Genomic DNA, 114,579 nt, shown 5'->3' on the forward strand with positions numbered 1-114,579 from the left:
ACGGCATTGGAGCCGTGTTGTCTCAAAGGTCTGGTGAACCTTGCTCACTCCATCCGTGTGCGTACTTCTCTAAAAAACTCTCTCCTGCCGAATGCAATTATGGAATCGGAGACCGTGAGTTGTTGGCCATTAAACTTGCCCTTGAGGAGTGGCGGCACTGGCTAGAGGGAGCTCAGTTCCCATTCACTGTTGTCACCGACCACAAAAATCTCCAATATCTGCAGAATGCCAAAAGACTCAATGCTCGTCAGGCTCGGTGGTCACTCTTCTTTGCTCGCTTTAATTTCCAGATCACGTATCAACCCGGTCACAAGAACACTAAAGCAGATGCTCTGTCCCGTATGTACTCACCAGATCCAGACACCAACAAGCCTGATTCAATTCTACCACCCTCCGTTTTCCTCGCGCCTATCCTCTGGCAGATCGACGAGGAAATTCGAGCCGCCACCCTCGAGGAGCCTGCACCTCCGGAGGTACCCACGGGTCTAATGTACGTGCCCACCAACCAGCGACTCCCCCTACTGGAAAGTACGCACACGTCACCTGGCTCAGGACACCCTGGCAGCAGGCGAACCCTCTCGCTCATCCAGCAGAAGTACTGGTGGCCTAACATGGTTCGTGACGTTACCCGGTACATCCTCGGATGCTCGGTCTGCGCCGTTACCACCACACCTCGTCAACTTCCCGTGGGTAAATTACAACCACTACCCATTCCTCGCCGACCCTGGACCCATCTAGGGGTGGATTTCGCCACTGACCTTCCCCCCTCAAGGGGGTACACTACCATTCTAGTTGTTGTTGATCGTTTTTCTAAATTCTGCAAACTAATCCCATTAAAGGGTCTTCCCACAGCGTTCGAGACCGCCGAAGCCCTCTTCACCAACGTGTTCCGGAATTATGGCACTCCAGAGGACATTGTCTCGGACAGAGGACCTCAGTTTATCTCCAGGGTCTGGCGAGCGTTCTTCCAACTCCTCGGAACATCCGTCAGTTTATCTTCTGGATATCACCCTCAGACCAACGGCCAGACCGAGCGGAAGATTCAAGAGATCTCACGGTACCTCCGTACTTACTGCTCCCAACACCAGGATACCTGGAGCCAGTATCTGCCGTGGGCTGAGTATGCCCAAAACTCCCTTCGCCAAACCACTACAGGCTTAACCCCTTTTCAATGTGTTTTAGGCTATCAACCACCGCTGTTTCCCTGGTCAGGAGAAGTCTCTGAAGTGCCCGCGGTAGATCACTGGTTCCAGGAGAGCGAGGAGGGTGTGGGACTCAGCTCACGTCCATCTCCAGCGGGCAGTTCGGAGGCATACAGAGACCGCTAACCGACGCAGATCGCCTAATCCCGTCTATCTACCTGGAGACAAGGTTTGGCTCTCCACTCGGGATATCCGCCTCCGACTGCCCTGCAGAAAGCTGAGTCCCCGCTACATAGGGCCGTTCACCATCCATTCTCAGATAAATCCCGTCACCTACCGCCTGGACCTACCACCACACTACCGGATCTCACCCACGTTTCACGTCTCACTGCTAAAACGTCACACTGATCCAGTTTCTCCTTCCTCCACAGAACCAGAACCGCCTCCCCCTCCAGACCAACCCGAAATCCTCGGAGACAACATCTACCAGGTCCAAGAGATCCTCGACTCCCGGCGGCGGAACGGCCACCTGGAATACCTCATAGATTGGGAGGGGTTCGGTCCCGAGGAGAGGTCGTGGATACCACGCAATGACATCCTGGATCCGCTCTCCTCGAAGATTTCCACCGACAACACCCGGACCGCCCGGCTCCCAGAGGTCGTGGTCGTCCCCGTCGCCGCTCTAGGATGCCTGGAGTCACCCGTGGGGCGGGGGGTAGTGTCACACCCTCAGCTCGTTCCCTTAGCCCCAGTCACCATTGCCAGTCACCATCCACTCAATCTCCCATGCACCGCTCACGTGAACCGTCACCTGAATACTGATTACCTGCACCTGCACCAGCAATCACCACACCTTTAAATACTCACCTCACTCATTCACTCACCGGCTGGAATCAAGATTACATGGACGCTCTTTGTGGATCTTCTGCCTGCTTCTTGTGGACCGTATTGTGACTCTGTGGAGATTCAGATACAGCGATTAAGGGAAGTGACTCTTTGTTGTCAGGCCTAGCTTTGTACTTGAACTCACCTATTGATCAGTGCTTGAAGATTCACCGTCTGTGACCACACTTACCAGCTCTGTTGAAATCCCATGTTAATAAAGCTTCACGAAAGTACTTACCCGTCTTCTCCTCTCCTTGTGTGGATGTGACAGTTAACTGTAAAATATCTTTGACTGAATTAATATTTGTTCAGTCTATAACTATAAAAGGACATTCCTACAAAATTATATAAGATGTGATTGTTTTATTTAAATAGTTTGGTTTCTTCTTTTTGTTATCAGTACTTTACATTAGGGATTTTTGTGTTACATTTTCTGTTTATGTTTGTTGCATTATTTTAGTGTCATGTGTTACTCAGATGCTATTTTGTCTTATTGTGTATGACCCTGTACACCATCCATATATGAGCTTAGCTCATTTAAGCTAATTTTAAGTTGTATGCACTTACAATAACATATTTAGAATCATCACAGTTTATTATCAAAATATTTTTTATGTACCACCTGTATTATTAGGGTTGTTATATAATAAAAGCAGAGTTTGGCAGTTCAAGTATTTTGGAACTGTATATTTTACAGTGTATTTCTAGAGCTTGAAGTGTTTTTTTTTACTAAAAGTTTTATGTAATATTTTTTACTGAGGAGATATAGATAAGATTCTTAATAAGTGATCACGGGGCACGATTTTGAGTCAAAAGTTCAATCAGACATGTTTTTTTTTATAATAAGGTTTCTGTGTATTCCGTTCTCCAGGCTAAAATTGCATTAAAAAAAAAATCAGTTTATTGTAGCAAGTAGTCACAAGTATTTTAAATGACATGAATTCATAAATTGTATTTAATACTATTTGTATTATTGAAAAATGGTTTTACATAACTCTCTTTTCTTTTACATTTTGCTGTTTTGCGAATTGATTTATTTTTCATAATTGTTTGAATATAGCATACCCTATTATTGGACCACTGAATATCAACATTTCTTTTTTCGTGCAGTAATTCAGTAACTTTGAAACAGCATGTGACTGTATAAAAACTGACTTTCAAAATAAACTTACCCTGTGAAATTTTGCTTTTAAAAGTGAGAGCTAGCACCTTAGTCTGCCATAAACAAGACATCATCATTGAATAACATTACATAAAAGACGACAAAATTAAAAAGGTTGTAATATCTTGATAATTCTATATGATTAGATGAATGAGGAGTTCTTTTAAGCTGTCTTTTATATATATATAATAGAGCTGTCCATGTCTATTTATACTGAGCAAGTCCCGCTGCTATTGATAGTTAAATCAAAGAATTATTGACGTTCACAAAGTTCAGGCACACAGCTCCCCCACACACACTAACACAATGACACAAACACACAGCAAACGTCTTTGAGGAGCTATGCAGCACAATTCATCTGCCCACAGAGTGAATCTAGTGAAAGTAACTCCCTCAAAAACCCTTTCTTTCTAATCCACCAACTTTCTCACTGTGACCTGCAGCTTTCTCTCTCTCTCTCTCTCTCTCTCTCTGTGTGTTTGTGTGTGTGTGTGTGTGTCAGTATGTACAGTATGCATCACTACATGTGTAACATTCAGGACACAGAACAAGTTTAAATGCAGAAAAACATCAAAGTTACACCATGCAAAAGTATTCAAATTCTTAAGGCTTACTTAACAAATACTACATCAAAATATTGTTCTCATTTTAGTATCAGAGCACTCAAGATTAGCACTTAAAAGTAAAAGTAATTATTTTAAGTTAACTGCAGGGATAATTTTCCTCACTGGAATGTCCTCATCCAGGTTAAAGCAAGGGGGAAAACAAATGTACATGTGCACCTGTTTTGAATCATGCTATGAATTATTTAACATGAGAACTTTTTCTATGCATGTACATGATTATTCAAATGATTAGTTTCAGATAGATTTTTTTTCTTATTAAATAAATGAATACTTCTATTCTGCAACGAGGCATTAAATTGTTCAAAAGTGACAGATTTGAGAGAAAATACTTTTATATTGATAAAAAAAACAAGCAAATAAAAAATGCTGTTCTCTTCTTTTAATCAAAAATTCCTGAATCATTAAATGTACAGTACTATGGTTTCCACAGAAATATGAAGCAGCACAACAGATTTCAACACTGATAATAATGAGAAATGTTTATTGAGCAGCAAATCAGCATATTAGCGTGATTTCTAATTTGATTTCAGATTTCTGAAGGATCACGTGACACTGAAGACTAACGGCTGCTGAAAATTCAGCTTTGATCACATGAATAAATTACATTTTAACATATATTTACAAAAACAGTTAACATATCAAATATATAACTTTTGTGTAGTGAGCATTCGAGTACAGCAACTCAACTTCTACAATTATTAGTGAATGAGCCTCAATGCAGGTGATAGATTTACACCCAAGTTTGTATAAGACTGTTTTAATAAAACACAGTCCCTGATGATGAAAAGCAGCTCTGCAGACAGATGCTACCACCATTGACCTTACATGATGCTTTACACAGAAAAAATATAAAAGATGTAAAATGCACATTGATTACCAAATCTTTCTCATCTTGCAACTAGGCCGTTATTAATCTTTTCTGACAAACACTATGTCATTTATTGTCACATGGATCTGTTTGGTTTATATATATAAAGCCTAGTGTTATGTAGACAGATTCATGTGGTTTCCTGGAGCAACTTCAGTCTGAAATCTGATACTGAACTCTGTAGCTCCTTCAAAGTGATCATCTGTGACTGTGTCTCTCGCAGGTTTCTTTCTTTGATCGCGAAAAGTTTTGAAGGTTGACCTTTTCTAGGCAGCGTTTGTTTTGTTTCATGTAACTTACATTTCCTGACAGTTGCATCAACAGGGCTCAGTGGGGTTTCCAAACACTTGCAAATTGTTTGGTACCTTTTTTTCAGTTTCTGCAATGGTTTTACTTCTATCACATGCCTTTGAAATACCTTTTAGTATTCACTTACTATTCTCGACTGTTATTCACTGCTGTCCTGTAATATCACAGACTGAATCCCTTAATTGAGTCATTCACAGCAAATTGCAACAAAGTTGTTACTCATTAGAAAAACAAGTTTTAACTTAGAAAACTTAAAAAAATGTTAAAATCTGTCATCATAAACATTTGAATACTTTTTTTTTTTACAGTCCATTACTAAAACAGGTGTGAACATCTTGCACTGACATAAGTGTGAGCTGGTTTGTGATCGTCCTGTTTTCGGGACAGTATCGTGGTGTGGTGGAGAAGTGCATGTGTCTTTAATGAAGCCACACCGTTGCACTCTGTGCCTTTGCAGCAACTGGAGCAGAAAATCGTCTCATCACGCAGTTCAGATTCCACATTTCTCCACAGACTGCATGTGTTTCAACAGTTCATGTTATTTCTTGTCACCCCATTTTGTCTTTAAAGTTATGTACAGTACAGTAACAATCTAAATCTAACGGATGTACTGTAATGATGGAGTTAAACTAACAGCATTTATACTAGTACCAGTTTATAGACTTACTGAACTGCTTAACTTCTGCTGAGCATGCTTTATTGAAACATAAACTGCATTTCCAGCGTACTAAAAGGCTCGGTTTGCACAAATTCTAAAATCAAATTATTTTGGAAACTAACTAGGCCTACTGCAAAATGTAAGAATTGGCTATCTTTCAATAGATGAATGGAATTTGAATTCGATTGGCCATGTCCCACAGCACGGTCAGTAAATCAATTTATTTATTTATGCTGCCACACAGGATGTTTGTGATGTGCTCTTTTCTTTTGCTTGGTTTTGTATTTGAGACGTTTAGTTTGTACTGTTCTTTTGTGCCTTTATCTTTTTATGCCCTTTTACCCATGTATATCCACATTAGCACTAACTTTCCCTTTGTTCTTTGTCAGGACATATTTGACAATATGTAAAGCTTTACGTTTCAGTGTTGCTGGATTTAAACTATAATGCCAGTATACACATCATTAGGGAAGACACGTTGTTGTGAGCGGGGAGGGTCATTGATGTTTTTGATTAAAGATTATAAATGCACTACAACAATAATAATGATGTTCATGTATAAATCATTTATAACACACACTGCAACTTTTTATAAAATAAGAATTGTTAGATGTTAGTGGTGACTTTAAAAGCTGTGTCTAAATCATAAAATTGTGTCTAAAGGCTGCTGCTACTTTTCAAATGTTGAATTGGAATCACAATGCAAAGACATTTGGGCAAAGCCTCTTTTAAGCTAAGTGACACTATTTGCATCGTCACCGTACAGCTATTTCAAGCATCCAATATGAAGTCCTATCAGCTTGGTTTGGGAAATCCTGAAATCTCAAAAATTGCTTTCCACACTCAATAACATCTTAAATCATCAGCAGAATCTGACATGAACTGTTCCTTAATTGCTCTTATTTATGCTGAAATTATATTTCAGTCTGGACCGGTCTGTGCAGTCCTAAGCACACATGTCAGGAAACCTTGTCTGGGTCCAAGGGTATCAAGCCTAAGGCAAGAAATCTTTGGTCATGTGTCTGAAGAAAAAAAAAAAGTCATCAGGCATTGCCAAATGTCTTATGATTGCATCCCATGGATGATGTCCAAATGTTGTATCCAGTTTGTTCTCCTAAGCTGCGGTCTCATCCTACATCCAATACTCAGATATTCCCCTTAACCCCACACAAGATTCTTGCTTTCTCATCCTTCCTATTCTCAGCAGCTGTCAAAGACTTGGATAAAAGTAAGCTTACAAGGATCACTAACTATTACATAAAGGATTTTACTTACATAACTTCTTATTAAAGCTCTCTTGTGTCAAGAAAGGTGACCTTTTAGATTTAATTCTATGTTTATGAATCATGTACAGCAGTTGACATGATGCTAAAGAGCAGGAATAATGTTTCCACTAAAGACAACAAAAAAATAGACAGCAATCTAAAAGAATATATTGCTTCTGAACACTGCTTGAAAGGAGCGTTCTAAAACACTGGCATGATACCCACAAGAGTTAATGCATCCCTTGCCAGAACCCACTTCCCTTCATCTTCCAGTAAGCGCGCACACACACCACACACACACACACACACAGGTCTCCTTGGAGGGCTTTCTCTCCTTTCCACCTGCCTTTACATGAACATAGTCACAGCTGGCTAAGCAGTAAAGCACCAGCTGTATGAACAGAAAATACACACACTGAAATTCTGACCAATGCTCCAGATATTTGAAAACATTTGCTCTTAAAGAGCAAACCTCCTATAGGTTTAGATGTTAAAATGCTTTGTGTTTTAGTAGTTTCCGCAGTAGGACTGCATCAAGACCGGTTCCACTGATGTTAAAGGACTAATGCACCCGAAAACTTTGTCCTTGAATTTCAAATCAACACTGGCTTTCATTTGCCGTGTTTCCACTGTAAAACCAAAAGAGCATGCTGCTAACTCCCCATGTTTTCATATCAGACGACCAGCAAACATCAACGAAGGGAATTCTAATTACAGTTTGAGGAAATATCTTAGAAATTTGTATGTGATGTTAAAGGCTAACTATTGCATTAATAAATACACATTAAGCAAATGGAAACACCAGGGAGCACTTGAAGAGTCTAAAGAAGCTTGTTAGCATGTGTATTAATGTCTGTTTAATATTAGCCTAATTATAAAGCACATATTAAAGCTGCGGTAGGGAACTTTTGACGCTCTAGCGGTTAATAAACAGAACTGCTTGCATCTTGCGGAAGAACATCGTAGCCGGAACTACTTCTCTCTGTTTATGTCTATGAAGAATCACAAAGGTACTGGGTTACTCCGCCGCGGTATCCCGGAAGCAATCTAAAATAGTCACTTATTATTATTATAGGTGCACCCTAGTGATTCAGGACAAGCCAAAAACACGGTTTGGAAAATGGATTCATGGTGTACTCGCTTATTATATACATTTTTCTACATCTTGAACACAAACAAAGTTACGGACCGCAGCTCTGATTGGTTGTTTCTTATCGGGAGCGATTGAGTTTCTGCAAATGGCAATAGGACACTGGGAGGAGCCAGAGGAGCTTGATTTTTTTCACAGATTATCTGTCTCATATTCTACTGTCAGGACATAATGACAGGTTTAATAAATATGTAAAAGATATTTTTTTACAAAAGTTCCCTACAGCACCTTTAATGCCTTATTCTGCAAGAGCATATTTTAGACCACTTACCGGATACCTAAACTCAAAACAACTTGCTAACTATTAATAAGCAGCAAACTAGGAGTTTATTGACGCAAAGGAGTTAATAGCTTGTCAATAGTGAAAACTGTTCCAAAACTAAAGTGTGACCAATATATAAAACCTACACTTATTTTGTGTTCCATAGAAAAGAGAAGTGCACACATGTTTGGAACAACATTAATGTGAGTCAATTTGTGGATGGACTTTAACTCGGCCTGCACTCTGTATGACACATTCATGCATTTACATCAAAACCCTTCTTCCATGTCACTTTTTCTTTTTCCACAGCCACTTGCTGCATCTGGCCACTGCAGCATATGTACATGCACACACTCACTCTGTGAAAGCTAATGCTTTATGACAGGCTTTCTCGCATCAGTTCTCCTGACCCTGACTTGAGTCATCATTAGCCTCTTGAGTTCTTATAAACAATTTAAACAGACGTTTCATAAATGTGTGGATGTGTATTTATGTTTTTCTTGCTGCTCTTGCTTTGTTGGTCTCTCTCTTTCTCATCTAATCTTGCTGTATAAACTCATGTGAGGATGGACAACTGTTTGCTGCCCTGCAGGCTGGGTTTATGAGAATCGACTCCAGCCTTGATGATTATATATTTAATTAGCTGTGCAGAAATGAGGGAATGCGGTGAGCTGTGCATTAACTAAAATTATCTTCTTCTTTTATTATTTTGAACATTATTAGGCTTGGAACAACAGTGAGGCAACTCGTCATATGTAATTATAGAGAGTTTAAATGATAATTCACCCCAAAATAAATATCCTGTCATTATTTATTAATTGTTATTTAAAAAGCGTTTGACTTTCTTCCATGAAATCTTTTTTACGTTTCAACCGTAATGAATAGAGACTCATAGGTTCATTGAAATGTTGCAAACAACTTATTTGCTATATTTGAAGTCTTCTTAATTTGCATGGTAGAGCTTTAGGTTGAAAAAAATACTTTAATTTAAGTTATCATTTACTAAAAATATTGATATCAGCCCAAGCTCTCAGTGGCACATTCATTTGTTTTCAAGCAAAGTTTTTTTGACTGAATCATTATTTGAGATTTCAAAAGAATCTCTGATATCCTTCTGAAGAAGATCATTTTTCTCATACTTTGAATATTGTTCAGGTTTAATCCAGATCTCAAAACCCTTCTACATTTTTTGTTCACAAACCCAGTTCAATACTTGAGTTCATCTCATTGACCCTTTGGAGTAATCTACAGTTATCATAATACTGCACTGAAAAAAAAATAAAAACAGTAGAAAAATTGAAAAGTTACTGGTGATTTTCTGCCAGGATGTTATCCATTAAGTGTAGCAACATTTCCTTTAACCCTAATAAACTAAATGCAATGCAATGTTTAAATAAAAAAGGGGTAAAGCACCAGTGAAAAATCTGTAAAATTCCTTCATATTGACACAGTACAATGTGCCCCATTTTAAAGATCAGATTCTTAGAATATAGAGGTGAACATTATGAGTGAATTATGACTTAAATTTCAGTCTGTTTTCATACATTGGTAAAATAACACATATGTATACAGAAAAATTGGAATATTAGGTTATATGGACTGATATTAGGTCATATGGCTTTTGCATAGCTTTTGAAGCTTTAATCTTCCAGTCACCATTAATAATAGTCATTCATCAGTACGTTCTTCAAGGTTTCTTCTTTTGTGTTCCACAGAAGAAAGAAATGGGTTTGGTATGATATCCATGATATTCATTTTTGGATAAAGAAGTCCATCATGTCATAAATGTGTCATTATCCTACAAATAACTCTCTTGCTTTGTAGCTATAGTGTTCTGTACATCTCCATTTAATTTCCCTTTCTCCTTCACGTCATCTGTGTGTCAGCATTGACTAGAAGAGACAAACTGTTCAAGTGCTGTGTCAGCTAGAGCTCTGGCCAGTCTGTCTCTGTGTTTCTCAGTCTTTCTTGGTGAAAGCAAAAGTCTTTTGTGTTGCATAAATGTTTTAAACTAACTGAAGTTGTGCACAAACACAGCTCCCTCACTCTATCTCTCTTTCTCTTGTCATTTAGTTAAGTTCAGTGTGTTCCGACAGGATCGATGATACCTTTTCTGGTTAACCAAAGAAATAACAGATTGAGAGACGAATGGGAGTAGCTGAATTCTGCTGTGCTGTGTAATGTGTGTCTGCAAGCATGAAGATGAGCTTGGCAGAGAGTGTTGGAGATATCAGGTGCTGGATTCTCTTGCTGTTTGATGAGATTTTCATGCTTAATTAGACTCACATTTCACACATCAAAAATCAGAACCTCCTTTTCTTAGTGGGTTTATGCCCGACGCGTGTTTTGGTTTGTCATTGCCCATCAGTATGAGGCTCCCTCGCGGCCCAGCAGGCAAACACATGTCACACACACATGTACTGTACACTCAGACACAAGCATGCATTCTGTATAAAGGTGTAAGTGCGTACCAGGACCCCTGCTGGTCTCTGTTGATCTGTTCTGCAGAGAGTCTTAATTAGTTATGGGAGATTTACCCAGCATGCTCCTTTAAACACATGTCACTTTGGTCTCTCTTCTTTCTCGCAGTTTCACTCTCCTTTACTTTCTTTTCTCTTATGTTGCCCTGTGTTTGTTATTTCTGCCATGGTATAAAAAGGTAATTGCAGGTAAAGAAAAAAAAAGGTTAATAGACATTTACCCCCACAGTTTTTTCTATCAGAAGAGTCAGATTTGCAAGCAATTGAGAGAAAAAAAAGTCAGAATTTTTAGATACATTTTTATATTTTTTTTATTATTGCATAAAATAAATAGATGTAGACAGAATTCTGAGAAAAAAAATTCTGACTTGAAAGATATAACTGTAGAATTGCGAGATGTAAACTGGTGAGTTTATATGTCACAATCACTTTTTTATCAGATTTGAGAGTTTATATCTTGCAATTCTTTGTTTTGAATTGTTAGATAAAAAGTTGCAATTACCTTTTTTGTATATTTTCTAATTTTGTGGCAAAACGCACTTCAGTTTTTTGTCTTTCTTCATGTATAAATTATAGCTTTGTGATGACATTACAGAACAAGTTGCCTATTTTACCTTTATGTTCTTATGTTTCTTGTCTTGGAAAATCTATTTTCTCATGTACACATGTACACTGGATGTAATCTTTATATTTATTACATGATCATTCTATACCATGATTGTTCCATTAACTAGTCAGTGTGCCAAGTGCTAGCATGCTACTGTATCTTGTTTTTAAATCTTTGACCAGCTGGAAGGCTAATCTCTTATTTCATTACACGGATATTAAGTGTTTGGCCGTGTCTTAGATTTTATTTTTCAGGCAACTTATATTAATGTTAATACAAATCCTGACTGGGTCCTGTTTCTAACGATAGGAGTGGTAAACATTCCTTGGTATCAGTAAATAAAATTTTTAAATATCTGTCCTTTCCTATTCCAGCATATTTTCAAAGCTGTGGAGTACTCTGCAGCTGTGCCAGTACTCTGCATATTTTATTATGGGTAGGGTTTTTCTAATTATGAGCATGATCACATTAACATAATCACAATATTTTGTTTGCATTAGCCTCAAGTATTGCCTTAATCGAATTATTAGGGTAGATATAAACTTGATGGCAGAATATAAATAAATAAGTAATTCTTAAAGAGGAACTATTTTTAGTCAGGCATTATTATTAAGATGTAATCCTTTCCTGCACAAGCTGACTAAATAATAATTTAATGAACTGAGTTTACTTAACATAACATTGTGAGCTAAATGATATACGTAAGGGATAATCCATGGCTAGCGAATGCAATACACAATGTGGAAGACAAGGTTGCCTTTGTGGAGGGCATTAAAATAATTTAAAGCACAGCGTGCATTATCCTGCTTATACCAGGATCACTTGCCAGCATTGACAAGTTAAAGCTATTTATGATGTTTGCAGCACAATATTTGACCTTTAGTAGGAAAATTATGGTTCCCTTTCAGTCAGTCACTCTCGACGCCACATCGGTGACCGACGCAAAATAGGATATCGCTTCGATAGACCAATCTACTTTGAGTGTAAACTAAATGAGCCAATGCACATTGGCATGCAATTATTGCATCCAGCTGCAGTGGCACATCAATTGCCTAGAGCTGTTAGCAGTGCACCTTGCCTTGAACCGTCTCAAAGGTCTCTTACGAGGCAAGAATGAGGCAAGAATTGCGTATATCAACCAACAAGGTGGTCTACGCTCCTGTTGCATGTCACAACTCGCCCGCCACCACCTCCTTTGGAGTCGGAAGGTTCTGAGGTCACTTCGTGCCGTTTACATTACAGGCCGCTATTGCTGCGTACCATGACCCCATGAATGGGAAGTCTTTGGGTAAGCATGACCTCATCGTCAGGTTCCTTAGAGGGCAAGGAGGTTAAATCCTTCCCGGCCCAATTCTATACCTTCTTGGGTCCTGACTCTAGTGCTTAAATCACTAGAGTAGGGCCCATTCGAGCCTTTGCATTCAGTTTAGCTAAAGTTTCTTTCATTGAAAACTCTGCTCCTGCTTGCACTGGTCTCCATCAAGAGGGTAGAGGACCTGCATGCGTTTTCGGTTGATGATTTGTGCCTAGAATTTGGGCCGGCTGACTCCTAGTTAATTCTGAGGCCCCGGGCTGGCTAAGTTCCCAAGGCTGCCCGAGGAGGAGGCAGACCCAGCCCTGGCTTTGCTCTGTCCCGTCCGAGCATTAAGGTGCTACGTAGACCGGACACAAAGCTTCAGGACCTCAGACCAGCTCTTTGTCTGTAACGGAGGCCGGAAGAAGGGGAGTGCCGTCTCTAAGCAGAGGATGGCTCACTAGATTGTGGATGCCATAGCCCTGGTTTATCAGGCTCAGGGTGTGCCCTGCCCATTTAGGTTGCGAGCTCACTCAACTAGAAGTGTTGCATGCTCCTGGGCGCGGGCTCATGGCGCCTCGCTGACAGATCTTTGTAGAGCTGGGGGGTGGGCGACCCCTAACACGTGTCTAGGTTCTATAGCTTTCGTGTAGAGCCGGTATCCTCCTGTGTTCTCACCTCAAAGGGGTAGTGGCACTGAGAGGCCCCAGTTAGTGTCGGCTTGCTTAAACTGCTGCACAGTGTCTGTACTGTAGACCCTGTTGAGATCCTCCATCACCCTAGGCAGCTGGACGCGGTGGAACATCCAACGCCAGGCCTTCATGATGAAGGCCAGGTTCCATATTGAGACCTAAGGAGTACTCGTATGTGTATAGTCCACGGTATAGCCTTAGAGCCTGTGTTTCCCCGGCAGACTTCTGCCTTCCCAAGAAGGTTTTTAATCACCTCAAATTTCTCCATATACTCCTAAATGGATGCTATATGTGTATTTGCCCCCGAGACCTCCTTTGGGAAGGATGGGGCTTCCGCAGCACCCTTGTTCCAAGCAGAACGGGTACATTTTCCCAGTCTTATCCAAACTCACCCAGTGAGGTAGTGCTTTGACAATTGTGAGTTGAACTACTTGTTCTGAGCCCTGGCCTTCACCTAATAGGGGTGCAGGCGGCTCACACAGGGCACCAGAAGGGGCAGGAACCATGGCGCATTGGTAGATCCCATTTTGCGTCGGTCATCGAAGTGGCGTCGAGAGTGACCAACTGAAAGGGAACGTCTCAGTTAAGTATGGTAACCTTCATTCCCTGAAGGAGGGAACGGAGATGCCATGTCCCGTCACCATGCTAAAACCTGGTATGCATTGCACCTGATGCCTTCTTATACTCACGCTGTGATCAACGGCAGCTGGATGCAATAATTGCATGCCAATGTGCATCGGCTCGTTTAGTTTACACTCAAAGTAGATTGGTCTACCTAAGCGATATCCCATTTTGCGTAGGTCACCGACGTGGCGTCTCCATTCCCTCCTTCAGGGAACGAGGGTTACCATATGTAACCAAGACGTTATTTTCATCCGTTACAGCTCGTTAGCTCTAGCATTCTGCCCGCTTCATATCAGACACAGAGCCCGCTTCATATCAGACTCCGAGTGATGTGTGTGTGTGTGTGTGTGTGTGTGTGTGGGTGTATTCGTCTACTACAATGAAAGCAGTGCATTAATATAAAACAGTGATTAAACTGACTTGAAACTACCTGTGCATTAAACGGTTTTAATGCATACCTGCCAGCCAATCAGAATGGAGTATTCAGACAAACCATGGCATACAAATATACATACAAATATATTAGTTTACAGTACATTTATAATGAAGACATATTTGCATCATCAATTCAAATATAAAAAATAGTGCATTGGGACACAGCTCATGACATTATTAATACCACATTAACATATGCATATTAGATTATAGAATGGCAATACCAGTTTATTTTATGCACATATTCCATAAAGTACATTATTATATCAAATCATTATTTTATGTCTTTCATAGCACAGTTGAGATTAAAAAAAAAACTGAGTGAATGAAATGTGAATAAAAAATTAAACATTGTTTTTGCCTATACATACTTTTTCATGTCTGTTTTTTTTTTATAACTTAGTCCTGGCGTCCTCTACAAAGGACATAGAGTAAAATATGAATAGAATTTCTTATTTTGGTTGAGGACGTCCGTATGTTTATCCCCTCCCCTCACGCTCTCTAGCGCTCATCTGCTCCTCTGCAGCTGCTCGGTCAACGAATGGCATCTTTCTCGACATCACGGGGCTGAAAACCCCACTCCGCTGATGATTAATTTATAGCTTTAACACACAGCAGGTTGCAGAAAATCTGATCGTTTTCCAAAACGGCCCGGTTTCCAGCCATATGAATAAAAAAACAGTATACCCCGTTTTTTGTCGATGACAGGGACTCGCTATTCAACCAGCATGAAATAATTCTATTGCATGAAGGAATTGGAGCCGGGAAAGACAGCATGAAGTTACAAATCTCCGGTCTTTTGCTCGTAACTGCAGTAGCCTATGCAACGATAGAAGGTGAGTAATCTACTGCACTTGACACTGATTATCTTTAAGAGTTCTCCTGCATTTCTCCGTGTGCGGTTGCATATTTATTTACTTGTGTATATTATCCAATAGCCTATATGTGACCTAAAATGTTTATTTAGACGAATTCATAAATTACCAGAAAGCATCCAGTGCATTCAAGCATTATAAGCCGTTTTATCTTGTGCGTTCATCCCTGCAACAAATGAAAGATACAAAAGAATTCCGCTCGTTTAATTTCTATTATTGCTTGGCTTCTAGCGCCCTCCACTGGCTCTCTGAGTGTCGCGTGCGACCAGCTTTACTGGTTTTTCACCATGCATTTAGGACCAGGTTAAGAGAAGATTTTTCACATTGATTGCCATGTGTCACTCTGAAGCATTAATGCAAGAAAATGTGTTTTGTTTGGGTTTGGCATAGTGTTAAGGCAGTGCGAGCCTTCATCTGCAGCTTGAATCAGAAAATGGAGCCGCTGGACTGGATTTTCATATATCTTACTTGACATCTCTCTTTCTCTCTCTCTCTGTTCACTGATGTGGAAGAAGTTGTTTAATCAAGGGAAATTGCAATCAAACTTGGCATTGATAGATAAACTGAATTGCAGTTGTGTTGTAATGGAAATCTGATATGCTGTTTTATATCAGTAACACAAGGCCTGTTTAGGACATAGTACAGCTGCAATCTTGTTAATCAGGATGGCATATGCTGAATAATATTCTCATGCTGATATTCACTACAACAGCTTGACTATGAGTGTGATGCTGATTTTTTACAAAAGTTTCTACAAGTAGTTAAAATCAAGTAACTTTTTAATTGTTATTATGATAATCTGTAATGACATTTTTTATGCATTTAGCATTGGATTTTATCCTAAGCGACTTACTGGTGCATTCAGGCTAACAAATTTTAACACGTGTATCATGTGTTCCCTGGGAATCGAACCCACAACTTTAATGCAATGCTCTACCACTTGAGCTACAGGAACACTAATTAACATTAACATGCTTATCTTTTGAATTTTGCCCTAAATTTACCTTTTACCCGTAAAAGACCAGACCAGATGGTTTGCTGTCGGGGAGGACAAGAGGTCATCTGCTCATATTTTTAACCCAGTGATTAATTAGGTTACGTCTGTGAATTTTGTCCACCTATGCAAATAAAGCCAATATTTTTCATGATATTTAATTTGATACTATAAGAGGGAAATAATGTCATTTTACATAGAGTTAATAAAAATACACCATAGCAACAGATGAATTCAATTGACTGAGAGCGTTAGTCATAGTTCGTTTTTTTTCACTTTGTGTAGATATGACCTAAGAATTGCAGTATGCTTGAGTACATTAAAGTGGCTTTGAATATCCTGATGCAATTGGCAGTAATCTTACCTCTATTAAGGAGAAAAGGAACTCATTAACACAATGAATGAAGAACCAACAACCTCTTGCATAATCCTAAGTGTTGCTGTTACCTTGAAGTAGGTTTGTACACACTTCAGAATGCACAAACACACTCTTTCTGTTTTTCACACTCTCTCATGCACCCTCCTCCCCTTTATTATCTTTTGATTTACACGCCCCTGTCTGCTCCCTGGTTGGTGGGATCATAAACCCAGGAGAGATGGCCTTCCCTTCACACGGTCTTTATTTATGATGTAATTTCATATACTTGCTGTAGCAAGACCCACAGCCCTGCAGAGCGGGAAAAACAGCTTCCCCAAGCCAAGCAGAGAAGCCTTTTGCTTGAGGATGACCGACTGCGCTGAGGAAGGAAGCAGAGCTGGTCATTCAGCAATGATGGGCATAACATCCTGTAAAAACGTCATTGATGTGGTGGAGCTGGATTGCAGTGCCACTAATGGTGGCTTACAGAAGACTTTTATGAACAACCCCAACCTCCAAATGCACACACTCAATTTTTATTTAATGGAACGTATTATTGTTCTTTAAATACACACACGTAAATATACATTGTTAAATTTACATTATAAAATAATTAAATTATATATATATAATATTACACTAAATTATTGTGTATTTAGAATTCTATTGACCTAAAATAGAATTATGAATTATACTGTATAATGGAATTATGAACTCTCAGTTCATGCATGAATGTTCTGGAAGTACTCTGAGTAACAATATTCATGCTGAGAATTACATTTTCAAATTGTATTATTCTGCAACTCAACCAATCAGAAATAATTTTTTTTAAGAAAGCAGCCTATTATCTGTAAATGCCCCTTTTTTATTTATTTGTTGTCACGTACCCATGTCTGAAATAGTGCAGACATATTTATTTACTATTAAATAGAATGTCAATGGGTAGCATGCACTAATTTTTACGATAAGAAAAGCATTTGGCAGACAGATAAAGACCAGCAAATTAAAAATTATTGTTGTTATTTACTCTCAAAATAAATTAAACTTTCATTCATCTTTTAAACACAAATGTGAATTATTATTATTATTATTATTTTAATTATCACATATTTTTTTTACATCCATTGAGAGTCTACATAATCAATATTTCTTGACTTCCAAAAGTACATAAAAACATTGTAAACACTATCCATATGAAGCAAGCAGTTCAATTCAAGTCCTCTCAAGAGACATGATCACTTTAAATGATTTAGGTTTTTATTCACATATAAACATTTATAAATGCACATACATTATAAATGCACAAGAACAAACCTCTTTGTCTTATGGTTTTAAAATTGCATGAATAAATGATGACAGAATTTTAAATTTAGGTGACATCAGTTTTTAAATGTTGCATTTAAAATAATTTAGCATATATATATATATATATATATATAAAATATTGAAATGCATATATATATATATATATATATATATATATATATATATATATATATATATATATGTTATACATTTTCTTGGTGTTACTCCTATGATACATAGTTCAGTCAGTGTATGTGTGTGTCATCAATGTGTACGGGCTCATCTTGTTGTCCTGATGCTCTCTGGAGTGTGCTTGTCTGAGGTCATCATGTCAAAGCAATGGTTGCGTCAGCAGAAGAAGCTCTGAGGAGCCTGGGCCAGCTGTCACTTCATGACTCTGTGCTCATCTAACACTCGTGGGAGAGTGTTTCTGAATTTAACCTGTGATTTCTCTAGACGGAAAATCAAATATGGACATACTTCCTACATAACCAGACAGAGACAGTATGTGAATGTATAGGCCTCTGCAGTACTGGTAATCAGCATGGTAGCTTTAGAATATGCTTTACCTTATCACCACATGCCACCTGAGGCTCTTGTGTCATTTTAGTTCCTTTTAATTGTTCTTAAATTAATCCAGCCTTAATCTCTCTAGCTCCTGAGGAGTTTGTCTCACTGGCTGAGATGGAGGACACGTTGTTGAGGAATCTTTTTCGGGGCTATCAGAAGTGGGTGAGACCTATCCTTCACGCCAACGACACGATTACCGTTCGCTTTGGTCTGAAGATCTCGCAGCTGGTGGATGTGGTGAGAGACACACACATTTGCACCACAACATCTGATCTTTAACAAAGTCATCCCAAATGCCTAATCAAATAGCACACAAACATTGATGCATCCTTGCTGTCTGAATGCTGTCAGTTGCTTTGCTGTTGTAAAAAACTATCTTCCAAACTTGCATGACTTTATTTCTTCTGTTAAAGAAAAATAATAATAATAATAAAGGTTTGGAATGACGTGAGGGAGAGTTAATGATGTTAGAATGTTCAGTTTTATAACTTTAACATATTTAATAACATAATAACATTTAAGTTTGTTTAGAAAGATATTGCATTGATTATAACAAAGTATACTGCAGTTACATAAAAAGGCATAACTTTACTGAAAGATTGATACAGAACTATGTTTGCATTTTAAATCTTGTGTAAAATGTGTCAAAATTCAGGTTTGCAGGTAGACCGTATGCAGCGGATTTCCAATTTTTCAGATGCTTTAACCATAACACATTATTCTTCAAACCCAATTTCTGTAGCCCATAAATCATGCAGTAATGCACTGTACAGGAAGTGTGGGAGTAATTATGTCTTACTGCATGAGCAGAGTTTCCCTTCCACTTTAACGTTTTGGTGGAAAGACTAAAAAAGGCATCTTCCATGGCTTTTGCATTTTTATAAACACACATTTTTAAAAGTCATTAAATTTGCTTAATTATGTCAAAGTGCACTTAATTACAGTGACAGTATGATGCTTTGTTGGAATTTAGTTTGAAGCCAGTCTAGTCTTAACATTGAGGATGCAAATCAATTGGTTTGGGATTCAGCCACAATTTAAGTATAGTAAGTTCTGCAGAGCCACCTATTGGTCATATCCTGGATCAGCACTACATTGTGCTCACCTTGATGTCTTCACTTGGCAGTGTGAATTTTCTGGCTGGTGGAACACTGAACACTGTGGGAACAATTGATTTTCATGCCATTCCTTAACAGTTAAATCTCAGTCTATTGGTTCCTATTCAGAGTCTGAATTTAACTTTTGTGTTACAAAAGGACAAAAGATGCTATCTACGGAGCTGCATATATAAATAGTTGAGTTAATCATCTGTATGGCACAAGTAGGTCAAAGGTGAGAGATTTTTAGAGGCTTTGAGAGAAGTATTGCATTTTTAACACATGACATGTGGTCCGAGCTCATGTATGATGTGATGCACTTAAATCAAATAAGCAGCTATAGATATGGATCACCTTTCATTTTTCATTTCAGGATGAAAAGAATCAACTAATGACGACAAATGTCTGGTTGTGGCAGGTAACTCAAAGATCTTTTGCTTTAATTTTTAAGAATGTCCCCAAATATTTTCCTGATCCCGGTCTCTTTCCTGTAGGAGTGGACAGACTATAAGCTTCGGTGGAATCCGGAAGATTACGGTGGAATCACATCCATCAGAGTGCCCTCAGAAACCATCTGGCTACCAGACATTGTCCTTTACGAGAAGTACGTTTCATACATTTCCTGTATTAATGTCACACAAGCATGCATTAAATAAACCCGTGAAACTAATTTTTATTAAAGTTTTGTTTGGCTTTTATTTTTTATATGTCTTCATGACGTTTGAGATGCAGAATATCACATTACTTTTTGTTTGTCTTTAACAGTGATCACGTAAGCTAAAAAAACTTACATAAGCTAAACTTCTAGAATGTGTGCATCCTTGCAAAATCAAAATATATCTTTATTAAACCATTGTTTCAGAATTAGTGATAGAAGTTCTGACCGAAAAATTGACCAAAATATTGATGCTACGTGAATATAGATAGTACAATAATAATTAGCACCTTAGAATTACAGAATAAACATAAAAACGATTTTTTTTTGTTACATTGTGTTATGTATCTTGGTTTCTTTTTGTGCACTTGATCTGAAAAGCAGAGATGACACACTATGTATTTATTCTCTCAAACATTCATAATCATTGTGCCCTGCATACTCAGACAGATTTAGACTTGCTTTAAGTAAGCAACAACAACAAAAACAGCTTATATTCACTTCCTTTGATTTAACACTTTTCTTCATCTTTTAACTTACCAATTGTGTTTTTATGAGACAAAAGATGTGAGCATGCATGGTGAATATGAAAAGTCAGTCTCCACCAGCATGGGCAATCAAAAACACACATTTTATAAAAAAATAAATATCATGTGTCCCTCTCTCCATCTCTCCTAGTGCTGATGGCCGATTTGAGGGTTCTCTGATGACCAAAGCCATTGTAAGGTTTAATGGTACCATCATGTGGACTCCTCCTGCCAGCTATAAATCCTCCTGTACCATGGATGTCACCTTTTTCCCCTTCGACAGGCAGAACTGCTCGATGAAGTTTGGATCGTGGACGTACGATGGCACTATGGTGGACCTGACTCTGTTAGACGCATATGTAGACCGTAAAGACTTCTTTGACAATGGCGAATGGGAAATACTCAACGCCACCGGCCAGAGGGGAAGTCGGCGTGACGGCATTTACTCTTATCCTTACGTCACATATTCGTTCATTCTGAAACGTCTTCCTCTGTTTTACACACTCTTTCTCATCATCCCATGTCTGGGTCTGTCGTTTCTCACGGTTCTGGTCTTCTACCTCCCCTCGGATGAAGGAGAAAAGCTGTCCCTCTCCACCTCCGTCCTTGTGTCTCTCACTGTGTTTCTTCTTGTCATCGAAGAGATCATTCCATCTTCCTCTAAAGTCATTCCTCTGATCGGAGAGTATCTGCTTTTTATCATGATCTTCGTCACATTCTCGATCATCGTGACTGTGTTCGTCATCAACGTGCATCATCGTTCTTCTGCCACGTACCATCCAATGGCGCCGTGGGTTAAGAGTCTTTTCCTTCAGAGATTACCCAGACTGCTTTGCATGAGGGGACATACTGATCGCTATCAGTACCCAGACATCGAGCTGCGGAGCCCAGAGCTAAAACGAGGGATGAAGAAAGGGCAACAGAAGAGTGCCGGAGGAGGGCGAGGAGGGTTAAAGGAAGATGAGAATCAGGCCTGGATTGCTCTGTTGGAGAAAGCCACTCATTCAGTGCACTACATTTCCAGACACATCAAGAAGGAACACTTCATCAGAGAGGTGTTTAGGCTTTTTTGTTTTTTACATTTTAGAGAAAAGATTTGTTCATTCAGGACACTGTTTATACAGGACTAAGAGTAGTAAAAATACAATGAAGCAGTCGGTTATCAAATGATGAATTTGAAAATAAAAATAAATCAAATTGACAAAACAATAGATAAATTAACAAATATTTATGTTTTCAGTAACAATAAAACAATTCTAAACTATAATATACGGACGCAAACTTTCAAATCTGAGTCATTTAAACCAATTGCTTTGCATTGATGAAATTTAAATTGATGGAAATGTTCTCGCCCTCAGGCCATCCAAGATGTAAATGAGTTTGTTTCTTTATCACAACACAAATTTAGCATTTGCTTACAAACGGATCCTCTTGCAGTGAATGGGTGCCGTCAGAATGAGAGTTCAAACAGCTGATAAAAAAGTCATGACTCCAGTCAATTAATTGAAGCTTTAAATTAAATCTGAAATGAAATCAAATTCCATTTAAAAATAAGTGTCTGCATAAGGTTTTTCGTATTATTAATTTGTATTGTTTGTATTAGTGTAGTGTATTATTAAATTCTAGACTCATTTTCTTAAATCATGCGACTTGGTGAGTTTGATACATGCTCAGGTGAACTGATTCGAAACAAAAGATTCACGAATATTTCCAAGCCTGAAGCAGTTATTTCAAAAGCGCCCATCACTTAGACTCACCGTTTTGACAATATAGCCACCTGCAAAGGCAAAAGTGGTTGGAGATATAAAATGTTAATTTAATAATGTTTTAGAAAAGTATTGCTTTTACATGAACATTTACAAATGTGCATTAAATTAATCACAAAAAAAAAAAAAAAAAAAAAAATCAATGTTCAATGTTAGAGGTCGTCTATGAAAGGTGAAAAAGCAATTCAATGACTAGCTGTGTATTTGTGTCTTGTTTGTCTCTCAGGTTGTTCAGGATTGGAAGTTTGTGGCTCAGGTATTGGACCGGATCTTCCTCTGGGTCTTTCTTACAGTTTCTGTGCTTGGGACCATCCTCATCTTCACCCCAGCTCTGCACATGTACCTCAGCACATAAAAAAACAGCCTACCAAATCTCCTTTACCCTCGACAACATTCTTATGACCTCTCTGAAATATATGTAGTTCCCACAGTATCACAGGAATCCTTCTAAACGTCATTTTCTGACCTAGCCACATCTGTAATCCTCCTAAAATTCAGCTCCTAGCTCTCCTTTCAGCTGTGAAAAAAAGTCAAACTTTTAAAACATTTTCAGCCCGTTTAACACATAACTAGAAGTCATTTTATGAAGTTGGAGTTGTTTGGATTTGTGTAATCTCTCCAAATGGGTCATGGGTTTAAAGATCTTTAATAATTTGACTTTACTGTGATGTAAAAGGTGTAACCACATCTTTCATGCCTCTTATTTCACTTGGTATCATTCATTCATGTATTTATGTATTTATTTATTTAGGGTGGGTAAAAATTGTGTCAGTGTTCATTTAAGTAATATGTTACAGTAATATTTTATCATTCCGGTCATTAGGAAACAAACCTATTCAATAGATTAAAATTCCAATCTGTATGCAATAAATATTTATTTTTTACACTATACAGATATTACTCTGGATGATGATAGCATGGAGAAGATTAGTAGATTGGATAGTAATTATGTGAAATTATAACAGTATCTCTATTATTGGGAAAGGTTCCTTACTGTACAGTCTTGCATATATTGTCCTAGTTTTTAGTACTGTTAAATGCATGTAGTATCATGCCTTTGGATGACAGTATGCATATGTAAATGTTATGCAGATGAGGCCATGCATAATGCAAAGTGCATGTGTATGTATCTACAATCTTCCACAATCTGGGATTTATAAAAAAAGACATTTACACAGATGCATATACTGTATGGTGCATATATGGATTTATAAATCTCAATATCTCCCATTTGTGCTTATAGGATGAAGTCTACACCACATGTTAAACATTCTTATCCCTAAATCCTCGGAGATACTGTCGCTGATTCAAGTGGGAGAGATTACTTGATCACAGCTTGTGTTTGGCATCATAAGCAAGGACTTTATTATGATATCCATCTTTATTTCTGTTGATTCACACTGGTCAGTAAATGGAAATGTGATTGTATCAGTTTTTTGTTGCTTGAATGTCTAACATGTCTTTCATGTAAATAACCTTGTAAGTGATCTGATCACGTGTCTTTTACTCTGCACCACAGTGTCACATTAGAAACATGTAATGACATCATATAGTCCCTCTCTAAACCATTTCTATTTTTATATTGATTATACTGATGACACATATACTGTATTAATGTCAACATGAAAACTCATTGGACATGATTCATCAGGCTCTTCCTCTCTTTAAAGACTTTTAATATTGGTTTTCAGAATTTGATTACAGAAGGAATGAGTGAATATCGTTTCATGTTGCCTTTTGGGTTCGTGGATGAGTATACATTTAATGTATATGTTAATGTAATGTAATACTACATTCCTGAATGCTGCTTTCGTATTGCATCGAAGATAAATTATTAAACTGTGGTATAGTATTTTCACTCAAGAACAAATTTCACTCAAAAAAATGCCAGTGAATTTCACAAATAATTACAGAAATACGGCAAGCAACACAAATATAAACAAGTAGAAAGTCTGAAATAGTTTTGTCTTGTTTACACTCTAATAATCTTCTTTTTATTTACAATTTCAAGCATTTTTAGAGTGTGTATATTGGACTTATATGCAATGCAATAATTTAATAACATAAATCCCTAATTTACATAATTGGTAAGAAAAAAAATTATACTAAGAAACGGTTATTTGAATGAAAAACTATTGTCACACATGGCATTCTGAGAATGTATTTTTACAGTTTTTCAATGTTTAAAGATGACTTATTTTCTTTTACTTCCAAAAAACTGTAAATGTAAGAGTGGGACTATTTTACAAGAAAATTCCCATTAGACCAGCCAACAGATTTTACCATAGGTTTTTACAGGGAATAAATAAGAGGTTTTATTTATAAAGCGCCTTTCCAGTGCTCAAGGATGCTATTCAGTAAAACTTGAAGAGATGTAGATGAGGCTCTAGGCCTGTGCAACAGATTTTGTACGCAAGGTTCAGGGCTTCCTAATAGTTTCAAATCACAGTAGATTAGGATAATTTTTAAAGGATTTATTTTACATAATAAATGGATGGATGTATTGTTCTAATAATGCATAAAGCAGACTTAGAGGATGCCACAAAAGTCTTCTCCTGTGAAAAATGGATGCAAATGCATACGTGGCCTGTCTTTTAATTGAAACTAACTTAAATAAGGCAACCTCAGCTCTTGAGTAGCCTGACTTCTTCTTCTCCTTTTAATACTTAACTCACAACTGTGCGTGTGTTTATCTTCATTAAAGACATTGTAATTCAAACTGAATGATTCCACTTATTTAGTTAATTTTAGGTTTTAATGAACAGCAAAGATGAAATGCACTCTGAAATGTACATCTAATTCGTGGAATTACTGAACAACAAATACAAAAGTAATACATACAATTAGGATTACATTTAACCACATGTCATTTGCTGGCCAGTTTCTAACCCCAAGGGTCTAATTTTATTTTTCCACTTCAAAAAAAAAAAAAAAAAAATTACTCCATAAAACTGAAAACAATAATATGTCCTCAGATCTTATCTTAATACAACGTCACAGATCCGTTTCCAGAGACAAAAAATTACATCAATTAACCTGTTAAATTGTTTCAACTGATTAAATGTTGACATTTAGATGAGATGACAAAATGAAAAACACAGCCATTGAGATACAATAAAATAAAAATAAGGCAACAGATGGCAAATGGTTTCCAACAGATGGCAGCATATTCCACTCTAATGACACTGGTGCAATAACATTCATCGTTATGACCAGCATCCGTCTTGAAGGAATGTTAATGAATCTGGTTAAAAATAAAACTTGTGTGGTTTACTGAGATAACACACTGCAGTGCAAGTAGTTAAGCTAACCTTCTGCTCTCATTCCTGGTCTGATCTGTTCCGGTATGACTGATATTTACGAGTTGTGCAGTTCTAATGTAAAGTATTCAAGACATTAAGTAAGTAAGTTCGTAAGTTTGTTATATGCAACCAGGAGAGCAGATCAAAACCAACACACACAAATAAAATAAAATACACTATTCCGAAACATATATAATTCCCACACAATCCTAATAATACACTAACATTACAAGTTGCCCATCACATTACCCTCATCCACACAACAATTTCAATCACTTCAGTTATTCAGTAATTCAGTAATTTTGAGTAACAGAAATGCATTTATCGGGAAAGTAACAACCACTTGAATTGTATTTCTCTATATATTCTGATGCTTTATTCAAGTGTTTTTGAGTGATTCAATAGTTTGTTGAAATTTCATGTAGAAACCAGTCGTAACATGAAAGCTGAAATGGAATCAGTGTCATCTGCTAAAAGTAGCAAACTCAATTCATCTGAAGGGACATCATCATGCCAGTCTGTATTAACACAGAACATATACAATCTCAGTGTAATGTCTTTATTTAACTAAATCTATATAAAATGCACTGTGTGCTCTGGGCTGTCTCGTTCATTAAGTTTTTTAAATGCATAAAAAATAATAATGCATTTAATTTAAAGTGAAATCAGGGTTACTGTTAAGCTGTTATTTCCACATGCATCTCTTCTCTTTGAGTTGACTGAGGGTCAGAAAAGTTCAAGTCTGTTCCTCTTTTTTTCTACAGCTTTTTTTCTTCTGCTGTCCTCCAATCTTCAGAGCTTTAACTCCAATCTTCTGAACACTCGTATTCTTCCTCATATAATGAAAGGTGAGAGAGTGAGAGTGTAAAAGAGAAAGAGAAAGATATGGAAACCTTGATAGTGTGCCTTCTAGGGTCTTCCCAGAGGTTATTAGGGTCTTTTAATATAAATCTGAGCCTGTAATACTTCCTATAATTGCTATCTCTGTTTCTCTCCTTGTACACATGAGGTGTACCTTTTCCATTTCCTTTGATGTTTAAAATGTCATTCTAAAAAAAAAAAAAAACAGTTTGGGGCTATAATTAATTACAAAAAAATAGTTTTGACGGATTCCATATTAATAACATCTATAAATATAAAGTGTTCTAATATAAAATATTCTAAATTTATACAAGTATTTAAAAAATTATGAAAGTATGATGATTTTAAAAAGATTTATCACAAAACTAAATCTTTTGATTGCTTGATGAATGAATAGAAACTTTTTAAATTTTACCCATCATTGAAAACAATTTCACACATTATACTGCTTGATGTTACAGTCTCGCAAACATCCAGATCATATATGCCTTTATAGTGATCTGCACTTTGCAGCCGTATGATTTGCAAACAGATTCATCACACACTGGTGCTTCAGCAGACGTTCATTCTCACACAGGACTATGACTGAGAGAGCAAGACATTAAATCTGACAGTCCCCAAAACCCTGTCGGTGGCAGACACCAGTGTATGACCTCTCCCACTTCTCACGGCATCCACAAGATTTGCACAACTGTCTCTCAGCATCAGACGAGAGCAGAGAACAGTTGGTGCCTCACGCACCATCAGCTCCACTCAGAGAGCATGAACTAACTTTTGTGCTACTGTTCTCGTCTCGTCTTGTCAGAGTCACAGGTCATTTAATCTACCCTTACTGGCATGTAGCCTACAGCCATGGAAATCTTGCATTCGGCTGAAAACAATTATAATTTACTGAACATTTCCTTTAGCCATAAAATGCATCATTGGAGGTTAGAAAAATAGATTTAATTGGAGAAATTGAAACATCACACTTTTCGTTGATTCTGTAATGTCTTGTGGTGTTCTGAAAGGTCTTGTTTTAACCTATTAACTAAATATAATATGTGATAAGCAGGTTTTTGTTTATTTATTGCATGTGAGGAATGTGATTATACTTTATTAGACAGAGAATGCATTGTATTCCTTAAATCGTGAATGCATTTGCATTCCACATCCATAATATTGCATTATCCAGTGAAAAAGTAGCTTGTTTAATTAAATCAGAAAAGAAATAGACAGATTTTTTTTTTCCACATTTCAGAAAAAAAGGGATTTCTTCTCAAATCAGTGTCTAAACAACAAGTTCTCATTGTGACTTCGGAATAGTTCACATCTTTGACCTTCAAAAACAATAAAATAATAATAAAATAAAATTTAAGGGGGGGGGGGGGTGAAATGCTCGTTTTCACTCAATATCCTGTTAATCTTGAGTACCTATAGAGTAGTACTGCATCCTTCATAACTCCAAAAAGTCTTTATTTTTATTATATTCATAAGAGAAAGATAGTCTGTACCGATTTTTTCCGGAAAAACAGGACCGGCTGGAGGCGTGACGTGTGGGCGGAGCTAAAGAATCACGAGCGCGAATAGGCTTTTGCATTGAGAGCGTTTGGAAGTTGTGACATTACCATGAGGAAAAAACCATCATCCAAAACAAACCATGGCTAACAGTCAGATTCAGCCGTTTATTTATGATCCAGAATCAGATCCTGAAATTGAACAAGAGCAGCATCAGCAACGACGTCTCTATGTGGTATGTACTGAAACTGTATATATTTGCTTAGCTGGCTTTGGAAAATGACTAAGTTCCACTTTGTCATCTTTTTTTTTTTTTTTTTTTTTTTTAAGCTGTACATGTGAAAAAGTGCAGTTTGATGACAACATTGCATGTTGTTTACTTGATGTGCTTAAGCGCTGATAGCTAAGTTAACAACACAGAGATATTTGAAGCAGTTTTACTCACCGCCTGCGGTTCCAACACACGATCGTGACCCTTTTTCCTTGGGACTGCATTATCCTTAAGAAATAAACGATGTGCAAATCCGGCTCCATCGAACGTCACACAGACCCGTACTCGAAAAAAACTTTCGGAAACTTGTGACAAACCGGAAGTAGTATTTTGGGAACAAAAATACTCCTTCAAACATACAACTTAATTTTTGAAACTTTGTCCATGTTTAGCATGGGAATCCAACTCTTTAACAGTGTAAAAAACTCAGTATGCATGAAATAGCATTTCACCCCCCCCCCCCCCCTTTAAAAAAATTGAACTAGAGGAATGTAATACTTCAGACTTAGTGCCCCATCACAAACACCTCATGATGCGCTCGGGCTGCAAACTTATATTTATAAATCCTCACTGAACCAAATAATGATCCATGAAGAACACTGCTCATTAAGAGCTATTTAAATCACGGGATTCAATACTTTACATTTATATTTCACAAGCATCATGTCGCGCTTTCAGCATATTATCCTCAGTGAATGAAATGCTATTCAGATGGCGTCTTTACGCATAATATAAGAACGGTGCCAGTGCCATCAATCGGGTATGTAGTGTTATGCATAGTAATGAGACTCTTGGCTGACAGTTAATAATCAGCATGGCATGCTGATTATAAACAGACTGCTCTTGCATTGCGGTCAAAAATGTGTTTCAGAAATTAAAGCAAAGGGAGAGCGAGAGTGTGTGTGAGAGAGAGAGAGAGAGAGAGAGAGAGAGAGAGAGAGAGAGAGAGAGAGAGAGAGAGAGAGAGAGAGAGGGCAAGTGCTACTTATCTCAGCACACAGCTCAGATGCTGACAGACTAAAGTTTCGTCGGCTTGTGTGTATAAGGACAACTTCCCATTACATGAATGATGGGGAATCAAAGATATTTTGGAATTCTACACCTTGGATTTTTTATATGGATGTCATTTTGTATTAAAGGTAGGCTTTTTTTTCATTATTTTATTTATTCATTTATTTGCTAAGGTTATTTGCCTTTCACAAAATTGACGTAGGTTTGTAATCGAAAAAGTTAACTCCGTGAAGGTGCATCATATGAGGTTATTTTCCTTCTGTGTTGTTGAAAGTGTAAAGTAAGACAATGCTGAGTTATTAAAAACGAGGATTGGTCATTTCACTGTATAAAATATGAGCAAGCTTGTTTATCTCTGTGTAAGCTTGTAAGAGTGTCTGTGTGCGATTTGCCTTGCAGCATCTCGACCTCTTAATACCCCATAACATCTGGCACGATCGCACTGAAGGATAAGAACTGACAAAAATAGTGCACAGCATCCTTAGGTCTGCTTGATAACACGCCAGTGTGAGACGGGACGAAAGACATGTTTTATGACCTATAAGTTTAGTGTATTATGGGTTAACTCACTGCACGAGTGTATGCGCGCGCATCAAGTGCTTATCGATGCACGACCTCTTTTCGATACATTCAATTAACGCCTCGCGCAATAAATCTGTTCTCGCGAGTGATGTTGATCTGAATGACATTTAACATTGATTACCTTTAAAAAATTGCGAGTTAGTTCCTAAATCTCTTAGCTGACAGAAAATAATAAAAAAAATAACCAAAGCATCAACCTTTGTGTGTAAACACAGACATGCAGACTGATACAAACAGTGAAACAACCCATGGCTGTTGGACTGAATTAAATCAGGTCTCTTGAAACATCACTCAGCCAATCAAATTTGTGGAATGGAACTACCTTTGTAATATAGTCCACCTCTCTTACACATTAGCATTAGAGCTGGAACTGCTCTGAATAATAACCTGTCAAAGAGATAACTTGTTACATGTGACTTTTTGGATAAATAACATTCTGTTACTGATCATGAAGGTGGTCTCTTGGTGTACTTTAATTTCCCTTACAGCTATTAAAGTTCCTTGATTGATTTTGTCTGGACATTTCGGTGTGTGTGGCTTTCACTTCTTGCCATTTAAGGTCTGGGATTCCCTTAAAACTATTTACAGAGGTCATGCACACTCATTGCCTTTAATATTTCAGCTAAATTACTTCAGTTTATGACTTTGGTCAGCTCTGTGCCAAATATGGAAATATTGTAAGGCTGAGTTTGCAGATTTCTTTAAAAGGTACAGTTGCACTTGGACCACTGTTGTCTGATATCTCGAGACCAAAACAGCATGAGCATTTTCCATTGGCAGAAATGTCATTTTATTTTACATTCTGACAATATTCACAGCACACTCCCGGCCATCACGAAGGGTTAGAATTTATACCATGACCTTAAAATCCCATAGACCAGCTGCTTACACTGTTTGGATGAGAGAAAATGTCAGCATGAGAGATGGCAGTCATATGTTTTGCATCAGTAACATGTGAACTCATAAAACCTAGACTTGAACTCTTGAACAGTGAACCATGACCTCATCATCACATTAGTAATGCAACTCACTGACTGTACCAATATTCAAAATCACACACACACAAAAAACACATTAATCCATCCCTTAGCTTCATCAAATCTGGAAGCGTTTCTTCTATGTATTGGAACAAAGATGCAATGATTTGCTTGATTCAGAAGCTGAAGCATCTGACCCAAAGAGCAAATTAATGTTCCTTAAAAGGCTATTTTTTTTAAAAACTGGAATGTATTCTAATTTCAGTCACTTACATGTTTCATTAACACATAATCCTTTCTGGATTAAAATCTAAATTATATTAATTATTTATATCAGCTTGAGAAAAAGGCTATAAATGATTTGCTGCCTGCAGCATCCTAACATGCGAAATAGCCTACTAGTCGGGACTCCTTTATGTTTACATACGTGATGTAATGATGCAAAGACGAACAGTGGCATGCGTGTATTTCTCACGAAAACCGACCAGTACCACTCAAATTAGAACACATTATTACAGTACAAGCATACGGTTATGAATCTGGCTAAAGCAAGGAGACAGATTTGAACACTGGCTGGTTTTCTAGGCCTACTTGCTAAAAACAAATTATCAAAAAAAGTTACAGACTGCAGCTTTAAATGTATGTGGCATTTCTGCCATTGAAAAAAAAAAATCTAATTTACTTAATGTTTACTTTCAGGAAAAAAAAATGGTGTAGAAACAATTTTCACATGTTTTTTTCTATTGAAGATTATTTCTTCCATGACAATTACCATTTTTATATTTCAATATTTATCAAGAGAGAAATTCAGAGTTTGTATCTTGCAATTCTGCAACATTTGTGAAATAAAATGTTGCGATTACTTCATCTTATAGTATACATCTTTGTATACTACTTTTATTACATGAGACGTGAGACAACAACCGAGACAACATAAAGAGAATTAAGTTTTTGGTTTAAAAGTGCAATAACAGTAATAAGTGCATTTTGAAGCTGATGTGCTTAATTTGGCAAAAACATTCCACTAGTGGTATATTGAAGGAAAGGTTTTGGCAAAGGCATTTTTGTGTCTCTCTGTGCACATACAGTGACTGTTCTGTATGCAATCGTCACTTAATGCAAGCAACATTGGAAGCCAGTAGATTGAGACAAAAAAAGGAGTAACTTACACTCTCTTGGGGTTGTTGAAGGCCAAGTGTATACCGTCATCTACATTGATAATTTTCAAAAGTTGATTGTGCATGTAAGGAAAAAGCATTGCAGTTGTCAGCCAAGATAGGAAAGGTTTGATTTTCCTAACATTGTAGAACAGATGTTCCCAAACTTTTTTATGCTTGGATTCACCAAGATCTTTTAGAGGGTTTTTCACATAAACATGTACAGAAACTATTGTATGGAAGATGCATGGATATAACTGCACAAACTTAGCATCTCATATTCACCTTAAATCATTGATTACCAGTTTACTAATTAAGTACTATTTTTAGAGTGATTACATTCAAATACAGAAAAAAAATATATATATGTGATATCAAGGTTCATTTATTAACAAAGATTACAACAAAAAATGTGCCTGAAAAAATAAGTCATGTAACGCACAACTTATTTAGTGTTCTGTTATTGTTAATAAATGATCAATAAAAATATAATAAAATAAAACAATGTCCATTCAATAAATGCATTCCTATGATTTTTTAAAATATTTTTATGACTACATACAGTTTTAACATACAGTACAGAGCAAAAGTTTGGAAACATAACTATTTTTAATGTTTTTGAAAGAAGTTTCTTCTGCTCATCAAGCCTGCATTTATTTGATCAAAAACACAGAATAAACTGTAATATTGTGAAATATTATTACAACTTAAAATAATAGTTTTCTATTTGAATATACTTTAAAAAATAATTTATTCCTGTGATGCAAAGCTGAATTTTCAGCATCATTCCTCCAGCCTTCAGTGTCACATGTAACATCAGTCGATCACATGATCATTTAGAAATCATTCTAATATTCTGATTTATTATGAGTGTTGGAAACAGTTCTGCTGTCTAATATATTTGATCAATAAAAGGTTAAAAAGAACTGCATTTATTCAAAAAAAAAAAAAAATCTAATAATATATATTATCAAAATATATTTTCTTTACTATCACTTTTTATCAATTTAACACATCCTTGCTGAATAAAAGTATTGATTTTATAAAAAAAAAAAAGAAAGAAAAAAAATTACTGACCCCAAATTACTGACCAGTAGTGTATATCGTTATTACAAAATATTTATATTTTAAAAACATAGCTTCTTTTTTTTTTTTTTTTTTTTTACTTTTTATTCATCAAAGTATCCTAAAAAAGTATCACATGTTCTGAAAAAATATTAAGCAGCAGAACTGTTTCCAACTTTGATAATGAATCATCATATTAGAATGATTTCTAAAGGATCATGTGATAATGATCCTAAAAATTCAGCTTTGCATCACAGAAATAAATGATAATTTAAAGTATAATGAATTTAAAAATAATTATTTTAAATTGTAATAATATATCACAATATTACATTTTTTTCTGTATTTTTGATCAAATAAATGCAGGCTTGATGAGCAGAAGAAACTTCTTTCAAAAACATTAAAAATAGTAATGTTTCCAAACTTTTGCTCTGTACTGTATGTTGTTTCCACATTAATGCTATTGCCATATTTGGTGTGATTCATTACAGAAATCTGTTTGATTAATTATTAGATTTTTTTAATCGATCTACAGCCTTATACTTCTACCACCTTACCCTTGATCTTAGCCAGAGCTGAAAAATCTGAAAGCGATGATTTGTTGCAAAAGTGTTGAAGTTAATGTACTGTAAAGCTAATATTTCACCCCCTAAATAACGTGTGTCCTTATGTAGGTACTAGAAAACAGCATGAGAGTAAAGGATTAGAGACTTTCTTCAGCCCTGTTGTGTCTCTTCTTGGTCCGCTTTAGCCCAGTACTGCCATTACTGAATGAATTCATTGGGAAAGCGTGCTTTGTTTAGCCCTTTCCCCCTTCTATATCTTGTTTTTCATCAGGGAAAGAGTGGCGTGATAGCAATTCATCTTTTAAGCCAGATGTTCATCACTAATCTGGACTATAACACAATCCCACAGAGAGTGAGCTGACCCATTTATTCCACAGGGATTTTCTCTGTCTCTTTCTTTTTTCCTCATGTGCTTTTTTTCCAAAGGCATTGGGTGAAACTTGATTTGTTATTAGACCGGATGATTTGATGTTTGAGTCAAAGAATATCTTGTTCCTGATCAGGCTTCCATATAAAAAGATTTACTCTTTATCCTCAGTGGAGAAGAAGAGTAATGTACAGCGTTTCTGATTCCGATCTAACTTGTTCTGCAATAATCATACTTGGATTGACAGAAATCCCCATAAAAGGCCTGGACTGTGGGTAAACACACACACACACACACACACACACACACACATGCAAAAGAACATCTGCGTCTGATCCTTTTGTCAGAGAAAGAAGAGCTTGAGAAATCTAAAAAAGGAAAAAAAAGTCTGTCTATTTCAATATTTCTTTGTTTCTCTCTTAAATGATCTTTTTTCTCTCTCTCATTTAGATTTACAGTATGTACATTTCCCTCTTTAACTACAGTGGTTCTCGACTGGTGACCAAAGACCCCCAAAATTTGTCAAACAGTATATAATATTTTCTAGATGCAAATAATAAAATGGGAATAATCGTCTAATCATGCATAGTCTATAAGTCCAATCAAATGCTACAGCATTTTGTCACAAATGGATTTGTAACCTGAGAGTTAAACATTTAAATGCAAAACTGACTTAATATCCCCTCACCCTCAAAAACCATTAACAAACCTTTGCAAAGTAAAAAAAATAAAAATAAAAATGCAATGGTTTAAATACAGAAAAATCAATTCTTATTATAATGAAAATATTGTTGTTTTAATAATGCTAATATAATGATGTTTTAATAATGAGTAATTTCAAAGTTTGACTTTTAAGGACATTTTTGTTTTGTTTTGTTTTTGCAATTAACAATTACGTCACCACTTCATGCCCAATCTCAAATCTTAAAGCACAACCCGTTGAGACACTGCATTAACACATTCTCTCTCTCTCTATTCTCAGTTCTCTTTTTCTCTTTTCACATTATGCTCAGCTTTCTCTTTTTAGCAGTCTCTCTGTTACAAAGCATCCATTGAGCTCTCTTTGCTATAATGTTTCAGCATTTGCATGAAGTTCAATAAATCACCCAGCACACCTTCTCTGTGAGGTTCAGGCTCTCTGTGAGCTTGCTGATCTCCCTCTGGAGTCTCCTGGACTGTTGTTTGTGGTTTAGCGCCGTATGCTAGAACACAAATGTGAGGAAAAATTCAGCGAGGTCTTGTTTCCCAGGCAGGCTGAAGTGGCACATGCTTTTTTCCAGTCTGTGTAAATATGTAATATCACTCGTCCCACGTTGTGTTTCACAGCTTCTGTTTACGCAGCTTTGACTTTACGCCTCATCTATTGTTTTTATTTACTCACTTTCTTAGTGAGTTGTGTTTATTTCTGTGTTTGGTTTAAATGTTTCTAATTATTTACTTGTAGAATTATTTATATTCCACCACACAAATTATGGCAGCAATGATACATTTTAATTTGAGTCAAAACTGCATTTTTTTTTTTTTGAGTTTGCATTGCCAGAAAAGTTTTTTTTTTTGTCCACCAGGATGAAGTGTGACCATAAAATAGATTTTTATTGGTTTATTTTAGTCTTTCCTTTGTAAGTAGTGTTCCTTAAGCTCAAGTGGTAGAACATTACATTTTTAAGTGCAATGTAAGGGGTTCGATTCCCTGGGAACACATGATAGTTAAAACTTGATAGCCTGAATGCAGTGTAAGTCGCTTTGGATAAAAGCTTCTGCTAAATGCATGAATTAAAATTAATTACTGAAATTAAGTAGCCATTTTATAGCCTTATTTATCTTTTAAACATCATGTGATTGTGAAGTTGAGAAAATGGTTTAGTTAACCCAAGGCAACAAAGGGTTAATAATGACGGCACATACATTGTAATGACCAATTGGGAAAAAGGTTTTAGATAAGTAATGAAATTTAACAAACATGACTTAAAGGCTTTTATGTGCCATAATGGTGAAAAGGATAGAGCTGGTCACAGATGTCTTTCTTGATCTCCATCTTAAGTCTTTTCTATACCTGAAATGTGCATTTGAATCATATTCTTCAGCTACTGCACCAGGCCTGAAGCCCAAATACTTATTCCATTAGGATGAATTAGTGTATTCTGGAACACCTAAGCTCTGATGAGTACATTTCACAATGAAGTCTGTGTTAACACTAAACTCACTTGAGATGCCAAATGCCTCTGCTTCAGGATAAATGAGAGTCAGTAGACGGCTGCAATCTGGGGAGGAATGGAAAAAAGAGCATGTGAGATGTGGATCAACAATCTACATCAGCATTATTCTTTCTGACCAATTAAGTGCATACAGTGGAACAAGTAGTCCAATTTATTTATTAGCTTTCACCAGAATCTGTCTTTGTTTCCCCTAGTTTTGTGTGATTGTTAAGAAGCAACTGGTGCTTCTGGCTCTGAAATAATATTTGACAAGTTTAATCGTCAAGTGAAAATATTTGACTTCAAGTTAAATTAAGTCGGACAGCATTTCAGAATAGGCATAAAACTAATAGTGGTGATTACCAGTGGTCCATCTGTGCAGATTTTTTATCTCAAAACTTATTCTGCAAAACAAGATTTTAAATTTGCATTTTTTCTTGTTTTCACATATATATTTCTAAACATTCAGAAACATTTAAGACTTCAGAAATTATGTTAAAATTTTTAGATGTTTAAAACATGATAAATATCTGCCAGTGGGGTAACAAAAATAATCTTAATTAAAGAGCAAAACAAGTTTATTTTTCTTGCCCCGTTGGCAACTTATTTTATTTATTTTTTTCACATTTTGAACAAAATGTATACTTTTTTCAGAAAACCAGGCTTATTCATCTCAAGTGATTTTGCACTCAAGTAAATATCTTTCATTACAAATATATAAATATTCTTAAATCTAGATAAGAATTTACTTTTTGCTGTTTCATCTCAATCTATTTTTTTTATTGCATTTTTTTGTCATTTGTTAAAGGACTTAACTGTATTGAATATCCACTTCTAATTTCAATAGTAAAAAATAGTTCACCATAATGCTTGTCAGTACTTTCACGAGTACACTTAATATTTCAAAGACAATACAAGTAGTTAGGAAATTACATATAAATATGCAGCTGAGTGGGTAAGATAGCACTCTACTGTTCACTTAATTGCTTTAAATAAATTGAAATGATAATTTTTCTTTTTATTTAAAGTTTCATTTTAATTTGATTGCAATTAACATGCAATTTTACAAAACAAACTTTAAGAATATTCTTTAAATTCTAAATATTATTTTCCTATTAAGTTAAAGTGTCCTTATTTTCCAGAAAAACAAGAGAAACAAGCAAAGATATATATATATATATATATATATATATATATATATATATATATATATATATATATATACTTTTTTTTCCATAAAATTGCAAGGCACAATGCACACTAAAAGTGGAAAAATATCCAATATCAGCATGATGTTTATGTCTTAGTTTTTTAAATGGTAAAGAAATATGATTTTTTTCTATTTGTCAGTCTAAAGAGTTTGGTGACGTCATAGTATTTTGCAAAAAATAAATAAAATAAGGTCCCAGATTGTGCTGATTATATAAGAGAACAAAATAGAAATGAATGTGTTGCATTTGATGGAATCTTTCATTTCCTCGCAGTAGGGACCTCGTTCAGTGTCAGTCATTCTCGTCATGGGCTGTAATCCTGTACTGTCATAATCTCTGTTGCCACTCTATTGTCGGTGCTCCACACTGTGCTTGATGTGTGTATGTGTGAGTGACACTATTGAAGAACCAGTGTTTTAGAAAGTAGACTTTCAAAGCAACCTTCCAATACGATTTCTATCCTGAGTGTTTACAAGCCCAGCCTGTATGCTGCTGCTTGGCTTGTCCGGTATCCAGAAACTACCATTCTACCTGAAGTCTCTTTCTTTAACAAATGCCCATGCATTGACATGCATGCCTGACATTTCCTTTAATGGAAAGGATTTCAATAAAACTCCGGAGTGCGGCAGAGGTGTGGTTATGACTTCTGTGTAATTGTTTCTGCAAGTATCAGCCATTAGAAATGCCAGGAGAAAAGAACATCATGCTGAATCAGGAAAGGATGTTTAATAGTATATGGTTCAGTGGTAATTATTAAAAGTACGGGCTATGTGTGCTCTTATTAAAATTAATTATGACCTAGCCGATTCCTATTTCTGTTATCTGCCCATTTAAGGTTTGGCTGCTTTATCTGTCTGTATGGACCAAAGAAGTGCAAAAAGACAGTTATCTAAAAAAAGAAGCTAACTAAGGACTTCTGATTGGCAAGTGCCAGCTTTAAAAACTGTCCTCTTAAATAATTTGACGGATTAATTCTTAAACAAATATTAATCTATTTGAACATCAAAGTTGACTAGATTTTTCTATTTGAATTGTTGTTTCAAAAACAATAGTGATGATTTATGTGTACCCAGAGATTAAAGTCAGGTTTGACATGGATATGATGCATATCTTACATCAGAATGCTGATAGTTTGCATCAGTGCATTCGTTCAAAACTTGATTCATGTTGAACAGATTTTCTGTGAGATGCATGTGAGGTTTGCTCCGTTGCTCTGTCTCTCTCTGTCATAACTTCAAGCTCACGCACAGTCTGATACTCAAAACATACGCTGCTCTTAATTTCCTCATATGCATTATGAGTCAGGAGTGTGTGAATGATGCCTCTCGCTTAGAATGTGAATGGTTCCTATGAATTATGAAGGAAATTCTGATTATATGACAGCATAACCATACTGAATCTAAACATAGACATCATCACAGATGTTCCAAGAAAATTCAATTTTCCACACTGAATTATCCCGGACTGCTAATATCATGTCATTCATTATTTTGCTGGAACTTTCCGTTTCATCTCTCCATCTCATTATATTTTTACATTTGAGCAAATCCCGTCAGGGAGCTTTAGTCCATCTTTGGAAGGTGTGTGTTCATTATTAATATTTTATCCTGCTCATACGCTGCAGGTTTACATTCTTTTCTTCTCTCAGAATTTTTCCTTCATGTGTTTTTATCTACAGGACAACATTGTATCCGTCTCAGTCTCAGAGTCACCTATCAGAGCATGTGGAAATCAAATCCGTCTAACAATTAATTCATAATTTAACTCTGAACCATCTGTCTGTGAATTAGTTAACAATAGTCTTTCATTATTTAAACTCGTTCCAAACCATTATGACACATAAAGGGAGAATTATAATGGCCATGCAAATTATTGTCGAAGAATCATAAAAGTATCATGAATGTGGTCCGTGTATTTGAGCTGTTTTTAGGAGTCACATGACAGCTTTGTGTGAAGAACAGTCCAAACTTTATATTGTTATCCAATGATCTTTTTGCCAATTTAACACTTGTGGTATATTATTTAACTAGAGCAAATGACTCTTTGAAAAGATCCAGCTAAAAATAATTCATTCATAAATACAACATCGCTACTTAGGAGCTCTAATCAATGCACAGATCATATGAAACATCTTATAATACTTTAATGATTCTTCATTTCTGAAATTGTCATTATAACTGCAGGGGAAGAGTGATAAGTACATTACTCAAAATGTCTTTTGTGCTCATGCATTTTTGGAACTACACAAGAGTCAGTAAATAATATTGGCATTTAATCTCTTCCTTTCTTTCATTCTATAGACTCGTTACAGGGGGAATATCAGCGGAAGTTGTATAAGGAGTTGATGGAGAGCTATAACAGACTGGAAAGGCCTGTGCTCAATGATTCTGCACCTATAGTGGTGGAGCTGGGACTCACACTGCTTCAGATCATAGACGTGGTGAGTGTCTGCATCTGCTTCTCTTTCATGCAGTCTTCATCACACCATGCATATTCCACTTCCCGGTGTTTTCAGAGGTGATTTGCAGTTGGATCCATCCTTTACTACTGCATCCACTGATTTCGTTTTGATTGATAAGTCTGTATATCGAGTCTGATGAAGGTCATTGTTCTATGGTTCACCATCAAAATCAAATTAAAAAAGTGTGAAAAGCCTTGAACTGAAATTTGGATTCAGGTTGTACTCCTGTGAAGAACAGTCAATAGTTTAAAAAATGTCTTTATAAAATTTCTAACAGTCTATTTTCAAAGTATTCCATTATAGTATCTATAGGTACAGATGTACATTATTTACAGCCATTCTTGCATATCCAAGGACCGTCAAAAAAGTGCTAAAAAATGCCTTTGATGTAAAAATCCACAGTCTTTGCACAGACAAAGCTGGTTGGTTACATAATTTGAATTTCTTGTTTAAAACCCCAAAATATAAACATAGTGATGCATTATATATATGCATTCTGTAATAAAATATCAAACCACAAATTAGTTGGATGTCAAAAATTGATCTCAGGTGTTTGTGGCTTTAACTGTCTGAAAGTAGTCCATTTTTTATGTACTTCTGAAGGCAACCAAGGCCTTTTGCTAAGTTTTATTAAACCATTTAATTTAATAAAAGCCTTTATTGTTAAAACTTTGATTTCCTTAAATTAACCGACTACAGATCCACCCCCCCCCCCAATATCACACAACAAAACAGCTTTAACTTACCAGATAATAGATTAACTTAAAAAGTTTAAAATTCAGCAAGTTACATCATGCATAATCATGACAAATCATTATATGTAGATGTTTTTATGTAGTAATACTTAATTACAATAATTATTTTGAAGCAGCCCTTTAAATTCATATAACATCTTACCTTTGGAGATTGCACAAATAGGATACAGGACAAATTGGAGGTTAAGAGCAATACAAAATATTATTCTCTAAACTCTTTTTATTTTTTTTAGACAATAAAAAGAAGAGACCATTTAGAAGATTATTTTTCCTTAAGATAGCTTTGTGCATCCAGCTCCACGGGAAAAGTTAATTTTTTTCTCAAAGTCTTTTTGAAGACAGTGTGACACATTTTCCTTTTTCATTTTATTTCGCCCTTTTATATGCCAGACGAATACATATGTTGGTGTCACTTCTCAGCAGGAATCCCTGAGCATGACAAAAACAACATGGAACATTAATAAGACATTAATAACATTTTGGCTTAGTAGCCGTTGCTCTTGACAGTTTATGCATATTAATCATGTAAGTATGTAGGCATTGAATAAAGTGGACAAAACATATGTAAAATAAATTAATATAAAGAGATTATTTAGTAGACACTGTACTTTTTATCTTCAGACTATTTTTGTTCAGTCTTTCCCCATTATGCTGCATCTCCAACTTTCTGAAAGCATTTTCAGTATACATATGGTTAATCCACTTGGAGCTTCTTAGTATATTAGGCCAAAACTATGCACAGTTTGATATTGCAACATCAGTGAAAACATACATACTCTGCACTTTAAATTTTACCCTAAAGGATTAATGAGGTTTAGGTCTGCTGATTTGTGAGGCCATCGCAGGCATTTATCACCATCCTAGCGTTTACAAGAGTCTTGAATTTCACTTAACAGCATGCAGTTTAACTTTATCATCCTGGAATATGGGTACATCATGAGTGCAATGCGTTTGCATGACAGATTATCCTGTGAAACAGCTGATGAGCATAAAATATATATGCAGATCACTTAAAAGATTTGAAGGTCAAAGAGTATCATTTCTTTGAACCTTCTAGATGTTGTATAGAAAACTGTCAAAATGTATTTTAAGCTTTTTGTTGAATTTAAATAGATTTTAACCATATCCTATGCAAACAAAAACTTGAGAAGAAAATTTAAATTAAAAAATAAAAGTATGCATGCCTGACTTTCCCATTTCTCCGGTCCCAAAGGCCCCATCACCCAGCTGAAATCTATCTCCATTCACCCATCACAGTGTGTGAATTGTGAAATATCTGTTTATCCTGTGTGTTCAATCATGGCTGCTGTGGCATGGCTCTTGTGCAACCCCAGATGGCGGGAGGCCCATAGGCTATGACTGGGATGCTGTGAAACTGTGAACGCATGAGTTGTTCTCAATCAGCTAAGGGGGTTTGGGGTGGCAGCTGCCACACCGTTCTACATCACCATATGAGTGTGAGGATAGGTGGACTGTGAGAAACAAATGCTGAAGAATCCTTGGCATTAGAAAAGGCCTGTTTGATTTGTCCATTACATTGCAACATAGAATAGAGTTGATGTGGAAGAAAACTTTCCTTTATCAGAAGTGGCTTAATTGGAAACAGACTGTAGTTTTAGAGGACAATACAGAAGTTTGGAATTTGATAGGGGAGTGGAAGCCAAACAGTTAATGATCTAGAATTGAAAACATAACAAAGGTTCAAATTCAAGGTTGATATTCTTTCAGCTCTGTGGACAGACCCTACGACCATTTTTTAGGCTGTTTTGTTTACCATAGAAAAATCGGTAACACTTTAGTATAGGGTCCAATTCACACTAATAACTAGTTGCTTATTAGCATGTCTGTTATTAACATATTGGCTATATTAGTGATTATAAAGTACATATAATGCATGACATCCATAATCCTACCCAATACCCTAAACTTAACAACTACCTTATAAACTATTAATAAGCAGCAAATAAGGAGTTAATTGAGACAAAAGTCATAGTTAATGGTTAGTTAATAGAGAGAATTGGACCCTAAAATAAAGTGTGACCGTTGATTGTTTTACCAGAAACACAATTTTTCCTTTTCAAAAAAGATTTTTCGGTCACACTTTATTCTAGGGTCCAATTCTCACTATTAACTGTCATGCATTATGTACTTTATAAGCACTAATAAACAGCCAATATGTTAATAATAGACATGCTAATAAGCAACTAGTTATTAGTGTGAATTAGACCCTATACTAAAGTGTTACCCAATCAACCTATTGGGTCAGCGTGTCAGACAAATTAATATTCAAATAAGCATTGTTTCAACATTTAAACATTATCCATGTTGTCACGAGGGTGTGTGAATAGTGTTAATCGACCACATAATGCCGATAATTTGTATATACTCACCAGAAATAGGAAACAAGAAAGAGGATGTTTATGTTAAACAGTCAGTACTGTTAATAGTCAGTGACTATAACTATAACTAGTGGTCGACCGATATATCGCCTTAGCCGATATATCGGTTGATATTTGGTATTTTTTAAATATCGGCCAATAAGTCTTTCCATGTGGCTGATGTTTTTTAAAATGGATTATGACACCATATCATACTTCCTCTTAAGACAAGCCACTGTGACATGAAGCCAGTAAAATAACCAATCGACATTCACTTTCTAACGTGACGCTATGTTGTGTTACATATAATAATACTTTGGCATGCAATCTTATTCAAATGTACGGTCAGACATCAGATCCGATGGGAGACACCGTTTGCATATGTTCATCCACATAGAATAGTTTTCCCCCCTTCAAAAAAATGCTGATTTTAGGCAAATGTACAGCTCAAATCATAAACAGCTTTTTTACTGAATAATTCATGTGAGGGCATTAACAAAAACATGAGGTTCACATTTCCGCTTTTATACCTCCTGGAGCACTGGCCCGGTTTACTTGTGTTGTCAGAGTATTACTGTATCCATAGTTATAAGCTACTAAAAAATTAAAATTAAAATTAGACAAAGGGACAGGTTCAGTTAATTTTCTGTGATAACCAACTAATATTAAGGTTTAACTTGTTCTCAACCGGGAACTTTCCTTTAAAAGAGGTCTTGTGGAGGGCAAACACCATGTATTAGATTTGACCCTATGTGTATGTGTTTACATGTCTTTATAATGGTTCAGCAGACATCTAACGTGAATTCTGGGAATGCAGACAGCAGTATATGAGGGCAGGTTCAATTCAGGGCAGGAATCTCTCACACTCACCATCTGCCCAGAGAACCTGTGACCTCTATCCTGCTGTCCTCCAGCCTCCATACTGTACAGTCCCGTCTCTCTCACCACCACTCTTTTTTTCAGAGAAAGACCAATCTGTTCACAGGTCATATTTAGTACCAGTGTTATACAGTAGCTAAGACAAGCTCATTTGTGTCCAGACCAAGACCAAGTCTGAGACCAGGATTGGGTTGAGTCTAAAGCCCTATTCGGACGGGACTAGTTTTACAGGGGGTCATTAGAGAAATCTGCGTTTCACAGACGTACTTGGTGATTTTAATCCCGCCCGAATCTGCCACGTCTGTGTTTTTCTCACACAACCTCTGTGATAATTCCAGAGCAAATTACCTACCGTTTTTCAGCAAACTCAGTGATCCTCTGAGAAAACTAATCCCGTCCGAATGCGAATGTCTGTGATTGCTGGTGATATTTTATTTCACAACGCGTTTCCTTGTGTGTTTTGGCCAACGTGAATTACCGTAGATGCTCTTACTGCGCGGATGTTTGATATATTTGCTTAGCGGCAAATAAATAATAATAAAAAAATAATACAAATAATAAAATCAAGAGCAAGATCGCGTAAACTGTTAATACCGGCTATTGTAATATCAGCATCAGGTAAGATTACTCACGTTCATTTATGTAACGTTACATTTAATTAAAAAATAAAAAAATAAATAAAAAGGAAAACAAGTTAAACTAAAGGAACCACACATTAACATGGTTTTACTATACTAGCCATTTAGTATTTATTGTGTAATAATACTAAGGCAATCATTCTGAATGAATGCAATGCACGCATACAGAGCGCGTGATCTCTGTGACGCCCAGATGCACAAATCAGACCCTCCCACCTCTGTAATAAACACAGAGATACTAGTCCCGTCCGAATTGGTACATGAAAATCACAGACGTCAGGTGGTAAGAATCGAAACTCAAACGTAGTTTAGAAAACTAGTCCCGTCCGAATAGTGCTTAAGATGAGATCGAGACCAGAAGTGGGTTTAATTTTCAAACAGGGTATCTTTTTATAAATGTTTTTCCACAAATTCGGTCAACATTTGCATGCACTCTTTCTCTATATATCTCTATTTAACATACAGTAAATAATAAACACCTACATTTCAGTTTGTTCACATACTGTGCACTACAGTACATGACAGAGTGACTGCAATTTCTCATTCTCAAAGCATTCTGTAATCATTCAACTTCAGGTTTTCCATTTCCCATTCCAAGCTTGTTTCCTGCTCATTGGTAAAAAAAAAAAAAAAAAAAAAAAAAAAAACTTTTCTCTACTGAAAAAGTTTTCTCTACTGTATATCACACATTTGCACTGATACCTCTCTACATTTTCTCTATATCTATTATGGAATCATTGTTGATTTTTTTGCTTTACTCGTTTCTGAGAAGACAAATTACCCTCCTTTAGATTTTATTCCATATATTAAAAGACATTTTTTTCAGCACATCTCATTTACTTCCTCAACAAATCTCAAATCTCCACAAACCTTGTGTTTAGCATTGCATTCATCCATTAAATTAGACAAAAACAGTTTTTGCCTTTACATTTTTGCAGGCGAAATCCAGTAGGAATCCATATATATCCATATAAACATACATCTATAAACACACATTATATCAATATTTTTATTTCTATGTCACTAACACCACAGTGTAAGAAAGTGTACAACAGTTCACTTTCTCGTATTGCTCACTTACTATTGTACTACAGTATGGGTTGCTAACATGTTATGGTCATGATTAATACAATCCTCGAACGAGTGAGAAAACTCAATGCCTTCCAAAATGTTACTCGCTCCAAGCAAAAATCGTGTACGCTTTGCTCACATACTGTGGTGTATACAGAGTGAGAAAGATAGAGAGAGCGAGGGTATAGATAGATAGGGCCTAGAATAGTAGCTCCAATTCTTCATAGTTCTGCTTCATTGTTCACTTCCTCGTATCAAGCGAATATTGCTATAGTCAAATCCTCAAGTGACAGTTATTATTATATTCTCTATTTAAAGAGCCTCCATACTTACGGATAATCTCCTGTCATCTGCAATGCATGCTCATTTCACAGTTTTCCATATGAAAGATTAAATTTATCGGTTCACCGAGCAAAAACGTTCACACGCCCTTTTATCTCCGTGCGATCACAATAGTCAGTCAATGCTCATTACCGCAGGTTTTCATGTGCTTCATTTCCTCTATGTACTGTAAAAGTGTTCATTCTCAGAGTTGTGGTGGACAGACTCACTGACTGTGATACAGTCTGAATGGGTTGATGAGCAAAATCAGCACTAAATAAGCAGTTTATGAACTCTTAATCTTAAATGTGTCTGCTTTCTGGAGATGCAGATATAACGAATGAACGATATACAAACAGTTTACAGTATGCGAGAGACTGTGATGTAACACTAATGTTTAGCATGTGCACAGTGATTAGCTGTGCATTACAGGGAGCTCTAGTGAATTGGCAGATTAACTGTGTATTAGTGTTCACAGCAATATGCTAGCAAGTTTGTATGCCTAGTTAATAACTCAACCGCATGTGAACAGGTGATAGCATCCCCTCAGACAAATAGCTCATCCCTAATTATTTAAAAAAATGTTAAAAAATTTATATTTTAATAACATTTCCCATGAACTGTAAAGTACAAAATTGCACATAAGTACAAGTAATGATGTGACTATGATTAACAGCTTATAGTTTGCAGCTTACAGTGCAACTAATTAGTCTGTAATTACACTAACATTTACAATTAATTACACTAGCTGGCAGATTAATTACTAATTTACACTAGCTGGCAGAAAGTTAATCAAATGTAAATAAGGCCCAAATTCCCAGTCAAATGGAACACTTGTTACTGCAGTAAGGTATTCAAATACATTATTGCCCCACAATCAAGAACTACATAAACTGTATTTTTTTGTAATTGGTTGTATCATAATCTTAATACAGTATTTTACTGTAGCAACTGACTTTTAAATCCTGTAACATCCTGGTAATTTAAGGTGATGGAGATATCAGCAAATTCCCTTGTGAAAAAAGTGTGCTTAGTTGTATTGAATGTGGACTCCTAGTGTTCTTAAGCTTAATTTTTTTTTTAATGTCACTTTCCTAGCACACCTTTTAAAAACACTTTTAATTAAGAGTTTTACTTTTTACTGCTTGGTTATTTAAACTCTAGTGTGTTATTCAATATTAAATGTATAATATTTATATTTATTTATACATTTTAATTTATAATTAATATATTTTACTCTTTGTATTTATATTTTTTATGAAGTTGCAGTTTATTATATATTAAATATATTGACTCAGATATGATTTAAATATAATAAATTGCAACTTCATTACAAATGTAATCATTAAGTTTCTTAATGTGGTCTCTTTTTCACAAAGGTGACTTAAATACAAATCAATGAAATGCATCTTCATCACTTAAATCTGTGTATAGAGTTAATAACTCTCTAGTTCAGAATTACATTTACAGCACTCTTAGTATTTTAAGGTTTCTTTAGAAAGCATTCTATTGATCTGTTTTAGACAAGCAAAATGATTTGAAGCTCAGATTTGGCAGCTGCCTGAAGCTGTGTTCATGTTTCAGTGGGTTTCAGTTAGACTTGGGTGTGAAACTGTGATTTATGAGTACTGGCACATATATGCATGAATAGATTAGCTTAGCCGTGAAGGTCGAATTCGTAAATGCAGTAATATACTGTATACTGTGTCATGTGTTTCTGAAAATTAAGCACAGTACTCCTGTTTACAATATATTTGGCGGCAATTAGCTTAAGCTTTAAATACACTAATCACTGATTTATGATAAAAGATGTTGAAAGATAATTGTTTTCTGTGAAATAATCAGTACTTATTACTTTTGGATGAACAGGAAAACTGACTGAAGTCTACACACATTTCCAAAAGACACATTCTGCTAACTTTCTGATTTAGCACATAAAAACCACTTTTTTGTGAGTGAAACATTCCCTAAAATTCCTAAACATTTTTCTTTTTAAAAATCGTATTCATTCTATTATAGTGTCTTTAGAACAGGGTTGATGCTTTTTTTGTTTTTGTTTGGGCAGTTACTCACTGAACTATAGCTGAAGCCAGAAACAAGAATATCAAATGGTAAATTGATGACACTGTGGATCACTCCAGGTCCAAACTGAATGAAATGTGAGGAAATGTGAGCTGACACTTCTCAGAATGAAACCAAAGTCTTTGATCATTTAAAGCTGAATGTTCTAGAGCTCACGTAAACACACACACACACACACACACACAGATTCTGACACAGATCGATGCATGGCGAAGTGAAGCTTTAAAGCCCAAGAGGTTTACTGCGAGATCTGTATTGTAATGGTGATTGTCACATTGTGAATCTGCTTCAAGGTTAGATTGCTCCTATTCATTGGGGGTCATAGCTGGTCTCTTCTGGCCTTATCTCAAATGCTCCAAAAGGCAAAGTCTGTGGTTGAGTGTGTGAGAGAAAGAGACAGATAGAGAGCAAATGGTACACAGAGGGTAAAAAAAGAAAAGAAAAAAGTCTTTGTTCATAGAAAGGGTTGGGATTATAGAGGCAGAAAGGAGTTTTGTTCAGTTTGAAGTAATCCCTCATTTATGTCCTCATTTGATACTGAATCTCTTTTTCTCTTCCCTTTCACTGCTACAGGATGAAAAAAATCAGGTATTAATAACCAACGCCTGGCTACAGCTGGTGAGTTTCTACTTAGTTTCCTTTTGTACTCTTTGCATGTGTGTGTAATAAGGCAAATACGTCCTTTTGGTAACATTTCCGGGCAGCTGCTTGCTTACTTTTTACCAAGAGCCACATCTCCTCTCTTCTTGGGAAAGAACAAAAAGCTTTTTAAATCAGCAATAAAAATAACTCATTGATTTAAGCCTCTATCTACATTTTTGCAAAGCTCCTAAACACACCTATACATACAATTCACTGCAGTTTCCAGCAATTTCCAACTCAATACCAGTGGCAGTAAAACACCAACAACCTTCTCACACAAATTATAATTACAAGAGAGTATTGATTAATAAAGTCTTGTTTTCATATAGTTCCTTGCTAAGTAAGCCTTAACTTGCATGAGTTATAAACTAATATATTTTGGCATTTACATCATATGTACCATATGTATGCGTTTTCTTTTGTAGTAAACTTGCTCAGTAGCTCACCTGGTAAAGCATTCTGTTTACTTAATTACGGAGTAAATTCTAGACTTTACTTTTTTTTAACTGAAAGGACTTCCATTCCTATGTCTGACATATTGGATGTTATGATTTCTGTCTTTCATTTACTACAAAGCGGTCCATGTCCTGCCTTATACTGTCATGTGATAATTTTTGAAAGTCTAATGGCGATATGGCTTGTTTTAAACATAACCGTCATTGTGTTCCTGTCTTGCTCAGTTATGCCTCAGTGGCATGTCTTCCTCAAATGCTCATTGTTCAGACATCACCCGGAAACCACAGCAGAATTATTTGAAATTTAAATACGGTGTTCCAGTCACATGTCTCACAGGTGGCAAACAAAGGTTTCAGACCTCAGAGCAACAAGATAATGACATTTCAATGGCTTCTTGGTAAAATGTCATGCCCCTTGGGCACATCAGGCAGATTTACAACTAAAATAACAGCTTGAAGTGGAGCAGGACCAGGTCTATGTCTGGGAGCTTGACTTATAATGGGCTTTCTGACTTCATAAGATAGCTGTTTGCATTAGGATCAGTCTGCACATGGCTGCCATCCTTTGGTGCACCTTCGTTGGATTGCATTTTTATGCAGCTTATATTTTGTTTCACTTTAAACAATAGAATAGAGTTATAAACAAATTTCAGAGGAATGTAAATATAAATGTTGGTATTATATTTAACCGCATGACTTACTGTAAATGAACAGCATTAAAAAAGCATGAATATGCCATGAGTTTGACAAACTGTTTTTGGCTCCAAAGAGTGGTTTAAAATGAGCAGCGTTGTCCAATATAGTCTTGAGAAACATTAAAAACCAAAGTAATTGCTAAAATGCCAAAGCACAGAGGTGTTTTAAAGGTGCAAAACATAAGCACGTTAAATATATTTGGTAAACATAATCAGTTTAAAAGCGGGCATGTGTGAAATTTCATTAAAGGCATGTTTGCAAATGTGAATAAACTCAAATAGCACCAATTAGACTGGTGCCAACTGTGAGTTTTAGTGGTTAAAATGTGTTTCTATCTGTCTGAAACATTGCTCATCTCTAATTCACCTTTATTGACCTTATCAGCCATAATGCATGAGTTTAGCCAACTGAGCACTTAACCATGAAATTAAGCTGGATAAGAAATTTTCCACAAAGGGGCAGCTCTGATTTTGAACCCAACATTCAGACCAGTTGCTTTCCAAAGTGCTTTCCGAGCAGGCTTAGAGACAGACCTTGCACAGATGATCACCCACAAACTGACTCGAATGTGGTGGTTTAGAGCTCTCAAATTTTAGCACAAAGTACTATAGTAACATCTGTCATCTACACACCTCAGTTGCTTTTATATATATGATTATAAAGCAGACTTAAAAAACTGATTTTGAATAGGAGTTGCATTGTTGCAGAGGTCTTGTTGACTTCAGCCTTTTTACTGCTAAAACCTTCTGTCTGCCTGTCATTCCTCATGTTTATGCATGAAAAACTGGTAAAAATTAAAATAATAATAATAATAATAATTAGGGTTTTCAAAAGTATTGTTTTTCAAAAAGCATTGAATCTCTTTCCATCCAAGTTCTAGCCTCAAATTGTAAATAATTTCTATATGATTTAACTTATAAAACTGTATAACCAGTTAATTTAGATATCACTTTGTGAAAGGTCGAATTGTGGCATTATCTTAAAAGATCGAATATTCAATTCTAATATACAAAATGTATAAAGCATGCAAATAATAAAATATTAAATTGGTTCAAAAATTTACTTCTCACCTAATCTTTTATTGGTTCTAAAATCTTCAGTTTTGCTTAAAACATGAAACTGCATGTTACATTGTGAAGAAAGTGGATCTGTTGTTTTCTTCCCATGCTTTTATTGGACATGGTGTAGAAACCGTATGTTCTACTGTAAGTATGTGTTGCAGTACATCTCTGAAATAAATGCAGCGCACATTCCCTGATCCCATCAAGACGTCAGTGCCGACCAAGTCCTCGTGTCCACAGAGAGAGGCAGCGCCTCGGGGAATACGCTCACTAAAGCACACTGGGACATCTGAGCCACAGACACACACACACACACACACACACACACACACACACGCACACAGATGTGTGGGACAGAAACTCTTCTTTCCTCCTGACTGATCTGATGTGATCTGTGAGGATGAAACAAACATGATTTTCTCCCTGTTGTTTTAACTCAGTTAACTGTGCATCAGTGAACACACACACACACACACACACACACACACACACACACACACACACACACACACACACACACAGTTATCAGAAATAGTTGAAAGGTTGTATTATAATGACAGCTATATGTAATAAAAGAGTTAAAGAGGGACAAACATAAAAAGATGTCCAAACTACAGAATTTTAAATTTTTGTAGAAACTACATTTTTTTCACATGCCTTCTACCAAAATTTCCAAGAGTTACAGGCATAATTAATCCAAAAACTTTTCTTGTTGTAGGAACCCATCTATTGTGTAAAAAGCAGAAAGAAATGTTTTATCTGATGAAACACAAAGTCAATATGTAGGTAGATGGTTTATCTGTGTTCTTCAAGCTCAGGTACTATCATAAGGATACGTATTTATACGTTACTGCTAATCAACATGGCATTTATCACTAGAATACTACAAAATAATACAATTTCAGCCTCATTCTATGAGAATCAGTTCATAAAAGGAAGTTATTTAAAACACTTGTTTGGAGTAAAAATGTTATTATTCTCATAAAGTGTACTTTGATGCTGTTGTACAAAAACAAAAACAAAAAACAGTTAGCATCTTAGTCTCTTCTGTTTAGTTTAATAGTTTTTTGGTTTGTTTGTTTTCTGTATGCAATGATGTGTTTCAGTGGTCAAAAGAATAATTTGACCGATAGCGCAGTTCTTTTTTTAGATTTGTAGATATCATGTTATATTGTTATTGTGAATTTTTGAGGCCATTGTAGTGAAAAATAAAATATTGTGACAGAAATAGTTCCAATTATCAAAACAGCAAGTCTAATTTCAGAATGCAACGTCTTGTTCGGCTTTTCTCAGTTGAGGGCATCTCTAAACTCATTTAATAGAATAGTAGTGTACTTTATGTTGCTTATAAAAAGAAAGACTGCTTGTGTGATGCTTAATAAAGCTTTAAAAAAAGACTCTAAATGCAGTGTGGCGCCACATAATACAGTGGAGAGGCAACTTTAGGCCAGAGAAAATATAGCCAAGAGCCATCTCTGAAGAAGGATCAGGTGCAGTTCATGCACAAAAAAGTGAGATGTCAACACACATTACTCGTATTACAATATTTGACCGACTATATTTAACTTTAATTATTGGCATTTAAGAGATTTTTTTTTTTGCAAACACATGGTGTTATATACAGTTTAGTGTATTGCATATGCATGCGTCTTTGCTCTGTGTCATACTATTTGTGTATTATGTCCTTATTTTCTTATTTTCCAGTGGTAAAGGTGCATGTGTGTACCCTGGGGAGACCCCAGCTGTGTGACTGTGTTATTGTGTTTTCTGAATGTGTGTGTAGAATATGTTTCTGTCTAGCTATCAAGCATTTTAATGATGCTGAATCTGATGTGTGTTTCGTGTATTCAGTCATGGACGGATATCTATCTGAGCTGGAACCCTGATAACTACCCTGGTGTTCAGACCCTGCGTTTCCCGTCCAATCAGATCTGGACACCAGATATTCTGCTGTACAACAGGTATTGGACACATAGTCACATTTAGATCATTTTGTTTGCTTGGAGCCCACAATAGTGTGTTCTTCTTTCTGCCTAATAAATTTACTCTACCAAAGCAATAAGCCACATGAGGCTGATCAGTTATTTTGCCATGCAACAAACTCCAGCTAATTATTATAAGACATGAGCAACAACAGTATGATAAAAGACACTAATGAGTACGTCAAGTGGTTACACTTTAGTTTAAGGTTTCCTATAGTGTGATTATAGACTAATATACACAGGGTAATATGAATTAACATGTACTTACTATAGGGTTAAGACTAAACATAAGTTAAATTAGGGTTGTATTTGCTTGAAATTATGCTTTATCTACTATTGCAAGTTTATTTAAAGTGCATCAAGGAAACTGTGAGGAAAACCAGCATGGATATTCCTTATCAGATCTCATCACAACACGAAAGTCATTCATGTTTGCACAGTGACATGAATTTGTGTAAATGATGAGGGTATTTCAGTTTTGGGTGAACTATCCCTTTAGGCATTATTATATCTTCGATATATAATAGGTAGATTCGAGTCACCATCTGTGCCATCTGAATGGAAGTCTATGTGAAGCACTCAGTTTTATAACATCATACTTCACTCTAGTTGCTCTTACCACAGAATTGAGAGCTCAGGCAATAAAGAAAGGCAGTGAAACATCAGTTTACACATTGCAAGTTGGCATTAGGGGACACTGGAGGCAACTTTATTTTTTTATTATTTGTAAAAAAAAAAAAAAAAATGTATAACTCACAAACTAATACATTTCCATCTGCAAACAGCAGCAGAACAATTAAAACATTTACACTGAGAATGGTTTAATCATAATATCTAATTACGAATTTAAGTAAGAGTGTCATAATAAAACTTTTAAGTAACAATTTATACATAAAATGGTAAACGCATTAAAAATACTGTGCATTAAAAAGCCCACTTTTTTAGTAAAATGATCTTTTTTTTCAGATAGGGGTGGAAATATAAGTACATATGTGCTGAATAAGTGTTAGCAGCTTACTTTTCATTGGAAATATAAAATCAGTACATCATTTGTATATAATATAATTATAACATATATTAATGCGTAGCAGTGTATTTGCAAAGTAAACCCCAGTGTAAACACTCTCTCACTTCATACTTAATGCCCCTCATCTGTACTGTTATACATGCTGTCGTGTTTGTGTGTGCCGAGAGATGTCAGATGTAGGGTTATGTATTATTATTATTTAAATCATAGATATTGAATTATATCATATCAGCCAGTGCCTCGTTTTGTTTTGCTGGGCCTTTAACATCAGATGATAGTGTGTCAAGAGCTTGTGCCTGTGTGTTTTTTGGCAATGTATATTAATAAAGGGTATAAACCCAGGCTTATTATAACTGGATTGAGTACAACAATAATTAAAATGAGCTTTTATTTTGGTTCAGAACTACAGCAACATATTGTGTGCCAGATTTTGTGTGCAACACAAGCAGATTACAGCTGCGTGATTTAATGAGTGATGAAAACTACTGGGCTTGAAAGACAATGTAATAAAAAAAAAACATTTGGCAAGTCACTAAGAACATTTCACTAGTTTGCATCCTTGAAAGTGGTAAATAAGAGAAGGTTCTGTAAGAGAAACTTACATCTGCCACTCAAAGATCAAGTAGTTTGTAGGAGGAAGGAAATGTAATATTTAAATCTACTAAATATACTACTCAGTTGACTTAGTAATGTGTCCTTTATTCATTGCTCTATTGGTCTGCAAACAGTTTATTTCCACCATATTAGTTAATAATACCATCCTAACAATAGCATTATGTTCTGACCAATACATTGGTTTTAATTGAACACATTTGTCATGGATAATTAGAGTTGCAGTTAAATGTGTCTGTGTGATAGAGAAATGGGAGCTGTGTTTTGTGTCAGTGACTGACAGCAGTAATTGGCTTCTCTATGGGCAGGCTTCATAAATCTGCATTATGCAAATTTCTTTTGTCGTAGCTTGACAGGTGTCACCTCTTCCTAAAACTGCATTACAACAACTTACTTGCTTTGTGAGGAAAAGATGTAAATAGCTTTTAATGCATCTTCTGAATTCTGCCAGATCATGCACGCCTTAAAATACCGCGCATGGTCACTTGTATCAATAACATTGATCCTCTTTTCAGGAGACTTTAGCTAAAACATCAGGTCATATCAAGATGAATACATTAAGAGAACATGCAAGAGATGCTGACTTTGCTGTCTGACTCTGAGGATGAGGCAAAAGAGGATAAACCTCTAAAGACAAGGCAAGATGCAATATTCAATGAGGGATGGGATGCAGTGCATTGTGCCAATTAAGCAATCTAATGTAAAAGTGCAGGACAGAAGCTAACAAAGAATGTGTGATCATCCATTGATTCTTCTATTTGTTTTAGAATAGATAGATGTTTGGTAATTTGGATGAATCTGATGATTTAGTATGTGTCTGTGTGGATTTTCTTGAGTGAAGATTGATGGAGAATGCATCCGTGCACAATGGAAAGCTGTCAATTTCACGTTATCTCAGAGAGGCAAGAGGATATGGTCAAAGAGACGCTTCTTTTCTCAGCTAGACAATGAACCACCTGTTGTTCACGAAAACCTTAAAACTGAATATATGACGTCAGCTACTAACTAAAGAATATTCACTATTAAAACTGCTCTCTGTGAGATTTCAAATCTGATTAAGGGAAGCATAGACGCCATTTAATACAACAGTTTTAAACTGGAAGACAAAACTAATTACAAATTATTTTTTGTTTATATACTGCATGTTGAATTAATGCAATAAAAAATATAACCAAATCAATAATTAATGCCAAGTGTAAGTATTCATTGTTCAGAAATAATGGGCTAATTTTCGTAGTTTTGATTTGAATCCTTAACAGATTAGCCATTGACTTACTCTTGTACAAGCTCAATGGATATTTTATGTTGAACAAAGGCATCATTGTGAGCATGACAGGTGATTTGTATTGCAAATTGGTAATTTGCTGGCTGGTTCTCGTGTGTCAAAATAATTATTCTTTGTCATAATGTGAGATATTGCCCCTTTTTTTTACTATGGCTGGCAGCCTTCTTTCAGTTTGTCAGGTTGTCAAATGTCAAACAAGCTTTTTGAGAAATGGAAAGGATTAGAGACATTATTACCTTGGCAATGCTGCTGAAAGGTCATCTTTGACGTCCAACAGCAAAGAGCAGTGACAGAGTTAAAATCTCTCTGTACAGAACTTTGAATGGGATTATGTTCTCTATGAAAAAAAAAAAACCTTTTAGGACAAGTTTTAAGATTGAAAGGTTAAAACCCAGCATACGGGAGCGTGTGCTCTTCCGGCAGAAGTGCCCTAGGACCCATATAAGGAAATTCCGCTCCATCTAACGTCACACAGAGCCATACTCGAAAAAAAACTTTCCGAAACTTGTGACAAACCGGAAGGAGTATTTTTGGAACAGAAATACTCCTTCAAACGTACAACTTAATTTTTGAAACTTTGTCCATGTTTAGCATGGGAATCCAACTCTTTAACAGTGTAAAAAACTCAGTATGCATGAAATAGCATTTCACCCCCCCTTTAAAAAAATAAAAATAAAAATAAAAACTACTAATCAGTTTTCTATTAAAAACTATCAGAAATTGTAAATTTTTGTTAACTTAAAATAAAAGAAAATATTACATGAAAACATAAATATACATATAGTTACTTGCTAAGGGAACATTTCAAATTTTTAAAGCTGAAATACATATAAATAGATATAAATACAAAACACACACATATAAATATATATATACATACACATGACATGCATTTTTCGGCATTTTTGCATTAGCATCCACAGTGCCTGAAGCTAGAGTACATCTACACAAACAAACACACTGTACTAAACACACACACACACACACACACACACACACACATATATATATATATATATATATATATATATATATATATATATATATATATATATATATATATATGTGATGCTCATTGTGTTCCCACATCCCTGTCCACTCACATAAACACAACTGCAAGCTACAAAAACTGTCCAAATACTAATTAAATGACAAATATGCCAAATAAAAGATCAGGACATGTGTATAATTACTATGAAATATTTAAAGCCATATTTCGTACCTCCTACAGGTACATACAAAAAAGTCCTAACTGTCATTGAGGATTTATTACATTATTATACAAAGGTATTATCAAACGCCTCTGTCCCTGCTCAGATTTGACCTGATTTCATTTCATAATCATTTGCTGATGGGACTTTTGGTATGTATGATTAATTATGGATAAGTTTTTGAGTAATACAGGTGCTGGACTGCCTCCTTTGTAATCACAGTGCCAATTGAACTGGACATTTTAATCAACAGAATATTAGTTTTGTGGGAGGTAGAAGTAACACAAAGGACATGGACACATATATTATTCTATAGAGAGCTACTTGGATTGAAACAATTGAAGGTCATTTGGAACCGATCACATTGTGTAAATAGTAAATGGTTTTTGATTGGCTAGTGTGTGTTACTTTATGAAGATTACAAGGCAGCAAACATTTCAAGAATGCAGTTGCTAAAATATATTCTGACTGAACTTTGTTCTGTATTTCTCGACAGTGCCGATGAGAGATTTGATGCCACCTTTCATACGAACGTCCTGGTTAATGCATCAGGTGCTTGTCAGTACATACCACCAGGTACAATTTATTCTTGCTATTGTATCAACCAAACAAATACACCTTTGTTTTAAACTGAAGAGATTAGTTAAGGATACACAATTTATTGCTGCTAATTTGATCACTCACCAATAGTAGAGATTTTTTTATTTCTTGGTTAATAATAGATATTCAGTTCAATTTATGTTTTAACATTTACATTTATGCATTTAGCAGATGCTTTTATCCAAAGTGACTTAAAAGGCATTCAGGCTATAATTTTTTACATTTAGATTACATTTAACACTTACTTCAATTTAGTTTAAACTGTTCTTTTAGTATCCTTGATATGCTTTTATTATATAATATAAATAATATAATTCTTGTTCATATATTAAATTTTTTCATTTCAATTTGTTAAAGCAATTTAGTTTTTGTCACTTTATCATTTTTTTTTTCTTTATTAAGCTTTACTTAATAATAATGGGCATATTTAAAAAACCTAATCATTGAATTGCAATGCTACATAATTTTTAGCAAATCTAAATAAATATCCATTTTCGTTCTGTATATTCTAATATTTTGATGTAAATTCACATGTAGCAGTTAAAATGCACTTATTTTGTCTTTATTTAGACAAAATAGTGTCAAGTTTCTAAACTCGATCATTTAGCGGTTATCTGCCAAAATGAAAATAAAAAATCATATTGGCTATTTTTCTGGAATTGGTCACACTTTAAGGTCCTATTATCAGCATTAACTAACTATTAAACATGACTTTTGCCTCAAACTCCTAACTTGCTGCTTGTCAATAGTTAATAAGGTAGTTGCAAAATATGCTCATGCAGAATAAGACATTAATATATGCTTTATAAGTACTAATAAATAGCCAATACACTTGTAATATGCATGCTTTATAGTGAGAATTTGCCCTTAAATTAAAGTGCTACCCAGAATTTTAACCTGTACTTTGCTGAATAACTCAATTAGAGAGAACTTGCTTCATTATTTTATGTTTCTACACTTGTTGTTGGTCTGCAGTTAGTTTTGCAGATTTATTAAGTTTTATATGTGGTATAGTTAATAGAATTTTCAACAGTTCAACATGATTTTCTCTATTGCTGTGATTGATTTTGTTGATACGTGTGTGTTTGTGTGTAATCACCAGGTATTCTGAAGAGTACATGTTACATAGATGTGCGCTGGTTCCCGTTCGATATACAAAAATGTGATCTCAAGTTTGGCTCCTGGACTTATAACGGCTGGCTGCTGGACCTGCAGATGCAGGCGGTGGACATCTCCACATACATCCCCAATGGAGAATGGGATTTAGTGGGTAAGAGTGCCTGACATTACCATTGAGATGATAACAGAGAGCTTTCACCAGGTGGAGAAAACAAGCAGAGGCGGGGATCTGTGTGCAGGTAGTTTAATAAAGTGACAAAAAATGAAACAAAACACAGGCAGAACAGCAAATGCAGCATTCAACAACTGGCAAAGCACAAGAGAAATACACGTTAGTTTGCATAGTTTTTGTTGTATGTTTTTGTAATTTATTATTAATAAAATATGTATATATACCTTATATATGTTTTTTTTTTCTTTTTTTTTGCATCTTTTGTTTTTTGTTGCTTTGCATCTAGCTGAAATAAAATAGTCTTTATATATTTTATTTTATTGTAGTTAGGCTAATGTTTATTTTATTTCAAGAAATGAAAATGTTTTATGGAGTGAGCATTTTGTGAGGAAACAAATCCATTTTTATGAAAGCATTGAGTACAAACACTGTGACTCGCACATTCTTTTGTTAATGCTATAGATCTGTTTGCTTTTCACACATTTGGAGGATGAGTGTCAGTAATGTATTAGTGTGTTTTTGTGTTTTTGAATGGTTTCTTTGCCTGGAGGGAAACTATTGATAATTTCTGCCCCCGCATCTACTTCATTGAAAAGTGTGAAAGTGTTGCTGGCTCATCTGAATGCCGAGGTGATCATTTCATCCTCGCTGCTGGACTGTAGGGAACACCAATTTAGTATGCGGTACATAAGGTCTATGAAAGACACTCTTCTTTTTTCATGTCCATTCTCAGGTGGAGAATGAAAAGAAAGTGTCTTGACTCATATTCACATTAGAGCATTTCTTCTGTTGTTTTTATGGATTAAGACATACAGAATTTTAACATCCTGTTAATCACAACAAAGTCATTTACTTTTGATAAAATTTTATTTCATTGTTCTGCCGCTGAATTAAAAAAAAAAAGGTCATTGTGACTTTTTATGTCGCAATTCTGACTTTTTTTAGAAACTCACATTTGCAAGTTATGAAGTCAAATCGCAAGATAAAAACGTGCAATTGTGAGATATAAATTTGCACTTCTGACTTTTTTTTCTTGCAATTGCGAGTTTCTATCTCGAAATTCTGATCTGTGAGATATACAGTAAAATTGCTATTGCGAGTTATAAAGTACAAAACTAAGGGGGAAAAAAGATAGTTAGTGACTCGCAGTTCTGATTTATTTCTCAGAAGTGTGAGTTAGTGATTATGCGACTCTGACTCTGTAACTCAATTATCACACAATTGCATGCGATTTATGCAGTTCTGAGAAAAAATGTAGCAATACAAAGATAAACAATTAAAATGTTTATTCTATATTTAGTGTTGGAAACCAGCGTCTATAGTAACAGGATTAATTAAATAACATTGTTAATGTGTTAAAATTCTTGTGGTTGTGCAACACCGTAGGTGATGTTTTGCACTAATGTTAGAAATATTAATATTAGAGATGAATGTTTATGTGGCACAGTTTTTCTAATCTCATAATCTGATCACGTTTGGCTTTTTAATCTCTCTGTTTCTGTCTCGGTCTCTCATTTTTTCGCTTTCAATGCCAGTGCGACCCAGGGTCTGTTCGACAGATGGGGTCCTGATGGTAGTTGGCAGTGATTTGACACTGATTCTGGCCGGCACTAATGGCCAGTTGTGTGCCAAGGTTGTGCAATCTGTGAACGGGTATCTTTTACACCGCAGAGAGTCACACGCTGCACACACACAGCCGAAACCAACTGCTCAGCCTGTTGCAGAGAAGTGTAAACATATATGATGTGTAACACAAATCTATTAGATTGTTTTCCCTTATTTCATCTCACAAATTTGCATTACTATGATTGCAAAAGCCTCCCTCATGAAACGCACACAAACCACATCACTCAGGTAGGTCTTCTGTAATCAGTTAAATGACTCAAACCAGCAAATTGCTTTGATGTGATTGTCTCTGAGTGCCATGACAATTCTGGCCAGCGTGAAATCCTGATGAAAGCTCTTCCTCCGCCTGCCTAGTTTGATTAATTACAATTTTGATTTCATTTTTAATCAATTGGAGAGGAGGGCTGTCTGACCCTGACAGATCAAGACTTTCTAATTTGCAACATGTCATGTGGTTGTTTCCCTGGACTCTTGCAGCTGGTAGAAATAATGTTTATTTCATGCATTTTGGAATATATATGTGTTTCAATGTCATTTAAACTAGGTTTGGGCATGTTTGGCTGTGAAGTACGGAGTTACTGAATCATATGCGTATACTTTAGAGAGCACCGTAGGATTAAGCGGATTGCATTGCAAAAAATTAGGAAAATGGAAAGTAAATATTAGTCTTGTGCATGCACGGATCAAGGACAAGACACGGAACAAATAATGGCTGGATTTTGTGTTTGCTTTAGATTCAACAAAGTTTTAAAAGTTATGCACTTTAAAGGTCAATAAGGTCCTGTCTGTGATTTGATCCTGAAACAAATACGCCCGTCTTGACTGACAGCCTTTATTTTCAGAAAGATCTTCATCTCAGTTCTGTTGTGGAAGGGTTACTTTGAAGTCCTGCCTTAGCTTTGACCTTTTACCAATCTGCTAGTGCTTTTAACAAAGAGAGCATAACAAATACAGTAGGGTCTAAAACTTAACAAAAGGTTAAAGTTTTCTGACACACACATTGATCATTGACCTTTATTCATTATATATCAGTTTTTTCTTTTTTAACCCTGTAACCAAAATATTAGGCATTATATATATATATATATATATATATATATATATATATATATATATATATATATATATATATATATATATATATATATATATGGTTTAAAAATATATTTTGAAATTATGAAATGCATTTTATATAAAATAATCTAAAATTAATAGACAAAATGTATTTACATTTATTTAAAATGTAAAAAGGTGAGCTTATAAGTTACAAAACTGAGAAAAAATTACTAAATAATTTTTACTTAGTTTCTCACAATGAAAGATGTACAATATAAGATGTTTCTTATAATAACATCTCTTGATAAACTTTCTCATATTTATAAATTATTTTCTCATTATATTTACATAACATTACAAGAAAGCTTCTCATAATTATGGGGTGTTTAGTCATTAATAAAAAGTTTCTCATTATTATGAGATGTCATTATAGAGAAAAATCATTATTATTATTACATATGCAGAATCATATTTTAATAAAATGAGGCAATACCTGGCTTACATCGGAGAGACTAAGTGTGAGATCAAAGATATAGTATGTACAGAGTATGCATTGATTGCAGTATGTAAGACAATATCTAAACACGGGATTTATGCAAGTAGTGCTTCATTTAATGTATTCTGCATTTGTGGAAAACACCTGCTGTTGGTATGAAATAAATCTGAATGTGTTCCTTTGTGTTTTGTCAGGGGTCCCTGGGAAGCGTAATGAGTTGTATTATGAGTGCTGTAAGGAGCCGTACCCTGACGTGACTTTTACAGTAACGATGCGCAGGCGAACATTGTATTATGGTCTGAACCTGCTCATTCCCTGTGTGCTCATCTCTGGCCTGGCTCTCCTCGTCTTCCTGCTGCCTGCAGATTCTGGAGAGAAGATATCACTGGGTAAGAACCATAAAGCTTTCTCTTTTTTAAGTTTATGAACAATTATGCATGAAGGAATGACATTAGTTTTCCACTTTCCCGTCTGTTAGGTATCACTGTCCTCTTGTCATTGACGGTCTTCATGCTGCTAGTGGCTGAGATCATGCCGGCCACCTCTGACTCAGTTCCTCTCATAGGCAAGTCCAAATTGCTGGATTTTCATATTATAGACTCAATCACATGAAGAACAGTTTGGCTGTTGATGAGGTGTTAGTACAGCTTGCAGGTTTTAATGCTTGTGTCTTCTTTGGCTCGGTAGCTCAGTACTTTGCCAGCACCATGATGATTGTGGGTTTGTCGGTTGTTGTCACCGTCCTCATTCTGCAGTTTCATCATCACGATCCACAAGGTGGAAAGATGCCAAGATGGGTGAGTGAAAACTCTAAGCATATTGTTTAAGATTGAAAAAGATCTTGCAGGACTTTGACCTCAGAACAGGGTTATCATTGTTTACTAAAACTAAAACCATAAAAAAAATGTCATTCCTTGAAAAGATGAAAACATATGTCTGCTAGTTGCCAAAACAACATTTATATATTTTTTTAAATAAAATAACTAATTAAAAAGATATAACAGACTCACACAGAAACATGTGCCTCATTGCCAGGAGATGCACAAATGAAAATGTGTTCTAAAATGACCTTAAAATATCAAAACATGCTTGATATCCTCCGACTGGATTCAAGACATGGCATGTTTTTATGTAAAACTGGTCAACTCCAATTGCACAAAACTGACTTTAATCTTTACAAAAATAGTATAGTTTATTCCATCCTTCAGACTTTCTCCTCATCCACCCCTCAACAAGCTTCCGAAAGGGAGTTGTTGCAATGATGCTGTATAATTTGGGGTTCCCCAAATAATCTTTCATAAAGTGCCCATATTATGACATTGCAAATATCGGCTTTGATGCAGTGTGTAATGTACTGTAGCTGTATGTGAATGCAAACGATCTGCAAAGTTGTTAAGCCAATAAATAAAGTTATCTCCCAAAAGAAAGAATCGACTCTGAACAGCCTAAAGGAGTCTACAGTAATTCAAATCCCTCTTCCGTGACAGCTACATGTCACACTGTATCATTTGCTTAATGCCCACATATGTTCTACATTGGCTGGCTGTGAACAACTTGACCCGATGACTTTAACTGAAGACTTCTTCTCTAATCTCGGGGAGTTCAGCGCAGGATTCACGAAACACTTGATCTGCTGACTGTTTATGTGGACCAGCTGGCTCCACTGAATCACAACCTGAGACTATTGTAAATAATAAATGTTTATATTTTCTATTGAGTGTTCAAAATACAGAAAGGAGGGGTTTAAAAAGACTCAATCTTAGAACTGCTTTGAACGAATCGCAATTATTTTTTTTTTGCTTTCATGCATGTAATCCTATTGTAGGACACTGCCAAAACAATATAAGTAACCTTTAAAATGGCATTATTAGGGCATTAAAAAAACATTAGCTTGAAGAAGCTTTTTTCCATTATAAAGAAACTTTTGTGCAATGGAAAGTTTCCATGGATGTTAAAGATTTTAAATGCAACCAAAGGTGCAAATAAAGGACCTTTATTTTTAACAGTGTAAGTTCATGAAATCACTTCACATCATTGCACGCTGTTACTGCAATATTTGTTTTAAGCTATCACCAGTTGTGTAATCTTTAACTTAAAATACAGCTTCCTTTCAAACAACCAGTGCTGCATCCACAAAAACAAAACTACAATAAAAATCCACTAAAATAAAATCGCTTTGGAAAAACTCTAAGAAAACTTCCTGAACCCTGAATTTACTAAATGTAGGTGAGATGTAGAATGGCTTGGCATCACGGAGAGGTAATGAGGTCTATTTGTATTAAACTTTAATGTCTCCTCTGCTGCTCTTACGAGAAGAAAAGAGCTCTCCGCTTCAGCTTGCTGGTGTTTCTTATTTAGTTCATGTCCAGTGGGACGCGTACCTGCTGCTTGAAGCAGGTCTAAATCTTTAAACACAAGAAACCTTCAGTGGACACTTTCTCTCATAATCTAATGAAATACACTAACTTAATACAGCATATCATCAGTATAAAAACAGGAATGCATGATGCACCCATCTGAGGGCTTCATCTTTTAGCACATTCTTCCTGTTCTTCTCAGGTACGTGTGATCCTGCTCAACTGGTGCGCCTGGTTCTTGCGCATGAAGAAGCCGGGTGAGGAGCGCAAAGCCAGCTACAAATACGAGCACTCTCCAGAGCACCACGCCAGCGCCAGCAGCATTCAGATGGGAGTAATGCCCGGTCAGCCGCCTTCTGCCAACTCCACCAATGGTCACATGAACCTGTACTTTGGCTTCCACTCCATTGACAGCGCATGCTGCCCTCCCAGCAGTGACTCCGGTGTGTCCTGCAGCGGTGGGCGAGTCGGCGGGTCACCAAACGAAGAACAGCGGGAGGCAGTCAGGATGTTTGCAGGCGAACAGGAGATCCATCGCATCCTAGTTGAAGTGATGTACATCGCTCAGCGGTTCCGTGACCAGGATGAAGCCGAGGCCATCTGCAGCGAGTGGAAATTTGCGGCAGCAGTCGTGGACCGGCTCTGCCTGGTGGCGTTTTCTCTTTTCTCCATCATCTGCACCTTTACCATTCTCATGTCTGCGCCGAACTTCATCGAGGCAGTCTCGAAGGACTTCACATAATTGCCAAAGCATCACACTTTCTTTTGTTTCTGAAGAAACACCACGCGATTGAGTGTGAGAAGTGTCTACCACCAAAGTCGATTCCTTCCTCTTCTCATCGATCTGGGAGCAACATGAACTATTGTTACAATACTAATGATAAAAAAGAAAACTGACAAAGTTGTGTATTTTTTAAATGTGACTTTTCGAACAAACATACAGACCCTTGGACATGCTGTTCGGGTGATATTTTGTCTTTATATAATGTATGTGGATTGAGCACCTGAGGGCTGGTTTCTGTAAAGATGTGTTCTCGGTGTGCAACACTGTTAGTCACAACAGCTACAAATGTGTCTGTGATGTTTATGTGCTAAAAATCAAGCATAATCAATCCCAGAATCCCTTTGGAAGTCACACAGTTTCTTTTAATTTCTTGGCTTTATTAATATTTTTATCATTTAATATTATTTTAGAACCTAACTGACATTTACTTACCAAAGCAACAATGACACATGTTGATGGTAGAATTAACACACTTTGAAAATCACTTTTATCCTTCTGACATCTTTCTTTTTTTTTTTTTTTTTTTTTTTTATATATAAATATTACAGTGATTAGCACATTCAAATCTTTCACTTGTTTCCACATAATCAGAGTGGCGTTATTTTGTGACTTCATTCTGACCCTGTGCTCTGTTGTTTTATGTAAAAACACCATGTAAACACTGTGGATATAGGTCATTTTGTTAGAAAATATAGATTTAAAAAATAAAACAATAAAAAAAGTTCCAGGTTAGTATGTGTATTTTTGAGAAAAAACAAAAACAAAAAAAAACAAGTGACTATCAAACAATGTTTGTTTTTGTGTAAAGTGTGTTCATCCCATAGGTGTAATGGTTTTTATACTGTAGAAACTGTATATTATATGGCCCTAAACCTAACCCTAACCCTCTTTTTACTTTCTCAAAAAAACTAATTCTGTATGATTTATAAGTGTTTTGACAAATGGGGACATGGGTTATGTCCTCTTAAGTCACCCTCTCCTTTTAATACCTGTGTTATACCCATGTCATTATACAGAGTTGTGTCCTGATATGACACAAAAACAAGAGCACACACGCATACACACACACACAAACACACACACACACACAAGCTGCAAAATGTATAATCCATTTTTAATGTTTTTTTAAAGGCTTTAATGTTACTTATGCTCAAAACACTAAAAGCTCTGTTGGGAAAGGAGAGAAGTAAAGCATGGAGAGGTAAAGCTTATTCATTGAGTTGGCAGAGTAGTGCAGATGATTTGAGATCCAGTAGTCTCTGGGCCGGTTGGATGGCAACCTCACAGTTACCCCAACATTTGTGGAGTGTCCTAACAGACAAAACAAAAATATACAAAAAGACAATAAAAGATGTCAAAGCTCTGATACTAGTGGTTTAAAAACAGACAGGAGGTAAATATATGGAAGCGTGTTACTGCTTCAAAATAAAAACATGAAGTCAATTGTGATGTAATTGTAATATTAAGTTTATTAAAATGAGAGAATGTCTCACCAACTGTTCCTTGAGTAGTAAATAAGTGTATTAAAATTGTGTCTTGTGACACTAACGACTGCATTAATGATGCTGAAAATGCTGTATTTTTTTATCAAATAAATGAAGCCCAGGGGAGCATAAGTCAAGCCTGAACATTTCAATTAAGAATATGGTCATGAAAAATTTAATTATGATTATTATTAATGCTAAAACAGTGGGCTTCAGAGAAAAACGTAACTTATATCCCTTTATCTCTGGATCACTTCCATGGGGTAACTATCTAAAGTGTCTGCTGTAGTCATATCACAAAATATATGTTGAAATATCCCTGCATGTTTGGTTTGGTCTCTGTGTCATCTGAGTGTGTTGTTTGGAATGGCTATGAACACCTGCGGCTCCATTCATGAACTATTATACCAGCAGCACACAAGCTCATACATCACTGCCCTTTACTGGACTCACCAACCCAGAGGAAATTGTCCATGTACAATGAGGGTGAACCTCCCGAATACAGAGTGTGAGTGAGTGTTAAAATGGAGACTATTTTAATGCCTTAGAGCAGAATAATATAGTCAAGATTTAGATGCATCAAAGGGTATGACATTTTAAACAAGCAAGTTTTTAAAAATTTGTTTTTAAAATATGTGTCAGTGTTTTCTACAGGATTTTGTAAGAATATAGTGAGTGGACCCTCTAGGGTATTTCAGGGACATGCTCCCTTGTAAGACAATTTGGTAAAATGTAAAGTTAAATGCAACAATTTGGTGTCTGTCAGACATTTTCCAGTGCCTAAAATGAAGTAAAAAAATAAAAAATAAAAAATAAAAACTCTAAGAATTTTTTTTTACTAGTGTACTCAAAGTCTCATACAGGGTAGCACATACAGGATTTTGCAGCATTTACTGTTTTAACTTTTTACATGAATTTTTACATGATGATTATTGTACTAAGCTATATGCAATTTTGATTTTAGTCTTACTGACAGGTGTTGCCAAAGCAGGCGGCATTAGACCAGTGACCAGGAACCTGGTTATTAAGGAAGCTGTTATAAATCTTCTCCATTTCTTCTGACATCACCACTAGACCTGCTATTGCCTTCTGTAGAGTACAGAGAGAAGTCTGCAGAGAAATGCATGCACAAATAAATACAAACATTCAAGAGCGGCGAGATTAGTGCGATCAATAATCCATTCATTCATACATACGCAAACACACATAGAAAAACATACACAGACAAATAAATAAGTGAATGATTTAGAGGATGCGAATTAATAAAGCCCTGAGTATCTACTGCTCTGCAATTTAGTTTTTCAAACTAGTACATAATAATGCTGTTCTTTAGAATTTTCGACACATCTGAAAATACTAGAAAAAAGACACATCCTCTCATGGTTTACACAAAACCATTGCACAACCATTTTTAACACCGATCTTAGAATCAGGATGTCAGAATGATTTCTGAAGGATCATGTGACACTAAAGACTGGAATAATAATATTAGCACTAAATAAGTAGTTTGCAGCTGTAGTTTATTATATAAAATCATAGATATAAGAAATAAAGAGAAACAAATGTAAAAATTAACCTGAAAAAAAAAGCAGTATAAGCTGCGCACGAGCAATGTTTATTTAACGATTAAAACTGCATTAGGTTTCCACACCAGACCTGCTCATATTTTATAGCAAAAAAAAAAAAACATAAGTCTTCCCATAAGGCGTCTAAACTTTACAATCTCTACAGGCTTCAAATTTAACAGAACCACAATTTAGCTACACACTGATTTGTCTATTCTTGAACCCTGACATGGAAGATGTCGTGGAAGAAACACACTCCAAATATGACCTTCCTCCATTTCCTGCCAAGGATGTGTTTCTCAAAGAACGTACTGCTGAACTCAGTAAAGGTGCATCTCACATTGGCACTGAGACCCTTCAGGTGCTCATTAGTAACCTACCATCACAAAAACAAAGGCTCATTAGTTCCTGGCAACACAGGCATATTAACAACAGAACTCAAATTAAAGTCAAAGACAAAACTGCTAAAATTCATCAACTGAGTTACACAGTCTAGCTGCTTAAAGAAATCCGTGTTAGTGCACTTGCATTATAAAGAAACATTGTTTAAGGCCTTAAAAACTACTATTGGTTTCAGTGTTTTGGTAAAGCTGGGGTTTAAGTGATAGAGACGTGTGCACTGGGGTGTTAATTTATTAGGTAGAGAGAGAATAAAATATGAAAGCACTCCTCCTTGTGAAGTGTTATCTTCTTCTTGCAGGAGTGTGTGACTGTGTTAGTGTGACTAAAATTGTAATTTGATATACATGCAGACATATCGCAGTGCTAGAAGGATGAATGACGTGTAACGGTAAAAAATATGTGCGTGTCATCAGCATATGGATGCATGCCATCGATGCGTGAAGACGAGGCTCTACATTGATGTATGTTTTCCTCTCCGAAAGATAAAAAATGAGATAAAGGCATGTGAATGCTTTCCTGAAAAATTGGTACTTGTTTGTGAGCACTTTATGACTATCAGTTCCCATGGCTTTTAAGTAAGTACATAAAACGAAAGTAAGTGTGTGTTCTTCAGTTTCCTAGACAGAGTTTTGCAATACAGTGACAGGAAACACAGGTAGGCATGGAGCTAAGGAACAGTCTGAAGTTCTCGTGGATAACAGTGTCTGCAAAGCCCGAACAAGAAGAGTACAACAGAAAATAGAACAACCAAATAGCTTTACAATGGATTCACAAGTGCAACACACAATCTGTAATATAAGGTAGAAGCAGGTGCAAAACAGGTGAGACTGCCAAAAACAGAACAATTATATTTTCACTGAACCATATAAACACAAACACAAACACAAGTATAAACATACAAAAAAAAAATTCAAGAATCTAGTCATTCATTTAACATGTTTCTTTGGCAGATCAAGTTAATCTAACAGTGTTGCTTTAGTGACAAGGTTCTGGAGAAATTATAAATGACCATATATCAGGTCTGTAATTATAATATCCATAAAGATGTATTCTTTAATTCTTTAAGCAAGGTTTGCAACATTTTTCAGCCCTGCTTATTTTTTTTTATCTATTTGAAAAATACATTTGAATGCAGGAGAGACAATAAAATATGATTCTCTACAGTTTAAAAATATGTGGTCAGTAAGATATATTTGAAAGAAAATGGCATTTTTATTTAGCAAGGATTCATTAAATTTATCAAAAGTGATTTTTAAGCATGTTCACTATTTTGAATGAATACTGTTCTTTTTATTATTATTTTTTTTTCTTGATAAAATCCTGAATTTTTTTTTTTAGCATTTAAATAAGGGCAATAAGAAGAAGAAAAAGTTTCTTGAGCACCAAATCAGCATATGGAAATGATTTAAGAAGGATCTTGATATTAAACAAAGAATGATTATCTTGTAGGTGTCCCTGCTGAAGACCTCTCACACACACACACACACACACAGACACACACACACATAGAAACCAACCAGGTTAAGTGAAGGTTTTGATGAGCTCATCCATTGCCAGAATCAAGGACACAGCAAGGTGACAGTTTTGGAGGAAGATCCAGTTGCCAGTCTTCAGAGCCTCCATAATCATTGTCTCCGCAACAGACCCCTGACCCTGACCCAGCGAGACTGATTTCACCCTGAAATACAAGAAAACCACAATAACTTATCTGTCATGTTTATATTGTAGAGATTGCATTTGCCAAAGTTTCTCAGGTCAATTATTGTTACTACAATTATTTCACATAAACCCAAGCCTAAATGACACATCAACACAAACAAATAAACAAACAAACAATAAATTAATAAAAAATATTTTACATGCCAGTCTAAAGATCTCTTTCTATTTAGAGAATAGTTCTTGGATTTCCAAAACTAGTACAAATTATTGACAGAATGCGAAATTTTTGTGGCTTTGTTGGAATATGACTAATGTATCACCTGTTCTCATAGTTGGCAAGCAGAAGCGACCGATAGTAGCATCCAGGCTCAGGCTTACGATTTATTGCAAGACTGAAAGTAATGGGAGTACAGGAAATTGGCAGCAGTGTGAGCTCGAAACAGTGTCTTGAATTTATTTCTATTATATTCTGGCTGCAAGAAAACGATCTGTGCAGAGGCATGACATGAAAGGATTACAGAGGGTTAAAAACCATTTGAGTGAAAGGATTTTGGAGCCAGTTTAGCAATATGGCAGATGTATAGCAGATGCTGGTTGGCAAACAAGAATGTAATTCTAGACAACCTAGCCAAGAAAATGATTAAAGTAGTGGTCAAGTAAGGCTGCTACTATCATAATGTGATCCTAAAAGAAGAGTGTATCACCCAGGATGACACCAAGTGGTGATACGCACCAGGAGGCAATGACTATGTGACCTCTGAATGAGACAGGGAGAGATTTGGTGAGGGATGTCATGGCTGAAAGGAAGAAGAACTCATCACAAATATTGTTGAGGTGATCATATATATGACATGTCGACATGGCACATGCACAAGAGGAGGAAATGATGTACACTGCTGAATGTCATGAGCACAGCAGTGTTAAAAGAAGCATGGGATTTAAAGAAGTGAAGTGTAGCTGAAGAAGAATAGAGGTCCAAGCACTGATCCCTGTGGTACCCCAGTTTTGTGCAAAATGTGAAGATCGCATCCTTTATTGCAATACAACAAGGACAGCAAAGACACCAAGGCATGACAAAACTTCTCCAGGCCCCAAAAATACCCTTAGACTCCAGAGGGTTAATAAATATCACATACTGAAGTTTTATATTAGTTAGTCATATTGTATTAGAGTTAGAGAGTGAAAAATAGTGTTACGATAAGAGTTACTGTCTGATTTCCATTTTGTGATTGATTTATTTCAAGTATAAGCAAGTGATGTTTTAATAAAATGGGAAGAATATACCCAGTTTGATAGAATTAGTTGTGAATATCATTTCTTTTTTAATGCCGTTAAAGCATAACAGTCAGTCCTCTAGTTTAGGTTAGAACAAGTCTCCCAGGTAAAAAAAAAAAAAAAAAAAAAAATACACGGCACTTCTGGCTTCTCTGGAACTTCCTCCAGTAGGAAACATGAGTGTTATGAACAGAAAATGTGTGTGTGTGTTTGCATAAGGCTGAAAGTAATATTTCATCATGCTGATACATGTCAGAAACCATCAAACAGCATGAATTGAGATAAGGGACTTTGATCAAGCAACAAGTCATTATTGATTTGAGTACAAACATTGGAGTGGACTGAAATAAAAAATCATCCAAATAAAATCAGTTAGAATCAATGATGCACAGTATATTGGATTATTACACTCTTATTTCTCTCCAAAGATTTCTCTTTTTTAAATGTCTAAACCATATTAAAATCCTATAATGATTTGAGATATCATTCCTGTCCCCAATGGTACTGCATGAGATATCAAGTTTAAAGGAATAGGTCACCCAATTTTTTTTTTTTTTTTTTTTTGAATTTACTCAACCTCATGTCATTCCAAGCCTGTATAAGTCTTATAATGAACACACACACACACACACACACAGTTATTTTGACGAATTTGAAGAACCAAAAGTCGCTTCTACTGTAGGCAAATAAATACAATGGAAGTCAATGGGGACCATAAACTGTTTGATTACCACCAGCATTCTTCAAAAAAAAAATCTTCTTTTATGTTCAACATAAGAAAGAAACTTATACAGGTTGGGAAGAACATGAGGGTGAGTAAATTATGAAAAAAAAAAAACTATCCCTGTAATGGGTTTTTGTGGATACCCCTATGCTCAAGCCATGCCCAATGAGCAAAGACAACAGAGATGCTTGCCTTCGCAACAGAACTAGGCTCTGGTTACTGGAAAACATGCAAAAATATATTGCTTAACTAAAACAATATAAAGTAACAGCATGGGGCATTTGAGAGATGTTGTTTTAATGGGGACAGATAGCGCGAGCCCCTGAGGAAAGGGAAAAATTAGAAAACAGCTCTACAATCTAACAATTAACACAATTAAATCGCATTTATGACTTGTAGAATGATAATTGCCTTCTACAGAATTATAATAAGCACTCTCTCTCTCTCTCTCTCTCTCTCTCTCTCTCTCTCACACACACACACACACAGTCTGGTCAGCTATCCTTGTGGGGACTCTCCATAGGTGTAATGGTTTTTATACTGTACAGACCGTATTTTCTATCGCCCTACACCCACCCTACCCCTAAACCTAACCCTCACAGGAAACTTTCTGCATTTTTAGATTTTCAAGAAACTTCATTCTGTGTAATTTATTAGCTTGTTTACCCGTGGGGACCTCAATTTAGGTCCCCACCATGACACGAGTCCCAATGAGTCAGTGAGTATTCAGGTTTAAGTCCCCACCAGAATAGAAAAACAAGTACACACAACACACACACACACACACACACACACACACAGGTGTTCTTTCTTTCTTTGTCATCATCACATATACTCTTTCGATCTCCCTGACCTTCTCCAAGCCTCCAGCCCCTCGCAGGAAGTACTGTCACTCCTGCTGGGAGATCTCTCCTCTCTGCATCATGATCTCCACACACAGCATGAAGCTGTAGATGGCCTTGTGCTGCTCAAAAAGGCCACGGGACACGTTTGTGAAGGCGCTCAGCAGAGTCTGAACCAACAGGATCTGTCATCTTATGCTCAGATCTTTGTGCTTCTCTGCTGAAACAATAGTGTTGTTGAACAACTGCAAAGAAATTTCAAGGGAATGTATGAACTGGCAAAATGTATACATTGAAGCACTCAAAATCCCTTTGGACAATCAGTTTGGGTCAGTGGGGTTAATGAAAGAATAAAAAACAACTTTTATATAGTATAACATCCTGAAATGCTGTTCTAGAATGATTGCTCTAGATTGAAATTACCTGTTTAAAGTACTTCAGGGAGATCTGGGGTCTCTGGGGGTCAATCTCAGACAGGTTTGCAATGACAAAGTACATGATGAAGCCACGTGTGGCATCAGAGCGATACTTCTCTCTTGCTGCGTTGATCATCTCCTCTGTCGTCTCTGTCTTAGCCCCAGCTGAGACTTAATGGCCTGAGATGTCATCTGTGCAAGAGGAATAGAATATAAATTGTCAGCCAATTTGTTGCATGTCAAATGTAAGTGTTATATTTCAAACAGAGACAAAAGTAATGACTTAACAGATTGATGTGTTTTATAAAGAGCTCTTAAAATGCAAAAGGAAATGTAAAGCCATTTACATTGACAACAGTATCAGTGTCACAGAGATGCATGAGACAGTAGCAGAGGTGTCAGACTGAGACAGAGCTGTTTTTGTCTTTAAGACGGATATATCATTCATTGCCAGTCCAACCTTTTGTTAATCTATCAATCTATCTGAACCTCCAGCCTTTCATTACTTTCTGTGGGTGGCATGCAATCTGTGCCTCTGATCCTTCAGCTTGCTCAGGTCTGGCGTAAACACACTACTGTATGTCGGGGTAACTTACTAAAAATGAATTGTGCGCAGTGAAAGCAAAAAGCAACACTGAAACACATGAACGTGGCACAACTCTACTGTATTGCAAAACTATAGAAGTATATGTTCCTATAGTATCAAGTGAAATTTTACAGAAATTATAAAAAAATATGGTAAAATGTTCATGTCGAGTTGCTTGTGACAGAAGAAATTAGACATTTTTTTTTTCCATTTCCAAATCCTTTCCTCAGAAGAAAAGCCATGATATAAAATGTGTCAGCCCTCATTCAAAAAAATAATAATAACTGAACACATAATCTTTTTTGTTAACTGTGACATTTGCAGTGTTTGTGAAGTAAACCTCTCCATTTCGTATGCAGCAGCAGTCATTAGCATAGTGGAAAAAAAGGTTTTGTGACAATTATTAGATAAACTGTGGCAACATAAAAGAGTTTGGACACTTAAAAGGAATTAATGTAATTTAATTATATAAATGATCAAACAAAGTGGCTTCTGAAAACAAATGATGCAAGACCTTTTCAGAAAAAAAACTTTGGTTTTGTCAGATTAGTTTGCAATACATTTTAATTGAAGTGAATGTTAGTGAATTTAGATTATAGTTAAAAAGAATTGGGGTCAATTATTTTTTTATTTTATTTTTTGTCAGAAATGAAAACTTTTATTCAGTAAGGATGCATTAAATTGATCAAAAGTGCCCATAAAGACTTATATTGTTATGAAGAAAAATAAATGTTCTTTTGAACTGCATTTATATATCAGAGAATGAATTGGAAAACATGATAATGGTTTCCACAAAAATACCGCACAACTGTTTTCAACCAAAATATTTCTTGAGCACCAAATGGCTTTGAAACAGGATACATTTTAAGATACATTAAAACAGAAAACAATTTATTAAACAGTATTTTATATTCTTATAATAATAGTATTTTAAGTTGTAATGACAGTTCAAAATATTACAGTTTTTACTGTATTTTTATCAAATAAATTTATCCTTGATGAGCATAAGAGACTTAGACAAAAAAAAAAAATAAAAAATGAAATCTTACCAACCCCAAATGTTTGCAAGGTAGTGTATGAATTCAGATTTCTTTAGAGGAACCACAGGTGCAAGCACAATCTTCTGCTGCTTTACATAATAAGTATTGACCTACTGATGTCTATTGCTCTGCTCACTAAGTCTTTAAATACTTTCTTCACGCTGAAAATCAGTAAAGAACAAAGCTCCTCATTGTCGAGAATGTTGCCCTCAGAGGTAAAGAGCACTTTGAGAATTCGATCCTCAACGGCTTTAGATGAACAGTGGAGAAAATACAGCAATAATAATGTCTATAATAATTTAGTGGTGCCATGGAGGTAATGGTTTTCAAATCCACAGAGCATGATTTAAATGCAAAGATTCAGAAATCTACAACACTTACTGTATTATTCTATCACTTCTTGCTTTGAGAGAATGAAACACTTCTGATTTGGCTGCTGTCTCCTAGTTGAATATTTTAGACCTTTAGAGGACTGAAATAGTCTTTTTCCCGAAATGCAAGTTAAATTTACCACATTGGACTAAAACATACGCCCACCTTGTTACACTTTTTAGTCAAAAATGACTAGCCGAAATTTTTTTTACTTATAAATCTCATTATATTATTATCACAAAATATTCGATTCAGTCTTTTTATCAACTTCTGTTCGGTGCATAATCTCAGATCAACAAGTCGTATGACCTGAAGTTCCAAAAAGAAATACAAAATCTGTCCTAACTGAAAACAAAAACAAAGGTGACAAAAAGACTTGTCAATAAAATAGCAGATTTATGACCAATTTTTAAAAGGTCACACCAAATCAGGTATATAATTTTCGGCACAGCCCAAGCTGATAATTTTTTCCCACCTTAATTAAAAAAAAAAAATGTACTTTTTTTTTTTTCATATTGAATCTGAATAGTTAAAGCACAGGATTACCTGAGGATTTGATCCTCCAGTTCATACTTGGTAAAAGTGAAATTTGATGCACACCTGACATAGAAAATAAGTCACAAAACAATTATGGATGTGATGCTTAAAGGGGACAAAATATAACTACATATCTCGTACCATCAACATTAATTGAAAGCGAGCTTCACAAATAACTTCTGATTACCCCCAGCTCGTCATCATTCAGATATTAATGATACAATGATGAAAGCTGTTCTAAATGACCCCTAGTTCTAAAAAGCACAAACATGTATTCTCAAGGAGCATATCAATAATGATTGGCATTATCTGCTAAACGTATCCCCCAAGAGATGCAGCTCTCTTTCATCTCTAAAAATCCTCGAGGCACACTTTGTGCTTTGATTGGTCCTGTGTGCTTTGTATTTGCTGTCTGTCTGTGAGAATGTTTCTTTAGTCCAGACTGGTCTGTCAGCACAGATCATCTCCCTTAATAAAAGCTGAAATGACAGGTCTGTCCTGTCTCCAATGCTGGAGCTTATAACCGCACGTCCTTATCTGACAGACAACCGTATCTGTCTGTGTGCTCTCTGCCTGCTGCAAGCACTGTTGCCCGTGGCCCTGTCTGTTATGATTGCGAGGGCATTGTCTCTTGGCAGGTGGGCGCTGATCCGCATCCACCCCAGAATTTTTGCAGTCAGAGTTGCTATGGCATGAAGCCAGCGAGGGATTGGTGCGCAAGGTGGTGCCACAACAGATAAGAGAAGGCTTGGTGCCAGCCGTGTCCACTTTGCTACACGGCCAAATCTAGTTGAGCTTAAACAGGTGTCAACCTTGACCCCAGAATGCTTTCTAAAACCCCCCTGCAATTTTGAGAGAATGAATTAAAAATAGTGCTGCTAATGAAACATTGATTCTAATTAAATGTAACAAAGACTGTGGGGAATGAAGAATGAATTATCAGTCACATACTTGATTCTCTTTTTAACTGGTGGTGACAGACGAATTTTGTGCATGCAACAAATTTATATTATTAAAGAAATCAAAACAAAAATGTAAATATAACTTTTTGTTTTTATTTTATTTTATTTTTTTCAACTCTGGGAGGACGTGGGGATTGGCCATTTTGGTGGTCATGTAGAAACTGAGGCTTTTTTATAGTCAATGTCAGAATCTTCCAGACGGATCAATGTTCTTCCACCTGACACAAAGGTCTGCTTCAGAAGAATGGGCTCCAGAGCAGGGTCCAGAGTTTCTTTTAGCTGTATGATATATGCATGATATATGTTCATTTTGCACATATGATAAATATTCATTTTTATGTTAGAACTCTTGGTATGATATAGATGCAATCTTTTCGTAAAACTGATCTAATAATAGATTCTGGGGGAAAACTATACGCCTCAGTTGTCAGCAGTGAAAACAGACATGACTAAAACTAGATTAGTCAGAAAATCACATCTGGCAAGAGTCAGAATTAATAAACTCACCTCAGAATCATTCAAGACCTTATTAAACCATTCAAAGGCAATCAGATATCAGTTATCAGCTCCTGCAACCTGCATCGGTAAGTTTGATCACCTTTAGACCATTCTTTGTCTCTTTAGACCGTATCCAACGATTTTCCTATAGGTACAAAATGTGAAAGGCAAAACTGCATGACTGTAAAAAGCAATAGCATATTTCATTTCTCCTTGAAAACAGAGTACAAATTGTGCATTTTAATTGTTTTACTAATTTAATGATTCATTAATACCATTATTTTTATTTTATTTTTTTGGCCCCGTGCTTTTTTCTTCATTATGGTGGTTGCATGCTCCAAAATGTTAATTATCCAAATAAAATATCAATATTAAAATCACAAATGAATTACATGCTCATTCTAGAAGAGCTGTATTCCATTCTTGTTTATTAATTTCATTGCTTATGGATTTTACAGTAACACATGTAAATAAATTAACAGATAATTAAAATAAATAAAATAAGATATAAATGTAATTCATTTATTAGATAGTGTCACATCATTGGCCATAATATAAAGATAATGACAATTCTTTACATAGAAAGACTTAGAAAGACAGATAGATAAAGCAAAACGTCTTTATCAGATGGAAAGGATGAGACAGACGTCCCTTTGTAAGGAATCTGGGTTCTGATTTTGCTGAAATGAAGTATTGTACTATATAGAAGTGTGGTGTGTGTGTGTGTGTGTGTGTGTGTGTGTGTGTGTGTGTGTGTGTGTGTGTGTGTGTGTGTGTGTGTGTGTGTGTGATGTGCATTTGGAATCTAAGTATCAATGCCACGAAGTAAAGCGGAGATGAGTTGAGTTTAGAGTGTTTGTGTCATGCTATGTGTGTGTATGTAAATGTGTGACAGTCTGATGTTTGAATGTCTGTTTCAGTCTCTCCAGAAGACAGAAGTCTCCCTAAAGAGACAGACAGATGGAGAGAGAGTAAAGCACAAATGACAAGAAAGAAAGGAGGAAAAAAGGAAAACGGCAGGCAAATGTGCTGAAACCGGAGGATAGTAATGAAAACGGAGAGGCTGGAATGGGAGAAAGATATTTGTATGGTAATGCAGGGAAGCTGTTTTTTTTCCTATATGAGTTGCAAAGGCTGTTTCTTTATACCATTTTGACAACATCTCTAACCAACCGAACAACACTCAGCTATTAAAGAAGCCCTTTACCTGACACATTCACTGTGTCCTGATAACACAGAGGTTATGAAATGCGAAACATGAAGTTCAAAGTGTAGCTCCACGTTACTTCCATTCACCGTTCGGGATAAGTTTTATTTTGACAACTTGTTGACGTGAAAAAATATGCAGTTTTGTATATACTTAAAAATAACATAAATATGTATAGAAATTCAGACATAAACACAAAATTCCACAATTACTAAACCCACACTGACTACAGAACACTGCAGGGAAGTTAGCATCACATAAAAACCCTTTTTTCCATTGGCTTTTCATTGGATTATTGCAGAAAACATGGCCAACAAAAGTTAATGATTTATTCGTGGTGATAATCAAAGTCGTTTTCATGTAGAATATAATCCAAAAACATCTTGAGTTTGTTGACATTTAACCATAAACCATAATTTTTGGCCTGCAAAAATTCATAATCCACTCTCATTTATTCATGAGCACTCTCATTTGTTTTAAATGTAAATCTAATTGACTCCACTTTGCACAGTAACCCACAAAATAGCATTCTTCAATCATCTACTCAATTTCATTATCCATTGTAAATCCCTTTATTTGGCCCCAACACAATTTCTTGCTTTCTGTTATTGTAGTATTATCATTTAGTGCCCTCAGTAACACATTTTATCAAATTCAATAATTATGCAGTTACATCTGTCTCTTCATCTCTCTCTCTCTCTCTCTCTCTCTCTCTCTCTCACCCAGCATGTCTTTCTCAGCCACCAGCCACACTGGACTCAAGCTGCTCCTGCAAATCATGCAAATGCATTAAAATGGTATCTATATTCCCTGAATATTTTTCAGAAAGTGTGATTCATACAGCTGCCTTATTTGTAAAAACTGAAAAATATGATGTACATTCAGTTTCATGACAAAAAAGTCTTTTTAATGTTCAAACATATTAAAACACCTCCAGATCCTCTCCTACGACCCCTTAATTACATGATTAGATTTAGCACCAGCAGGATGAGAACGCAGCTGAAACTGTAATACAAAGGCGATTAGAATAACAGATGATTTAACACAGGTGATTTCCAGTCACACCAAAACAAATCACATGAAATTAACTCATAAATATTTAACACCTGAAAAAACAGGCAATATACAGAGAGTGTATCTAATTATGTACTGGAGTTTATATTTTAAAATCATATAAAATGTTAATATAGAGCAATTAAAAGTTTCTAATTTTAAACAACTTATGAACTGCACACTGTAATATTAGTATTACAAGTTATTATGTTTAAGTCAATATGAAATGCCATTAACAACAAATTTCATTCTGTAAAGTCTCTTCTACCTTTACCTTAGCTAAAGCTTCATCCTATTTCACAACCTTATGCACCTACAGGCAAAAGTTCACGGTGAGAAGATTTCTTCAAAGTAATATTGAGTTCACATCATGAAAAATCTTTCAAAAAGTTTTAATTTGATTTGGGATTTCCAAAGTGGTAAAATCAGGATTTCCTATGAAAACAGAGGAGGAATGATTGATTTATGAGTAATACACACACCTGTTCAGCGTTCCCTTGACCCAAAGCGAGATTCTCCATGAGAGCACTGACATCGATCGATTTCTGTTCAAGTATGGGCTCAAGAACAGAGATCAATTTGTTCATTTGTCTCTATCAGTTTAGTAAGACCATTTTATACACAGTCTCTAGTCTATGCAGACAAACACATTACATTTCACACATACCTGTACAAGTCTAGCTCAGATGGGTAATTTACTTTAATACTTCATCCAGTTGACACATTGCTTATGATAATATAAAAAAAAGCAGTGACCTTTTCCACAAAAAAAAAAAAAACTTATTGGAAGTGACTGGTTAGAGTTCACAATCTTAAGTAATGAGGTAACAACATAATTTACCGAATTCAAAAACAGCATTAAGATTGCACTGGAGACATTATAATAGACTATTCTTTTATTTAATTCTGCAAGAACCATAGCGGTCACCTTGAAATATGAAGGGTGAGTGTGAGTGTGTGTTTTTGTGGGTGTGTATATAAGCAAACACACGCTGATGGAAACAAACTTTTTTGTTAAAAAAGAGTGAACTAACAAATGTGCTTGCCGCTTGACACTAATGAGCAGCTTCAGCTGACCAGCACAGAGCCATTCATCACTGCAACAAACTCATCACAACAATGGACAACACAAATAAAATCAGACCACACACACACACACACACACACACATTAGATTGATTAACAGAACACCCCTCTCAACCAAAACAGCCCACAGAGGTCAGTTGACATGCATGTCATAAGATAATAGAACAAAATGAATGGCAGTACATTTCTGGCTGCATTGTTGACTTGATTTTACAGACATTATTGGAAGTGAACTGCACAGAGCTGGACGATGACATCACTGAAACAGTGGTGGACCCAGATGTGTTCATAGGGGTGGCCAAGGAGGGCCAAGTAACCAGTCTGGGGTGGCACAGAAATCTTCATTATTTCAAAATAAAAAATATGTTTGACTATAATGTACAGGACTGTTTTACTACCTAAAACACAACTGAGTACAATTAATTTCTACTTAACTGTAACTGAGATATTTGTGAATTAAATCAAATAATACTCAAATAAGGATATAAAATAATTATTTTTTATTATTTATAATTATTTTATACATTTAAATGGTTTGATGTATATATATTTAATACACAAATAAATGTGAGCACAGTGCTCTTATGCAAAAAAATAAATAAAAATTATATATATATATATATATATATATATATATATATATATATATATATATATATAATTTATTTATTTATTTATTTATTTATTGCATAAGTGCACTGTGCTCACATTTATTTGTGCATTAAATCACAAATAAATAATACATATCTGCTTGTGCCTTATACTGTATTGTGATCTCGATTTACAGAATATTTTTTAGTACATATATTTGAGAGATGCTTTTATGTGCTGCGTATGCATGCACAGTTTAAAAAAAAAGGGACAGAGACTGCAGATTTGAGTGGCGTTTCTTTGTTAGATAACTGAAATTTAATTACAAAAATTGTGATAAAGGGAAAATTGTTTGCTACAGTTTTTCAGTGTAGAATTTATTTTTAAAATTTGTTTTTGTTTTTTAAGCTTTGCTGATAAATTTGCAGAAAATATGTATTTGTTTTGCCATTCACTGTAGATCTTTTTTTTATTTTACATAATTTGTAATCTTTTTTTATTATTATAAAAAAAAAAAAAAATTGCATATGTAACCTGTGATTTGCCATTACACCACTTAAAACATCACTTTAAATTAAAATGGCATAATGAAGAGAAGTGACTATTGACATCAGGTGTTTTTGTTCAATGCATATACATAAAACTTGATATGGAGTTACTCTATATCAGCACACTTGGAACGTCACTCAGCCAATCAAATTCAAGGAACAGAACTATTGCATAATCTATTTTATTAAGTAAACTCGAGAAAGCACAATGCATGTTTGCATTCTTTAGCTGTTTCAACTCTCTTTCTCTCTCTCAGGGCCTTAACCAACAACAGTCAAAAATCACACTGATATGTTCTTAGACTTATGCAGATCAGCTACTTACATGAACCCTGTTCCCAACCGTGATTACTGTAAAAACAGAGAACTGAAGTGATGGACTGGTAGGGGTGAGTGAGGGCGAAATGCATAAGCAGTCTTTTTAAAATATATACATGAGCAAGAATGAGAGATGCTCCTTATCATCATGGTATATTGCTGCCTGTCTGGCATAAGTGACTCTTTAATATGTAAATTAGAGACTGGGGTAGCAATTTCCCTTATCAAAGTCCCATGCCATTTCTGGACAGATTGGTCCTGGTGAATGTGCTCATATTCCTAATGTAGAAAAAAACTAGACAGGTCACTTGAAGACTTAGTTGTATATTTTCGTGCAACACACAATTATTCAGTGTGTGACAGACATAGTGTGATAGATATATAGGGATAGAACTAGGTGTCTATGATTATTTAATAATAATAATAATAATAATAATAATAGTTGAAGAGATAAACTACCATTCAAAAATTTTGGGTGGCAGTAAGGATGCATGGGTGAAAAACTGGCTAGAAATAATGTAGGTATTTTAACATGCCTCCAGGATTCAATACATTTATATTTTCTTTCAGTTACTTAAAGTGGAGTTCACTAAGAATTAACTGCACCCAATGACGGTGTTTTCTGCATATGCTGTCTGTTGGTTTAACATCCAATTCACTAAACATGTTAAACAAACAAGCCCAAAAATGATTGCTGAACACTACGTGCATGACACAACTGCATTGTAAAAAAATTTAAATAAATAAATAAAAACCTTTAAAACTCTGCCTACCACCTGCTTTCTGTAAATAGCACAGATTTTTGCGCATAATGCACAATCTGTAATAAGCTGTCATGCACTGTGCCTGTGCATACTGAAATTAAGTAATTGCTATTCTTTTTAATGCACACATTTCCTCTATATGAAAATTATTTCATAGAGAGGAAACGTGTGTGCTAAAAAGAATAACAATGACTTAATTTAAATATGCACAGTGAAGCACTATTTCACTGCATGGGTAGGTTTGGTTGCGGGGGGTATTGTATACGTGAAAAGAACACGGGTTTGCAGGCGCAGCGGTTTAGCAGTAACGTGTTTAATGAATTCACTGCTCATTGACTTTGATTTGAAAATGTTCTGTCTGAAAGGAACAAAGAGTGTTAAAAGAGAGGAGGTGGATTCTGACCTGTCCAAACCAATCTACGGTGCAGCAGTTTACTAGCGAGGGGAACATGCATCAGCTTGAGTGGAAAGAGTCACCTACAGGGCTCATACACAGCATGTGCAGCTTCTCAAGTACACGAGAGATAAAGAACTGGAGACCTGAAGACACAAAGACATAAACAAAGATAAAGTAGCTTGCACTTGGTTAAATGCCTTTGTTGTTGTCATGTTGCAAGATTGGGGGGTTACTAGTTGTATCATGTACCTCATCCCTGTTTCCCTCTGAGATGCCGGCCTCTTTAGCCTTGGGGCTAACAGCATCCAGCAACTGTTTTAGTTCGCCCTTCTCAAAGAGGTTTGGTACTTCACCAGAGTTCAGCATGTTATTAATGTCCTCCAGGAACTCTTCCACCACAATCTAAAACAGATTAGAAAAACAAATTGCATGGTCAAACAGCATCACTTTCAAGAACCAAAGCAGCACACTGAGTTGAAAATGAAATATTAAAGCAGAGAGGATGTCTTATTTTTCAGTCTGTTCCTTATGCAAACCTATCATAGGACATAAACTAGTGCGAAAGTTGGAAGAACTACTTTTTTGAGCTTCTTCATTTAAAGTGTTGCAAAATACTGGTATCGATGATACGCAATTTTGAAAACTGATCACTGATCAATACTACTACTGTTTGAAAGGTGATGGTACTGCACCTTAATGCTGGTCGCCACCTGTCAAAAAATTTAATCATTGGTTAGAGCCCAGAGAGAGAAAATTAAAGACTAATGCAAGACACTCCACCCACTTTAAAAAAAAAATCAGCAATGTGGGAGTTTTTTTTGTGAAAATGATGGGGTGTCAATCATCCCAGTCCACAGTTCTTTTTATACAGTTAGGTTTACAAACTCAGTCTCTCCCTGTCTCCCTGCATACATATATTGAGTGTAAAAGACTGGCCAAAATTGATAGCATAATTTATTTATTTTTAAGCATTTTATGTATATACCGCAATAGTGAATTCTTTGGGCCATGATAATTGTGAAAACCTAATATTGTGACCTGTTTTCCATGCATGCAAAATTAAAGACTAATGCAAGACACTCCACCCACTTTAAAAAAAAAATCAGCAATGTGGGAGTTTTTTTTGTGAAAATGATGGGGTGTCAATCATCCCAGTCCACAGTTCTTTTTATACAGTTAGGTTTACAAACTCAGTCTCTCCCTGTCTCCCTGCATACATATATTGAGTGTAAAAGACTGGCCAAAATTGATAGCATAATTTATTTATTTTTAAGCATTTTATGTATATACCACAATAGTGAATTCTTTGGGCCATGATAATTGTGAAAACCTAATATTGTGACCTGTTTTCCATGCATGCTTTTATGATATACTGTGAGCAAGAATAAATTATTTTGATTTAAAAAATCTTTTACTTCTTCTTTCATATGTTAAATCCAGAATAAAAAAAAAAACACACACACACACACACACACACACACACACACACACACACACACACACACACACACACACACACACACACACAGAGACGCATGGGTATTTCAGGTACAGAATTTAAACTGAAAGGTCAAACACCCTCTAATGGCACTTAAAACACTAAATAAACAATAAACAATCTATCGAAAACACTGAAGAGTATTTACTCATTTCAGTCTATGCAAACACTCAAATAAATGGCATTTAATACAGCCTATTCAATCAAACACTGGTTCCCATTAGTAATTAGCCTTACAGATGGGCACACAAATGCACACCTCACATCACCTATCTCTTGGCTATAGAACCAGCTTGCATCTGTCTCGTTAGGAACTGTTTATGAAATAATTTAGAGGGTCATTACTGCTGCAGAGCCTGTATGCTGAATCACAAAACTGGAGCCGTCTCTGCTTTCATGGGGCAGTACTGGCAGAGAGCCCGGAGTCATAACAGAAATGACCTACTGTCTATTACACAGCTCAGAGAAAACCTCTCTGCATCCAGATTCATATCCACATATCAATAAATCATAACTTGTGAATTGGTTACAGGAGGCTTTTGGAGAGGTGTGTTATTGGGTTAGACTATAGGATAAACATTCCATATTACAAAACATTAGTTCAAGTCACATCATTAAAGAAATGGAAATATTAAAAAGAACAGTGTAAACTGGCATTGAATTGACAGTGAAGACACACAATGGCTGTTGTCCTTGAAGAATGGCGCAGTAATGTCATGGATACTGATGCTACCGTTGAATGCAATACAAAATGAGCCAATTTTCATATTTCATCTTCTCCTGTACACACATATGCCATTTCAGCTAGTTGCCAAGACAACATTTCTCATTTTAATTTAGTTTAATTTGATGCACTAAAACAACTAAAACTAAAGCAGTAGTAAAACGAAAAAAGACTATTCAATCACAAACAGTATAAAAAACAAAAATTACAATAAAATTACTGAAAATGTAACATTAAAATTTCATTTTAAAAATAAAAACTTGTTCGTAATATGAATAGAAACTAACAGTATCTTTATACTAAAATAACACTCCTAAAAAAACAATAATATATATATCTTTTTTTTTTTGACAAATTAGTGTAAGTTATTTATCAGCAAACTTCTCTTTTGCTATACCTGAGTGTCTGTAAAGAGAAAAACCATGTCCCGGCCTTCCACACCTGCCATTTTGTAAAGTTTACGAAGGTCTTCATGGAAGCTCTCGTAATTATAACCACAGCTCAGGTCAATCTAAAAGCAGCCGTAACCACACATGTGAGCAGCCAGATGTGTTAGAGATTGCTTTCCTGTGCCTCCCAAACCAACTAACAGGGCATTTCCACGTTCCTGCCGAATCATGTGAGTGATTATGTTGACAGAGGAAGGGATGAATGGCAAGAAAAGAAGGAATATCAAAACATCCCATCAGTAAACTGATCCAGAAGCCCAGTTTGAATGGCATGGTCACCTGAACTCCTGCTTTTGTGATCACCAGATGAAAGGCAAGATGCTTGCGTACCTAGACATGTGTTACAATATGCCACAGAAAGCAATGAAAATATAAAACAGTGACAGACTGTCAGATGCAGACGCATCATGAAAATTCACCAAAACACTTCTCCCTTGATGAAATCTCCAAAAATGATGGACTGATTCACATGTTTTGAAAGCATTGTGATATTGACCAGGTTTTAAATTATTTGCATGCAATATATGAATGACAGTCTTTATAAATTCTTCCCAAATGTCTGAAATGTTTCTGTAGGTATGTCTTTGTTCACTTGTTTGTGTGTTTCTTATCCTGCACAGATTTAGAGAGGTATCTAAGGTTGAAAACGTACTAAGATTTGGCTAGTGTGGGCAGCAGGTCTACACCATGGTAGATCTCAACAGCAGTATCCACAATGCAGTCAGCTGCCTACTTCACGGTTATGGGGAATTCAGTGAGAAATGCACCAACAATTGCCTACAAACATGCACATATATAAAAACAGTCAGTCTACAGAGCACATGTAAAGCTTAGGAGAGTAATATTTCAAAGTGTGAAATGTCTGAAGGCTTTTGGTACTATGGACAGCTCCAGCAGTAATCAGTGTCTGCACTCTTCTCAGTTCAGAACCATGGACAGCTCCTGCTCTCAGGCAATGGTTTCAGAACCAAGGACAGCTCCGTTCCAATAACTAATGAGCTACTCTGCCATTAATGTTCCATATAGGAAGCTCCTAGAGATGTGGAAAACTGCAGATTTTCAAAACTTGTCTAGTTGGTGGGTTTTCTTAATGAGGAAGAACGTGTTGAATTTATTTATTAAGGTGATTGAAAAAGTGGTTACAAAAGCTGTGCTTTGCTTGTTTTACTGGCTGTTCTTTTAAGGAATAGTTAAAATAGTTGATTAAAATAATCAAAATGTAGATGAGTTTGTTTAATCAGAACAGATTTGGAGAAATGTAGCATCCCATCACTTGCTTTGTGTTTGTAAGTAACAGACCATTACTTAGGCATTTAAATTTAAATAGTTGATTCTGGCCAAAATATTACTCCATAATCCATAATAGCCCTTCCTCCAATGAAATAAGTCCATTCCATATTTTTTTTATTTTTATTTTTATTTTATTTTTTTTGGGGGGGGGGGGGGGGCAGTGCTTGATGTGTGCATATTTCTCTGCTGATTCAGACCAATACTACAGATAGAGGACATTAAAAATGCCTTTATGTAATGATGGATTTATTTCTTACACATCTTTTTCAAGATGTAAATTGATAGCAGATTTGTATAGATTACTTGTAGATTGTTGTGATGATACAGTTCTCAAAAACTGTTCTTATGAAGAAAAAAAACTCATCTAAATCTTGGATGGCCTGAGGATGAGTAAAACTTCTGAAAGAATTTTAAAGAAATCTTTAGATTAGGGAACACATATTCACTATTAACTAAGAGTTTTCCCTCAATACAATCTTAATTAACTGCTTATTAATAGTAAGGTGCAGTAGTTGTTATGTTTAGGTATGGAGTCGGATTTAGGGATGTAATATATGGTCATGCAGAATAAGACATTAATACAGGCTTTATAAGTGTTAATAAACAGCCAGTTTGCAAGTAATGTGCATGTTTTTTATCAGCTAATAGTTATAGTCAGAATTGGTCTTTAAAATAAAGTGTTACCAATTATGTTTTCATCTATACTTTTTAGTGTTGAATGAAATACAAGTAGGCTTATTGATATATCTCTCAGCTCATCCACGTATGTTATGTTCATCATTTCAAACACAAGTGAAGCATACTTTCAGCTTTAATATGCTGTCTATGTAGGCAGCTCACCAGGTTTTTGAACACAGTTTAAATTGGCTCAAGATGATTGACTTTTCCAAGTCAACAGGACGATTCAGTCTTTGATGTCTCCAGAATCATCAGACACAACCTGCATCAGCTTTAAAGTCAACATGATGAAACAGCATTGGAAACCCTTTGACTGTCATACATATACGTGACATAATTAGGAGTGAAACAGGAAATTCAATGAGAAAAAAGTAGGACAGGACTTGATTTCATCCAGAGGGACGTGACTGGATATTTTATAGCCAGGTGGTTACAAGGGAAATCATCACTTTATCAAACAAAAAAAGTTGTTTCTAATGCAAAATATGTATTATATTTAGAATAACATGTACCAGTGAATCAAGTGTAATAAGACTAGGAAAATAAAGAAAATAGGTCAATTTTGAATATTAAGTTGACTTTAAAAGTAAAATGTTCATTCAAAATGAGTGCTACCATATGGCTGACCTTAAAAATCAGTTTGAGGCTCTGCTTGAAGGCGTTGGAAGGCACAGCATGCTGAAAAGGCAGATGAAACGAGGGGTCACCGGATTTCGACCCTCCACCAGGAGGCACACAGGATGCAGCTATGGTCATATCCTAATGTGAGGAAAAGGAAAGAGAAGGCGGCGAATAAGTGCATATGAAAAAATATCCAAGGGGACATCATTTAACTTTTTTTGACACTTCCACTGATCTCATCAAATCTTTACTAGAAGAAATGAATGTAATATTGATTAAAACCCGAATTAAAATGGGAGCATTCATGACAGCTGGAAAACTTAATGACCAATTACTCTTCAAATGACAGAAAAATCATTCAGGAAATGTTGCTGTGTCAAAGTCAAACCAGTGTCATCTTCAGCCACCAAAGAGCTACACTAACCCAAATGAGTTTGTCCAAGGGCAAAACTCATCAGAGACTCACAAATCATTCTTTTAATCCTCAGCAGATTCGTTTCTCATCATATTTCTGTCTTTTATTTATTTATCATAACTCATATTTGAGATGGATGAGTATTGGGGTTGACTACAAAATCTCAGATCACCATATTTCTCTGTAACCTTGCCAAATCGCGTAGTTTTTCTTGTTTATTTTATGCACTTTTGTATGTGTGTATGAGTGTGTTCAACGAGCACAGGGTTTACTCGATGCTGGTTTGTGAAAAATACATAATTAAGCATCATTGCCGAAGTGAGGCAACATTACAATGAGAGCAGCTACTTCAAACATCAAGCATTATTCCCACTCATTATATGATAAACGTTACAACATACATTATTTTCCATGGCCATAGAGAAACACAGTGAGGAGGAAAGTGAGAAAATGTTTAACGATTAAAATGCTTGATAAAATTGGAATTTGGTCCATCAGGGTTTCTACGCAAACTACTGATCTCAGAGCAGATGTGCAGGATTAGGGATGGGAATCTTAAGGAAAATAATTGTTTTAGTTAACAATTTGCGCCCTTAATAATTAAGGGTAATTACCGTATTTTCCGGACTATTAGTCGCATAGTTTTTCATAGTTTGGCTGGTCCTGCGACTTATAGTCAGGTGCGACTTATTTATCAAAATTAATTTGACATGAACCAAGAGAAATGAACTGAGAGACATGAACCAAGAGAAAACATTACCATCTACAGCCACGAGAGGGCGCTCTATGCTGCTCAGTTCTCCTGTAGTCTACACTGAAGACATAGAGCGCCCTCTCGTGGCTGTAGATGGTAATGTTTTCTCTTTTTCTTGGTTCTAAATAAATGCGACTTATAGTCCAGTGCGACTTATATATGTTTTTTTCCTCATCATGACGTATTTTTGGACTGATGCGACTTATACTCAGGTGCGACTTATAGTCCGAAAAATACAGTATACAGTGCTTTATCAAAACAACACTACAACTGTGGGTACCATACAGATATACATATAGTGTATTGAAATATATATCATCATTTTATTTAATCAGATTTATGTTTGATTAAATACACATAAAGTTAGTTTTGGATTTGACTTGACAAAAAAAAATTGTCAATAAGACCAATTCAGAACAAGAAAAATAAGCATAGCACTTATCTTAACATCCAGACCAAATGCAGGACAGATTCTGATTGGATGTCAATGTTTTTTAATAAAAAAATAATAATATCCAATGACATCATTCCTCTGTTTCGTCATCGTTAGGTTGCATTGTGGACTTTGCTGTTTTTCTAAAATTAGAATGATTATTAAAACTTACTGTTATAGTTATTTTCAGTTATCGTTGTAATTATGTGAATGGGCCTTTAGACTGATTCAAAAATATCTAATTGGACTGAGATCGATCTGTGAGGAAGATTTATTTGAAAAAAGTGCTTTATATAAGTAATTTGTTCATGAATTAGACTCGAATTACAGTGGTTGTACTGTATGTTCTTTGTTTATTTATTTCCTTATATTAACAAAAACAGGTTATGAATAAGAAATAGTTTTTGTTTACCAATTCTGACCCAGTGAAGTGAAACAAGGACAAATCTTTTAATATCTCTGAAAGAAACATGACACATGGTTCAATTTTTTATCTGTAAGTGTCTCTCCTTGCAGAAGAACTTTTCTCTGTCAGAGATAGATAGATAGATAGCGATAAGAGCGTAGTTGGACACCATCATGGCTATGGGTTTGAAAGAGGGCTTTCAGGTTGTCAGTGAGTCCAGTTCTGCCAGCATAACAGGGGTTCATAGTAATGAAAGCAGCACACGTCTCGCCCCCCTCAAACATGAACCGAGGTAGCTGCAGAACACAAACACAATCTAAACACATGCAGCTGAACATTTCCTGTATAAGTGATGATAATGCATGCGTGTGTGTGTGTGTGTGCGTGCGTGCGTGCGTGTGTGTGTGCAATACCCTGGCTGCCTTGCTGTTTCTGATAGTGATGAGTTGTTGAGCGATGACTGACAGCGCCTCGAAGTTGATGAGATTGAACTCAACAAAGCAGCACCAGACTGAGCCAAACCGCTGAGGAACGTCCCCATCATCTAAACACACAAGTGCAATTTAACACTTGCAGCAAACTCAATATTGAACCCTCTTAACACAAAATTACTTAACAACATAAAGGTAATGCATAAGAGGTAGGGACTGGTAACACAGAAGGCATTTTTGCATTCCATTGTGCAGTATTTTCTTTTGAGTGTTTCTTTTTGCATAACTCAGTGTTCTGAAAACATGGCACTCAAGTTTAATAGATAGATAGATAGATAGATAGATAGATAGATATATAGATAGATAGATAGATAGATAGATAGATAGATAGATAGATAGATAGATAGATAGATAGATAGATAGATAGATAGATAGATAGATAGATAGATAGATAGATAGATAGATAGATAGATAGATGGGGTTAAAGTTAGGGTGTGATATTCTGGTCTCAAAACATCACTTGGATCCTTTAATGTAACAATCAAACGTTTTTAAAATAAGTAGCAATGCTGTCAACCCACTAGAGTCTATTAAAGGTTTCTTCTGGAGCCTTTATTGTAAGGGCTGGTTCTAGCACCCTTGTTCATCTCAAATTCTCCACCTCCTTTTTTCCACTCTCCCTCCTCCCTTTTCTCTCGCTCTGTGGAATACTAATAATGACACTCTCCCCTGCATTCTGACCTTCTGAAATAAATACCACAGCTTCCCTTTATCCTTATATAGATGGCTTGCACATATTGTTTTCCTTCAATCTATTTCTCATGAAATATTCCACAGTCATATTTACGAATGTAACAGACACTGGAGACAGAGAAGACATAGCTGTCTATACAAAAAGATTCAAACCAGTAATTTTTACGATGACCTCTCAGTCAGGTCAATGTGCTCGTTTCAGGGTCTAAGCCTAGAGGAGGTGTCTTCAGTGATCCACATCAGTTATTTAACAGGAATAGCTACTGTATATGGCCACTGAGAAAGCATTATGATGGACTAGGCAGAAAAAAAATAACCATTACCTTTTTATGTAAAAATATGAAAACATTCTGGCTGTAGACCTGTAAAGAACTAAACATGTTGACTTGACTTGACTTGACCTTCTTGGCGAAACCTCTGAGCCACATCTGAACTTATCTGTTTACCAAGCAGAGCATCTTATTATGCATCCACGAGGCCATCGCTGGTCACCCATTTGGGGTCGTCACTGAAGTCCTGGACTGCTGCCTGCACACAAAGCACCATAAGACCGTTCCACCCGTAAAGCTCGCTCATGCTTACTGACTTCGGGTTGAGCACATAGGTCTTATCAATGCGGTAGAGGGGATTTTGTTGGCCAGCATGATACAGGGGTCTCCAAAGTGTCTGCCAGCACACGGTAGACAGTGGTTTTGACACTTCCAGTGTGCCCCATGAGCATTACCCCATGGCGGACCAGCACGGTCTCATAGAGTTGGATGACCTTGCTTATGGTGCTTGGGAAATGCTGAAAGGGAACGCTAGCAGAGGGATGAGTGAATAGTGGAGTGCAGGACACTGTAGTCATGTTCTGGGATGGTGATGGGATGGAAAGAGGTCTGACATGATGCCACTTAGGGAAGAAAAAGAGGGAGTCAGGGATTCACATATATATATATTAAATTAAATTGATGCATTGAGCAGACGCTTTTATCAGAAGCTACTTACATTGCATTCAGGCTAACAATTTTTTCCTAACATGTGTTCCCTGGGATTCAAAACCCCAACCTTGCACTTGCAATGGCAATGCTCTACCATTTGACCTACAGGAACACATATATATGTATATACAGTATTTGGACTTTAACTGAATTTAACTGAATTAGCTCTTATAATATACATTTTTGGATAGTAAAAACACCTGTCCAGATCGTTATAGCTTAATAAATGAATAATACTTTAAGAAATATGCATAAAATAATGCATGCACACATGAGATGGCTAAAGCTATTTTACATAATGATGGCTCCCCCTCATGGTGGGGATCATAGATCATGTGAAATGACTACACTTCTTAGAAAAATTTAATATATACATACATACATGCATATATATATATTACATAAAAAGAAATGTGTCTTGAGCATCAAATCAGTATAGCAGAATGATTTCTGAGCAATCACCTGACACTGAAGAATTTGCATCACATGAATAAATTACATTGTTAAATATATTAAAATAGAAAGCAGCTGTTTTAGATATTTCACAGTAATACTGTTTTTACTGTATTTTTGATAACAAATAAATGCAAGCTTGGTATCCATAAGAGACTTCTTTCAAAAACATTTTAAAAGCTGTATGTGTTGTAAACACAGGGAGTGCTCACCTGAAAAGCACTGTATCATCTTTGAGGAACTTGGGCAGGTTTGAGTCTCGCAGAGATCTGATCAGCACAACATCCTCGCTCGAGTGAGGGCTTTCTCTTTTTAATGACCTGAACACACACACACGTTTACTTAGCTATCTACATTACACAGACTTCTATTGTTTTCATATACAGATAGTTATACACTTTACCCACCCCTACCCCTAACTCTACCCCTCAGAAAACATTCTGCATTTTTTATAATTTCAAAAAAACTTTGTTTACTTTATTTTTAATACCGGTTATACAAATGAGGGCATCCCCAAATGGAGGGACTTTACACAGAATGTGGATCTCACATTAACTCTCTATATTAAACACACTTGCCTACAGTTGTTCATACATTGTTGTCAATAGTTTAGCAGCCTAAATCACATTGATTTAAAGACAGACATTTTGGATGACTGAAGGACACGATGAAATAAAGAGACACTAAAGAAAATTAATGCTGCACATAAAACTTGAGAACTAATAAAATGTGCTAGTGATACACGCACACACTTGAGAAAATACAAATGAGGTCCAGATGTACAGCCACTGATCTGAGACCAGGGCTAATGAAGACTTTGCTGTCGGCCATGACAGTCATGCCAAATTATGTGCTTATAGGGCTGTATTTTATTGGCCTTTGTGCCAACTGGCTTATTCATGACAGTGACTGAGCATGTGCAAATCAACTCTCAATCAAGACTTGTTTATAAAGCAAAGACAATAAACCCGTTAGAAAACAACAGTGGCAAATGATTAATGGCGATTAATCGCATCCAGAATAAAAGTTTTTGTTTACATACTATATCTGTGTATACTGTTTATATTTAATATGTATATGTAAATACACACACATGCATGTATATATTTAGAAAATATTTACATGTATATATTTATGTGCATATAATTGATATTATATATAAATATATTTAATATATAAACATGGCATATGTTTCTGAAATATATGCATGCATGTGTGTGTGTATTTATATATACCTAATAAATCTACACAGTGTAAAAACATATATTATGTAAACAAAAACTTTTATTTTGGATGCAATTAATCGCAATTAATCTTTTGACAGCACTAATAAAAACAAATAAATAAAACACCTAAATAAACACACCCCAAACCTGTGGGACTGTTTTATGTCATTTATATACTACAACTCAAAGGTTTGGCATCAGCAACATTAAAAACAAAAATAACATTAATTTATTAATTCAGTAGGATGCATTTAATTGATTAAAAGTTAAAATAAAGACATTTTATAATGCTACAAATGATTTTAATGTTTAATGCTAACAACTGTTTTCAATATTGATAATAATCAGAAATTATTCTTGAGCATGAAATTATTTTTAAAGGATCATGTGACACTGAAGACTGGAGTAATGATGCTGAAAATTCAGCTTTGTCATCACAATAATAAATACAATTTTAAATTACACTATTTTCAACTGTAATTGTATATCACAGTCTGATTAATGTTGCTTTTGGCTGAATAAATTCAGTCTTGGTGATACTTGTTTCAAAATATTTAAATGGTAGTGTATGTTAGACGGACAGAGAATCATTAAGTACTGTGAAAATGTGTTTGTCCAGTAGAAACAGAGCAGAGATCTGTCTTACTCAGCCGTGACCAGCACAGACTGGACGGCTCTCATGCTAAAGTCACAGTGATCCTGCTGAGAGAGCTGCTCACTGCAGAGCTTGTACATCTGAGTCATCTTTCTCACAAGAGTCTTACTAGACTCAAAGCCCTCAGAGTACAAGATCACCTTCAGGGAGAGAGAGAGAGGTTTTAAGGATAATGATATTGGAGAACTGCCAGATAAGACAAGCTAATATTGAAAGACTTCATAGGACTCATGTTACTCTTCTTTCCAAACCACTTGTTGTTAATTGTGTGTTGTTCGAGGAATACAGAGCACTTCCCTAGTTCCCTAAAATTGTTTTGTTGCTGTAAAAGTGTTTGTTTGCATTGAACAAATAAATAATCAAATTGGTATATTGATTCATCTACTAATATTTTTTGGCATTGTTTAATTTTAATCAATATATATATATATATATATATATATATATATATATATATATATATATATATATATATATATATATATATATATATATATATATATATATATATGTATGTATATATATATATATGTATATATATATATATATATAAATATAAATAAATGCAGGCTTGATGAGCAGAAGAAACTTCTTTCAAAAACATTAAAAAAAGTAATGTTTCCAAACTTTTGGTCTGTACTGTATATATTAACTGTAATGTATTAAAATGTAGAGAATGTAAATTCATTGTATTTATGTAACCCTGCCTTCAAAAAAAAAAAAAAAAAACGAAAATACAGAAAATTAAAAAAAAAAAAAAAAAAAAGGAAAAATACTATTAACTGGATATAATGCAATATTTAGTTTGTACCAAGTAACTTGTATTTTTGGTGCTTTGTAGTTAATGGTTTTGGCACTTCTGCTCTAAATGAGCCGAATTATTCAATAATTTTGTATTTTATTAGTATGCGTAAAAAGTAGATTTTCCAAATAGCATATCACAGTAGTAGGACACCAGTTTACACTACAGTGCATTTCCAGTGTTTTTCTATGTAGCATGCACTAAACAGATATAAAGTTGCATTTAATGCAATATTTACTTTCGGCCCTTCATTGTAAAAGGTTTGGGCACCTCTGCTCTACATGTCTACCTCTGCTCTGCACTACTTCTAATTATTCAATAATTTCATAATTTCACACATTTTAAAATACTTTTATACAACCAATCAATTATGGAAATTCACAGACTGGTAATCTCACCGATAGGACGCCAGTTTCCTCTCCGTAACACACACACATGAACAAACAAAAGCATTTAATGAGTACACATCACATTAGAGGAGCAGCGGCATCTCTGACCCCTCTACTTCTCACCTGGTGTGATTTATCATCATTACTGGGATCAATCACACACCTCAGCGATAAGAGCGTAGTTGGACACCATCATGGCTATGGGTTTGGAAGAGGGCTTTCAGGTTGTCAGTGAGTCCAGTTCTGCCAGCATAACAGGGGTTCATAGTAATGAAAGCAGCACACGTCTCGCTCCCCTCAAACATGAACCGAGGTAGCTGCAGAACACAAACACAATCTAAACACATGCAGCTGCACATTTCCTGTATAACTGATGATAATGCATGTGTGTGTGTGTGTGTGCGTGCGTGCGTGCGTGCGTGTGTGTGTGCAATACCCTGGCTGCCTTGCTGTTTCTGATAGTGATGAGTTGTTGAGCGATGACTGACAGCGCCTCGAAGTTGATGAGATTGAACTCAACAAAGCAGCACCAGACTGAGCCAAACCGCTGAGGAACGTCCCCATCATCTAAACACACAAGTGCAATTTAACACTTGCAGCAAACTCAATATTGAACCCTCTTAACACAAAATTACTTAACAACATAAAGGTAATGCATAAGAGGTAGGGACTGGTAACACAGAAGGCATTTTTGCATTCCATTGTGCAGTATTTTCTTTTGAGTGTTTCTTTTTGCATAACTCAGTGTTCTGAAAACATGGCACTCAAGTTTGATAGATAGATAGATAGATAGATAGATAGATAGATAGATAGATAGATAGATAGATAGATAGATAGATAGATAGATAGATAGATAGATAGATAGATAGATAGATAGATAGATAGATAGATAGATAGATAGACAGTGTTTCTTACACACTAAATCTTTTAAAATACTGACAAATCTGACAAAGTCCACTGCCCTGTGCCTCACATTTTTAAAGTCAAAAATGTGTCCTGCTTTAACCCCTTAAACCACCATGTGTAATTGTCTTTTGCACAATGATAAAGGATGATAAATCGACTACAGTGATAAATTGGTCAGGCTGATAAATCTGAGACTTCAAGTTTATTTTCCAAAAATAATGCCTCTTTCCCCCCAGAGAGGATTTATTTTTATTTTTTTAATAGTTTCAAATGTACTATAACATGACTGAAAATTCCCATAAATTTCCTACATTTACTTTTTCAAATATTTTAAAGTAAACTTTTGAGTTCATATTTCATTATGCAAGTGTGCATATCATTTATACAAGAAACTCTATTGTACATATTGGCCTCTGGTCACTCTGCCTCACACCTAAAATATTGACAAAGGCCAGAATTCAATCAATCGAACTGTAACTTGAATATGATCAAACCATAGTGGGCAGTTTTTTGAGAGAGAAATAATTGGATTGCCTCCTCCAACATCACTGAAGGAGCTGGCAGATGTTCTGATATACTTCAACATTTCAATGGAGACTATTCAAACGTTGTTTCAATCTATTCGAAGAAGATTGAAAACTGTATTAAACAAAACTGCAAAACACTTAATGAAGTAAGATTGCTTTTTTCCCTGTTGTTCACATTATTTTGTCCAAACCCTGTAGACAAATGAAAGAGGAAAATATGATTAAGTAGGGATTAATTGATATCATACTGTTTAAAAACAGTATACTGCTCCACAGGATGCCATTCTCACAGCCCCCCCATGTACTAATCCAAAGCAAACCCGTAGGAAAAGGAATGATTTGCAGAAGGAGTTATATAGCAAAACAATGTTCTGTTGATAGAATAAAAAATGCAAACAGTTAACAATATCTATGAGTGTTTTAAGCCCTAGTCAGAATTTCTCTGAAATATGACTCCTCCAGCAAACACTAAACACTGTTCTGTACAGAGCTCCATTGAGACTCTGCTGCCCCCTAGTGACAGATACGATGAATTACATATATTTAACATAAAAAACAAAACCCCAAATTCAAAGACAGTATACAATATAGACAATATACAATATAGGCGAATCAGTGGTGCCTACACATGCAAATTAAATATTGAAGCCATTAACTGATTTGTACATAATAAAGGAAAACTAAAAATCTAATGCAAAAAAAATCCTGTCATGCTATTCCTTTCTAAATAGGAAACTAAATGGTCAGAATGTTCACTGACCACAAGAAGGGTCTAGATTTAATTTATTTAAATAAGTAAACAAATGGTAACAAAGGGAGCACATATCCACTTTTATCTAAGAGTTTTCCCAGAACAAACTCTTATATTAGTACTAATGAACAGCTATTATCAAGTAATGTGCATGATAATAAGCATTATTAATAGTGAGATTAAGTTAATAGTTAATAGTGAGAACTGGTCCTTAAAATAAAGTGTAACCAAACAAAGTAGCCATAGGTACACTGACCCAATTCACCTGTTCTCCTTCAGGCGACACCATGGTTAACATGTCATTAGTGTAATGTATTTTTTCCATCAGTCTCGTCCTCTCCAGGGGGAAGCAGGATATTGCATCAGAACACTTCCTCAGATGAAGCTGCACAGCCTGAGGGTTCTGCATCTGAGCCAAAATCTCCAACAGTTCATCATTAGACAAGAAGAAGAACCTGAGCCACCCTGAGAAGTGTGTGAAGTCAAGGCAAGGCCCCGAGAAATATCAGCATTCTGATGAGGAACTGCTGTGAGTGTGTGTGTGTGTGTGTGTGTGTGTGTGCATAGGAAACTTGGGAAGATAACTCTTTTGCACTCAAGGTAAGCCTCCAGGCATTTCTGTATCCACTCCAGGAGTGCGTTATTATTTTGAAAAATATCCAGAAGCTCTGAGGAGACGGAGTAGAGGGCAACACTGATGCAAGTCATTTACAATTTGCATTATTGTATGCATTGTTGCATTTTACCTTCAGCTTTCATTTTTATCATGCACTAAATTCTTTTGCCACTAAACCTGAGTTTTATTTTTAAATATAAATGTGCTCATCTAATGCAAATATTTAATTGCTTATGTTTTATGTGCATTTCCTGAGCTACAAACTAGTAGACAGGTGAGCGAGAGTCCGTCGCTGTTCTACTTCTTTAAAGGTTTTTAAACTAAACTATGTTCTGTTGAATGTTATACTCATCAACGAATCCTTTAGAAATCAATCACATGACAAGAAATGGTACTTGTATGATTTTTGAAGGATCATGTGACACTGAAAACTAATTGAAAATCCAGCTTTAAAATCACAGAAATAAACTACAATTTAAAAAAAAGTTCATACAGTGAACTACAAGTAAAACTGATTGAAATTTGGAACCAAAAAATATTCACTCACTGTATTTTTGATCAAAACTTTTTTTTTTTTTTTATCATATACCAACCCCAAACTTTTATTGGTAGAGTACTTTTAATACTACACTCTGTCATGGGGTTCATTTTTCCACAATGCAAAACAAGGAGACTGTTGAAGAGCAATGACACACTGGCCAACCTCACCCATGTTTTAGGCCTTATAAAAAATTATAACTTTTTTTAAGTAATTTACAAAAATAAGGTAGATTGGTCCGGGTTGAATAAGAAAACAACTGATTACCTCTTGGCTAACTCAAACTAGCTCTTAAACCACAGTCTTAACATAGTGGCTGTGTTTATGCATCTGGAACCAGATCATGCAAGATCATCCAAACAAATAAATATATATATATAAATTAAAAACCTATCCTATTTCAATTGTGATCTTTATTCAGTAAATTTGCATAAATCTATATCAGCTATGCAAGTAAAAAATAAAGTGTAAAGCATTTCATCAACTGAAAACAAAGGCACAGATCATAAAGCAATCTCTTTAATCTTTTCAACAGCTGTAAGCATCACATAGAAAAGGAAGAATAGACGCCCAAATAAATAAAACGATCAAGATTTAAAGTAAAAGGTGACATGTGCTTTGCTGGACATCAGTAGCAACTTTTTTATTTTATTTGGCATTTATACCATTTTAAGCTTAATGCTAATAGCGTCAGTGACTAGGAATGGTGCACAAGACAAATCATTTACAAAACAAGCATGCAGATGAAATTAAGTCTCAGCAGTGTTGGGGAGGAAATTACAAGATTACGATGCTACAGAATATCATATGAGGCTAGAAAAACCTCTGAAATATAACAGGAAAATCTTCTAATTTAGAAAAAACATTCTTGTCCCTGACATTCGAGACCACATTATTTCTGTCACTTTTAAAAATCATGATCTCACTGATGTACAACCCCTCTTTTATTCTTAAGAGCTCTGCATTCCTTCATTAGTTTGCTTTACTGCGTGTCTCTGGGATCCTGGCAAAGGCTCGAGGGCTAATATGGGCGATATAATCCGTCTGGAAGCGAGAATTCGGCGTGCGTCGCCTTTTCCTTTCACCTTGTGTGGTGAAGAACGCATCCTGGAAACGCATGCTGGAAGCCGTCGACTGCAACGCACACAATGCACACAAAACACTCTTGAAGAAAACCACAGAAGGTCAAGTATTTGCATTCAACCAACATAAAAATTATTCAAAATATGTAAATCAATCAAATCAAATATGTGCATCTCCTCATTTTTGTACATCCATTTTTAAGTCCAAGAAATCACAATTTTCAAGCTTCAAAAAGTTGCACAATTCTTTTTTTAAAAGAGTCTTTTTGATTCGTAATGATTTAAGAGTGAATAAATGATGACAAGAGTTTTCATTTGTTGATGAATGAGCCTTTTAAAGAAAGTTCGGGAAGTGAGAACTCACCAGACGACCTTTGACCTTTTTGGGCAGGTCTTCATCCAGTGTGTAAATGTCCTCTCTCTTCGCCAACACTTGAGATCCATCTTCAAATTCCACCTCCAAACAAGAGCACATGACAAACCATGACTGATTATTAGGGTAGTACTTGAGAGAATATGATTATGAGTGTGTGTTTACCTGGTACATATATGAAGTGTTCGAGCCAAGGTACTTTGCTCCATAAAAAAGTCCATCGGGCCACTTCACCTGAACAGCTTCCCCCACTTCAGGAGGCCCAAGCTGGGCACAATCTCTGCTCTGCGAGGTAAAAAAAAGAACAGATTTTTCTCAGATGTGCGCATGGCAGACTAAAAACATAGTGCTTATATAAACCCGACTTTGTGTAATTAAGAGGCTGACAACTTTGTAAGCATATACTGTATTTTTTGTATGAGGTTTTCATGCTTCAGTTTACTGCAAACATGCCACTGGATATTCATTTGAAGAACTAAAGTCTAGCAGTGATAGAAACACTCACCACAATGTCTTCAGGGAACGTATCGTTGCTGAATGAGCCATCATCGAACATAACCTCATAGAATGTGTGGGCTGTGACCTGGGTCACGCGTGAGCTGTAGTAACGAAGATTTTTGTGTTTGGAGATCACCGTCTGGCCCACTTCTAATTCACTTTTGCTAACTTTCGATTTCTGGGAGGAGACATGTTTTTTTTTTATGATAATGGGTAAAAAATTTTTTACATTTTCTCTGTCTGGGATTTTATGAATTGAAAAACAAAATTACAAGCATTTCATATGGTCACTGACAGGCCAAAGTTTTCAGGTTTTATTAAAGTCAAAAAGTTGTGCTTACACTACTGTTCAAAAGTTTAGTTTTAAGTGACTGGGAAGACTTTCTATTCAGCAAACAATCCTGAAAAAAATAAAATAATTAAATGCAATTCCCACAAAAATATTATGTTTTCGACAAATTATTCTTTAGCAGCAAATCAGCATATTATAATGATTTTAAAACCTATTCAAATAGAAAACAGTTATTTTAAACTGCAAAAATATTTCACTATACATATTCCGTATTTATCGGACTATAAGTCGCAGCTGAGTATAAGTCGCATCAGTCCAAAAACACGTCATGATGAGGAAAAAAACATAAGTCACATTTATTTAGAACCAAGCACCAAGAGAAAACATTACAGTCTCCAGCCACGAGAGGGCGCTCTATGTCTTCAGTGTAGACTACAGGAGCACTGAGCAGCATAGAGCGCCCTCTCGTGGCTGTAGATTGTAATGTTTTCTCTTGATTCATGTCTCTTAGTTCATTTCTCTTGGTTCATGTCAAAATAATTTTGATAAATAAGTCGCACCTGACTATAAGTCGCAGGACCAGCCAAACTATGAAAAAAGTGTGACTTATAGTCCGGAAAATACGGTAGTAAGTAAATGCAACCTTGATGAGCATTAGATAATTCTTTCAAAAAACATTTACAAAATCGTACCTACCTCAAACTTTTGAAAGGTAGTGCAAGTATCATTGTATCATTCTTTAAAAAGCAAAATCTTTCAAATGAAATCACAGTGACTGACTATAATTTAGGTCAGTATGTCACGTGACAAGACCATCATAAAACAGAAATGCATAGCAAAGTCAGAACCAATGTAGAATCCCATGACTGTAGTCTATATCAAGGTTAGTAAGTGTCTTTATGAGACTTTTATCAGATGGCAAGGTTTTCAAATGTCAAATGGTATAACCCTGAAAAAAAAAAACTAAACAAATCAAAAACTTTAATTTAAAAAAAAAAGTTTTTTTTTTGTGAAAATTATTATTCATAGTATATGATTTTTTTTTTTTTTGATAGTTAAACACAACTTATTAAAATATACGCACAGCACTGGAGCTCCGTGACTGGTGCCTGTGACAGGTGATGAAAACCACATACGGCCAATCATCAGGCTCCATGGGAACTCCAGCTGCGTGTGCACAGGTGACATGAAAAGAGGTCGGGCAACGACCACATGAGCACTGAATACACGCGCCAGACAGCTTCTTTATCCTGTTCCGGCAATATATACACTTCTACAGAGAGACAGAGAGAGAGAGAACAATAGAGTACACAGAAGATAACACAAAGGAATGTCAATACTTTGTGTGTGTGTGTTTATTACTGACCAGTTTATTTCTCTGTACAGGTATGGCACTGATGTCAATAGGAGCTCTCTTCACCACATCAATGAACTTGACCTCAGGGAGACCCACAGCACACATCACATGGGCCCATCTATAATACATGAGCCACTCGCAGCATTCACTATTACTGAGAACACCAGTCTGACCAAACTCTTATGAAATACCAGAGAATGTCTATTAAAAAACATACTCCGTTAGGAGATTACCTGTCATCAGAGGTTCTTTTTAATGCACCTCCCCTCAGGTTACACAAACAGCATCCCTGGTATATAACACACAAACAGACAGGCAAGCAGGAATGTAACTAGGGCATAAATAATGCTGATGCAGAAAACGGTGAATGTTTTAATTATGACGTACAGCTGCCAGGTCTCCGCTCACACATCGGTCACATGTCCACTCTGGGCCGACATCATGAGCAGCAACACCGTAGCAACCTGTCGACCAATCACATCAAACGGTTACATTCTCTAATATGCCAAGTAGTTTTTTGTGTGTGTTTACTTAAGATATTAATTTTTAAATGTATCAAAAAATTATCAATTAGGCTTTTCTAATAGTTCAAAAATCATGTGATTAGTTGCAACTATTTTATTATATTAACAGCCCTTTTTTAAATTGATTTGTGACAATATTTATTTTAAAAAGCATGATACAAAAAAAAAAAGAAAAGAAATATATATAAATTTTTCCCTTCCAGCTTATACATCTAGTATGGTAGGTGAGCAGAAAGAGATCTTCATCTTTTTAATACAAAGTAAAGCTTTTCAGATAATACTATAATAACTTATACTTAGGTACAATGGCAATTCAAAAGCCAATTATTTAAATTAGCAATTAATTTAGGTTAAAATCATAGTCAAACTACAAAAAAAAAGAAAAAGTAAATGAATGACCAATATTTTTGTCAGATAGTTCAAATGGTTATTTATACAGGAAACTAATATTTTATAATTATTAAAGGATTAATTATTAAATAATTAAAATATATAACTCAATAATATTTTAAAATATGTTTACTTGTGTTTGACAGTAAGAAATTAAAACTTTATTTAGCAAAGATGTATTAAATTGATCAAAAGTGAGAGTAATGACTTTTACATTATTCCAGAATATTTAAGTTTTCAATCATTTCTGTTCTTTTGAACTTTTAGAATTTTAAAAATCTTGAGAAAATAAATAAATATTAATAAATATGCATACATACAATATACATACACACAAATACATACAAAAGTAGAAAAAGACTCCTAAAAAAGGGGGTCCACTGCCAACCAGTCTTCATATTATTATTATTTTTTTTATGTGTTATGTGCATCGTTGAGTGATCTCAGTGACGTACTGGCATGAACTTGAACACAGCAGCTATCGCAGGCCACAAGAGGACTGGATCCATCCTCCTCCAACAGTGTGTTCAAGGGACATGGGCCCTCCTGGTACGCAAAGCAGATTTCAGGGATCAGAGGTCGTGATCTAAAGCTGGTCTCCTGAGAACATGACCCCTGAGACTCTGTAGCAGCCCTCGTCAAGACATCATGCCTTCGCTCCTCTAAATTATCAGGCTGTGAGAGCAAAAACGAGAGTCTGAATTATGTGTGTCACAAAGCGCATATGCACAAATCAGTACATAGTATCACAGTACATACCTGACAGTATGGCATGAACAGGGTGCAGACAGCACAGTGTGGAGCGGTTTGAGCTGCTGTCATATTGTACTCTCGTTCGTACTGAAGATGAGCTTTTCTGTGTTGCCACAGATGCACTAAAGGCTTTGCCCATTCCTCAGTTTCCGGCTCCTCATCTTCAGTCGCACACTCCTCTACAGTCTCTGAGACACACACACACATAAATATTCACTCTAATGCTGTTATAACTTGACGTAGCTTCTTAAAAGTGCATGCATGCACGGTTTGAGACACAAGTTCCAATGATGTCAGTCTGCATGTGTACATACATACTTCTTGTAATACCTATTCCTAACTGTAAAAATAAAAGCGGTTAAGTGTTCACCATCATCGCTGGCAGCCTGCTGTTTTACAGCACTTGGCACTGCTCTTGCTGTGGGCTTTCTGAGGGGGTGACGCCAGCTCTTCGTTGTCTTCTTAACAGTTTGCATTTGATACTGTGAGAGCAAAATAAAGAGAGACGAAGAGGCGGTCAGTGAGAAAGATGCACTTAATATATAATACTGTTGCTACTTTTATTGCAATGCATTGCATGTGTGTGTATATATAGTATGTGAACATTTATTAATGAAATTAACGAGGTGTTAAGGTGTGAACAGCAATTAAGTGCATGAATGCTTTGATTTATGTGTACAGAAATTTTCACCGGATTCGCAACAGGTGCGAGTTAATACACATTACCATTGAAAAGTTTGTGGTCAGTAAGCTTTAAAAAATAAAATGTATTGATACTTTATTCAGCAAGGATGCATTAAACTGATCAAGTCAGAGTAAACCTCACATTGTTACAAAATAAATCGCATTTCAAACAAATGCTGTTCTGTTTCAACTTTCAGTAGATTAATTATAAATAAACATAACATAAATAATAAAATATAGATAAACCGTAAAACAAAAAACAATAAATATGAAAATCATATAAACAAAAAAAAAACATGTTTTTAAGCCCATCAGTTGTATATATATATATATATATATATATATGATTTAAGTTGCTTAAATCTTTTATGCAAAATTTAATTTAAGTTTAGTTAAGCTTAGAAAAAAACAAAAGGCCAATCAGAACACATTCATTATTTAACATTCAGGTCAAATTTTTGACCATAGAGATTTTACCGCAGGCAAGAACATCCAGAAACAGATGATTAAAAATGGAAACCGAGTGATCTGCAAAATGTCTTGTCACCCCGGTCAAATGCTGATTATGTCAGAAGTTCAGAACTGTATAGAAAAGGATGTACTGCTTGTCATGGTGAAGCACCAGAACTCACTGAACAGACTTCCCCAGGCTCCAGACCCGTCTCCACATACTCAGGGTCACTCGTGGCATTCTCCTCACTGGATTCACTGCTGCTGTCAGCACCTTTATCTCCTGATTCACACGAATCCGAGTCGCTCACAGACCCATCATGCTCTGACTTGGCATCTTCGTAATACTCCTGACCTTTGAACTCTTCCTCCTGAGGTTCCTGAGAGCCTGCCTGCTGACCGAGCACACAAGCTTCAGCTGGTTCCAACTCCACGTTCTGCTGCCTCAGATCTGGGGGTGCGTTTGGATCCATGTCTGCACCTGAGCACTGCATGGGAATGGGCTCCAGGTTGGTCCAGGTTTGAGTGCATGAAGAAGAGTTTGGAGAGTCAGGGAACTTTTCTTGTTGGCACCCTGATTCGGACCACATGGTGTAAGGCAGCGATTCATGAGCATAGTCTGTGAGACTGCTTCCACCTGTGGTAAGACCCATTACCAGCTCGGGCTGTAGGCTCTCAATGAGCACCGCGGGATTCTGGGAGCTGAGGTTTTTCCAAATAGTGAAGGTTTTGGACTCCATGAAGGATGTTTGAGAGCTCGACTGCTCTTCAAGATTTCTTCCGACTGAGTTATCGGTCATTTCAGAGTCCTGAGTGTCTGTTAAACCCATGTTTGCTATGGTAGAACATTGCAAGATACTATGAGTGGTCATTTTAAACTGTGAAACGGACTCATTTGGAGTGTTTTGGTCTGTGGATGGGCATGTGTGTTCATGTCTGGACTCCTCTGGTGGCACCCATTCCGGAACCAAGGAAGGACATGATGGTTTTGTTATAAAGATGTCTGTGATTGTGTTTTGTGATTGGTTTACGCCTTCATGGGATGCAACGAAGGGCAAGTCATGACAAGCTGTTTCAGACCAAGTCGCCGCCTCATCTGTTATAACAGGAGGCGAGTGTGATTTTTCCAGATGGAGAACGGGTGCACTGTTGTTCGGTTTGTGATTTGTAGTGTCGGGTCGGACGGCGAGAGTCAGCGAGGGCATTTCAGGTGCGAGGGATTGAGGATCGACTCTCTCTTCTGAGAGCTCGGGCATTAAAAGAGGCATCTCACAAAACTGAGTAGTCTGGATTTCAGGGTTCGTTGGGTTCTCTGAGGTTTCTGAATCCTGAGCCGAGTCTAGACGGATCGAGCTTTGCTCCTTGTAAAGTGCTGATGTGCTGCAATCGATGCTGCTTTCGGTGACTGCTTCTTCTGTTTCAATTTTAACTTGTTGGGAATCAGCTTCCGAAAATAAAACCGCATCCCCAGTGGAGTTAGGTCTCGACCCATGGGTCACAGGAATAGAAGAAGCACTTGTTTCTGGGGCAGATTCACAGTTTGATGTCTGATTAGGGCTTTCAGTAGTTCTTTCTGAGTCCAGAGTCACATCCACAGTGACGTCCCTCTCTGAGGTCGGTTCAGGTCCAGGATGTGCGGTAGAGCTCGTGTTTGTGGATACTTGACCTTCATCGAAATCTGAAGACGTCTGGGAGCTTGAGTGACCTGGATCGGATGTGGCAGGGGTCGAAGGTCGCTCAGGGGAAGCATCTTTGACTTGTCTAGAGGAGTGGGCAAGCAAGTCATTCTCCACTCTTGTTACTTTAACAACACACATTTGTCGACATGGACCGGTGAGCCCTAATAAAACAAAACAAGAAACAATAAAACAGGCTTTGTGAGATATAAACACATATAGGTTTTGCACATTCATTTCTGATTTTTAATGCTTATGCACCCCAAGGATATGTGACTAAAAATAGTTAAACAGAAATACTGTGAAATATTATTTTTTTATTTAACAATTAGAAAAGTTATTTATTCTAGCGTTGGAAAAGCTTAATTTTCAGCAACCAAAAGAGCAGATTTTATCCTCTTGAAACGTATCAGTGATGAAAACATCTGAGTCGCTGCTTAATATTTTTTGTGGTGAACCATGTTATTTTTTTTTTTCAGGATTCTTTCAAAATGCATTTTAAATATAAATCTTTTGTAAAATTATAAATGTGTTTACTGTCACTCAATCAAATCAAATCAAATAAATCAATTTCTGCTTAATAATAGTATACTACACTGGCTATAACAGTAGTGTGCATTTTATTTAAATGTATGCATATAATTATTTTTCTGACAGGCCAGTCAAAAATGATATCAGAATTGAAATATATCACAAGTGTTTATTTGCATTCAGCAAAAATGCAGTGCTCTGATGAACTAGGACTTAAAACAAAATGCAGTCTGATATTGATATGGCTTAACAGAAATGGTATCTGTGAGTGTGTTATCAAATTACAGATTACATCTGAGAATTAATGCCACATAAAATAAATATGAAATTCTGAATCAGAAAACAAATACAAATGCTTATTTACAGCAGTGCTTATTTGTGGAATGTACTGTGAGCTTACAAAAATAACACAGATACTAGCCTTTTAATTGGCCTGAGTTCTGTGATTCTTTCTGGTGTTTCACTGGATCTTCTTTATCCTTGTCTTTTGATGTTAAAGCTGCCCCTCTACTCCTCCGACTGCCCCCCTTCACTGGTGCAGTGTCCACAGTCTTCAGTCGTTTGGAGGATCTGCGTGGATAATGGACACTGGAGACACAAAAAGATGAATCACACACTGTCCAAGATTGTGAATTAAGCCTGTTCTGATAAAAAAAAAAAAAAAAAAAAAAAATTCTGAGAATTGTTATTAAAATCCAGTTCAGACAAAAGATGTTTTGCGAGGTTATATCTCACATTTATAATTAATCATATCACACTTAATTAAGTCATAACATAAGTTTACATCTTGCAATTCAGACTTTTTAACATGAAACTGACAGTTTCTCTTTTTACACAATTCTTAGAAAAATTTAGAGAAAAATACAAGACGTCTGAGAAAAGAAAAAAAAATCTGAATTGTGAGATGAGTCACAAATACCCTTTTTTAGTTTTTTATTCACTGGCAGAAATGGGTTTCCACAGTAAACAGCATTTTTTTCTCCTCCTAATGATCTCTTACAGTAATTGACATCTGCACAAAAATTTGTTTTTTTTAATTAAAAATAAAACATTTATGCTTATAGAGAAGACATTTGGATATTTGGCATCACATGGCTCTAATGTAAAGGTCTGATAAGTTTGAAGTATTTTGTAATATTTTGCTCAGATGCAGGCTACTTACATTACTGTGCCTTTTTAAATTAATGTCTGTACCAGTGTTATTATAGTATTATTAATATGCTATTATAACTTTAATATATTTAATTAGCTTTTGTATAGCTTGCGTTTAAATTTTTGTTTAAGTTTTAGTAATCTCGTTGTGGTTTTTTCATTCTTTTAAATATTTCTATTTAGCATTATTTTAAGTTTTAGTAACTTCAATGTACTATATTTCAGTTAGTTTCAAATGCAATTTAAAAATAAAATGTAAGATTTTTTTTTTATCTAATATGTATATATTATTTCAATTTTATTCCAATTAACAAAAATATTTTTTTTTTAGTTTTAGTAAACAATAACAACATTGGTCAGTACTTCAAGTGGTGATAGAGTCAGTCTCCACACATCTGTCTCTGGCTGAACGGTCCTAAATAGACTTAAATGTCAAGATGCACAGCAAATTTCACTTCACACTGTTGCTCCTCCCTGACAGCAGTTGATCTAAAAGAGGAAACCGTCTTGTTAAAGCGTGCTAACACCTGGTGGTGGCGGGAGCTTTCCTGCGCCGCCTCTGGAGCCAGCTCTGCAGCTCTGGTGTGGTGCTCGGTGTGGCCAGGGTGTGATCCAATGGACATGAGTCTTTTCCTTGTGTCCAGGCCTGATAGCGATCCGGCTGGAATCGTCTGACAAACGGATCCATGGAGATCTTCACCATGTCCTTACTGCATGTACACTGCAAGAGGACAGATTTCACACAAAAAACTGTGTCAAATGTTCACCAGCTGTAGCAGACGGAGACGTGAAGCGCCAGATTTACAGCTTAATACCTGCGTAGCAACTTTTCCATAATCGATCCACCGGATGCTTGCGAAATTGGTGGATTCGGCACAGTTGAAGCCGTGGTTGAAGCCAGCGTGGTACCCATACGGAAATGTGATCATAAACTCCCCCGCTTCCTGCGTTATCTGTAATAATATATATCGGTTTATTGTTAATATACATACAAGAGAACTGAGACCTCACAACATTATATATACTCAAAACTTGAAGAGTTTAGTCAATTGAAGTCTGTGGATTGCCTTGTCAAATGGTATGCTGTATTTCTTCAGTACAGAGGGGGATATCAGTGTCATCTTGTGTCTTAGGAAGGCCTCGCAGCTTTTAAAGCTGTTAGGAAAGAAACCTAAAGACAAAGACACATTTAACACACCCAGTACAACACAAAGGAAAAACTGATATGTAGATTAACTAGATATACTTAGGGTGACCGAGATATACATAGTCCAGACATGTTCTGGACTATATTTTTATTGTAAGTTGTCCAAAATGTTTTTTGAAATTGTGTAATTTTTTTTAATTGCCCCAAAATTGTATTTTTACATGCCCCAGCTCCGAAATAAAGAGTGTATGTATTGTCATTCTAGATATACCAGATACATGCATGCAAAAAATATATATTAAATAAAATTGAATTTTAAGAAGTAAAAAATACTGCACATTCCTTTAATATTCTACTGTAAGTTTTTACCTATAGCAAGACGCTCCAATCTCTTCCCATGTTCTGGAGGGATGGCATACCTGTAAAATTGGTATATTTATTCATTTATTTTTAAAAATGGCAAAAATTCCAGGTCCTCTGAGGTAGATCTATGTATACTCAAGAAACACAGGAAATCACAGCAAACCCTACCAGGATTTGGGCTCCCCAAAGTGCAGGTAGTTAATGCTGTAGAGGTCCATGTCCTCCGTGTGCCAGGAGAAGCTGGTCTTCCACATTCCAAAGTACAGATAGGGGGTGTTTACGCCCTGAATGGATACTCCACAATCCTCCTCAATCACATCCAAGATTGAGTTCAAGTGCCCGATGTTCCACTCTTCGATGTCCTGAAATAAGAGGCAAACATGATCTCATGGTCACGATCTTAAGACAGAGCTGTGCTCCGCCTGCATCCTCACCTCATCATAGAGCGTGCCGCTCACATCAGCACCATAGATGGGCGAGACGAAGGTCAGATTCTTCCAGTACTTCCTCTCCAGATCTTCATAGTTCAGGTAGCGAGGTGTGCAGTACCTGAGTAGGTAAATCACACATCTCCAGATGGCCTTAACGAATACAGGTCAATCCATCATTCAAAGCAATCTTATTACAGCGTGCAATAGAAGACTAGAATGTAACATGTTAACAAATATCTTGTCCTTTATGCACTGCTTTGATTTCTGGGTAATATGAAATAGTAACCTAGACTGTAGGTAATGGTGGAGTACTGTAAAAAGAAGAACAGGATATATACTTCATGCACACATTAGAGTGGATTAAAAGCCTGCTACTTTGAACCCAGATATCTGCACTTCTGTATGTCGTCACCTACATGTCACTGTTGGCCAGTCTGCGGAAGTCTTGCACAGTAAGCGGTTTCTTCTGGATGTTGTACTGGGTGAAGAGTCCTGATTGGCCAGCGACCATCTGCTGAATAGGTGCTTGGATGATGAAATCGTCAATGTCATCGTAATTACGCCGGGGCTTCCAGTCCTTAGGTGGAATGACCTGTGGAAACAATTAAAGTCTGCTTTAAGCCACTATCTCATTGCATTAGCACTATATAGTCTACAACTGGCATACAAAGTTAGAGGACTACATATTGTTCTCACTGACCGAACACAAAAACAAACATCCAATAGACTCATATTTAGATTTTAGACTTTTATTATTGTATGTACAACATACACTTTTCCTACCAATCACATGCATGAAGATACATGCATACAGACATACCAACCTTGGCCAGTCCCGCACGATGAGCTCCCTGAGACTCCATATAAACCAGGTACTGGTTGAAGTCTTTAAACTCCTCCATGGTAGGTCTGAAGGTCATGATCTTACAGGCAGGGTTAGCCGTGGCACTTGACCCGACGCCTGCCATCCTGACCTCTCCCTCCTGCAGAACACACCGTGTGCAATCCGACCATCATGATTAACACAACTTCCTCTTCCATGCATTTGACTGACAGTCTAGCTATTGTGATTGTTTTTGATTTGAACAGTCCACTAGGGTTTCACCAGTGTGCTCACTAACACTCAAACCTACAAGTGCGTTTATTTATACCATCTACAATTCTAAAGAAATTCGCCTTGATACATATTTGTTAAATAAATGCTCCCCTTTGTATAGTAATTCACAATGCAGAGAGTCTGAATGTCTTCTATACAAACGTCTCGTTGCATGAGTTTTCAACGCAGGCCCTCTCCCATAATCTGCTGATAAAACAACGATACACAAACATAAAATCCGAACTAGATATAACTGAAAAATGTATATATATATATATATATATATATATATATATATATAGTGTAAACTACCTTCGTTATTTGCAACGTTCATTTTATACTGTTTACTCTACTCGGATAGGTTTATTTACAGTTAGCTCATTAGCTGCTAGGGTGACTATATTAAATGTTCACTTCTAGTTTCGTCGGCAAAGTTCTTCTCTGAGTACATAATAGCAAGATGGAGCTGTTCGCGTGCGCAAAACACGCGTGTTCTCTGTCATATGTGTTGATTAGACATACCTCAGTGTAGTGTGATCGTGGGCACGCAGTCCAGTCCCTTTAAAAGCCCAGCTGTTCTACTTCATGACAGCTCTCTGCTCTCACACGATTTCAGTTCTGCTTCTCTTCATCTCGCTCTGGGCATGAAGACAGCACAGCGCCATCTGGTGGACTGTATGATATACAAAGCGCCAGTGCAAAACAATGCGGTACAATACAGTACAGAACTTTATAAATCGATTGCAGCTCGGGAATATTCAAGATTGTTTGTCTCAAAATAAATACATAAATACAAATATAAACTTTTTTTTTACTCACTATTATTATTTATTTATTTATTTTGTATGGCGCGTTATACAATACTGGTCGTGTGAAAGCAGCTTTATGATATCAAACAGGAAAATATTTTCTCAGTGATGCTAGAAGACAATGACAGAGTCATTGAGTCAGTTCACTGATGATTTAGTGATGTCACCATCCAGCTCAGGTCTCGTATTAGCGTCTGTGCAATGCGTCAAGCATCTTCAACTAAGCAAGCCAAAGGAAACAGTGGCAAGAGACCAAAACTCTCTTCATCTTTGACAGAAATGGAGAGAAAAAAAAACCTTGGGAGAAACTAGGCTCAGTCAGCGGCCAAACAAAACCAGCGTGGCGTGGTTTAATTCCAGGCTGCAACACAGGTCAGATTGTGCAGAGGACTCGTCTGGTTCCCGTAGTCTTGTGCTGATGGTCGTTGACGTAGTTATGAGGCCCTCGCAAGATATAAATGGTATAAATTGACTAAATAATATGTTTGTTTAATCAGTAAATACGTTCACTGTCCTTTCACAAACTAAATTGGTTTTAAAAATACATAACGGACCATTATTTCTTACTGCATATTATCAAACAGATCCAAACACTTGGAAAGATAAGTTTTTGTAGCTTTGCGATTATTATTTAATTAATGCAACCATACCAAAAAAAAACAAAAAGGCAGATATTAAATTAGTTTGATAGGCTTACTATCTGCATTTTATTATAGGCCTAAAATGCAACACTTAGTTTTAAACATTAGGTTCTGTCTCTTCATCCACCAAGGGATCCTTGACCTGCAAAAAGTTGAAGACCACTGACATAAAGTTTTGTTAGGCCTTTATGCTGATGTTATTACAAACTTGCTGTCTCTCAAGGTCATAAGCACATTAGAATATATATATATATGTGTGTGTGTGTGTGTGTGTG

The 114,579-nt window shown here is 35.9% G+C and overlaps 3 protein-coding genes across 7 annotated transcripts; 2 read left to right on the forward strand and 1 right to left on the reverse strand.

Moving 5' to 3' along the window:
• The first annotated feature begins 14,977 nt into the window (after window positions 1-14,977).
• On the forward strand, window positions 14,978-24,448 carry LOC113107049 (neuronal acetylcholine receptor subunit non-alpha-3-like). 2 transcript variants are annotated; one of them, XM_026269204.1, is made up of 7 exons: window positions 14,978-15,295; window positions 18,647-18,798; window positions 20,032-20,076; window positions 20,153-20,262; window positions 20,992-21,895; window positions 22,833-22,862; window positions 23,850-24,448. In XM_026269204.1, exons 1-7 carry the CDS (start codon window positions 15,235-15,237, stop codon window positions 23,871-23,873), a joined length of 1,326 nt encoding a protein of 441 aa, XP_026124989.1. In that variant the 5' UTR covers window positions 14,978-15,234; the 3' UTR covers window positions 23,874-24,448. The 2 variants fall into 2 exon arrangements, with proteins under 2 accessions (XP_026124989.1, XP_026124978.1); XM_026269193.1 differs by having other exon boundaries at window positions 22,833-24,448.
• A 5,085-nt stretch (window positions 24,449-29,533) lies between these two features.
• LOC113107055 (neuronal acetylcholine receptor subunit alpha-7-like) lies at window positions 29,534-65,919 on the forward strand. Its single transcript, XM_026269213.1, has 10 exons — window positions 29,534-29,676; window positions 39,969-40,108; window positions 48,827-48,871; window positions 52,959-53,068; window positions 57,721-57,800; window positions 58,927-59,094; window positions 62,488-62,682; window positions 62,772-62,858; window positions 62,981-63,090; window positions 64,853-65,919. Exons 1-10 carry the CDS (start codon window positions 29,604-29,606, stop codon window positions 65,390-65,392), a joined length of 1,548 nt encoding a protein of 515 aa, XP_026124998.1. The 5' UTR covers window positions 29,534-29,603; the 3' UTR covers window positions 65,393-65,919.
• A 34,637-nt stretch (window positions 65,920-100,556) lies between these two features.
• On the reverse strand, window positions 100,557-113,475 carry LOC113107063 (lysine-specific demethylase 4C-like). Of its 4 annotated transcripts, XM_026269228.1 has the most exons (23): window positions 113,377-113,475; window positions 112,583-112,741; window positions 112,175-112,350; window positions 111,762-111,876; window positions 111,496-111,689; window positions 111,334-111,383; window positions 110,885-110,988; window positions 110,633-110,770; window positions 110,345-110,538; window positions 109,087-109,253; window positions 106,641-108,298; window positions 105,695-105,806; window positions 105,331-105,512; window positions 105,027-105,246; window positions 104,045-104,121; window positions 103,891-103,946; window positions 103,667-103,775; window positions 103,385-103,573; window positions 102,350-102,409; window positions 102,016-102,186; window positions 101,676-101,795; window positions 101,502-101,594; window positions 100,557-101,189 (listed from the first exon to the last, which is right to left on the reverse strand). In XM_026269228.1, the coding sequence occupies exons 2-23, from the start codon at window positions 112,724-112,726 to the stop codon at window positions 101,028-101,030; spliced, it is 4,491 nt and encodes a 1,496-aa protein (XP_026125013.1). In that variant the 5' UTR covers window positions 112,727-112,741; window positions 113,377-113,475; the 3' UTR covers window positions 100,557-101,027. The 4 variants fall into 4 exon arrangements, with proteins under 4 accessions (XP_026125013.1, XP_026125021.1, XP_026125030.1 ...); XM_026269236.1 differs by lacking the exon at window positions 102,350-102,409; XM_026269245.1 differs by lacking the exons at window positions 102,350-102,409; window positions 103,385-103,573.
• Window positions 113,476-114,579: the final 1,104 nt, after the last annotated feature.

The sequence above is a fragment of the Carassius auratus genome, chromosome 1 (genome assembly GCF_003368295.1).
Source record: "Carassius auratus strain Wakin chromosome 1, ASM336829v1, whole genome shotgun sequence".
NCBI classification, from domain to species: domain Eukaryota; kingdom Metazoa; phylum Chordata; class Actinopteri; order Cypriniformes; family Cyprinidae; genus Carassius; species Carassius auratus.

Coding starts and splice junctions, on each gene's coding strand:
- LOC113107049 (XM_026269193.1), top strand. CDS start 15,235: ATGAAGTTACAAATCTCCGGTCTTTTGCTCGTAACTGCAGTAGCCTAT. Junction 18,799..20,031: donor TCTCGCAGCTGGTGGATGTG/GTGAGAGACACA, acceptor TTTTCATTTCAG/GATGAAAAGAATCAACTAAT. Junction 20,263..20,991: donor GACATTGTCCTTTACGAGAA/GTACGTTTCATA, acceptor CATCTCTCCTAG/TGCTGATGGCCGATTTGAGG.
- LOC113107063 (XM_026269228.1), bottom strand. CDS start 112,726: ATGGCAGGCGTCGGGTCAAGTGCCACGGCTAACCCTGCCTGTAAGATC. Junction 110,989..111,333: donor ATTGGAGCGTCTTGCTATAG/GTAAAAACTTAC, acceptor CTTTGTCTTTAG/GTTTCTTTCCTAACAGCTTT. Junction 105,807..106,640: donor AGCCTGGGGAAGTCTGTTCA/GTGAGTTCTGGT, acceptor TTGCTCTCACAG/TATCAAATGCAAACTGTTAA.
- LOC113107055 (XM_026269213.1), top strand. CDS start 29,604: ATGATGGGGAATCAAAGATATTTTGGAATTCTACACCTTGGATTTTTT. Junction 48,872..52,958: donor CCAACGCCTGGCTACAGCTG/GTGAGTTTCTAC, acceptor TCGTGTATTCAG/TCATGGACGGATATCTATCT. Junction 62,683..62,771: donor TGGAGAGAAGATATCACTGG/GTAAGAACCATA, acceptor CCCGTCTGTTAG/GTATCACTGTCCTCTTGTCA.